At 42.0% G+C, this 132,966-nt stretch overlaps 3 protein-coding genes across 3 annotated transcripts; 2 read left to right on the top strand and 1 right to left on the bottom strand.

Moving 5' to 3' along the window:
- Nucleotides 1-7,086: 7,086 nt before the first annotated feature.
- On the bottom strand, nt 7,087-8,386 carry LOC117878198. Its single transcript, XM_034772253.1, has one exon. It carries the CDS (start codon nt 8,195-8,197, stop codon nt 7,139-7,141), a length of 1,059 nt encoding a protein of 352 aa, XP_034628144.1. The 5' UTR covers nt 8,198-8,386; the 3' UTR covers nt 7,087-7,138.
- A 4,525-nt stretch (nt 8,387-12,911) lies between these two features.
- Nucleotides 12,912-26,867, top strand: TMEM33 (transmembrane protein 33). Its single transcript, XM_034771704.1, has 8 exons — nt 12,912-13,007; nt 13,156-13,234; nt 14,343-14,437; nt 14,937-15,124; nt 17,666-17,733; nt 18,816-18,949; nt 23,585-23,668; nt 24,916-26,867. The coding sequence occupies exons 2-8, from the start codon at nt 13,178-13,180 to the stop codon at nt 25,043-25,045; spliced, it is 756 nt and encodes a 251-aa protein (XP_034627595.1). The 5' UTR covers nt 12,912-13,007; nt 13,156-13,177; the 3' UTR covers nt 25,046-26,867.
- An 11,491-nt stretch (nt 26,868-38,358) lies between these two features.
- SLC30A9 (solute carrier family 30 member 9) lies at nt 38,359-103,137 on the top strand. Its single transcript, XM_034771195.1, has 18 exons — nt 38,359-38,624; nt 41,201-41,359; nt 46,816-46,878; nt 49,767-49,866; nt 55,772-55,864; nt 56,297-56,379; nt 58,343-58,401; nt 59,357-59,424; nt 65,334-65,436; nt 71,523-71,578; nt 73,974-74,109; nt 74,582-74,621; nt 77,734-77,805; nt 78,450-78,557; nt 81,743-81,908; nt 94,688-94,817; nt 98,748-98,861; nt 101,137-103,137. Exons 1-18 carry the CDS (start codon nt 38,528-38,530, stop codon nt 101,179-101,181), a joined length of 1,692 nt encoding a protein of 563 aa, XP_034627086.1. The 5' UTR covers nt 38,359-38,527; the 3' UTR covers nt 101,182-103,137.
- The last annotated feature ends 29,829 nt before the right edge of the window (nt 103,138-132,966 follow it).

The raw sequence follows: 132,966 nt of genomic DNA, 5'->3' as shown, positions 1-132,966 counted from the left end.
CCCGATTTTCCCGGACATGTCCGGCTTTTTGGGATTTCCCCCCGGACGGGGATTTGGAGCCCAAAAAGCCGGACATGTCCGGGAAAATCCAGATGTATGGTAACCCTAAGCCAGGCCCAAAGCTTCCCTACAGCCTTCTGGGGATCCCTTAACCCTGCCTCCTGGGGTGCAGCAGTGGCAGGGATAAGGGATCCCCAAGGGGCGCTGGAACAAACTGCACCCCAAGCCCTGGGGATGCATTTCACCTCTCTGCAGCTGCCAGCAGCCAGGCTGGGGTGTGTGTGTGTGTGTGTTCTTCCTCTGAAACCCACATTTTACGTCAAACTTCAAAACAAACGAAAATCAACAAAAACACTTTCATTGAACATCCCAGTGTAAAAATTAAGAATTGCAAAGTTTCATTTTAATAGTTTGACAGCCCTGGAGACTAATGTCCTAATTATCCTAATTAGAACAGCTGCACATAGGCATTTTCCTGCCCATGTGACTCAGCGTAAAGGTGGAGAGCCCACTTCTCAGATTAGACGGTAGTTCAGTATAAAGCCTTCTCAAACTGCAGTCATTCTATTGAGACAGCCACCGAAGGAGTTGATTATGCAGTTTGTGTACTCATGTGCTCCTTATGGGCACCTGAGTCCCATCAATACCATTATCACAGGTAGGAAACTGGGTGGGCAGTAGAGTTTTCCCACAGTGCAACACATTTGTAGGGCTAGAGCAATGTTTCTCAGTCTGGGGCTCGTGACTCTTAGGGTGGTCATGGGATGGGTTTAGGGAGTTGCAAGCAGGGCTGGCACTAGGAAGTCGGAAGCAGGGCAATTGCCTGGGGCCCCATGCTATAGGGGGCCCCGCAAAGCTAATTCACATTTCAGCCCTGCTTGGTGTGGGACTGAAGTCCAGAGCCCCGCACCCGATGGGGCTGCAGCCTGAGTCCCCAGCTTAACATAGACGGTCGCAATTTTTTCTAGTAAGGGGGTCATGATTTTTTTTAAGTCCAAAAGGGAACACCAGTGCAAAAAGTTTGAGAAACACGGGGCTACAGTGTAAGCACTGCGGGGGAAAGGGGAGGTGCTAGGCAATAGGGTTACTTTGACTTGGGTCTGTGCACTGTAGTGTGGACACTAGAGCCCTAGGTGCAAGCATGGGTCAGAAAATCCTTAACCTAGGGTTAAAATGCAATGTAGACACTCAAGCCCAGGGTTTCCTGATATGGCTCAATTGACTCAAGTCCCACTAACCCTAGGCTTATATTGCTGTGTAAACATACCCAAAGTGGCATCCAAATTTGCATATGCAATTTTGCAGATGACTCTGTATAGAAGCAGTAGTGATTTGGGGTTAAAGAAGAGAACTGGGAGTCAGGAACCCTAGGTTATATTCCCAGTCCTGCCACTGACTCGTATGTCCTTGGGCAAATTATTAACTTTTCTGACCGGCATTCTCCAGACTGTACCTAATTTACAGCATTGTTGTGAGCCTCAGATTAAAGATACTAAATAAATGCAAAGTATTATTATTTCATTATATGTGTGAGCTAAACCCACATTTCTGCACACAAATGGGTTTTTGTAAGTGCTAATTGGGATGCTGAAAATGGGTGTATGCATTTTTGCAATTGAAAAATTAGAAGCCACAGCTCAAAATTTGGCCTGATGTGTCCACATTTTTATAACATAAGAGTATGTGTGAAGGAGTCGACTCATTGCTGGCACCTCCTCATGGCTGGGCATGGCGTAGCAGCACTCTCTCTGCTGGGGTCTACTGCCATTGGCTGCTCTGTCTCTTCCTGTGACTTGGTCTCTGGCCTGGTCACTTCAAAGTCTCTCCTCTTCCAGGGTAGTCCATAAACAAAAATCAAGGGGAATTAACACAAATAAATGGAGTTAATAAGAGATGGAGGAGAATGACTTCCTCTCAGTGTGTATCAGAATCTGATCCTCTCTCCCCACAGGGAGGGGCCTTCAGGCAATGGTTGTCTAGGAAGTTCCTGCCTTCAGTCAGCCCTTTCCTCAGAAGCTGAGAGTTGAAGGTTTGTTCTCTTCCCTAGTCTGCCCAAAGGGACCTGTTCTGCTCCCCAAAGCCTCTCTTCCAGCCTGTGCATGCCTTACAGGTGTGGTGGGTCGGAACTGGCTGAGCCCAGTGCAGTCCTCGACCCTTTGTTGTCCTGTGCGGGGTTTGTATACCCCATCACAGAAGGAAGATTGGGTGTTCTTATTCTCACTGCTTTCTCCTAGCCTGATAGGCTTATAGTCACACCATATCTTGAGGGGACAGAAAAGGAAATGTGTTAGTTAAATTTTCAAAGGAAATATGCCATCTCTGTATAATTTACTGTGCCCAGGGTGTCCTGCTCCCACCTACCAGGAATGGGAATAGATTCCCAATGAGATAAATAACTCCTCACTTAGCAATTATTATGAGATTCTACCAAACAACTGATAGAGGCAGAAGAGAGAAAATTGATAGCTTGATGGGATAGTAGAATCCTCTTGTAACAGTAGAGAGTCGAATCGGTAATAACATAGGAATCAATTCCTGCTCCTCCTTTGTGGCGCAGTCCATGACATTATAGCAGAGAGCAAACAGGAAAGGGGGAAAACCAATAGTTGAGGCAGCTACCACTTAAGCTACCACTTTGTTTCCCCCCCCTCAGATTAAAAGGGACAGTATTGTTGTCCAGAAAACTCAAGATAAGAGACTCTCATCAAATGAAAAGCAACGACTGATATAGATATAAATTTATGGAAGCACAAAAAAAAAAAAAGAAAAGGGAAAATACCGCAGAAAAATTAAAATGAACCCAAGACAAGAGAAACACCACTTGAGAATTGCTCTCAACTTGTCACGGCCCAAATGTGTGATATTTTGAAGTTATGTGGGATTAATTTCTTTCTCACTGTTTTCCATAATGTAAATGTCAAGGTTTGTCCTTTCCAAAGTCATTACAGTCTGGTAATAAACAATGAAATAACATCAGATTTGTATGGGACTAAGCTAAATCTGTAATATTCTTTGTAATAAAGGGAGAGCGTATAGTCTGTATGAGCAGCAGATACTGAAGGTGAGTACTTTGTATGTGTGCATTCAGTCATTCCTGAGCTATCAATGACAGGTAATAACCATATGATTCTGATTAAGGTATTCTAGGCCCACATTCACAAATGTATTTAGGTGCCTAACTCCCATTGACTTCAATGGAAGTTAGGCACCTAAGTGCCTTTGTGAATCTGGGCCTTAGTGTTTGTGGTTTCAGATCAGATAAAAATGATTTGTAAAGACAGATTAGGTTTTTTCTCATGACATCACTACAGGGCAGAGTTAAGGTGTATAGTTGCCTTAACTGTGCATTTTCATACCTGAACATGATTGGATTTCTTTTAAGTTTCAATCTAAACTCTGAATTTCCTAGATTTTTAATGCTTTTTAAGGGGATAATTACAGTAGTCTTGGAATGTTTTTTATCCTTAAATTACTGATCTAAACCCACAACCTTAATTCCAATTTCACATCAGTTTTTCTTTTTGGCTCAGGATATATAGTAGAAATTTCCAACTTAACATAATACACATTTTTGTTGGTTATGTTTGGTTTTACTGAATACAAAAACCCGTGTGCAACATCTTATGGCCATATTTACAGTTCTGATTCTGCATTGTCTTGCACCCTGGGTAATCATTTACATCTGTGGAAAATGAGTGTAAAACACTACCAAAAGAGATGTGTTGCACTTAGGCCCACTTTGCATTCACTTTATCCAATTGCAAGTGACTACACAAGGTACAAATAGTGAAGAATTGGGTCCTACATTTTCAGTTTAAGTTTGTTAATTGGCTCTAGGCCTTACTTATAACTGTTATTAGCTGCCAATGTTCTTTTACTCCCTGCCTATCTAGGTATTTCACTGCACACTCTCCTGGTTTACTGAATCTTTTCCAATCAATCCTCAGAGTTAATTATCATAAATCAGAAATTACTCTGATTAGCTGACGTTGATTCCAATATATTTAGTCACCTAAATATGCCTTTTTGCTAATAAAGAGTAACTTTAAGTATCTTGAGATATTAGAAATCTGAGCAGATGGCTTTGTTTCCCAAAATTTCTGTCACCGGGAGGGGGAACCTCATACACATCATGGAGAGAAACCACAAGAGTTCAAATCATTTCAGAAGATGAAAAGTGAAATGCAAAGGTGCCAGATGGTGAGGACCTGAGTTTGTTCTCCTTGACTAGAAACTGACTTTAATGGAGTTACTCCAGATTTACACCGGGATGAATAAAGCCCTCAGACTATAGATGTAGGAGGTGGTTCTGTAAGGAAATTTTTGCTTTCACCATTTTGTTTCTTACAAGTTGTTGTTTACTCTCCATATTGAGCCCCTTACTTGTTGAAAGGTTTGGCACTCTTTTCTTGTGTGGCGGGAAAGCGGCGGTCAGGTGACTTTGTAATCAGCAGGGTATATAAGGCTTGATCACCTGGTACCAGTTGCTGTCTACCATAGTGGCAGCCCAGTGTCTGTGCTTGCTCACAGCCAAGACATCGTGTCAAGAATAGAAACATTGTGTCAAGAGAAGATAGAAGAATAGCTTACATGTGTCTGATCCTGGTGTGTCCTGATGTCTTCGTGGTGTCCTTCGTTCCTGAATCCTTGCTGGTGTCCTGTGATCCTGATTGTCTTCTCTGGTGTCCATATCTATTGTGAAGAATGGTGATGTGTTAATCCTTTTTATCCTCTTCTTTTCCCCACCCATAGTGTGTATTGGTTTTTGGGGTTCTGGGCTTAAAGCCTATTGTTCAGTTAAGAACCGAGTGGTTTTATATACTTGTTATGGTTATTTTGGGGGTCCTTGTTTAATAAATTATTTGTTGCACCTATCCGTGCCTGTTTGGTCCCTTAATTAATAAATCTAGAGGCAGGAGGGGGTGTAACCTGTATCCCTGGAGTAACCCTTTCAAAGGTTAACATTTTCTGCCTCAGATTAAATTAAAAATATTACAGCAAACCTGTATTTAAGTTCTCCAGTTTTAAAGTGCAAGGATTCTTAACTTTAAATTAAATATCAGTTCTGTTGTGAGGCAATTAATTAATTAATTCATTCATTTTAAAATCATATGTATGGCACAAGTTTTATATAAACTCCTGGACTGAGTGTGTCCCTTCTCCCAATCTAGGGCCTGGCGGTTTTGCAGGGATAATAACCAGAGTTGGTAAAGCTCAGAGCTTATGCCTTTTTCTATGGCCAGGGTATCATTGGCAAACTGGGTGAGAAATTTAGAAAGTCTCCTGTAGAGTTGGGTTAGCCGTCCCACCCCATAAGTAGGGATGAATGGGTTCAATGGTAGCTCTCAAGGACCGATAGTACCTGGGGCGACCTGAGGGAGCCTGGGTCAGAACATGGAGGGGAGGAGCGAGATAGCCTTTATAACAGCTACCATGCCAACCATGAGGAAGCCATTTGTAGGCACTATTACCACAGACCCGAATGCTTCACCATAACTAGCCTTTCCATTGTTACTTTGTAGGTCCCGTAGGGTGGCTTGTGGGGAAAGGGCAAAAAAATGCAGTGCCGGTTTGCCAACCGGTGGCATTTAGTACAGGAACAGTGAGACTTATACCAGGACCAATATAAAATCTACATGTACTAATGCCGGCAAACCAGGTATGATTACTTGTACTGGCTTGCTGAAAACATATGAGACCAGTGGGTGGAGAGCGTAAACGAATAGGCTGGGGCTTAAGAGTGCTACTATAGTGGGAATTCCAAGAGCCATTGTGTAGGCCATAAGGAGCTTTCGCAGTACAATTAGATCGCAAGCTTAAATTGTCAGAGGTGCTGCTGCTGGTAACCATCCACCTTTGACAAAAGTCTGACCAATTTTGGGGAACTACTCTCCAGGGCAATCCAGCTGAATGGTAGGGAGTCTGGGCACATATTCAACAGTGGGAGAGATTGAACTCACAAGCAAAGGCAATTTTCAGGGCCTCATAGGTATTGCTAGCCATGTCTGCAGGGATGGCTCCCCATCCTGCATACGATGTGGGTGAAACAGTAGGTAACAGAAGGGTTGCTTCTGTGACAAAAAGGAATGTTGTGAGAGACCCTAAACCTGAACCCATATTGTGATTACAACAACCCAAATGCCCAGAAGATAAAAATTATTGACACCAAACAAATCAAAAAATAAAAGGACCAGGACCATAGGCTAGGTTGGCCTTCTGTGAAAAGATAGAACCAATGCTCAGGGTTCTCACAGGGAGTGGGCTGTGGCTGTTCAGAGAGATCACCAGGCATTCCCAGCTGCCCTTACTGTCTTTTGAATAACAGCTTAAGTCCCAAATCGTCGCTGGCAGTCTTTCCTGCAGGCTGGACAGTCCATTGTTCAGGAGTGGGTACTGCTTTCAGTCGAGAGTGATGAATCCAGTTCTTGTGTCCTTCGACCTTTGCTGCCATGTGGGAGACCAGCAATCCCTTCCACTTCTCTTGGAGAGGCTCGTCCTTCCAGGTCCGAACAAGAACGGAGTCACATGGTTGCAGGGAGTGGACAGGGGCATCCAGCAGAAGAGGCTGTGAATCTTTGGTGTATCTGTGAAGAGAAGAAAGAACAGCAGACAGAGAGCACATGTACTGAGACAAGAAACCACACCCCATTTCCCACTCTCCTGCCAGAACTGGTGTACCGTTCAGAGGCCATGCCCTTCCAAACATAATTTCAAAGGGACTAAGCCCTAATCTGCCCTTGGGGAGAGCACGAATGCGGAGTAACACAAGGGGCAAAGCATCAGGCCACCTAAGAGAGGCCTCCTGACAGACCTTTGAGAGGTGTCGCTTGAGTGTCTGATTTGTGCGTTACACTACTCCACTGGCTTGTGGTCGCCATAGTGTGTGGAGCTTCCAGGGGATTTGCAAGGCACTTGATATCTTTTGAACAATTTGAGATGTGAAGTGTGTTCCGTTATCAGATTCCATCCACTGGGGGAGTCCAAAGCAAGGAATGATCTCCTTGACAAACTTAAGAGCCACCGTTTTGGCAGTGTTGTTACGACATGGGAAGGCTTCGGGCCATCCGCTGAATTGATCCACCAAGACGAGGAGGTACCTGTACCCTTGGGTCCGGGGAAACTTTGTAAAGTCTATTTGCTACACCAATCCTGGGCCTGGGGTAGGTTCCAGGATGGCTGGCAACACTGCTACTCCTGGTCGAGGGTTATTCTTTTGGCAGATTAAACATTCAGCTTGTACCTGTGATGCTAGGGGTTTAAGTCCAGAGGTTAGAAAATATTTATTCATAAGCTGGGTAAGAGCCTCTCTGCCTGCGTGGGTGGTTTGATACAGTTTCTGCAACACTGGTCGGATCAGGCCCTTGGACAGGAGGATTTTTCCCTCTGTGGAATAAAGCCATCCCTCCTTTTCCTGGGGACCGAGTCTGTCAGCCACGTTTTTGTCATCATGGGAGCACTGAGGAGCTGCAAGCTCACCTACTGATGGGATGAGGGCATGCATTTGGGCATTCTCCTCTATTGGTGATTTCAGGGTAGCAGCACGCTTGGCTTCCCTGTCTGCTCTGGCATTGTCCTTGGTTACATCTTGATCTTCCTTTTGATGGGCTCTGCAATGCACCACTGCTACTGCTGAGGGGAGTTGTACTGCTTCTAACAGCCGGAGAATTTGAGACCCATGCTTAACTGGGGAGCCTTGGGCTGTTAGCATCCCTCTTTGCTTCCACAGATCAGTGTGAGCATGCAATACCCCAAAAGCATACTTTGAGTCAGTAAAGATATTAACCCGTTTATCTTTTGCCAGCTCGAGTGCACGAGTCAGGGCCACTAGTTCAGCAAGCTGGGCAGATGTCCCAGCAGGTAAACTCTCAACTTCCACGGTATCATGAAGGGTCACAATAGCATAACCTGCCCTCCTTTGCCCATCCACAACAGCACTACTGCCATCGGTATACCATTCCAAGTCGGCATTTGGGAGTGGTTGATCTTTTAAATCTGGGCGGCTGGAGTATTGGGCATCTATGATTTTCAGACAGTCATGTTCCTGCTTTTCTGTTTCTGGTAGCAGGGTAGCTGGATTAAGGGAGGGACAGGTTTGCAGGGTAACTTCAGGGCTCTCTAACAGTTTTGCCTGGTACCGAGCAACCCGAGCCTGGGTGAGCCAGAGACTACCCTTAGTGTCCAGCAGGGCTTGGACCATATGGGGAATACACACTTGCACAGTTCCTCCCAGTGTCAGTTTTTCAGCTTCCCCAAGCACTAGCGCAGTGGCTGCGACTGCCCGCAAGCATGCTGGCCACCCCTTTGCAACTTGATCCAGTTGTTTAGAGAAATATGCCACAGGACGTTTCCAGGTGTCTAATAACTGAGTAAGCACTCCCAGGGCTACCCCTTTTCTTTCATGCACATACAGTTGGAACGGCTTAGAGAGATCTGGCAGACCCAGGGCTGGGGCTTCCATCAACTTCCTTTTCAAGATTTTAAATGCCCTGTCCGCTTCTGGGGACCAGTGAAAGGGGTCATGATCCGCTCCCTTGACACATTCATATAGAGGTTTAACCCACAGTACATACTCTGGGATCCATATTCTGCAAAAGCCTGCCATGCCCAGAAATGCCCTGAGCCGTTTACAGTTGTTTGGGATAGGAACTTGGCAGATAGCCTCCTTTCTTTCATTTGAGAGCTGCCTCTCTTCCTGCCTTATGTGAAATCCCAGATACTGTACTTCTGAGAGAGCAATTTGAGCCTTGCTCCGAGCTACCTGGTATCCTCGGAGTCCAACAAAGTTCAGGAGGCTCACGGTGGCTTTGAGACAAGGGATCAGATGCACAGCAGCAATTAACAAGTCATCTACATATTGCAGGAGGAGGACTCTGTCCGAATTATTCCACTCCTCCAAGTCTCTGGCCAGAGCCTGGCCGAACAGAGTGGGGGAATTTTTAAATCCTTGGGCCAATACTGTCCAGCAAAGCTGCTTTTTAACCCTTCTGTTGTCCTCCCACTCGAAGGAGAATATCTCCTGAGATTGGGTATCGACTGGAATCGTGAAAAAAGCGTTTTTTAAATCTAGGACCGAGAAATGGGTATACTGCCCCCCCCACCTTTTCTTAGTTGTCAGCCAAGTCTTAGCTGTGAACAATGTCCTTGGATGAGGCCAGCATGACTGAGCTTCCTAGCTATATTTTCCAGTTAACTCATGCTGTTCTTTTTCCTTCTCCCTTTCTTGACTTCTTTTAACCTACAAAGGAACCTTTCACTCTTCACTCATACACCTTTCCCCAACAATGAACACATACACATTGCCATTATACACCCTTTCAGTAAAATAACTTCTATACAGAGCTTTGAAGCAACGAACCAGGACAAGCACACCCACTTTTGAGGATTCCACTCGGTACAACCTCTGGTGTCCAATAGCTTTCCTTTTTAAACTTTACATGCCTTCTCTGTGCCTCCTCCTTAGCCTTAGCTATAACCTGATTCCGCTCCACCTCCAACAAGGTTCTCATAAGTATATTGCAATCATCCCAGTCAGGCTTATGGCTTGCTAAACACCCTTCCAAGATTGAAATAAACTTGCTTGGATTCGTGGAGAATTCCCCTGCTTGTGCCTTAAAGGCAGCTAGGTGCACTGGGTTAAAAGGAACATGAGAGTACACCGGCACAATTTGGGCTGCACGATCCTGTGTTCCTGGACGGGCTACCACATTCTCAGTAATCAACGGATACAATCCCACCGAGGGGGTACTCTCTGGAGCCTGTGGGGGTGCTGGAGCCGAAGGGGATACCGATTCTGCCATTTCAACTGTGGGAGGGTTCTGGGGATTAGCGGCAGGTACTACCGAGTTTGTCAGAGTCAAATGGCACTTGTGCAAAATATCAGGCCTATTTCTTAACATCATAAATATATACGCATAGAGATGTTCATTCCATTTACCTGTTCGCTGACAAAACAAAAGTAACTGAAGGATTGTGTTGTAATTAAGTGATCCTTCCAGTGGCCACCTTTCCTGGCACTCTAGCTGGTATTGAGGCCAGTCAACTGTACAGAACCTTTTCAATTTACTCCTAAGCATCGAATCTGACCCAAACACATCCCAATTTGCTAGAATGCATTCTAAGGGTGTACATTGTGCCCCGCCGGCTGTACTCTGTCCCTGCCCCATACGCTAGAGAAACACTGGGCGTCCCCAGGTCAAAACAGGTAAAGTCCCCACTGGACTGTTCCTACCTTATCCAAGGGTCCAGTTCCCCACCGTCGCCCACAACTGCTTCTCCACTATTCGAGCGCGTTGCACCGTTGTGTCCTCCGAGGTCGATCACACCACATCTCTGCCGAGGCCCCCGATGAAGTCACCAGTGCGTGCTGGGCGTCGGTCGTCGCCATAATCCGTCGGCCGCCAGGAGGGATCCAGGCAAGGCTAAATTTCAGCCTCGAGCCCCATGTTGGGCACCAAAACTGTTGCCAGCCCAGAGGGCCCGAGGGGGCAACAGAGTTCGTTGCCCGGTGTGTGTCGCACCAATAGACACACCAGGGTGGAGAAGCAAACCAAATTTATTCGAGATCTCAAAAAGGCACTCAGGAGACCAGCATGTCTCAAATCAGAAGCGCAGCAAATACAAGCAAGTTTCCCATTTTATATTCCAAGCTGTTTGTGTGCAAGCCTTTGTTCTGTTTCCCCCTACCCTTCCCATTCCCCAGAAGTTCCTTTATACCCTCTCATTGATGATCCCAATTGCATGGAGCTTAATCACATTTTGTCTTTAGTGTATGAGAAAACTCTGCCAAAGGTTTGTTGAGTGTTCTCAAAGGAGGGAATTGTTGGCGTCACTATGCATAGCTACCAGGTAACTCGGGGGGGAGGGGAGGTGGAAGGCCATAAACCCCCTTGCTCTGGGTCTAAGTGAGCCACAGTAACTCCATCTTGTGAACTTTAACCCGCCTCCATGCTAACAGCCTAAATGCTGAAGCAGAATATGTAACGGTCAGCTTTTTTAGCAGACAGCTGCAGTTTCGCTCACACTAGCAGAAGTAGTAGTGATAAGGAGGGGAAAAGGGGGAGGGAGAAGCTTACTACGTCTTAGCTTGCAAGGCCAAAGATAAGCATGCGGACGAGAACTTTTCTAACACGCCACAATGTAATGCCTGCTGTAACTGCTGTCGGGAAGGGAGGGGTAGGGGGAAACAGAACAAAGGCTTGCACACAAACAGCTTGGAATATAAAATGGGAAACTTGCTTGTATTTGCTGCGCTTCTGATTTGAGACATGCTGGTCTCCTGAGTGCCTTTTTGAGATCTCGAATAAATTTGGTTTGCTTCTGCACCCTGGTGTGTCTATTGGTTGGTCTATTGGTCTATTGACGAACCCTGTTGCCCCCTCGGGCCCTCTGGGCCAGCAACATCTCTATATAGTTTGCAGTTCTTTGTTTGCCATATCTCTTGAACTAGGTCAATCCAGTATATGCTATTTCCCCAGGGGGAGGAAATTCCACAGACTTGTTACCTGCATTAGGGATTTAAATTAATTATCCCCCCAGTGACTTTAGTTCCTACAGGAAACATCTTTTAACTCACTCATTGAGCCAGCCCATAAAGATACAGATAACATTATAAATTGATGCAATAGTCTTTGCATATTCCAGGCTTCCAAAGCATCACATCTGTCACATCTATGAGGTATTGTCACTGCACCACATTGTCATGAAATGATGCATTAACGCCACCATGCCAAGCTGGCATAGGCATAGTGCTGTCATACTGTATATGTATAAAGTTTTACGTTGCCATTACACTTCTTTGGTGTGAGATTGTATAATGTCACTGCATTGCATCAGCAGGAGGTTACATGTCATCCTTCTATGGTGGCATGAGGTGTTGATGTGGGCTTAGATGATGTCACTCTGTCACCAGATCAGTGCAAGATGGTGCAACTGTCACCATGCTGTGTTGGTATATAATCATACAGTGTTACCCTGCTCCATGAGATGATGTGATGTTACCACATTGAGGTGAGGCAATTGATGTGATATGACTGGGTGGAGGTGATATCACTGGGACAGGGTGATCCCTGTGATGTCATGGGGAAGATGAGGTGATTGATGTGATGTCATTTGGATGGAGATGAGGCAATTACTGTGATGTCACTGGGGTGGAAGCGAGGCAGTCACTGTGATGTTATGTGAGGTGACTGATGTAATGTCATGGGGTGGAGAGATGATTGATGAGATGTCACTGATACAAAGTGATCAATGTGATATCAGGTTGGAGGTGAAGAAATTGTGGTGATGTCATGTAGCAGAGCTGAAGTGATTGACGTGACATCACTGGGGTAAGGCAATCATTGGGATGTCAGGGGGTGGAGGTGAGGTTATTAATGTGATGTCACTGGGGAGAGGTGATCGCTGCGAGGTCACAGAGGGGAAGCAAGACCGCCAGCATGATATCACTGACTGTTACGGGCAATGATACGTTCTGGGCCCGTGGGGGGGAGACAGCGCCAGCTCCAGGCACCAGCCTGGCAAGCAGGTGCTTGGGGCGGCCGCTCTGGAGAGGGGCGGCACCTCCAGGTATTCGGTGGCAATTCGGCAGAGGTCCCTCACTCCCGCTGGCAGCAAAGGACCTCCCTCCGAATTGCCGCTGCAGAACGCGATCGCAGCTTTTTTTTTTTTGGCTGCTTGGGGCTGCCAAAACCCTGGAGCCGGGCCTGGGGGGAGGAGGAGGAGGTGCGTCACGAGGTCGGCGAGCATCAGAGCCCGTTGAAGAGGCCCCTTGGCCAACAAGGGCTGCTTAGCGCACTGCACGCGGCGCGTGGCTCGCTGGGCGGGGCGGGGCTGCTCCGCCAGCGTCAAAGAGCAATAGGGGGCGGGCCTCCCGGCGCTGCCTACGTTACCCAGCATGCCCCAGCGCCGAACCCGGAACTGACTCTCTGCTGTATCCGGGTCGGGCCCGCCTCGCCTGTCAGGTTGTCGCCCCTGTGTTGGCCGGGTGCTTTCGGTGTCGGGTCAGCCTGGTAGGTGCCCCCTCCCCGGAGCGTGCCGGGGCCAGGCCCCTGGGGCTCCTTCCGCCGAGGGGCTGGGCGCGGCGCAGGGGAGCGGCGGGGGCCGTGCCCGGGGCCACGCGGCTCCATGCCCGGCTCATGCTCTTTTCTCTCCCCGCAGAGCGTGTCCCGAGCGGCCGGCCATGGCGGATACAGCGCAGAACGGGCCCATGCCGGGTGGCGCCGGCGGCGGAGCGGTGGTAAGGAGAAGCTCCGGCGGCCCTGTCCCAGGCGGGCGAACGGACCGTCCCTTCCGTGCCCTGCAGTGTCCTGCAGTGCCGAGCTGAATTCTCCCCCTAGATCTATCCCCACTTGGGGTATAACTGATTCTAGTGCCCTAGGGCCCCACAGTGCCCGGCGCTGTACGGACACAGACTCCCTCTCTGCTTTCAAGTATGCCTCTCGTTGAGCTGCTGGGCCTATTCCTTAACCTCAGCACTTTCCTTTCTTTCACATCCTCCCTCCACCACCGTCTTCAGGCAGTTCTGCTTCCGTCTCTTGCTCTCCCCAGCCGTTGTGCTAATTGTTTCCAAGCTTTCTATAACCATCATATTACAATATACCAGAATCCCTGAGGCCTCTGCCAGTCAGTGAGGGCTTGTCCCTGCTAAGAAACAACTAGGGAGGTGCTTAAAATGTGATAGCTAGCATGTTTGAAAATCCTGTGATAGATAGGGCAAGTTGTAGTTTTGAACATGTGTTCGTTGGTGAAGGTTCAAATTCTCTCTGTCATTCTCTCCTAGAGTTCACCTTGACCTACTAACATGTTCAAAACTATAACTTGTGCTGTCCCCATTAAGGTTGTAAAAACATGCCTTATTTCCTACTGTGGACAAGCTGTTTAGTCTTGGCTTTGGGTGAAGTTCTTTCTTACAGTATCCTTTTTCCATCTCATTGTGTTAATGTTCTCTTATATAGTTTTGGTCCCAGAATAGAAAGGTTCTTCCCCTCATTTCTACCTTTAGAGTCCTGGGCTGAGCACCTGGCCCTAGAGATGGGAAGTGTAGACTTCAGTCATAGCCAAGAAAGTGGATGCTTGCATCCATACAGAGACCTGGGAGAGTCAATTGGGCTAAGGAATTCATGTGATCAGATCTTATTGCAAGACTGGCTCTATACTGAGTTACAATCTAAGTAGCAAAATAGACTCTATAGGCTAGTCGCAGCTAATTTGGAATTGGCATATAAATGAAGTCTCCTGATAAACTATGCATTACTGAAAATAGGAAAGAATGTCCGGCTTGGATATAACTAAATGTTTAGACACCAACTTGTGGGGGTTTTGTTTGTTTTTTCTTTTCAATATAGCAATTTCTGATGACTAACAAGTTGGACACCGCAATGTGGCTTTCCCGTTTGTTCACAGTCTACTGTTCAGCTTTATTTGTTCTGCCCCTTCTAGGGTATGTATTGTACTCTTTTTAGTTGTTCGAATGCTACAAAATAACTAAGTTTTATCTTATGCTTATGCAAGCTTTCAATTTCCCAAAGGTTACATAGGTCGTAAAGAAATGTGTGCAGATTATTTGTTTTAGCTTGTCTAGGTTTTAACTTTTATTCTCACTTCAATAGAACAGTTTGAGAATTTTAAGTTGTTAAAAATAATTTTAATAAAGTATCTAACTTCTTTCTTAAAAAAAATCTTCAATTTTGTTTCCTTGGAACTGACTAGGAAGACTGCTTTTTTCCCTGTATTACTATGAAATAATGCTTTCAGTAGTTCTGTAATGTTGAGTGCTATGCACATCAGCAATGTTACGTAAATAAAGACTTAAAAAAAAAATTAATACTGATCGTTGTCTTGGCTGTAATAGTAGAAATAGCTTCAAGTATTGTGCAGTCATGATGCAATCCTCAAGGGAGGATGGTTTGTATGGTAACCTCTCCTCTGATAATTTACAGGTTGCATGAAGCAGCTAGCTTTTATCAACGTGCCTTGCTAGCAAATGCGCTTACCAGTGCTCTTCGACTACACCAAAGGTTACCACATTTTCAGCTAAGCAGGGCATTCCTGGCTCAGGCTTTGTTGGAGGACAGCTGCCACTACCTTTTGTATTCTCTCATCTTCGTTAATTCTTATCCTGTTACAAGTATCCTTTATCTAAGTACTCTTTCACATATTATTATTATTATTATTTATTATTACTACCTTAAACATTACTCCATGTGTGAGGATTGTGACACTTAATTCTCTTCCACAGCAGCCTTCATTGTGATTGGAGAAAATGATTTAAAACCAAAGTGTGGCTGCTATCCATAGAACATACAGCATAGTTAAGACTATGATTATGTCATGGAGGTCCCGGAAGTCACGAAATCCGTGACTTCTATTGACCTATGTGACATTCTGCCCCAGGGCTGGAACTCCCAGCCGGACCCCCCGCAGGTCCCAGTGCCTGCCCTGGTGAGAGAATCCCCTGCAGCTGCCCAGCCACGGGGGAAGATGGTGGTGGGGACCCCCTGCAGCTGCCAAGCCGTGGAGGGGATGGGGGGGGAGAGGAAGAGCCCCCTGAGCTCCTAGCTGCTGGAGCAAGCTGACCCTGCAGCAACCCAGCCCCCACAGGCTGCGGGACCCTGGAGCTCCCACTAGTCGCAGGTGGTGGGGAACCCCCTGGAGCTCCCTGTTGCTGCGGGCAGCAGCCCTCCCCTCCCCCCCGAGCTGCTCAGCTCCCACTCACTGCAGCAGTGGGGGACCCCAGAGCCCCAGCAGCAGTGGGTGCTGAACCCGCCTCCCCATTTTGTCAGGGATATTTTTAGTGAAAGTCAGGGACAGGTCACGGGTTTCTGTGAATTTTTGTTTATTGCCTGTGACCTGTTCCTGACTTTTACTAAAAATATCTGCGACAAAAACTTAGCCTTAAGGATAGTCAATATAGCAAATCTCTCCCACATGGCATGTGGCCCTTACCTGGAGGGACCACTCTTATGGTGAAAGTACATTTCAGTCTCTGCTTCCAGGCAATTGTGGGGGTATTTTTGTTTTTCTTTTTGCGGAGACTCGGGAACTATGGCAGTGATATAACAAACTCATTTCATGTAATCCATTGAACAGTCATCGGATGGTAAGATCTCTGTCACTACCACCATGGGCTACATGGACTATATCTGATTTGGTACCTCACTTCTAAACTATTTATAAGAGCTATTGAGGCTTCTCCTTAGATACGTTTATTTTCACTGTATTAATGAAAAATTTAGCTGTTGAAATAGTAGCTTTCAGCTTGATGACAAGCAGCAGGAATTTAGTAAGTGGTTATCTTCCTTCTTCAGGTTTACCTATTTTATTTAGTGTTTCACTGTACTAAGATGTGCCTAGCAGCAGAGACATCTGACTGCCATCGTGAAATATAGTATGTTAATAAGAAGTGTGATGCCATTCTTTGTCTAAAACAGCATTGTAAACCATTCTTTAGGGATTTCATGCTTTCACTGTTGCCAGTTAATACTGTAGTAGCTCGTAGAGTCAAGTATATACCAGAGTAAACATTTTTATGGGGAAAAAAAAATTCCTGATCATTAAGTAGTATACGTTAGGATTGTGATACTTTGACAGTACAGACTAGCTTTTGAATAACTATCTTTAACACCTTGTTTAATCTGTGTGCACTCTGTCCATCTTCTGTTAACACTTCAGACTTGTCAGTCTGAGCAGTCAGTTCACACTAAGATAAGCCCCCTTTCCTTCACTTCAGCGCCAGACACTTGATCAGTTACACAAAGGACTTTAATTTGCAGTTCTGTGACCTTGGCTTCAGAATTAAGTTTTGAACGCACACTCTGACATGACACATTCCAGACCCACTTTCTGGTATTATATTTTGCTCTACTTCTACATTCAAGTTCACTTCTAGAGAATAAAGATGCCAGGCAGTAGTAATCTGTCTCAAGTATTAGGAACAAGAGAGCTTTGTGGAATTTAGTTTATGCCACTTACACCTGTTACATTTCAGTATCTGTTGTAAAGGTTGATCATAAAAAGTTGTCGTGACAGTGCACTAGATATCTTCCCAAATTCATTCCATTGACTCATCTCGGGAAGGAAAATGTAAACTCCATTTGCTGACTTTGGTTGATAACTTTTTTTCTATTACTGTAGTGCCTCAAAGTCTCAGCTGAGAGCAGAATCGCATTATGCTAGACAAAGTTTACGATCTAGATAGACAAGAAAGGGTGAAAAAATGAAAGGATTATTACTCCCACTTTGCAGATGGAGAGCCAAGGTATGAGGCGATTAAGTGACTTGCCCAAAATCCTTGATGGAAACAAAACAAATCAAGAAATGTTTGGGTCACCAGTAATACAGCTGTGTATGATGTCTGTCTCACAGTTACACCTAGTTCTGCTAAGTCTTTTCAGAACATCACAAAAGAGGCTGCTAGCGGATTATGCACCCCTCCTCTTTTTAATATTATTTTTTCAAAAGGAAACATAGCTACAGAGAGCACTGTTATATACATATCTTTGAGCTCTGTACAACTGTCACTGATTTTGAAAACTTCTTGCTAAGGATAATGCTATACTTCATGCTATAACAACTATATTATATAGATATGCCGACATGATATTCATCGTACAGAATAAATGTATTAAAATACTTTCTGGCCTATAATTTTCCTTATTCCTTGCTTCAGTGAGTATTTTCCCAGTTCTGCTGTTCTCATTGCTTCATGCTGCCACATATACAAAGAAGGTTATTGATGTAAGTATGGTGCAATATATTGCTCAGTTCTTTTTGGTGTAAAATGGCTTGTATCTAGGGGTTGTAAACACATTTCAAAGGGTTGCGATTATCCTCTTTCTTTATGGCTAGTTGGGAGAGTGGTCTTGAAACGCTTTTGTGTTCCAATGTGGGGTCACAATATGGTAAAGTTGAGAACCAATCAATTTAATTTTTGCATAATAAATATAGTTGGATGGTCTAACCTCCTGATACACAGACACAATGTTTGTAGACAAGCCTCTTCTTAGTTTGAGATGCTCATCTTGCTAGCCAGCTTGTTGATTCAATACCAGTACTTTAGAATATGTTAATCCTATTTAAGCTTTGTGCTCTTTTTTTCTCTCCAGTTACTATCCATATGGAAGCAAATGACTTCCACATTTGCCTACTATGCAGAAATACTTGAGATATCTGACTGCATTGCAACAGATTATGGTGGGTTGCATCTGGACCCCCTTCTAGCTGCACTTAGACAAGTGCTGTTTCAGTAGGTGAAACAGCAAAGTGCTTAAAATGAAGTTGGAAAACAAAACAATATTTAAAGAAGCTGCTTCTCAGCCCCAAATCCTCACTATGTTGTTTTATTTATATAATACACACACTGTCCTTTGGAATCTTTTTTTTTTCTTTTAAATTAAATTTTCCATATGCTACGGGTGCATATTTCATTCTAGTGATCAGAATAAAGCTATTGGCCATTGCTATGGCATCTGTAACTGAAGTGAACAAAATCACATATTTTCTCCATCTGTCTTGTGGATAATGCTGGAAAGTGGAAGATGCTTACTTGCCTTTCATAGAAAGTGTTAGGATTAACTGTTTGGGAAGTATGTAAATTTGGGGTATTTTTCTGCAATGCTTCTCTTTTCTACGAAAACCCTGTATTTGAAGTATCCTTTAGAGGATCCCAGAATCTTATTAGTTTTTAAGTAACTAGGTGGGTCTCAAAAGTTGCTGAAATTAGTATGGCTGACAGTCATTTGAATGTTTGAGTTAAAACTAGAGCAAGAACAGAACTGGACAATCTAACTGACTCTAACTATTATTTTCCCTTTCTAAAGGCAAGAGGTTTGAATAGTCTGCCTTTCCTGAGAAGTCTTTTAGAGAAACTAAATGCTAATCAACAAAATATTCTAAAATTCATTGCTTGCAATGAAATTTTCCTGATGCCAGCTACAGTTTTTATGCTTCTTAGGTAAGAATTACAGAAACATTTTCTAATCTATTGACTTCCATACTTGAACATTTCCTACCCAAGGCCTCAATCTTGCAGTTAGTTCTACGTGGGTACAGGTGTGAAGCTCATTGCAAGATCTGTCCCTGAGCTTGTTCATAGAGACAGATACATTTAATTTCTTCTAGATAAAAATCTGATGGATTACTTAATTTCATTCTGCTAAATCAAAGTGAATTTTTGCCATTTTATCAGTGATCACAGAAATAGACTTGAAATGCCTGGTGTGTGTCTGTTTTTATGTGTGTTTTGTCTGAGTAACAGCAACTGAGATTTGACCGTACACTAATTTATTGGGTAGAGCTGAATAACTTTTTGGTCAATGTAATGGAACACATGCCAGTGGTAAGGAAGCTGGGATTTTAGCTTTTAAAAACAAACAACTGGTGCTTTTATTTAAGTAGAGCACTCAAAAGTCTAAATAGGATCGGGACCTCACTGTGCTAGGAAATGTGACCAGAAGCAGTCATGGCCCCAGTCTGAAGAATTTATGATTGAAAGTCTTGATGATTTATGATTGAAGGCCTATCTCCATGTGGTCCTGATCCTTCAGTGATCTCCCTGCATCTCTGTAGAGCCCCATTAACTTCAGTATAGAGACTACAAGCCTATCCATTAAAGTTGACTTCAGTGAGGCTCCATGCAGGCATAGAGGTCTATCCACATACTGGTCGTTCTGAGACTAGAGCCCTAAGCTGTCCCTTAACCTCTTTTTGTAGCAGGGACTATCATTTATTCCTCGTTTGTGTAGTTCCTAACACAATGTGTGGCCTGAAGGTACTACTGTAATACAAATAGTAATGATCTGTGTTGTTTTGGCTTTGGAGCTCATAGCATGCAATTCATTTTAATGGGGACATTATTGGTGATAAACTGTGATACCTTTGTGATGGGTTTGATCACAGAAACCCCCTTGGGACTGTTACCTGATGTGCTGAGACTACCTCTGAGCCCGTTTTTTTCTGCCAGCTTGGGCCTCCAGAACCCTGCCTTGTTGAGCCAGACACACCAGTCTGCTCCAACACAGACCTAGGGTTTGAACCGTGTGCCCCAAAGCTGCAGACTTAACTGAAAACAGCTTAAGAAGTGCTCCTCTCTCTAGCACCCAGACACCCAGCTCCCAGTGGGATTCAAACCCCAAATAAATCCGTTTTACTCTATATAACGTTTATACAGGGTAAACTCCTAAATTGTCCGCCCTCTATAACACTGATAGCGAGATATGCACAGCTGTCTGCTCCCTTCAGGTATTAATTACATACTCTGGGTTAATTAATAAGCAAAAAGTGATTTTATTAAGTATAAAAAGTAGGATTTAAGTGGTTCCAAGTAATAACAGACAGAACAAAGTAAGTTACCAAACAAAATACGCAAGTCTAAGCCTAATACATTAAGAAACTGATTACAGATGAAATCTCACCCTCAGAGATGTTCCAATAAGCTTCTTTCACAGACGGGACTCCTTTCTAGTCTGGGCCCAGTCCTTTCCCCTGGTACAGTCCTTGTTCCAGCTCAGGTAGTAGCTAGGGGATTTCTCATGACTGGAACCTCCTTTGTTCTATTCCACCCCCTTATATAGCTTTGGCACAAGGCGGGAATCTTTTGTCTCTCTGGGTCCCCACCCCTCCTCCTAAATGGAAAAGCTCCAGGTTTTAGATGGATTCCAGTACCAGGTGACATGTTCACATGTCCTGTGAGACCCCAAGCCTTCATTCTTCCTGGCCTGACTCTTAGGAAGGCTTGCAAGTAAACTGAGCCATTTACAACCAATTGTCCTAGTTGATGGGAGCCATCAACATTTCAAACCACCATTAATGGCCCAGACTTTGCATAATTACAATAGGACCTCAGAGTTCTATTTCATACTGTAATTCTAGTTTCAGATACAAGAATGATACATTCATACAAATAGGATGAACACACTCAGTAGATTATAAGCTTTGTAATGATACCTTACAAGAGACCTTTTGCATGAAGCATATTCCAGTTACATTATATTCACATTCATTAGCATATTTTTATAAAATCATATGGAGTGCAACGTCACAACCTTAATCAGTTCATAGCATGTGGGTGCACAATGTTGGGCAATGACTTGTAACAAATGACTAAATCAAGAGTCCAATAAATTCTTCAGTCAGCAAATTTAAAGTTGTCTCAAGATACAAGGCAGATGCACTAAGATCAAGTAAATCTTTGTTTGTATTTTTTAAACAAAACCCAAAGTCAAAATCAGTGATCCCACAGTGTAAACAATCTGTGCTTAGTTTCATGATCTTTAGGATGTGAAATATTTGTAGGAGTGTTTAGCTAAGCAGGTAGAAGTTAAAAGCTAGCACTTCAGCATCCATTCCATGCCTCTCCTATTTTACTATCGGAGGGAAACAGTCTCTGAGCAACTACATACATTTTTTTTTAAATTTTGGCAGCATGCTTAGCTTTGGTGAAATATGACTAAATTTGTCATAGATATCAAATCAAGGACTCCCCCTCAGCCTGTACACAGAAAATGCATTTTCCATTCATCACCAGGTTCTAGCAGAAAAGGGGGGTGGGGGGGAATCTTCATGGACATATATATTTCCTAGTCCACAGGTGGAAAATCTGGAAGGATTTCTTCCAACTCATTCTTCATGTATATATAACTTAGATTTTTGTTGTTCCTCTGGCTACATCAACCCTCCAGTTTGAGGAATTACCTCTTAAATATGAGATTTAATTCTTTAGGAAGGGCATATTGGACTTTCTGAGATGTCCTCTGAAGAATTGTATCTATCAAATCTCATTCCTCAGTGTGGCAGGCTGAGGACACTTATGAAGTCAAATGAGAACTCATGACTACCTTTAGTGTTGCAAATGGTCTGTGTAGATCCTTTTCCATTGTGTGTTCCTTGAGGCTTTGTGAGCCAAAGAATGACCTATTAAAGAACTCTGTTCTATAAAATGTACAGGAAAATAAACTGTGGTATTATTTTATTTTATTATTATTTTTTAAGGATAGCTGCCTCTGAAGATTGCTGTTACTCAAAATATTATGCTGTAGTTGTAGAAAGTTAGACTTAAATTCAAGAGGGGAATGTGGCTTTTGCTGGAGAAGATGTATCTTAGGCAAGCTGGTCTTGGTGTAGAACATGATGAGCCTATCTAACTCTTAAGCAAAAAGGAAGGGAATGTGCTTAATATAGCTTGTCTTGGACATGGTACAGAGATAAGCAGTTGCTGTCTTTAGTCACAGTCATACAACATAGTGTTTGTCTAACTGATTAGGAAATCCTATTTTCAGATGCTGAAATTATTTTAAAAATAATTTGAGATCTGGTCTAAAAGTAACATTTAAAAACTTCTCATCTCCTTTTGGACCTCTTAAAATCAATATAAAGCGTGCGCGCGCACACACACACTCACAACCCCCCCCTTTTTTTAATGCATTTTTTTCCCCACTGTAGCTCAATTTATTTTACACTTCACATTTCCATAGTCCATGGGATAAAGATGCCTTTTAAATGTTTGAAGAAATCCAGTTTACTGAAAAATAGTCTTGCCTACAGTTCGCTATTTTCAGAGCTCTTAATGTAACAATATATGAGCGAGCTTTTCACAAATCAGACTGCATTGATATTGAGCTACACGTGTGGCAGATTATATTTTCCATCCAATGAAATTAAATCAGAATGCTCCTTTTCTTACCACTACATAAAACCCAGGGGGTATGGCTACACAGCAATAAAACCCCCATGGCTGGCCTGGGCCTGTAAACTTGCTGTGTGGATGTCTGGGCTTGGATATCTACACAGCAAGTTTGCAGCCTGAGCCCCACAAGCCCAAGTCCACTGATGTGGCCCAGCCTTGAGTGTGTTATTGCAGTGTAAACATGTAGCATGTCTTGTATGAAATACTGTAGCAAAGAATTTAGTGCTGAACAAGTTGATGCAAAGTTTGTAAAATGTAGTAAACTTGTGTTGTCCCAGAACAGCCACTGCCAAACCCCATTAAGTATATATAGTATCTTGTATACAGTATTGACTTTTAAGCCTTAATATGCATTTTGACAGCATGCAGGGGTATTGTGAAGAAAAGCATTCTGTGGAAAGGATTCAAAATGCCATGCTTAGTGTCTCAAGCAATTACTATAATTGAACATACAAATCAAGTATTTATGCATGTACCTCGCCAGTTGAATACCAGTTTGCAAGCACATACATGGAATTTCCTGTTCAAACTACACAGGCATTTGCATCCACTTCTGTGTTTGTCACATCTTGAAAATTGGGCACATAAAGCACTTTATAAATGGTAATTTTAATATGAGAGCAGTAATACTACGTTTCTTTCGTTGTGTTTTTAAAATTTCAATTATGGTGTAGCATGTAGTTGTTGCTTTTTATTTTATAACTTTCAGCCTTAGTGGATATGAATATGCTGGTGTTTCTAGATATCTTATTGCTTTTTTGTTTGTCAACTCTGGATTCTCAAACAAATGTGATCATCTGACTATCCTCAACATATAAAATATATGTAGTTGCCTTATTTCTAATTGCAAAACTTATTGAGTTTGTGATGACAAAACTCAGAACAATCTTTTTCCTTTCCTTTCAGTGGCCAGGGAAGTTTGCTTCAGCCTTTCATTTACTATAGATTTCTTACATTGCGTTATTCCTCCCGTAGAAATCCATATTGCCGGTAAGCATTACATTGATTTGAGAATTAATGTATTAAAACTTATGCACAATAGTATGCTAAAATGTTACATGCTAGAAATGTAATTCATATGTAACTGGGCTTAAAAAAAAAAACCCTAATTCAAAATTACATTTTCCAAACAGCACCATAAATGGGAGGTTGCTCTTCTCCCTCACTAAATTGTAGTTGTACAAGTAATATACTGTGAAAAGTTTTCTCATGACTGTTTTTAGATAAGCTTTTTGTGAAGTGAAGCTCCTCAGTTCCAGGACAGGTTTTGTTGCCACAGACTAGTTTGAGAACCAAAGCCTCAAAAGTACAGTATACTACAAGAAATCAATCATTCCATTTTACTATTCATGTCTTTTAACAGAAATCCAGGAAAGCATTTCAATCCTTGACATCTTAAAAAACCCTTTAAAGCAGTGCAGCATTATATTTGATTCATTTACTTAATTATATGTGCCCTGAAGAGATGAACTGGGATTTCGCTGGAACTTATAGGATATTCTGAATTGTTTCTGTTGTGAGAGTGTTGCCATGCAGTCTTTTTTCCTGGAGGAGGGGAAGGGGTTCTAGAACATGGGTTTGTCTCTCTTCCTTTCTTGGTGTCTCTTTGCTCCGTTGCTTGCACCTTCTACACCACCACCACCACCACCTCTCTCCCCTTGTAAAAACTATCATCTTTCTTTCATGGTGCTCCCTTTTTCTCTGAGGCTGCCTTTTAAGTTTGAAGTAGCTTGCAAAAGTGATTAAAAACCTGAAGAATTTCAGGAACAAGAATTCTCAGGTCCACACTGAACATTTATCTCTCACATAAAAGTATTACACTAAGTTGTTCTCGGATGCTTTCTAGCTACTTTGGGGATCTAAGGATACGTCTATACTTACTTCCTGGTCCGGATGTAAGCGATCGATCTTCTGGGATCGATCCCGGAAGTGCTTGCCGTCGACGCCGGTACTCCAGCTCAGCGAGAGGAGTACGCGGCATTGATGGGGGAGCCTGCCTGCCGCGTCTGGACCCGCGGTAAGTTCGGACTAAGGTACTTCAAATTCAGCTACGTTATTAACGTAGCTGAATTTGCGTACCTTAGTCCGAAGTGGGGGGTTAGTGTGGACCAGGCCTAATATGAGATTCTTGAATAATTGAATTGAAGACTGTTTTGAGGTGTAATAACTGCTGATCAACACAGCTGTGATGTAAATATATTTCTGATTTTTTTTTTTTTTATTATTATTATTTTCAGGACTCTTTTCACAGAGCTGAGGATTGTTGTTGAACACCTAATAATGAAGCCTTCATGCCCTCTTTTTGTAAGAAGACTGTGCCTCAATAGCATTTCCTTTATAAGCAGACTAGCACCAACAGTTGCATAATTAACTTTCAGAAATGTGTGTATGTATATATTGTGAACATTATGAGCAGCTGGCATTTCTGCTAATGGTTATAAATTCCAGTTTTTACACTGATCTCACTCTAGTTTGTATAAAATTGTCTATACATTTCCCTCTGAGATATTCAGTGCATTGTCTCACAAAGTTTCTAAGTTGTCCTAAGTTTCCAAGAAAATATTACTATGCTGTATTGCTAATTGGTGAAAGTATCTGTTTGCGTCTTAGCCAAAATTATTTTAAGGAAAAAATACCCAGTCATACAGAATGTTAAACAAGCAAAAAACCAAATGGTTAACAGAGAATTGTACCTGTTTTTCCCCCCATAAAATAGACCTACTGAAAGCAGATATATATTTAAGAATTTTAGTCATCCTAGCTGTATGCATAGCTACTATAAGATGTTACCACAGAATAACTTGTAGTCTGTTACAGATAGCAATTGGCATACGGACATATGCAGTACATTTTGGACAGTATTCTTTTCTGCACCCCAAATATACCCAGTACACCTAATTTGTTTAAATTCACGTAGTCAGTTCATGATTGCAAACATGGCCCATTTAGGAGGTAATCAAATGGATTAAAAATCTCACGAACTGTGGTGGTTGATGTGACAGTTTTCTGGGGGGCGAGTCTGTTTTTTTTAATGTCATTTAAAAGTGAACACGCCAATAAATCACCTAATGCCCTCATACTTTCACATCCTACATTTGGGAGAATTCTTAAAGATCTGTCCATATCAAACTCTCTGAACAGTGAGCTTGTGTTTCTATATGATGAATGTCTCTTTGTCACTATAGTGAATTCACTGACCAGTAGGCTTCTGTATAAAACGAAGGTGCAGTGTTTTAACTTCTACCCACCTCAAGTCATTGTGTAATGTAATAGTGCAAAAAATTATTATTGCAAATACAAGTGCTTTTGTGCCTAAATAAGGTGAGACTGCAACAATTCAGGCATGGCTACTTTTTAGAAAATATAGGTTAATCTGTAGCTAGTCCTATATGAATTCTTTTCCGAGTTTCTAAGAACCCCACTGAGATGGAGAATTTACATAAAGGATTGTAGCTGGTCAGACATCTATTGAAACAAATTACTGTAGAGAAAATTTGGCGTAAGTCAATCTATTCCTATAATAACACTACTAAATATCTCGAGTTCAGAAATGCATGTGAAATTGAGTGCTGATTACACATTCACCCAGCATACCTCATTATTGTAAAGGTATTCTTTTTTCCAGGAATTACATTTGTCTGAATTTACCCAAATTTTAAGGAAACAGGCTAAGATGTTTGGGCACGTAGGCATAGTATACAATTGATACTTTAGTTGCATAGAAGTTAAATTTTATTCATTGAGCTTCTCCTTTATAATTCAGTGTCCTTTACTGCATGATCAGATCAGACCTTATACTAAATATTTGGAAAACTCTTGCTCCTTAAGTCAAAATATTTCCTTGTAATTATCTAGTTTCCTTACGTATGTTGCTGATCTAATTTAGACTTGTCAGTCATTAGTTTCTGTCAGGAGCCATGCATTGTACATTTTTGCTCAACTTCCAGGTACTGATAAAAATGATGTTGTGAATAATTTTACTTGATTGCTCTGACCTTGGCTTTTTGAGCATAATTAGCTATTTATGGAACTATTACACACTGTGCAGAAGCAACTGCATGTTATACTCTGGTTCAGCTGCTCAGACTTGCAACCAGCCTCAATATCTGTGTCCTGTGATCTGAGTGTTTTTATAAAAACTAAAATTTCTACAGCAATAAAATGAATGTTAAAAAATAGTTTGCTAGTAGATGGCTTTTCAAGTTTATTTCCTCTGTGTAAAGTAACTGCAATATTCTGAGACGAGTCCTGAAGTTGAGCAGAGAGTGCAATTTGTGTGTGTGTGTGTGTGCATGCTTTTCTCTCCCTAGTCCCATTGCCACACTTGAATCTAACCTAAATGCTACACAGATCAGAGCCCTGACACCTCCTTACATCCACCTTTATTTTGGAACCACCTTTTTACTTATTCTAAGAAAGCAAGTTTTTAAGCTTTAGCACTGGTGTTCACAACCCTGGAGGGCAGCTTTCAAGAAAAATGTCAGTTTTTCGTTTAAATTTAAATTGCAGTGCATCTTTTGGACCCAAAAACTTGTAACCAGAAGAACAGAAATGTAAATCAGCTCTTGAGCCTAGCTATCTTTGTATGGCAGCATGCTGTGTCTAGGACATTGTTGAAAAGTTAACACGTTTATCATTCTTAAATGCCATGCATGTATGTGAGGCATGATTTGTCTCATTTACACCACTGACTTAAGAGGAATAACTCCTGACGTACACTTGAGTAAGTGAAAGGTGAATAAAGTCCTTCGCAGGGGTGGTGTAGCTGCGTTGGTCCCAGACTACAGGAGACGCAAGGTAATATCTTTTATGGGAGCATCTTCTATTGGTGGAATCATAGAATATCAGGGTTGGAAGGGACCTCAGGTCATCTAGTCCAACTCCCCTGCTCAAAGCAGGACCAATCCCCAGACAGATTTTTGCCCCAGATCCCTAAATGATCCCCTCAAGGATTGAACTCACAACCCTGGGTTTAGCAGGCCAAGGCTCAAACCACTGAGCTATCCCTCCCCTGAGGTTTAAGCGTTTTCAGATCTTTGGTATTTAATTTGCATAAGTTCATTGAAACCTTCATCTCACATTGTTTTCTGTTGTCAGATTCTGAACCGGCTAGGGGCCCATATGCTAGTGACATTGTGCCTGATTCACCACTTCATTTTTACATGGGTGTGACTCACTTGATTTCAATGGAGTTATGCTGGTGTAAAACTGGAGTAAAACAGTGGATAACAGCACCTGTACCATACTCTGAACATGTGGGAGAATAGCTAAGTGAGTTAAGTCTGCTATGAATAGTGAATTTGAAGCAGATGAAATGGCTAGAAAGAGCAGAACTAGCAGGCCTGAGGAAGGTATGATTCTTTCAAGATTTAACTGGGTTGGTTTGGTTCTACTTAATTTTTTTTTTTTTGAGTAAACTATTAGAAATTGATTATGAAACTTTCCATATCTAGGATTTAGTTTGACTAATACCCCATGCTTTGTGGGAGGTTCCCTTATTACTCTGTCACAATATTACCCAGATTTAGCATAGAGCACAGAGATGGCTGGACAAAACTGCAGTTCTGCCCTTAGCTTGAACAACCTAGTTAGTCAATGCTTTACAGTACTCACAGGACAGCTAAGTAGTGGGAATAGTTTTGACTCCTTATTTTGCTTGCAATCTACAAGCCAACACTTTCCAGCAAGCGTTCTTGATCCTTTGTCAATCCTCATAATACCTATTATCTGACAAACAGTGTTTTTCCACCATCACAAAAATAAGGTTGGAAATTTTTGTTGAAAGTAAAAAAACAAAAAAAAAAACAAAACCCCAGCTTCTTCCTTGTCCCTTTACTACCTGTTTCCCACCATTACCTATGTGTGTGAACGTTTTTCTAAATTATAACTAAGTTGCGCACATCATGTGCCAGGGCTATCATAGTTTGCCTGCTGAACCCATGAGTATAGGTTTCACATCACGGAGTAGGTGAGCCTATCACACGTGACTGTGACGTCAGAATGAAGTTTTGCAACTAGCATGTGAAACTCGGGTTTCAATCATGACTACCCATAACAAATTTCACATCTAATTCCAATGAAAGGTTTTTAGGCTGACCAAATAGGTTGTGCTAACCTAAGTACCTCTTCTGAAACCAGATGGAGTTTTGTATGATTTAGCTTTTCACAATAAATTCATATGGCTGCATACAGAGGAGAGAACTGGTTGAGGAACGTCAGATTACCTTTCTTTCAGTCCTCTTTAGATAAACATAAACTAAAACTACATGACCAATTTGGAGAAGTCTCTGACATACAGTTGGGAAATAAGCAATGTCAGATTTTTTAAAAAACAAAATAATAGGTCACACACATACACACACCCACCCACACACACCCACCCACCCCTGTCTTCTTCCTCATCTCTATCCAGATTTCTTCTACTTGTATTCCTCTTTGTACTTTCAGTTGTATATGTATTGTCACTTCATTAGAAATGGAAAAAATACCCTGCTGTTTATAAAGGGGAGCACTATAAATTAAGATACTTTAAATTCTGTTCTTTAAGAATATTCTATTTTCAGTCACAATGTACTGGTATTTTTCAATTTCTGTCCTAAACCTGTACTTCATATTGTTTTTGAGATGCTAAAGGTATTTTGTGATAACATGCATATGTGTATATATAATTGCTTATTAGTATTTATATCGTCCCCATTACTTAGTATCTGAATGTCTCACAATCTTTAATGCACAACACCCTATGAAGTAGGGAAGTACTATTCCCCTCTTACAGATGGGCAGCTGAGGAAGAGAGAGATTAAGTGACTTGCTCAAGGTCCCATAGGAAATCTGTGATGGAACAGGGAATTGAAGCCAGGTCTCCTGAGTCCCAGGCTTGTGGCCCAATAAGTGGAGCATACTTCCGTTCAGTAACAGAAATGATAGTTCTGTTCCTGTTCCAAAAAATACATTAAGGCTTGGATCCACAAGGTGGATCACCCCCAGCCCCTATGTTGGGGAGTGCTGGGCAGGCGGTGTGGTCTCAATGCCCCCAGGGTGGACGAACAGGCAGCATGGCACAGCCCCAGCCTCAGTCTTGTGCTCACCAGCCCCAACATGCCTGCCCCTGCCAGCCTCTTGGCCACACCAGGAAGGGAGGGAACTGGAAGCAGGCAGGAGGGGACCTGGGGATGGAGCATGGGCGAGGCTATGCCAGGCTGTTTTGGGGAAGCACAGTCTTCCCCTGCCTATGGTACCCGCCGCCCATGTGAGAGATGCTGAACCTCTGTTAAAATCTTGCTCCCTCTCAGGCAGACAGGGGAATTGAACCTGAGTGTCCCACATCCCAAGTGAGTGCTCTTGGACTAAAAGCAATGGACTAAAAGTTAGATGATAGGCACCCCCACACCATCTATATTTTGAATGGGACCCAATCTGGTAGGCAGCCTTTGAGCATGCTTACTGACTGGATTGTGCTCTGCATGTGAATTAAACATTCATCTGCTGCCTACAGTATTTCCCCTTGATTTGTGGATTGCTCTGGGGCATAGGCGGGAGATAGGCATCCAAATGCCCAGAGTGAGGGAGCAGTGTGTGTGCTCAGAAGCAGAAACATAGGCGCCTAGGGAACTTTTATCCTAAAAATGCATGTGCCGAGTGAGTAGTGCACCTACAGTGTTTGGCAGGAGTTTTGTGGATCACAGTGGAGCCTAAAAATGAGATTTAGGGCTTGCCTGTGCACTTCTCCAGTTTGGACTACAGGGGTGTGATTGGCAGCACTCACTGGCATGCTGTGCTGAAACCACCTTTCCAGCCCATGTAGACACTGCTGGTGTGAACTAAAGGGCGCCTAGTTCACATTATCTTGATCCTGTTTGAAAGTAGCACAAAAGGAAGCAGAAACTCCAATTCCTCAGCAGTCAGTGAGCAAGTGTAGCCAGCTCCTATGACTACTCCAATGCCCACAGAGCTGATGTAGAAAGTAAGGGAGAAGTGGCCATAGCATAGAGTGACTTTGAGACCATCTGCAAATTGGTGGAATTTAGAGCAGCTTGTTCTAAATTCCCCTGGGGCTATGGCTGGCACAGAGCTGGCTGGAAAAATGGAATCATAACTGCCTCCCTGACATCTCTCCCTCTTTGCTATTTCCAGTAGAATCAAAGTGCATCAGAGAATCTGATTCCATGAATACTGGTATGTGAGAGTATGAGACTATGCTGTTTTACTGTAATCACCTATACTGGCTCATTTTGAACAAAGGGGTGTACAGTATTTGTGGAGAGAGTACAACTATTGTGGAAATATTATATTGCAATAGTATCCTAACTGCTAGACACTTCCCAAAAACACAGGCAGAGACAGTCCCTACCCCGAAAAGCTTACAATCTAAAAAGTTTTCTTTTTAAGAACAGGACCTTGAACAATCATTTGCTATTTCATAAATACAATATCAATGTAATGAAATAAAGCTTCAAAAGCTTCTTTTATAGCGCATGCCAGCATTCCTTAGTAACTTTTCTGCAAAAGCTGGATCCATTTTTAATTGCAAATATTGTACAGGTAAGAGAGTTTCATTGCTCCCACCATCTATGCTATCCACTCTGTATACATTTCTAAAATAAATTGAAAAATTCATTGTTTTCCTGTATTCAAGGACTGAGGCACACAAATGCTAATGTAGGGCTCAGAGGGGAAATAACATTCTCCTGCATATTTGAGAAAATCTGAAGCTCTTTCAAGAAAATCTAATAAACATAATAATCACAGCCTGCTGACACTAAGGAAAAAAGACCTCATTCGCTCTTTCTTTTATGCAGCGATTTACTGGTCCCTACTGATTTCCAAATTGGATCACCGTAGTAAATTATCCATGCCAGTACCTGTGAAAGTAAGCACTGGGATCCATATTTGTTTTGTGTTCTGCTTAAATCAGCAAGAATGATAAATTTGATGGTATGAAATTGGAAATATCAAGGGCTTTCTTCAATGAATGAGCAAAATATCTCCACTTGTAATTTATTGTGACCCTCTTTCACTGTATGTGCTTTGTATGTCTAGTATTTATTTCAACACAAATTAAATTGCTCTCTCCTTCTATATTGTCACATCTGTGGTATTATTTGATGTAAAAATCAAATCGTGTAATAATTTTTTTCCTAGATTCAAAGCAATCTTACAATGTTTTGTTGCAAAGGAACACTTAGTACTAGAACTCAGGTTTCTTTTGAGTGTAGTTGAGTTACTAGTTGGAAACTTTACATATAAAATGTCCTCTTGTTTACCAAACAGTGCAAGATACATTACATCAGTTCCCAGTGTTGTTTTATTTAATGGTGGAAACGAAGAACTAAGTTCAAAATCTCAAATGTCAATAAAGACTTAAGGCTGGATCATCACCTTGAAGCTATGCTGATTTATCTCAGCTAAAGATTTAGGGCCCAATCCTGCACACACTTATGCACATGCTTAACCTTACTATCGTGAGTAGTCCTATTGATTTCAAGTTAAGTTTGCAGGATCAAGGTTCTGTTCTGTAAGTCTGTAAAGAGGTTGCTTTTTGGTGATTATTGCACAGTAATGAAATAAGGCCAAATACTGATAACTGTTTCCATGGGTTTAAATCTGGGGTAACACTGCTGAAATTAGTAAAGTTGCTTTGAATTTACACCAATGTAACTGAGATCAAAATCTGCCCCATAACAATATATCAACCAAATCTGATGTTAAATAATGTGACTATGGACCCCAGATCCTGCTTATTTTATTCATGTGATAGATCTAGGCCCTGTTTTGGGACAAGAGCCAGCCTTAGCAGATTTACGGTGGGCTGCCAAACGATTTTTGGCTGCCACTCAATCTCTGCCCCCGGGCAAGTTGATTCTTTTCTATTGTAACATGTGACATATGATCACATTGCTAGCGTGCAGTACCGATCAAAGGATCTGGGGAACAGATAGCAAGATAATTCTTTGGGATAAAACCCAAACACAACTCACTTCATGTTTACATACAACCTGAGAGTGAGTGAGATAATTAGTTATCTTGTGAAGGGTTTGGGGACAGCATTATTAAAGAAAACTTCAGCAAAGGTCTATTTTGAAATAAACAGGGGTTAACTAGTGCCCAGCCACTGGAGAATGTTGTGTTCATTCTGGTAAATCTCAGCACATTGCTTCTGTATGCAACACATTCTACATAAAAGTGGATAGGCAAAGCTCTCACCAGCAGATTGTGAGATCACTCCACTGAGTAATTAAGTTAAAAATCATAAATGATAATAAAGACATAGGACCAGATCATTAACTAGTATAAATTGGCATTGACTTCTGGCCATCAGGAAGTTTAGACTTGAAATTAAATGAAGGTTTCTAACCATCAGAGGAGTGAAGTTCTGGAACAGCCTTCCAAGGGGAGTAGTGGGGGCAAAAGACATATCTGGCTTCAAGACTAAGCTTGATAAGTTTATGGAGGGGATGCTATAATGGGATAGCCTAATTTTGGCAATTAATTGATCTCTGACTACTAGCGGTAAATATGCCTAATGACCTGTGATGGGATGTTAGATGGGGTGTGATCTGAGTTACTACAGAGAATTCTTTCCTGGGTGTCTGGCTGGTGAGTCTTGCCCACATGCTCAGGGTTTAGCTGATTGCCATATTTGGGGTTGGGAAGGAATTTTCCTCCAGGGCAGATTGGCAGAGGCCCTGGGGTTTTTTCGCCTTCCACTGCAGCATAGGGCACAGGTCACTTGCTGGAGGATTCTCTGCACCTTGAAGTCTTTAAACCATGATTTGAGGACTTCAGTGGCTCAGACATAGGTTAGGGGTTTGTTGCGGGAGTGGGTGGGTGAGATTCTGTGGCCTGCGTTGTGCAGGAGGTCAGACTAGACTATTGGTCTCTTCTGACCTTAAAGTCTATGACTCTATGACTTCAGTTGCTCCAACTGCATTGCAATTAAAGCAATCTAGCAGTTTGCAAAAAGGGGAAGAGAAAGTTGAAAGAAGGAATAGGACACAAAGGAGGAATGAAGGAGGGGGAAGAGCAAGAAGGAAAAGGCAGAAAGACAAACAGCAACTTAAAAAAAAGTCTATATAATGTTAATAATAAGAGCTAAGGAGCTCCTTGGGCTTTCTGTGATTACACAACCCAAGCAAACTCCGCTCTTGTTTATGACATTACCTGAATCCTCTGGATAGCCTTAAAGTCTTTTAGCTGAAAATTATAATTTATTCTATATTAAAGTGCCATTGGAATAATATTTTTGGTGACTTTCACTTTGTACAAAACTGAGAGAGATTGATCTTGATCTGTTTAAAATGAAAACAGATTGTGGCCATGGGGGGTTATTTGGCCCAGCCTACCATGGTGGAGGATGCTGCAGTGTGTGAGGATAGAGTTCTAGCTCATCCGCCATTGCTGCTGCTTGGCTGAGCCACTTGACTGGCTTTTGAAGTTTTTACCTTCCCTGTTTCTATCTGTTACTTTTGTATATTAGCAATTTAGGGAAAATACCATATTTGGATTTGTGCATGGGTCTCTCTCTACATCTGTCTGCATGTATGTTTCTTGCTGGTATTAAATTTTATACTACCTATAACCGAGCAGTTTAACAGTCTTGGGTTTGTATTTAATTTTTTTTCTGTCTTGAAAATCTTTTTACTTTATTCTGTTATTATCTTAATAAAGGGCACACTCCTCATTCTTGTAATTCTCATAATGCCTCCAAAGCAGAGAGAGAGGATGAAATCTATTGTGGCATCTAGGACTTTGATAGGTAGCATAAGGAAAACATCCATTGTACTACACTCCCTGCCACGATCCCCTCTCGCTGTTATGGTCAAAGAGGCAGTTCAATTAAGGTCTAATTTGACACACATTGAAATCAAGAAAAGTCTTTCCACTGACTCCAATGTATTTGGATCAGGCCCTTAGTGGACAAGATTTCTGTAACTACAGATCTTTGGCCCAGAGCTACAAAGCTGTTTAAACCCCAGACATCCCTAGTGAATGCTCTGACCACCGGACTAAAAGTTATAAGATGGACATCATCAAGTCTTTTTGTGGCCATTTTGTGTGGAGTGAGGGAGGCACCTAACTTATTCTTGCAAGAAACTACCTAGGTGCGTAAGCCGCCTGACTCCAGGAGATGGGTTCCCTATTAACGGATCACTATGCAGAGAAAGGTGCCTCCCTACAGCCCAGACTTTGGCACCTGTTTCCATAAGGGGGCAGGGCTTAGCATACACCACTGTTGTCAACATCTCCCATTGGCTAGTCCCACCTAACATGTTGGCTTTTATTGACTGCATTTTAAGGCACCTATCTCTCCACATTCATTGTATAGGGATCTTAGATTCCTAATTCAGGTTTTGTGAATAGTAGTGTTGTTCCTGTAATTTTCTAGGCATCTAAAAGTTAGGCCCTGCGACACTCTATGTTGCAATACTTAAATTCCTTTGTGGATCTGGTCCTTGGTTTTCCGTTTTAACATGGAATCAAGCCCTGCTATCCTTGGCGGTCCTTTCTCAAGCATAATTCGCAATGTAATAGAAACTTCTGTATTCCTTAATATGCAACCCAGATTTTTAACATCTTACACTAACGGTAGTTTGAAGTAATGGCCTAGAACATTGTAATGCTTTAGTAGCATCAAAGAACTGAAGACCTCTGATGGTGGTGTAATGGGTCCAACTTTCACTTTCTCATCTCATATTGGAGAAGACATTTGCAATGATTTTTTACAATAATCAGTTTGCTCTCTGGTCAAGGTATGACTTGAACACAAAATTTTTAGTATCTAAAACTGACTTCATATCCCGAGATACAAGCTTAAAGTAACTATTCAAGAACTATTATTTATGTTGAACATCATGGTTGAAATCCTGGCCCTATTAAATGAAATGAGAATTTTGCCACTGACTTCAGTGGGATCAGGATTTCACCCTAGGACTATAGCTATATCTATGCAGAGCTCACACGGGAGTTGCAGCAGCAGAGCATCAATATGAGAATTCCGCTCAGCATGGAGAAGTGTGCAGCCATCACCATGTGGAAGCTCATGAGTGGCTAGCCAGTTTGGTGTTGGTAAATAAAAGCTGTTGTCATGGAGACATGAGTGGCTATTGAGAGGGTACTGTCATAAAGCTTGGCAGGTTACTGACAGCTTCGAACACCTGGCGTTTCCACATTGTATAGGGGCCACTGATGAGATCCTATTATCTATCTCACCACCACGCTTCAGAGTTCATCAGCAGAAAGGAATATTTCTCCATGAGCATGCAAAACCTGATTGAACTCCATTCTTGCAATAGCCACCAACTTGTCTGTGATGATCCATCTTTTTTTGCTTCCTTCCTGCACCAAAATTATGAGTTCAAATATAGAAGAAGCAGAGACAGTAGGAAAATGAGAGTGGACTGTCCAGAGGTAACTTTTGCATTGCAGGAATGGCACATCAGAAAAAAATGTTTTAAAAACTGCCTCCTTCTCTTTTGGAATTTGAGTGAGACCCATCAGAGATTTCAAATGTTTGAATAATTCCTAGCCAGTCACATTCTTTCAGATATCTTTACACATAGGAGAATGCTTTCCCACAATATAGGGAACTTTTTCTTGTCAACCTTGTTTTCCCCTTTTAAATTTTTATTACTGGACCCCCTGCCAACATAGTAATAAGTCATCTGAACATGAACGCACCAGTTTACACTCTAAATTATAGTGGAGAAAACCTATTCCACCTTTACTCTTCGTAGTTTACTCTAGTTTACAGCTAATTTAATGTTTAACTCCATTGCAGTACATCTGGTACTTAATGATACAGCATCTGTTGCAGTACTACGGATACCTTGGTATAGCAGTGATTGGGCTATTGGGAAGATGGGTGTTAATATCATTATTTCATCTAAGTATCTTAGTTCAGTCTGCCTTCACCATGCTTACAGGAATACTTAAATTGGCAACACCACTTGCAGGCAGTGAAAGAAGTTATGTGCCAGTGAAAATGCCCTTATTCAAAATCAAATTGGATATGCATAGTAATTCTCATAAGTGTTCAACTGTGTTACAGTTAATTATCCAACTCCATTGCCAAGTTTATTTTCTGATTAGATTCATGAGCATGGTCCCCACAGTGATGCAGACCAAGAGAAGTAAACCAAAGAATATTTGGCACAGTTATATAAATGAAAATCTAAGACATTTTGGAACTTCCTCAAAGTTGTCAAAAGGCTTGCATGAAAACATATAATCTGATTTCAGTGGGATTACTTAAATGCTTAAATTAAGTACATGTGTTTGCAGGAATGGGGCCTATTTTAAAATAAGACCAACAGAAGCAGGAGAGGGAACAGGGTATGATGAGGGTGAGAACAATGTGATTATGCAATCAGTGGGGAGGTTAGTGCATGCACCCTGAAAGTGAATTTTGTTTATATTCATTTGTTCATTTTATTAAAGCCATAGCTGTAACCTTAAAACAGTAAGTTTTGAGAGAGACTTCAAGCAGGAGAAGGTGGAGCTGTGGCAGAAAAGATCAATAAAACTTCTATGTACTTATTTTCAGTATTTAGTATGATAATTTAAGCAGATTTCAAACATTACAAAATTGATTAATTGTTGCTGTTGGTTGTTGTTATTATTATTTGCAGCAGCATAGTCTGGCAGACAAAGATTGGTCTGAGTAACAGGAACTCCTGACTTTGAATTCACTCTCTGGCACTGATTTGCTCTGTGGCAGTAGGCATGTGATATAAACTTGCTGCTTCAGGTTCCTGGACTATAAAATGGTAATATTATACTTACCTGCCATTCAGAAGATTAATTATTTAAGGTTGTGCATATCTCTGAATTATACTAAGTGTTACTGTTTGAATATTAAAATATGAAAAACCTACATTACATTAACATTGACAAAAACAAACGTGCCAGCCCTATTGTAACTAGTGACTGTAATACACCAGGATATAGCAGAGGACAATGCAATAAAAAAGCAATGCTATACCACTGAAAAAAGTGTTAGGGTATAAGCCTGGGTAACTTTAATCGTGAAAAAAGTGTAGTCACCTTATTGTCTTAATAGTTATAGAACTGAATTTATAATGAAAATGAGGGAAGCAGCCACTCCAGCTGCGTATTAGCGATTAATGACAGGGGCTCTGAGCCTGATCACACACGCATTTCTTTAAGTTTATGCACCTGATTAGTTCCATTGACATCAGTGGGGCAGCCCCCGTGGGAAATGTTATGCGCCTGGCAGATCCACGACCCCGTTATCGATGACAGACACACGAAAGAGCAGCCAGGGTGTGAACTGTTACTGGGCCTTTCCAAACCCTAACAAATTAAGCTTTTTTTCTGGGCAAAGGGGTATGTGAGTATATTAGAGCAGGGTAAATTTCTACCCTCCGAACAAAACCCCTCGCGTTCGTCAATTAATTTTACGATGCTGCGCATAGTAGGTGGTCCCGGTGCCTTTCCCACGACCTAACAGCGAAGATTAGCCAGGCCGGATTAGAACCTGGCACCTCCTCCTTTCCTGGGCAGCTGCGCTAATCAATGCGCCACCCAGTCAACGGGCCAAACAGCCTCTTCTTGGCATTCGAGGCGAGCGCGCCCCTCCTAGCGCTTGCGCGTTCACGAGGAAGGCGGCGTGCGTCTGTCCGGGGTCCGGCACCGTTTTACATCCGGGTCCCGCAACTCCTCCCTCTCCCGCCGCCGCTCTGGACGCTTCGGGGGCCACCCCCCCGCCGGCTGGCCGGCGCCGGGCGCTCCAATGAGAGCGGCTGCCTCTCCCTGCCTCGCGGAGCCAGGCGGCGCCGGCCGGAGCCCGAGTCCCGGCCCTGCGTGCGCGAGTCCGGCCAGCAGGCGAGGATGATGCCGGCTCTGGCCGCCCAGAGGCGGGGATGGCGCTGCCTCTACCGGCTGTACCTGCGGTGCCAGGCGGCGCAGCTCAGCCGGGTCTGCCACGGTGAGTGGGGGCTGGCGGGGAAGCCGGGCCCTCCAGCCCCCTTTCCCCGGCCGCCGCCCACCCTCCCCGGACCCACTGATGACACGGCTCTCCTAGGGCGCCTCCCCCCCCCCCACCTTACCCCTCCCACACGGCCACGCTGCCAGACCCTCAGTGTAGCCTCCCCCTGTGATCTGGGCTCCCCGCAGTCCCCCCCCATACAGTGCCGCCCCAAAGCCCCCCATATCTTATCCCATAGTCTATTTCCAAAATCCCCTTAAAACCTTCTGTCTCTCCCACTCCATGATCCATCATATTCCCACAATTTGCCAAAACCTGGTGCTCTTCAATTACACTCCCATATTCCCGTTTGTTCCTTATCCTCACCACTTCAATGCTCCTCTCACCAGCTCGGCGTCTCTCCAAGGTCCCATCATAATTCATATTTCATAGCCCTTAGCCTGTCTCACTTTTTGTCTGTCCACTGTACTAAAGGGAGCACCCCCAATGTTTTCTCATCTTGACCTCTGTCATTTAAAAATTGCCTGTTGGCTGTGTTGCAAATAGCCTCTCCCACCTATTCCCTGTTGAAATTGACTGAAGTAATCAGTATGGGATGAGGCAAAAAGTGGACAATAAAAGTATTGGATAATAAAGTGGAGGGAACAGTCCTGCACTGAATGTTACGGGGGATAAACTAATGTGACTTAAGAGGTCTTTTTTGTATCTGAACTTCTATGAAAAGGAAGTAGTTGAGTAAATTTCATGACGACTTCCTGTAGATCAGGTTCTTAATCATTGTGATGTCTAGGGCCACATTGGCAACTTGCGGAAACCCAATATTTTTAATAAAAATTCATTTATATATTTTCTTGTATGATGGGCAGAAGTTTCAGAAATTGCTTGTCCTTTGAGTTCACTAGCAATAAAAACCTGCAGCTGGTCAGTTTTATGATCATGTGGTAGTGGGAGAAGAGCTTGCTTGGGTATGCCTACATAGCATTTTAGGGCGATCCTCCCAACCCTGGTCAATAGCGCTAATAGCGCTAGCTCTAAATATAGCACTTTGAACTAGTTAGTTTCTTGCTTTTGTAGAATCCATATAATTCTTTTCATATAGCTGTTTTCTCCAAAACACATGCTGTACTGCTGTTTTATATAAAAGCTGCCTAGGACTCTTGAGTAAACTTTCCAGTGTATATCACAGACAGTTTCTGAAAATAAACACAATAGTTTGAAGCAAGAATGTAATGACTGAATTATTTTAGTCCATTATCAAGAGGTTTCCTCTTTGAATGTGAAATGTAGATACATTCAAAATACAGTTGGGTTTAAAAGCATGCATTTGTCAAGTACCATAAAGTGTTGTTTCTGTAATTTCTTAATTTATTAGACATGTGTTTAGCAGAGCATATTGAACTTTGGCATGGTATTTAAAGGCCTTTTGTTATCTGAATTACTTTGACATTAATGTAACTTACATATATTTTGTGTACAGTACCTTTATATTCAGATGTATCTGTTCTAGCTGTAGTGGAACATAATGTATGTAAAAGGCTGTAAGGAATTTTTATGGAGCACATGCTTTTATCAAACAATCTCTATGATTGTGTTGTGAGATGACTTGTGTAATAATAATGTAGTCCTCTGTTTAATGTCCAGTTATATGCAATGCAAGTAAGATAAGCAGTACTTGATTTTATAAGTATTTCCCAAAGACACCACACCAGCTTTTTTTTTTTTAAAGTAGGTGGTTGCATTTCAATGGTGGATGAAGTTATGTTTGCAGAGAAGATATATGCATTTTATGTGTCGATGCTTTGCTTGCTTATGTTGCTTAACAGAAGTTGGCTGCTAATGCTGATGGACCAGAACTGTGGTCAGTAAATTTGGTATACTGTGGGACAGTCTTTTAACACTAGCAATTGCCTGGTAAAGGTGGTGTCTCTGCAAACACAGAGAAAATGTTTGTGTGTAATATTTATGTATCACACTGTAAATCACACTTTAATTGTGGCTTATATGTTGTGGGTTGAGATATTACACCTGAATTGCAGACATCTATTACATATTTAGTCCATTAAAATATTTGTTTTTGGGTGTAGGGAGTGGAATTAAAGGACAAAACTGTTAGGATTATCTTGCTAATAGTTTTGCAGTGTATGCCATTGTCATTCTACTGTAATATCCTCTCTGACTGCCAAGTATTTTGGTCATTATAAAGATGGTTTTGTGCAGAGGGTGATTAAAATAGGGTTTATTCGAGCAGTAAGACAATCTTAAAGTAGCTTTCTGTTAGATAACTAAGAGACTCTCATGCAGTGTTTCAAAGGACTAGGATATGTGAGAAATTTAGCAAAACATATGAAAGTATATTTGTGTGTTAAAATGCTTGAGGAGAAGACAGGAGAAGCTTGGGAAATTGGTGAAAGGACTAGTTTTAGCTGTGTAGAGTTTAAGAAATTCGAGCACACAGGTAAAATGGGCAAAAATATTTATTAAAAGCTAATTTCCATAACTAATCTTGGCAACTCCTATTGAAACACACTTTCTCTTTTCTTCTCAAACTGATATGTGTAAAACTTTTTTCTTCTCAGGGTGGCCAGGCTCAATGAAATGTGGAAGTCTCTCTCACATACTGCCATGCAGTCATCTACCAGTCCAATCACTGAGTCAAGTGAGAGTTTACACCTCTGATGGTCAGAAAAAAGGCCCTGTACCAGGTCCTGAAGGAGCTGTGCACAAACCTGGAACAGGTCTGTGTGCTTTACATTTGTTTCGTGAATGTATGGGATGTGGTTCTTACCTGTTTTATATTTAAAAGGAGCAGATATACTAGAGCATTTATTCAGCAAATGATTCTGTTAGTTTGCCTTGTGCAATTAAAAACAAATCACAGTGTAGAACTGCATGTATTGTTATGCTACAGCTGCAGAATTTGGAAATAGTCAAACCTCCCTCCGTATATCAAGACTTCCAGTGAATGAGCATGGGTAAAAACTTAGATAGATTTCCTTTTTGTAAATATATGTTAAATGATAAATGTTGGGGAGAGACAGGATGGCTCAAGGGATAGATAATGGGATGCCTCTACAGTTTAGCAATCTGCCCCTGTTTAGTTACTTGTATACAATGAGTTGGTGCTAAAGATTGAATTGGCATAAAAATTGAACATGCTGATTAGTAGTAATTCCTTCCCCTCATGCTTGAGGCAAAATGGTGAGAAAGCTTAACCTGCTGTTTAAGCTGTAGATGTTCTGAGTATAGAGGATTTCACCCTGTAGAACTGTTAATCCGGCAATGTCCACAAGTACAAAATTATGTAACATTTAATATTGTGGAGAAGCCCACAGGCAACTTTTACTGTTGTGAAACTGGATGGCCCTGGAATTCCTACTGGAGAACTCTTCCCTACAGTTGCTTGAAGGTCTTATTTTTTTTCAGTCTTAAGCCAGATGTCTCATATTCCTGGTAGGACAGGAGCACTACCAATTCTGAGTACTTCTGTTCAAGCTGGTGACGGCACCAAAGCGCTTCACGAAAGTCGTCTCTGTGGGGGCGGCCCAGATGAGGCACAATGGCTGGACCATCTTCCTGTATCTAGATGATTGGCTACTAATGAGTAGATCATGTCAGGAGGTCCAGTTGGTGATCCTTGTCTTATTGCACCTTCTGACATCACTGGGGTCTGCGTAAACAGAGAAAATTCCACTTTGACTCCTACAAGGACTATAGATTTTTATCGGAGTGAACTAGAGTCATCCTCAGGAAAAGCCTACCTTCTTATAGACTGATTTCAGGCTATTCATAGCCTGATAAATCAAGTCACCCTCAAATCTTGCACCACAATCAGGGTCTGCCTTTTCCTACTAGGCCATATGGCTGCGTGTACATACAAAACACTGAAGTATCAGAGGGGTAGCTGAGTTAGTCTGAATCTGTAAAAAGCAACAGAGGGCCTGTGGCACCTTTAAGACTAACAGAAGTATTGGGAGCATAAGCTTTCGTGGGTAAGAACCTCACTTCTTCAGATACAAAACACTGTTTGCCAGACTCTGCATTTGCTACCTGTAGGCCTGGCTTCAGTTTGTTTATTCAACAGACAAGGACAACATGAATACCAGTGTAACAATCCCACCAAAAGTCAGAGCCTCTCTCGTTTGGTGGATGAAACTAGACCAGGTACAAGTGCGAGTTTCCTTTCTTCCACCCATCCCTGACACAATCCTAATCACGGATGCATCATTCATAATATGGGGACCACATATGGACAATCACACTACACATGCATGGTACGTGTTCCCCATGGGAGGCCAGATTGCATATAAATCTTCTGGAGATGAGGGCAGTTTTTCTAGCCTGCAACATATTTTTCTCTCTCATAAGCTCTCCCCACATCCAAATAATGTCGGTGACGGGGCTTTTTATGTAAACAAACAGGGTGGAGAAAAATCTCTTCCTCTGAGTATAAAGGAAGTGACTTACCTACCAGATGTGCAGAATACTCTGGCGGATTATCTCAGTAGGTACTTCTCCATAGACCATGAGTGGGAAATACACAATTCCCTCTTGACTGAAATCTTCACTGAGTGGATAACACCATCTTGGGACCTATTCTCCTCACAATCAAGCAAGAAATTCAACCTCTATTGTTCCAGAGCATCATTAGGTTGAGACTCCAGGGATGATGCCCTTGTGTTATTCTGGATGGACCATCTGAGGCAGGGGTCGGCAACCTACGGCACGCGTGCCAAACACGGCACGCAAGCTGATTTTGAGTGGCACGCTGCCTGCCCGGTGAGAGGAGGGGCAGAGGGGCCGGAAAGCACCACGCTGGGGGAAGAAGCGGAGGGGGAGGGAAGCTTGGCTGCTGCAGGACCAAGCTTCTGCCTCCTGCCCCGGCAGGGAGGAGTGGGGGGAGGGGGATCTTTTAACTCAGGACAAAGGATCTTTTAACTCAAGACAAAGGCAGGATCAGACATCCCAACCCAGACCTTAATCTCATGGCCTGGTAGTTGGATGGTCATCAGATTTGGAATGTTCATGGTCTGAGGCCATCCACACTATCCTTAATAACAGCAGAAAAATGTCCACTAGAAAATGCTGTTTATCTAAATGGAGGTGTTTCTATACCTGGCCACAACGGAATCGGTTATCACCAGAATCAGAAGGTGTCCTTGTCATTTTAGATTATCTTCTATCCTTCAAAATGTCAGAGCTTTTTTTAGTTTGCTGCCAGGTGGACTTTCAGCTGTCAATGCCTTTCATCCTCCAGTGGAAGGCCACTCTATCTTACTCACCCAATCACAATTCAATTCTTGAAAGGTCTCATTAGGACCTTCCTGTTGGTGATGAAACCCACACCACCATGGGACTTCAGCTTGGTGCTGTCAGCTCTTACCAGATCACCTTTTGAATCAATGGCCACATGCTCCATGTCACAGCTCTCCATGAAGGTTGCCATCACATTGGCTATGTGGGTGAGCAAACTGGGAGCACTCGTTTTAAACCTACAGTATGCCATATTTCATAGAGAAAAGATCTCCCTTCATCTCCACCTGAAATTGATCCCCAAAGTTATTTTAGAGTTTCACATGAACCAGCCTCTTCGCTTACTGATATTCTGCCCAAAGCCGCCTCTTTCCAGCAAGAAAAAGAGGCTGCACTTCCTCCATTGCAAACGGATCTTGGCCTCTTCTCCGCAAAGAACAAAAGCAGTTAGGAAAACACGAAGACCATTTGTCACAATAGCAGAGCAATGGTGAGGGCATGTTATCAGCACAGAAACTCTCTAAGTGGATCTCTGGATACATATTTCTGTGTAATCAGTTGGCATGTATTTTTCCCCTGAATGGGGTGAGGGCCCACTCTGTGAGCACACAAAGAACCTCAATGGCATCTCTTTGAGAAGTACCAAGTACTTGATATTTGTAAGACCTCTACCTGGAGGTCCATCCATGTCTTTATGAAGCATTATGCTCTGGTCTAGGCTTCCTCAGCATCTGCAGCTGTGGGGACAGCAGTGTTAGACATCCATACCAACTGCATCCTCGTACCCTCCACTTATTTCAGTACTGCTTACCAATCAACCATGTGTGCAATATACATAGGGACCAGTGCTTGACGAAATGGAGGTTACTTACCTGTAATTGAGGTTCTTCGAGATGTGTAGTTCTTATTTATATTCCACTACCTGCCTTCCTTCCCTTCTGCTTCATATCCTGTCTGATTCACGGTAAGAAGGAACTGGAGAGGCATCGGTCCACTCTGCCCTTTATGCCTTTAATTGCGAGAACAGGGAGAGCAACTGCTTATGTGCGGATCAACAGACGCTACTTGCTACAAATCTCCTGTCTCAGGCATGTGGAGCACATGTGTATTCACATGTGGAATACAGATAGGGACCACACATCTCCAAGAACTTCTAGTTACAAGTAAGTAATCTCAGTTTTTAGTGATTATGTCCTTAGGTAAGTCTGTCAACCTTTTTGAGCCTCCATTTCCCTATAAGTAAAAAATGGGATATTTTCCTACCTGACTGGGCATTCTGAAGATTAATTTATTAATGTTTAAAGGGCATCTCAACCTCTGTCCATCCAAAGATCAGCAGTTTTGAATTCTAATACTCCATTCTTTTCTTATTGGCTCATTGTGTTTTTTGTCAAGTCTCCAGAGCAGGGTAATATATTTTAAAAGGGTACTTAATGCTGTCTGAACAGTCAAATATAAATCTTGACATTTGATGTGTAATTATTTTTTTCGTATGAAAGTTTATGGCATAACCTTTCATTAAATAATGTCACTGAGCTACGTTTTTGAACAAGAAAAAAATTATCTGTACAATAGAAGGTGACTTCTGGCAAACTGGAAGCAAATACGCCAGACAATCTTGTCTGTGTATATGAAGAACGATAGTTTGTCAATGCCCATGTTTTTAAGTATGATGAGAAATGAACAGCAAAGAGTATCTTATTTATTTTGAACCTTTTTTTTTTAACATTGGTGTTCTTCAGGCTATCCAGAGAGCAGGTAACACTTTTCAACAGGAAGAAAAGGGCTGAGTTATTTTTAGGCTTTTCCAAACTCACTTGCTGCAAGATTAGTGCAAATACATTAGAAACTGTTTTGTGTTTTTTTTTTTTTTTTTCTTACTGTTACCTCAGTCTTTCCAAAATAATATACTCAGACCATGTTAGACCTTCTTGGTAGTTCCTGTCATATCTAATGGCTACGTTCTTGACTTAAGAGTAGTTGTGTAGCCTTAGCTTCAAGAATATTTGACTTTTGAATAATTCAAATCAGATGTTAAGTCAGGAGCCTCTCATTAAGCAACATAGACCTACTTGAAGAATCCTTAAGGTCTTCTGAGTACTCCAAATTGCTTCAGTTTCAATAAAATTAGTTTTAATTTTGCTAATGACAGCAGATGTGTGGCAAACATCCAGTGCTAGAGTACTAACACAGCGTTAGATCTGTTATTGGAATCATAAGGATTTTATTCTGATGATACAGTGAGTTTAGATGATGATTTTCAAAATAAATATTCAGACATGCATTTGAACTATCTGATAGCTTGCATTTGGAATTTGAAATGTTAATATACTTCTGTTGTCCAGTTTCAACAGAAATTCATGACACAAGAAAATCTATGGATTTTGATTTTTCACAAGCTACTGTGTTCTTCAAAATCTTAGCTCTTTTGTTTAAAATGTTTCCAGGTCTTCAGATGGTTTTTAATCTGTAAACCAAAGCATTTGTGATATTTTCTGCAGACAGAAAATATACAGTTTTAGACTTCATTATCTTACTAATGGGGTAGTAGCTGCAAACCTCAATTCTTACTGCTTACGGGTAAAATTTTGCATCAAGTTTGTCCAGAACTATAAAGATGCAGCTGAAAACATTTTGATTCATGACCATTTTCGAATAGCTTACAATACAGTGAAAACCCTAACAACTTTGTTGAATATCAAATTTCAACTTTCAATGTTTAAATTAATGTGTATTAATATTTATACATTATCTAATTCACATTATATGAGAGTATTCACAAATACAGTACAATGAGCTAAAAGTGGTCAATTTTTAATTCACATGATAGTAATATAACTTTATGCAATTTTCTGCTGGCCTGCTAACAATAGTCTTTTATTTTATTTAATTATAATTGTTTACATGTATCAGCAGTGAGGGTTTTTTTATTTTTTTACAGCACGGGATACCACCAGTGCAGGCCAAAAACCACTTTTATTGCAAGAGCCAATCCAAGTAAAAGGTAAACATGTATGTTATGTTGCAATGGTACAGTTGTTAGGCTGTGGTGTTTCCTTTTAAGGTATCTTTCCGACTTTAGAAGTTATGAGACTTGGAGGAAATCATCTTTGAACATTAGGAGGCCCATGAGTAAGTAGGAAGTGTGTAAGATAGTTTGTGTCTTGGGCTTACTTACATACACATTTGTGGAAAAACACTCACATATCAACTTTCCGTTTGGTGTCTGTTTCTTTTAGAGAATGTCTTCTGAAAATAGTACTACTCAGAGATGGAGTGAATAATTAGAAATAGTGTTGCTGCCAAAAGTGTGGCTTTAACTACCACTTTAAGCTGATAAATCTATATATCAGCTGATGAACTATGATTTGTCTCCCTTCATCCAGTCTAGTATCTCAGCCTGTCTTTCATCTCTTCATGGATGTCCAGTCAACATCTTAAACTCAGCGTGGCCAAAACTGAGATTTTTGATCTCTTCCCCCACTCCTAGCCTCAAGCCCTCCTTTCTCCCCTTTCTCTTATCATGATGAAAAACATTTAAGAATGCTGCAGCTAAAACACCTTGGCTTGTCATTCTGACCGTGTCAGCCCCTTTCTTCCAGGGGTTCCCTTTTCACACTTGCTTCCTTGTCTTTAAGACCTGCCATAAGTTAACTTCAGCCTACCTAGCTGATATAACTTATTGTCATGTTGACTGCTGCCTTATCTCCACCAGTACTCCTAGTCATTGCTACTTACTGGTCATCTTCTTCCTTAACCACCTCTGTGCTTTTAACTACTCAGTACCTTATGCATGGGGAAAAACTCCCTGATAAAATCTGAATTGTTGTACTTTATATTCCTTTAAATCCTTTAAGACTTGCCTCTGCTCCAATACCTACAAAACTCAGGCTGCTGATCCTGGCTAGACAGGTGACACTCTGCCTGTTCCTCCTCTCTCCTCTTCTACTTCCTTACTCTAAGCCCAGTTAACACTCACTTCTCCCCTCTTCCCCCATCTACAGTACATGTAATTAACAAAGCGGTTCATTTGCTTGTATGTTCTGTTCATATCCTCTAACCTTCATCAGTTTGGGCCTATTGTTGCTAAGGAAAGGTGTGTTTTGTATAAAGAGATAGCTAATTTACTGTAAAGCAAACAAACCCACAACTTCTTCCTAGTGAAAAAGGGTGAGGATTCCCTCTTTTGTATTTGTATGATGCTCAGCTCAATGGGGCTGTATAGGCCTTTAGGCACAATTGTATCCTAAATATTTACTATTACAAATAGTAATGAAATAACAAAGCACTGAAAACGCTTAAAGGTTATATTTTAAAGAATTAAAAAAATGTTTTTTATTACATTACTGTGGAAACTTAAAATTGACATTATTTTTCAAATTTGTCTTTTATTTTGAAATATTGAGTGGATACTTTGTGACCTTTTGCTAATCTATAACCCAAGATATTAAAGTTAATAAACTTTTTCAAGGGTTAGTTTAAAGAAAAAAAATTAAAGCATGCAAGAGCCATTTTCTCTATTTGACAATTGTTCTCTTCCATTGCACTGCCCAAGCAACTCTTTGGTAGTGTCCATTAGATCCAAAGAGATCGTGATGTAGCACATACTACTAGATGCTGAAAATTTACTTTAAAACAGTGTTGTAGATTAAAAAACCCACTGGATGCCATAAATACACCAGAATTTTTGTAAATAAATGCTGAAATTTGTAATGCCTGTGGGTTACTTGGTGTCAGCTGAAACTTTTTGCTTCAAAGCTTCCAGAATTCAGACCAGAAAGAAGGCACACATGTTAACATTGAGGATAGTTAACCATTGGAACAAGTTAGGAAGAAATGTGGATTTTTAATCGCTTGAAGACTTTAAATCAGGACTAGATATCTTTCTAAAAGATATGCTGTAGCTCCAACAAAAGTTGTGGGCTTGATGCAGGAATTACAGGGTGAAGACTAAAGGCCTCTGTTATGGAGGAGGTCAGACTAGAATCCTAGAGGTCTCTTCTTGCCTTAATCTGTGAATTGTAAATTTTCAAAGATCTCTGTTCTCCTTTAATACACCTAATATCCTTCATCAACTGTAACTATTCTTTAATGGCAACCTGCCTAACATATTAACAAAAGTAAACTGAATAGTGATTTTAAAATTAAAAATCACTGTAAGGATGTTGTACTTGGGTGACAAGCAGCCAAGAATGGCATAACTGAAAGTAAGATACATTTGCATTTAAAATTGTATATGTTCTCATGGTCTCCTGCTTGTGCATCAAATTCTAAAAAGATTATAGTAGAATCTCCTAGGTAGATGCTACATATAAATAAGGAATGTGTACTTTTAATTGTTCTACAGTCCACAAAGCACAGTATGGCAATTTGAAGAGAGAGAACTCTGGAAAGTACTAGGTGGAGTATTTAAAAAATAAAAAAGCGGAGGGTACGGTCTGTTTCAGTTCTGGTTTAGTTCTGAAAAGATCAGTAGCAATAGCAAAATAATTAACTACTGAGATTAGAAAATAATTTGCTAAGTCTTTGGCCACCAGTGACTGAGTAGAATATGTTCATATCTGCTTTTTTTGTTGCCAGAATAGCAATTTTTATTATATTAAATGACAAAATTAAGTTAAATTACTCTGTTCTTAACAATGTTTATTTCCATTCTGTCCAGAAAATTAATTTTTCTATCAGAGTACCTTCCTCTTTTACTTCTCTTGTTAAACCTCTTTATCCCAGAATCCCTGGCAGGAAGGAAGAATTTACATGTCTCCATTTAAATGGGGTAAATTCACTATTTCCCATGATTTCACGGAGGGCTAAATTGTCTTTCAGAGCCTATACTGTAGCATGCTCAATATGACTTTTAATTGCACTTAATAATACTTTTTTTTTTTTTTTTAGTTAAAGCAGTTCTTAAAAAGAGAGAATATGGACCAAAATACACACAAAATAATTTCATCACTGGTGTCAGAGCAATAAATGAGTTCTGTCTTAAATCCAGGTACAGTAGTTTAAGTGAGTTAAAGTATAATTGTCTATATATTTTTGACTTGTTTGTATGTGTTTCAGAAGTGAAGAATGGCTTAGCACCGTGGGACACTAATCCTGATTGAAATGTCTAGGCGCCACTCCAATATACACAGTAAATTGTAGACTGACTGAGCTGACGCTTCATTTGAAAATGACTAAGCTTCAAGCTAATTGCAGTCATGGTGGCTGATGGATTCAAACTCTTTCAAAGGGGCATTGTAATAGTTTTAAAAATATTTATATATATATATATTAAACAAAATTAACTTCATTTAAGTTCTCTTTCCAACACCGCTATCCTTCCTCTTCTCTAAAGTGCTGACTCTGCATGCCAAGAAGTGCAGATCCTATTAGTCACTGAAGAGACAATGCTGTCTCTAGAACAGCCAGCTTTCCATAGGGGGCACAGGCAACCTTGTAACAGTAGTTAAAAACCTTGCAAATCTCTAAAATATGAAAGCCCACTTAGAAGCCATAGGAAGCTTCATGTTAAACTTTAAGTACTTGAGAATTATATCTGTTTACATGTGCTTATTATTATATTATAATAATAAGCTTATTATATTTTGCCAAATTAAGACTTAACTCTCAGTATAATCCTGATTTAATCACATGTATCATTCTGGACCATGGTTATTGTTACTTTACCTAATTCTCTTTAGTGTCTGTCATCCATCGCTGGCATTCACTTAAACAACACAGTTCAAATGTGTGATCTCATTTATAAAATCTATTTGACCTTTATTAAATAAGTTGTTTGCAGTGGTGGTGCTTGTGTTGCCATGTTTACCCCAGGATACAAAAGACACAGATAGGTGAGGTAATATATTTTATTGGACCAACTTCTGTTGGTGGAAAGGACAAGCTTTCAAGCATCACAGAGCTCTTCCTCAGGTCTGGAAAACATAATCTGAATGTCTTGTCCCACTTTGTATTTGGCTCATATTGTTAAGCAGAAGGGTTTCACACATAGGAGATCACCCTTCTGCTTAACAAAATGTCTCACCTTGTCTTTAGCTCTGACACTCAGGGTACCTTCTCCAAACCTGAGGAAGAGTACTGTAATGCTCAAAACCTTGTCCCTTCCACCAACAAAAGTTGGTCGAATAAAAGATATTACCTCACTAGCCTTGACTCTCTCTTTATTAAATATGAAAGTTTGACTTTCATAGCAGAATTTAAAAATTGTAACTATTTCTGCTCTGGGTCTTACTTATCACCCTAGTATCTTAGTCCAGCCAAAGGTCTTAACTAAATGAAATCAGTTTATCATAACTTATTTTCTCTATAGGCAGATTAATTTGAAAATATATTTGTTGGCTTTTACATAGAAAGTTCTAGACAGAAATAATAGGACCATAGATTAGTTATTGTGATCAAACCAAATGATTTCCTATTTTTTATATATAAACATCTTCTGTAATAGAGTGTCTTGATTCAGATGGTGGAGGAAGTAACTAGGGGGACAGCCATCTTAAACTAGATTCTGACTAACAGGAAGGAATTAGTTGTGAATCTGAAGGTGGAAGGCAATTTGGGTGAAAGTGATCATGAACTAGAGTTCATGTCTCTAAGGAAAGGAAGGAGTGAGAGCAGCAGAATAAGGACAATGGACTTTTAAAATGCAGGCTTTAACAAACTCAGAGAACTAATAAGTAAAGTCCTATAGTAAGAAAATGTAAGGGGAATAAGCAGTTCAGAAAAGCTGGCAGTTTCTAGAAAAGACAATATTAAAGTACAAAAAAAACTATCGCAAAGCGAAGGAAAGATAGGAAGAATAGTAAGAGGCCAATTTGGTGGTATGAGGAGCTCTTTAATGACCTGAAAATCAAAAAGGAATATATAGAAAGTGGAATCATGGACCAATTCTTAACTGTGAGTACAAAAGTATAGCACAAGCATGTAGAAATCAGAGCAAAATCAGGCTAAGAAACAAAATGAGTTACAGCTAGCAAGGGGCACAAAAGGCATAAGGAGTGGTTCTATAAATACATTAGGAGCAAGTGAGAGACAAAGGAAAGCATAGATCTACTACTTAAGTGAAGAAAGAGATCTGCTAATGGACTGCACCAAGAAGGCCGTGGTGTTGAATGCCTATTTTGCTTCAGTCTTCTCTAAAAAAGTTAATTGTGACCAGAATCTTAACATAGTTTATATTAACAAAAAGGGGGAAGGGAACACAAGCCAGAATAGGGAAAGAACAGGTTAGTTAAAATATTGGGTAAGTTAGATATATTCAGGTTGTCAGGGCTGGATGAAATGTATCTCCGGGTACTTCAGGAACTACCTGAAGCAATCTCAGAACTGCTAGCAATTATCTTTGAGAACTCATAGAGGACGTATGAGGTCCCAGAGGACTAGAGAAGGGAAAATGTAGTACCTACCCTTAAATAGGGGGAACAAAGAGCACCTGGGGAATTATAGACGAGTCAGCCTAACTTTAGTACCTGGAAAGATACTGGAACAAATGATTACATAATCTGTTTTTATAAGCACCTAGAGGAGAATAGGTTGATAAGTAGTTCCAAATTTAGAAGCAAAGGAAGATTCCCAGTGTTGTCATTATCACAGAGATAAAGCGACTGCCATTTGCAGATGCAGGCAACCTCTCTCAGGTTTCAGTGCCAGGTGTCTGGAGAATGAAAATATGCTGAATGCAATCATCACTACATGAGTGTCATGGACACTCAACCTAAGCTTAATGCAATGGCAAACAGAGCAGCAGGTAAAGAGTATGAAAATGAAGACAACTATGCTAACATTAGATTCCGGTTTGTTGGAATTGAAAACATTCCTGTAATGAGATCCAGCCTGCAGAAACTTTTAGAAGTCAGTGGTACAAAAGCTCTGTCTATCAACAATTTCTTGTCTGGTTTGGAGAACTCTAGCTGGCTGTGTCATATCAAAGCTGTGTTGGATGCTGCTATCTTCTTAGCCAAAGCAATAGCAGTTGAAAATACAACTATGCTAGTTCATTGCTCTGATGGCTGGGACATGACTTCCCAAGTTTGTTCCCTTGGCTCGCTTGTTGGATTTGTTTTATAGAACAATACAAGGTGTCATGGTTTTGATAGAGATGGACTGGCTCTCTTTTGGACACATTTTCTGACAGGTGTGATCAATTGGATGGTGACCCAAAGGAAATCTCTCCAGTTTTCACTCAGTTTTTAGAAGGTGTGTGGCATCTCACAGAGCAGTTTCCACGAGCCTTTGAATACAATGAAGCTTTTCTCCTTTAGAGCCATGAACATGTCCATTCATGTCAGTTTGGAAACTTCCTTGGAAACTGCCAAAAAGAGCTAGAAGAACTAAAATTAAGAGAAAACGTATTCCTTATGGCCATTCCTTCTGGACGAACAGAAGAAGTATCTAAATTATCTATACAATCCAGATTTTTCCCAGAAACTTGCCCTCTTGGAGCCTAACAGTGTCCTTCAATTTTAAGTTATGGAGAAATATGTATCATCAGTTTGACTGAACTATGAACTCAGGCAATCTGTATTTAATTTCATCATGACCATGAATGAACAAAATAAACAACTGGAGAAAGACTTTAAAGAACTGGAAGCTAAAATGAAACTGAGAAACAGGCAACCAGAAGAACTCCTCGCTAAGGAACCATTGCAGTCTGTCCATCCTGCTTCACCAGCACTTAACACTTCTTTGTGCTTTAAGAAGGAGCAGCCTCTGTTAACTGTGAATGACTCCATTCGAACTATAGAGGGCAGCAACACAGCAGACAATTGCTGCAGTGAATAAAAAGTAGTAGCCAATATGAATATGTCAAGAACAAATCATGCCAGAACCTAATTTCTTCCTTTGACAGGGTTACTGGCCTTGTGGATAGCAGTCAATATGATATCTTGATTTTTAGTAATGTTTTTGACATTGGCCCACATGACATTCTCATAAGCAAACTGAATTACTATAAAGTGCATAACTTGTTGAAAAGCCATACTCAAAGAGCAGTTATCAAAGGTTTGCTGTCAGACTGTGAGAATGTATCTATTGGGGGTCCTGCAGGGCTCTCTTGGGTCAGGCACTATTCAGCATTTTTGTTCATGACTTGAATAATGGAGTGGACAGTATGCTTATAATATTTATGGAAGACTCCAAGCTGAGAGGAGTTGCAAGCACTTTGGTGGACAGGAGATTAGAATTCAAAAGGACCTTGACAAATTGGTCTGAAATTAAAAAGACAAAATTAAATAAAGATAGATGCAAAATACTACACGTTGGAAGGAAAAATCAAATGCAAAATGAGGAATAATTGGCTATGTAGTAGTACTGCAGAAAATAATTTGGAGTTATAGTGGATCACAAATAGTATATAATCCAGCAGTGTGATGCAATTATAAAGGCAAATATCATTCTGGGATGTATTTAACAGGGGTCTCATATGTAAGGCACAGGAGGTAATTTGTTCTGATCTACTTGGCACTAGTGAGGCCTCAGCTGGAGTATTGTCCAGCTTTGGGTATCACACTTTAAGAATGATGTGGACAAATTGGAGAGAGCCCAGAGGAGAACAACAAAAATGATAAAATGTTTAGAAAACCTGACCTCTGAGGGAAGATTAAAAAAACTGGGCATGTTTTGTCTTGACAGAAGACAGCGGAGGGGACACCTGATAAGTGTTCAGATATGTGAAGAAATGTTATAAAGAGCAGGGCCGGCTTTAGGGTGATTCAGCCGATTCCCTGGAATTGGGCCCCGAAACATCCCGAAGGAGCTGCCGCCAAAGTCCCGCCACTGTCTTCGGCGGCAGCTCAATCGCTGCCGTGGAGGAAGGACCCTCTGCCGAAGTGCCGCCGAAGGCACTGGCAGCCAATTGAGCACTTGAGCCAATTGAAGTCCCAGCACTGTCGTCATCGGCAGCTCAATCGTTGCCACGGTCTTTGGCATTTCAGCGGAGGGTCCTTCCTCTGCGGCAGCGATTGAGCTGCCGCCTAAGACAGTGGCGGGACTTTGCCGGCAGCTCCTTCTAATTGGGCCCCGCAGTGCCTAAAGCCGGCCCTGATAAAGAGGATGGTGATCAGTTATTCTCCGGGTCCACTGAAAGTAGGACAAGTAGTATTGGGTTTAATCTGCAGCAAGGGAGATTTAGATTAGTTATTAGGAAAAACTTTAAGGGTAATTAAGTACTGGACTAGATTAGCAAGGGAGGTTGTGGAATCTCTGTCATTGGAGGCTTTTAAGAACAGGTTATCTGTCAGGGATGGTCTAGATATACTTGGTTTTCCTCAGTGTTGAGTACTGGATTTATATGATCTCTTTCCAGCTCTACATTTCTGATTCTATAAAGTGTATTACAGTGCGGGGGGAGAAAAAAAAATTGATAGCCAAACATAGCAAATACTTGCTCAGCCACAGTTTTTACATAGCTTTAGACCTGTGTTACTGAAAGAGGGGGAAATAGCCTGGGTATTGCGCATAATCCTTTAGGCTTTCTTAAAGTGATCCATGACCTGTAATTTTCATGTAGGTAGCCACCAGAGAGGAATAAGAGGGAGTATGGGTTAATTTATCATCCAAAGAATTTCCTCCTTTCAGTTGCTAAGGTATAACATTCCCATGTGTTAATATGGGCCCACAGTTTGGAGTTTGAGCCCAGGCAAATGCCATATGAGCGTCAAGAGCAATTTAAAGAACACTTTATACTGCTTGTATTGCCACTGGACTGTGTTTAAGTAAAAACCCTCAGCTTCCTGTCAATTTCTTTAAACTTGCCAAGTTAAGAAAAAATTTAGGGTAGATTTTTAAACATAATGATATAATACTTTTAAAGATCAGTACATTTGATCTTTATATTGACTCCTTTATGTATAGTATGAACATGTTTTTTGTTGCAATAAACTGTTTCTATCCTTCAACAGTGATCTAGAACAGCTGAGGAAAATCAGACGACGAAGTCCCCATGATGATACTGAGGCTTTCACTGTATTTTTGAGATCAGATGTAGAGGCAAAGTAAGCTTATTAGTTTAAAAGGAAATTAGTTGGCAATTTAAGTAATTTAACTTTGGTTATATGAGAGAATGGTATAAGATATAATTTAAAAGGTTAACTTTATAATGGAAGGGGCAGTAATATTTTCCTTCTCTGTCTAAATGCATTTATATGTGCCCATTGTTGTAGTAACTCGGTACAGTATACAAAATTGAAGGGTCACATTGTATTTATCCAAATTGAAATCTAACTCTCCCCCTACACTGTCTTATCATGTGAGATTAGTCTGGATGGATTTCTTCCAGAAGAAATATTGATAAGACATTATGCTACTCTGGTGTTAATGAAGGCTTGGGTTATGTCATCAAAAACTTGAAATTCAAAGCATTTTGTTTTGTAACATATAGTGTGTGGAAATCAAAAAGATTTCCAAATTATTTGTATTTTGTGCAGATCTCTAGAAGTTTGGGGAAGCCCAGAGGCTCTTGCTAGAGAGAGAAAACGGCGTAAAGAAGCAGAGATAGAATACAGAGAAAGTAAGTGTAGAGGGTTGTGTTTTTTTTTTTTCCCAAATGTCTCCAAAATGCCTTATCAATCACTGTTAACTTCAACTTCATACTTCCCCGTGGGAGAATAACACATCATTCACTTCACCCTTGTATGGGTGTCCAACATATACATATGTTTTTGTTAAGGTTTTGTGGTATAGTGTGGCCATGAGAAATGTGTGTATTGTTAATGTACACATAGGGGGTATATGTGATGTGTTTAAATGAGTTAATCTTAACTGAATGTATCCTTGCTTTTATGGATTAATTTGTAGATATTGTTAAACAACCCGAATGGGTTTTGAGCAAAGCTTTTTTCTTTGTGAGAATTTACAAAAATATCAAAACCAGTTCAAGCTTTGCCTTTTATTTGTTTTATGCTATTTTAACTACTGATTCATGATACCTTATCTTTTGTAATTTTAGTCTAATGCTTTTAAAAGTACGTATTCTGATGATCCACTCTTTCCTTTAAATCAAAATTGTAGATTTTATTCATAATGTTACAACAAAACTCAATCATTTCAATATTTACAATAGATTCAATTTTTCTCTTGTTGGAAGCACTGGCCAATTAAAATTCTTGCAGAAGCAATATTAGTTGAGGTGATTGTTCCAGTTACGCAATTTTAAAATTAGAGGTCTGTTGTAGTTCATAAAAATAAGTTTACCATTGAAAAAACTGAAAGTAAAACAGGGCCTGATCCTGCAAACATATAGCACCTTTGTAACTTAATACATGTGTAGTCCCAATGGAAGGGAGGGGTACATGTCTGCAACTATTTGTAAAGATTGTAAGAATTGAAACTGTTTTTAAGGATTTGAGCCAAATATTGCAAAGTGGGAGCCTGAAAGATTAACAACGAGCAAAAGTTTCCAGATCTTAATGTGAAAGCAAAATTGAATAAAATAGCAGTGGTACCGTGCTGTTATACGGGTGTACATTTACTGTATTAGAGCACAGTCCTTTTGAAGTGGGAATTGCCTATCAGGCTGACCAATATTGTCTCATTTCCTTGTATTCCCATCTGCACCAGTTTCTTCTCTCTTGTCTTGTACTTGGATCGTAAACTCTTTGGGACAGGAACCTCTTTTTGCTCCTTTTGTGTGCCTAGTGGAATGGGGTTCTGATCCATGACTAGGGCTCTTAGGTGCTATGGTAATGCAAATAATAATATTTGTGACAGAGCAGCAGTGTAGGAAAAAGGGTTCTGAAGTTGAGGGGGCTGAGGAAAGAAAGGCTCTGACCCCTTTACTCCAGGTAAAAGGGCCAGAGCTGCATAAAGGGTCTCTAGAAGCCTAGATCTGGCTAGGGGATGAATCCTTCAGCACAGCAACTGTGGAAGACAGCTGTAAGGCTACCTTCCAAAGACCCTCTTGCAAACTCTGGCAAATGAGATGTCCGTAGTCAGGAGAGGTGTGTCGGGGCAGGGTCATAGCACAAAGAGCTGTGGAGACTGTGGGCAGCACTGGGACAGACTGTTATTTAGACACATCCTCCCCAGGGCTCTCTGTGTTATGCCAGGGGCTATGGAATATCCCAGAGTTGGGAGGCTGAAAAGCTGGTTTAGAGCCACCATAGTTCCCTTCTCCCTGGCCTGTAGATTGTGTATGGCATCTCTTAGAGATGACCTACAGAATCTCACCCCTAAACTTAAATTATTTTTCAAGATGTTATGAGTCAACTTAGACACCTGTCAGCTTTTTGGTAAAGAAGATACTTTTCAGTTTCAATTCCAATGCTAAGTATTTACAATGTTATGCCTGGGTTCTGTTAAGAAACAGAGATCCTTTAAGAAATCTAAATTTGACCAGATCTGCTTGTTTAATATAAATACATTTGTATGCAGTAGCAAACTTACCTGAGTTGTGTAAAGGAAAAAAATCTTGAAATCCTGAAATTATTTTCAACTGCTAAGTGCAGCATGTAACTAGAGTTGTCTTATTGCAGATCTGTTTAGAAACCAAAAGCTGTTAAAGGAATACAAAGATTTTCTTGGGGATACTAAGGTAAGAGATCATTTAAATTCCTTTGGTAAAATCACCATTAAGGTGTGTGTGATTGCTTACAGCATATTTCTGAGAAAAAGAATGTGGGGAAAAAATGTATAGGCAGCTTTACAAGATTTTGTTGAAAGTTATAAATGACCTGTAACACATCTGTTTTATATCATTCTGATTGTAATAGAATCTTAAATTTTTAAAATACTATTTAAATGGATTCTGATCTGATCGTAGTATGGCCCATTTGCAAGAGCTGGTTTGTGGATCTCCTCCTCTCCCAGATTTCTAATGACAATCTTATTGTGATTCCACCCCAGACTTGTGGCAACTTGCTGAATGTGTACAATACACAAAGTTAATTACATAAAATCATATTGGTTGTTTTTTTCTATTTCATTTTCCCTCCATCTGTTTGAACAAATCTCCTCAGCCTGTTTTGGCTTTCTTGCTTCCCTCTCCCTAAGCAACCTAGTTGAGAGAGCTCCTAACTCCAATCCTGCTGGATGATATCTAACACTTCTTTCTGTTGGACTCTGGTTCCTCTCCTCACTCTGTTTGTGGTTGCAGTGGCCCCTGGTGGAGGCTGCAGTGCTTGCTTAACCTCCTTTACAGCTATTCCTGCACTGTCTATTGAGCTGAAAAGGGAATTGTCAGTATCATGTGAATAATCAAGAGCTCCACAGACCACAGTTTGAGAACTTCTGCACGAAAACTAGGTATCTTAGTTATGCATGAGACCAAACTGTAAATCTAGTGAGCTGTCCATGATAAATTACTGGATTATGCAGAGCAATGCTTCAACTGTTAACAGGAATTCTAGTACTACATGATATTGTAGGTGTTGTATGTGGTGTACAGTAGACTACTGATAGTCCCTTCATAAACCCAGGATTTAGCTATATTACTACTTCATTGTTCAGTTTAGCAATTTATTTTAGCATTCTCTCATTTCTGTATTTAGCCACGCTCCAGCACAGCCGGTATGTTGCTCAAAGGACCAGGAAAGGTGGTGATGGTTGCTATTTGCATGTAAGTTTGGAAAAGTAAATGTTTTGTAAATGCAAGAGTAAAAAATTATATATCCTAGAAATGGAAATAGTCTGTATTTTTGAGTTACAGATCCTAGTGTTCTCTGCAATTCTGCAGCTATGAAATTTGCTGAAGAGCCCACCATTGCCGCAGCAATGTGACCCAGAAAACAATCTTTATTTAAAAGAAATTATGGGCAAAATTTTTTAAAATGGGTGCCTAAAATTAGGTTCCAAGTCCATATTTAGGCATTTAGTTAAATAATAGGCATGACTTTCCAAAGTGCTGAGAATCCAGCAGCTCTCATTGAAGGTACTTATAACCTAATAATAAAGCAAACCTGAAAAGCAGCTAAAACATTAGTTTCACTCCCCTTTCTCTGTAATATAATAAAACAAACTACAGCAGTTAGGTTTCATTAAGATTTAATTACCTTTAGGAGATGCTACAGTACAGCTTTAGTGTTCTGTGGAGTATTATAAATGTAAAAAAAACCCGCTTATCAAAGTAAGTGCAGTATCCTTTGTTTTTAAAAACATTACTTTCCACTGTACATAATCTGTAATGGATCACCCTGTCGATAGTAAGAATTAGCAACATTCTTCTCTCTAGTTTAGTCTGTAGACTCAGATCTTAGTTGAAATTAATAGATTTATTTGCATGTCTTGAAAACATAGGTTAGGCTCCTTTTAGGAGTACATTTCTCTATATTTAGACATCAGAAAAACTTGTTCCTTCTTTGATCAAAGAAAGGCTAGTCTTTCGAAGCTGGTCAGCTAGACAATTAATAGTTAAAACCGCAACCAAAATTCTTGAAGGTGAATGGCATAGGCAAACACTTTTTATAGCTCGTGCCCTTTCCTGCTCTTATATGATGTATAAAGAGAGCTTCATGTATTTTCAAACAAGTTTTTTTTTTTTTTTTTTTTGTAAACTTTAAAAATGTCAAAAGTTTGACTTTTCTGCTTTTGCTGGAGAGATTTCTTAAGGACCCCATCAGTAGAAGGGGAGGAGTGTTGAATTTTTCACAAAGATGATTTCTTCCTCAAGTATTTGTCAGGAGTTTGAGTTAAGTGAAACAAACAAAAACCCTACCTTTAAATAAACCTGATTTGAAAACTATCACTAGTTTTTCACTGAGTTTACCCACAAAAGGAAGTGAAGACTGAATAAAACTTTTTAGAGGAGCACAGTGAATCTTTTAAATAGATTCACTTCATTTTTCTAAAAAGTATGGCTATTTCCTGAGATCCAGTGGAAAGTAATAAATGAGCAAAATAGCAGGAACTATTAAGAAAATAGTAATTTATAACCCCAAAAGAAAAAGCTGCAACTTGATGGGAAATATCCCTGAATTTGTTTATAGCTCCTTCTGCTTTTTGTTGAGGAAAAAAAGGATCAGGAAAGTAACTTCACTGAAAATTGCCCTTTCCATTATTCAAGAGATTCTTTTATTAATTACTGAGTCTCGAGTTTGCTCTGTTAAATAAATGTACAATAATCATGACTGTATGTATATACGGGGGGGAAAGAGCGGCCTATATTCTGCTCCATTCCTTTTTCTTTCCTGTACCAGAGATTCATGTACAAATTTGGCCCTCCTCCTTGGAATTGAGCACAGCCATGATCATGGCACTGTTTCTTTCCTGCACTCATGACCTCAAAAGGACCCCTCTGCAGATTAGAGGTCTGCAGTAGGGTGGAAGGGATGGATACCTGCCAGGCAGGGGCAGTTGATAGGGCTACATGCATCCTTCCTTCTCCAGCCCTGCAGAGAATCTCTGAGAAGATAATTGAGTAACAGGCTCTTATCTCTTATGTGGTGCTCTTTCAGGGCAATATGAGAGCTGGGAGCTGAGGAGCCGCTTCAATCTAGGGCACCAGTAGGAGAGGAGGGAACACTGCAGCTGCCTGTTCCATGGCACCAGCCAGAGCAGCAGCTGCCCTGCACTGTCCGGCTCCCGCTTCCCGCCTCTGACCTGGGCAGGGAGAGAAGATGAGAAGGTGGTGTGGAGCTGCCTTGCTCTTTTGCTGCAGTTTTGGGGGGAGGGCAATGCCCTCCATGTCCCCAACTCTGCCCATGGGCTCAGGGCTTCTGCCCCACAGGGAGCACCAGGGCTTGGGATCGGGGCTTCAGCCCTGCGCCTCCTGGCTTCAGCCCCGTGGGGGGCACCGGGGAGTGGGGCTTCAGCCCCGTGGGGGGCACCAGGGGGCCACAGACCCCTGGTTGAGAACCACTGGTTTAGATTTAGAAAAGTAAAACAAATTTATTCTATCAAAAGAGATGTTTTAAATGAGTTCAAGTATAAGAGATAAAGATAGAAAAGGTTACAAACAAAAGTTAAATCACTTTCTACTGGCTAAGACATAACTTAATAAGCTACAGTCTTTGTTTAAGGTAGTTTCCTCACCAGTCTTCCTTTTCCAGCAATGGCTGACTGGCTCTTAGTCAGGATCCCCACAGAGCCCAAGATGCTGGTTTTTCTTAACTCCTCGGGTGAAGGATAATTTAAGGGTTCTCTGCTGCTGTCTGTATAGTCCAGTAAACCTTTAAAAGTCTCTCTCTCAAAGTTCATTGACCCTGTCTCAAAAGGTAGGAAGATTTCCTAGGGGTGCAGTCTTCCTCCTCCCTCCACCCCCTTGAGATTGTTAAATGATTACAGCCCTGCAAATCTGCAGCTATCCGCAGACCATGTTTGCGGATTGGATGCGGTTACAAATTTTGTATGTGTGCAGGGCTCTATAAATGATTACTTTTCCCCCACTTGCCCTCCCAATGGCTTTGTTTGCCTGGCATGCAAATGTTCTTTTCTTTGTCTTTGGTCACATCTTTCTCAGTTTACATGGGAGACGCATTCAGACAGCTGGAACCACATTCCTTTGGAAAAAACCTGTTGATCAGATCCCTCTGACATGCATGGTTTAAATATTCTTGCATGATGTATGTATGATAAATGAGTTATTAGTTTTCCAGTGACATATTACATGACATCTAGGGATGTAAATACCGTTTAAAAAGTTAACTGTTTAAATTATTAAAAATATTTTGTTTAAATGATTAACCAATTAAGCGTCCGGGGCTGCTCTCGCCGGCCGGCACAGCTGTTAATGGTTAAGGTGGGTTAACCAGTAAGACTTATGCTTACCGGTTAACATTTTACATCCCTAATGGCATCTTTGAAATACAGATTATAACAATGATGAGTTGGGGTACACTGAATTGGTCAGGTCAGCTGAAACTCACTGTTAGATACCAAGGAGCGCCTTTCCTTCTGGCATAAGGATGCTCTTGGGGTTACAATGGCTCCTTAGTCTACTTGTGCTTTGTCATGCAGTTCTTTAATTAATAGCTCTCTGAATCTCCCTACTCCATGTTTTCTGTTTCTAACCCAGACGGCACAATAATAATACCTAGATCTTATGTAGGTCTTTTGACAAGTGGATCTCAAAGCATTTTGCATTTGAGGAAAAGGTTTAGCCATTCTGTTGGGTTCTGACATCTCAAATTTGGATGCAGATTTTTGCACAGTCCTCAAGTGTATTGTGTTCCCACAGACAACGCAAATCTGGAATTTGGAGGAGTGCAGTAAAATGTCATTAATCCTGGTGGGACTCTCCTGTGTATTCTTAGAAGGCAGGAATCCCACAGCTTTATTACATCTTCAGATAAACCAATTGGCTCCTTTTTTCTTTAAGTGCAAAAAATTACATTGTTACAAGAAGTCAGGAAAATGTGGTCATGATTCCTACAGCAATTTGTTTGCACTGCTCATTAGTGCTAAAACTGTGTTGCACTATGGATAGGAAGAACAGCTTTGTAAGTAAACAAAGGACTGGGAGCCAGGAGAACTTAATTATTTTCACTGTTGCTACAGGTTTCCTCTGTGACTCTGGGTTATTTATTAATCTGTTTTCCCATCTGTAAAATGTGGAATAATACTTCCTTAATCTGTGGGCTGTTGAGACTAAATTAATGTTTGTAAAACATATTGAAATCCTTGAATGAAAAGCACTATACAAGAAAATTTATTTAGCATTTAAATAACAAGATTATAGGCACCTTAGGAATTCCTTAGATAAGGCCTTAAAATTATCATTATATTCAGTAATATGCACAATTCTGTATGTGTCCAAGAGGCAGATTTATGGATGTAGAAGGAAATATAATATTCAATGTCTTGGTTTTTGTTTATTAAAAAAGCACAACTATAGCATTCCATTAACTTTTTTGTTTATAAAGGATTAAAAAGCCCACATTGCAGTGTCCTTTTGAGAGTTCCAATTTTGAACATTTTTCATTACCAGTGATTTAAGAAATTGTAACGCTAGAAGGGACTGTTATGACCCTCTAGTCTCATTGACTGTATAACACACAGCATAGAATTTCACCCAGTGTCTCCAATAGCTAGTGGGTGAACTAAATAATGTTTTAGAAAGAAACTTATATTTTAGAAATACACTTGCCAATGATTATACTACTATTTATTATTAAGAGCTGCACTCTGGTCCATAGAAGACACAAATATCAACATGGTGCATGCCCTAGAGAGTTTGTAATCTAGAAAACATGTTTAGAAAGACATAGCACAGTGGGACACTCAAAGGGGAGGAGTTCATTTAATTTTTTTCTTCCTAATGTAATGATTGTTTCTCCTCCAACGACCCCTTTGTATCTTGGAAGGAACTTAAGTGAAACGAGACTGGGAGGTTACAGCTGGCACACTGTGATTGAAGGGGGTCTTTATACAAGAAGGCACAAAAATCTAAGTGGGAGAAAGAAAGAGAGATTGCTGAGGCGTGTGCCATTGTGCCAAGGGTGGCAAGGATGGATTAAAACAGTGGTTTACAAACTGTGGGTTGCGACCCAGTACTGGATCGCGGAACGTAAGGCACCGGGTTGCGGCAACTCTGGTCAGCACTGCCGACCTGGCCATTAAAAGTCCCGTTGGTGCTGCTGCTCGGCTAAGGCAGGCTAGTTCCTACCTGTTTTGACACCATGCTGTGCCCTGGAAGCGGCCAGCAGCAGGTCTGGCTCCTAAGCAGGGGGGCCACAGGGCTCTGTGTGCTGATCCTGCCCCGAGCACCGGCTCCCGGCCAGTGGGAGCGGAGGGTGGTGGTGCCTGTGGGCAAGAGCTGAGTGGAGCTGCTTGCACGCCTCTACCTAAAAGCTGGACCTGCTGCTGGCTGCTTCCGGGGTGCAGCATGATCCGCGGTGCCAGGACAGGCAGGAAGCCTGCCTTATCACCCCCGCTGCGCCGTTGACTGGGAGCCGCCCGAGGTAAGCCCGAGCCCCAATCCCCTGTCCCAGCCCTGAGCTCCCCCCAAACCCAGAGCCCCCCTGCACCCCAAACCCCTCATCCCTGGTCCCACCCCGCAGCCCTCACTCCTGCACCCCAACCCTCTGCCCCAGTCCTGAGCCCCTCCCAAACCCCTCATCCCCAGCTCAGTTGGGTCATGAGCATCAACAGTTTTCTTCAACTGGGTTGCCAGAAAAAAAGTTTGAAAACCACTGGACTAAAAGGTCTGACATGTTTACAAATTGGGAAGGAGTTGTGCAGTGTCTTGAAGGTGAGGGCAAAAAGATTGCAACTTTCAAAAGAATAGCTTATGATATGCAATTACTTTAAAAAAAAATCATGTTTTCCAAAAATCCTAACTGTATATCCCTATATACTCCACTTAATTGAAAATTTTTTTAATCTAGTAAATATTGCAGAAGACGTGTACACATTCACTGTATGTACTAATCACTGATAAATTGACTTTTGGTGAAATTTAGTTTCCTTAGTTGCTGATGGCCACATATGGTTGTACAAAATATCTGTGATTTCACTGTGATGATTTAAAATACTGAATGTTAATTTTCATATAATAATGCTAATTCAGCTTTCTTCTCTCCCTAATCTTAGAAATGGGTTGAATTTTTTCTTTAAACTACTCGCGTGGGTTTACACGGGTTCTGCAAGCATGTTTTCAGAAGCTATACATTCTTTAGCAGACACTTGCAACCAGGTGAGTAGTGCTTCCGTTGCCCCTGTTTAAGTTAAAGTGATTGTAGTTGGCTTCCAAGGAGGAACGCAGACCCTTGAAACAGTTGTGTTGGTAGCAGATAGGAAGATTGCTCTCAATTTAGAAATCAAGTGGCTGTCTCCTGGTGATGGTTGATTAGGGTGAAAAACTACAGGGCACATGACAAGTAGAAGCAAAGTAGCACATTGTGTTTAGTTTTGTGAGGCGAGTTGGAATGTCAGAATACTGCTCTGAGAAGCTTTCTTGGAGCATGTTTTGTAAAATAACGCTACAAAGTTGGGGAGAGAGAGAGAGAGGCTGGAGACCAAAAATTGAGCCTTCAAGTTCTCTCTGGCTTTTAGTTTACATTGATGATGTTAATTTGTCATTTCCATTTTTAGAATTAGCATAGCCACAGACTGGCTCTAAGCTGTTGCATATTGCAGTGGTTTTGCCTCTTTTTTAACATTTTAATGGATGTTTTTGTATTAATTTCTGTGGTTTTGCATGCTTTTCATTTGAAAGTAAAATAGCAGGTAACACTTCAGTAAGAATAGCTTTGGATTTCAACAAGTTCAGCAGCCATTTTAACAGTGCCAAGGCTGATCAGTTTAAGAATTTACTTACCTAGACTGTTGTCACATCTGGGAGAACATGCCTTCAAGTGTCAGTTAACTTATTACTAAATAATTCCTGCCTTGCAAAGCAAGGCATTCATATTAGAGACCGTAACATGCTGTTATGACTAATCCATGATAAGGGCACATTTGTTTATAGTATGGGCATGCGATTTTTGTAGTACGTGAATATATGTTTTAGATGCAATATAAATGTGAATTCATTTAAAGAAGAAAGGATAACTAAATAGTTTCTGTCAAGCTGCATGGTGATTTAGGCATAACCTTGTCAGAGAATGATGGGGGCATATAGCAAGCTGCCCTGGTTTGGTGATCCTTCCAGGAACAATGTGAGTTCTGAGTACAACATTATCATTACTTTACTTCGCACTTTTACTCAGAACCTAAGGGTCTCTCCTTATATTGCTGTAGCCAAATTGTCTCTTAATATTATCCTGTTTTGATGTACATAATTTGGTACACAATTAATAGCAGAATTATTATTTAACAAATTCATACTGACACTCTAGCCTAAAACCTTGGAAATGGAAAGAAACTGGAGATTCTGTAGCTATCTTGTTTCTGATTAGTGAAGTTTGGACTAATACTTCTGCTGGTGTTTCAGGTTTTGTTTATATTTCAGATATGTAGAAGTATTACTCTTCCTTTCTAAATTAATAATTTCCCATACCATTGACCACGTATCCGGAAAGGTGGTATGGTTCAGTGGAGAAGATACAGGGTAGGACTCAGGAGACCTGGGTTCTATTCCTGGCTCTGCCACTGACCTGCTGGGTGGCCACGGGCAAGTTGCTTCTCTCCTCTGTTCCTCTATCCGCACAGGTGAGGCTCCTCAGCTGTGACAGACAGTCCACCTAAGACAGTGGTTCTCAACCTGGGGGTAGGCAGAGGTCTTCAAGGGGCACATCAACTCCTCTAGATATTTGCCTAGTTTTACAGCAGGCTTCATAAAAAGCATGAGCAAAGTCAATACAAACTAAAATTTCATACCGATGATGACTTGTTTATACTGCTCTATATACACTGAAATATAACTACAATATTTATATTCCAATTGATTTATTTTAGGATGATACTTTTAAAAATTGCTTTCTTTCTCATTTTTACCATAATAATGTGCTGTGACACTTTTTTTTGTATTTTTATGTCTGATTTTTGTAAGCAAGTAGTTTTTAACTTAGGTGACATTGAGGGTATGCAAGACAAATCAGACTCCTGAAAGAGGTACATAACAGTAGTCTGGAAAGGTTTAGAGCCACTGACCTAGGAAAAGGAAAACTCCGATTTCAAACCGAAGTAGTCAGGCCTGGCCAGCTAGTTTGTAAAAGTGTTTTACTAATCACACACGCTTAGGGCCATATCAAATTCATGGTCCATTTTAGTCAGTTTCAAGGCTGAGGTTTTAAAATTAGTCAGTTTCATGTTTTCAGATGTTTAAATCTGAAATTTCGTGGTGTTGTAGCCAGGATGGTCCTGATCCAAAAGGTGGTCAGGGTTAGGGGGTCGCAAAGCTATTATAGGGGAGTCTGGGATTGCCACCCTTAATTCTCCCCTGCTGCTGGCAGGGGTGCTGTCTTCAGAGCTGGACAGCCAGCGAGGAAGGCTACTGGCTGGGTCCCAGCTCTAAAGTTAGCGCCATGTCAGCAGCAGCATGGAAGTGAGGGTTGCAGGGTATTGAGGGGGTGGGTTATACCATATATCCGGTTTTCCTGGCAATCTGTTGCCCAAGTGTGGGACTGACAGCTGGAGCTGCAGCTGCTGCGCGTGCGGGTGGGGTGACAGCTGGAGCTGTGGAGCTTCCTGCAGCCAAGGAAGGTTCCTGGAGGTGGGTCTGACCCACCCAGGGAGCAGCCCCTGCAGGGGGAGAGGAAGTCTCATCCCTTCCGATCCCCAGTTCGGACTAGCAGCTGGAGCCCTGCACAGAGTAGAAGCCCCTGGCTGGGCGCCAGATTTCACAGGGGAGATCAGATTTCACAGTCTGACACATTTTTCACAGCCATGAATTTGGTAGAACCTATAGAGAATGCTCTATAGGTCAGCTTGCTGACCCTGACTAATGGGGAAAGGCAAAGAAGTTTCCTCCTCATACCTTAGCGTGTTTTTTTTTCCCCTTTGGTCTAAGTCGGCATCACATTTCACTTCTTGACTCCTTTTCCCATTTACATGGGGTTAGAGGTGCCCACAGTTCTTTGCCACTCCTTGTGGCATGGGTTTGTAGGTCTTGGAGTTCAAGTTCTTTTCTCTTCTCTTCATACTTCTCTTAACAGAGAAGTATGAAGAGAAAAGATAGTCAGTCTTCCATGTCCTTTGTTGCTATCGTTGTCTTCCCATGCTTTCTTTGCTGGTCATTCTTTCCCCATTTTTATCACATGTCCAGCCTACCTCAAACTTGTGCTCTTCAGCCTATCTATTGCTGAAAGTCTCAAGTTCATCTTCCCCCTAGTTGTCTAAGTAATAAAGTAAAATTACATTTAAAAAAAAAGTTAAAAGAATGTTAAGGATGAAACATTAAGCACTCAAAAGTTAGGAAATACTAGAATTAAGGATGCTGATACAACCTTAATTTGGCCACTTTGTGTTATAAAAGTCTTGTCCGGCATCACATAGGAAGATCCAGGAATAGAATCTGGTTCTCTAGTGGCTGAGTTTAATGCCTTAAACACGAGAGGCAACCTTCTGCCTCACTCATTGTCCATCTTCTACAATGAATATTAGTAGAACAAAGGATGTGATAATGTAATTGAAGGCTGTATCATAATGCATACATATTAAGGGGGGCCAAATCAAGGATACCTGGGTAACCATAGTTCTGGTATTTTCCATCTTTTAATTGTCTGACTTTGGAACATTAATGCTTTTCAATGTAATATTTCAAATGTAATTTGCTAGGTTTTTTTAAAAGCAAGCAGAAATAAAGGAATTGGATCATGTGGAACAATACTGACCTCCTTCATGGATCATCAGCAGGATTTATGAATTCAGGATGCTCAGATCCGCATCATAGATCTCTACGACTCTTGCTAAAAGAATAACTGATAGCAGTAGAAGGCTGTTATCCGCAATGTGGATCAGTCACCAGATGGGTGTATGACAAATTTGCCTTTCTTATCCAGCTAGTTGCTAGATAGCAGAGGAGTGTTGGGAATCGGGTGTCTTGGATTCTATTACTGGATCTGGATGGGAGAGTGGCTAGTGCAGGGGTGGGCAAACTATGGCCTGCGGGACTTTGGATCCGGGCTGCGGGATTACCCGCCATGGGGCCCCTCGCTGCTCTGCAGAAGCGGCCGGCACCACTTCCCTGCGGCCCCTGGGTGGGGCGGCAGAGGGCTCTGTGTGTTGCCCATGCCTCCAGGCACTGCCCTCCCCCCCCAGCTCCCATTGGCCGGGAACAAGGAACCGGGGCCAAAAGGGGCTTTGGGGGGGGGCCCCGGGGGGGGGGGAGGGGAGAGTTCTCGGGGGCCCCCCCCCCCCCCCCCCCCCCCCCCCAGGGGGCCGCAGCACTTCCTGGAGTGGTGCTTGGCCTGTGATAGGTCTGCTGCCACCCCGGAGCCGCTTTAGATAAGTGGTGCTGGGCCAGAGCCCGAACCCCTCCTGCACCCCACCCCCCAACTCCCTGCCCTAAGCCTGCACACCCCCACATACCCCAGATTAATCGTCCTTTTATGCTGCTACTCTGATGTGCAGGGGCCGGAAAAGGGGCAGAGTAGCTCCAGGGAGAATTCTTCCAGTGTAGAAGCAGTATAGAACTGGTGTGTATGCCTCCTCTACATTGTGCCCCTTGCAGCCCCACTTGTAGGGACATTTCAGAGACTTGTGTTAATTATGGGAGAAGTGACCGGAACCCTCTGACAATTCTGGTCTATACTGCAGAGAAGTCTGTGGGTAACCTATGATGTGAGGTTGCCATAAATTATTAGAGCAGCCTAGAGAGTCTTCTCTAACTGACTCTGAAGGCCACACAGGCTCTCAGACCAGCCAAAAATTAGTGATGCAAAAAGTGTCTTAAAATAATCTTTGCTACTGATCTGCTCAGGTTGTGCCTTGTGTGTGGCATTTCTGTGGAGAGGTGCAGCTTAGAATCTTCCCCCTCGGCTGTATTTCCAGTTCTGCCAGAAGTGACCTTGTGCAGCCTTTCATGTACTCCATCTGTAAAATGGGAATGATACTACCAGTTCTGCTTCTTAATATTTAAAGACATGTATGGAAATAGCCTTAAAGACGACCTTACAGATGACTTTGTCAAAGTAGATCCATTTTAAGGCCAAACAAATTTGACAGTTTGCCTTTAATGGTATTGTTTACCAATGTATATGCAGGAGAGCATTTCTAATTTTAATTGGGAAATTATCAAGAAAAGTTAAATATTTATCCCATTGGAGAGGAGTCTTTTTTGTTCAAGTATTTATATGTGAGTTGTATATATGGATAAAGCATACTGTGGTTCAAATCCAGCAAAGATATAGCATGTGCTTAAACACCCATTAATGTGATTAAGGGCATGTCTACACTTACTGGGGATTGACGCTGCAGTGATCGATGCACCGGGGGTCGATGTAGTGGGTCTAGTGAAGACCTGCTAAATCGACTGCAGATCGCTCTCCTGTCGACTCCAGTCCTCCATCGGAACGAGAAACGTAAGGTAAGTCGACGGGAGTGTGTCTCATGCAACCCAGCGTAGCGTAGACATTGCGGTACGTCAACCTAAGCTATTCACGTAGCTGGAGTTTCGTAACTTATCCCCATAATGTAGACAAGGCCTAAGATTACTCATGTGCTTAAGGTTAAGCACATACCTAAATCTTTGCAGTAGCAGGGCCTGGAGTTATAAAAGACTGCGCCATCTGATTGAATCCATTCTAAACTAACTATCAGAAAAGTATCAACTCAGACAATCAGTTTTTTCAAGATGTAGGCACACACAGTATATTTTTATTTTTTTACAATTTGGTGACTTGTTGCAACTAAATGTATACTTAAGAAGTTGAAATGTAAATGTAGGCTATTTTAATTTTAGTTTGCCTTAAACTTAATGGAGATGAGTATACTAATTGCTATAGTTTATGCATAAACTTCTGTTTGGACAGTTTTTTTTTTTTAAATTAAACAGCCTTTGTTTCCTGATTACACCCAAGTGGAGAATGCTACAAAAATATTTATACTATTATATTAAACATGTTCTTAACTTCTGTTTAAATTGTTGCTTTTAAACTTCTTGCAGCTAGAACTAACCAGATTTAGGGGAGTTAGTTTTGGATAACATTGTCCTGTCTGGGAGTGGATGTTTTGTGTGAAGTTACTATAATTTGAGCTAATGTGTTTTTGTTTCTAATGCTACATGAAAGAAAACAGCAAGTTGGATCTAATTTTATTTAATCATATTCTTTCAAGTTAGAACTAGTCTTAATGTTTTTAAAACTTCCTACAGATGTGTTTTTCCTTTGTGTTATGCAGGCTTTGCTAGCATTGGGCATCAGTCAGTCTGCAAGGACACCAGACCCTAGTCATCCGTAAGGCCATTGTCTTTATTGAATTTATCTTGTGGAATAAATAATTGCGTTTCAATAATTATATATGGGCTTAAAATCTTTTATTTCTTGTGTGCAACCCTGTTTTTATTTAAAGGATCTGTTGTTTCTGAATAGGAGATGAACCATAGTTTTTCTTTTTTGTTCCACCATATTAATCCAGACAACTTGAATTATTTTAAGTAAAATGGTGGTACTCGTATGTATATCCAGTGTTTTCATTTTTTCTAAACTAAAATGAATAACTTCCAGTTTTACAGTAGAAATAATAAGAAAAATGTGGGTTCCTACCAAATTTCAAGAGTTCTAAATGGTCATAAGTTGGCATGTTGTTTTGACATTGTAAGCTACGAAACTTGTATTTCATTTTCATTGCTATTAGGAAGATACATTTTTATGGGCCCTACCACCTTTTCCACTAGATAGCTGTACAGTATGCTCGGGAGCCAAAAAATCTTACCGCGTTATAGGTGAAACCGTGTTACATTGAACTTGCTTTGACTGCCAGAGTGTGCAGCCCCGCCTCCCTGGAGCACTACTTTACCGCGTTACAGCTGAATTCGTGTTAGATCGGGTCACATTATATCAGGGTAGAGGTGTACTTCTGATTTTTTCCTGCATGGATGGCAGGATTTGGGCAATAGTAATGAGACTGCCTTTCCCTCTTCCCAAAAGACACTATTTTTAGGAAGGAAACCCTTTGTTGAGATGGTAACAAGAAGTTCTTGCTATAAACACACTAGTTTTAATTTTTATACTAATAAGGGATTTAAGGTTATGTTCTTACTGCTTTGTAAATTTTAAAGTAGTCTTACTGATATACTGTGGTTCCAACCTAAATTTCAGGGTTTTTTCACCTCTGAGGGCCATCTAGTTACCCTCCTGGATAGTAGTTAAAATGTTCTGTCTTGTTTGGGTTCATGAAGTCAGGCAAGCTTTTCTTCTATTAAAAATCTGAGGTAGCTTCAACTAAGGGCATGGCTACACTTGCTAGCTAGAGCGCATTAAAGCAGCCCTGGGCGCCCTAGTTCACTACCCATCCACACTGGCAAGGCATGTAGAGCGCTCTGACTCCAGGGCTAGAGCGCTCCTGGTACTCCACCTCAGCGAGAAGATTAACACTTGGTGCGCCTTGGCTGAAACACCTGGGCGTCAGTGGGAATGAGGTGTTGCATTACTGCACTCTAATCAGCCTCTGGAAACGTTCCATAATCCCCTTAAGTCAAATGGCCACTCTTGTCATTGTTTTGGAATCGCTGCAGGAATGTGGATATGTCCTTTGAAAGCTCAGTTTCTGACAGCAGCCGTTACTGTGGAATGGTGTGTGTGTGTGTGTGAGAGAGAGAGAGAGGCGTGGGGGGAGGGGTCTGCTGCTGTCTGAATTTACAAGACAGCATGCTGACATGCTCTCAGCCCCCCAAAAACCCACTCTCTCTCCCCCCAACATACACACAACACACTCCCTGTCACACTCCACCCCACAGCACAATTTGAAAAGCACGTTGCAGCCACTTGCATGCTGGGATAGCTACCACAATGCACTGCTCTCTGTGGCCGTTGCAAGAGCTGCTAATGTGGCCACGCCTGTGCGCTTGCAGCTGTCAGTGTGGACAGATTGCAGCACTTTCCCTACTGCGCTTACGAAGGCTGTTTTAACTCAAAGCGGTCTACATCTGCAAGTGTAGCCATGCCCTAAGGCTTCCGATTTATGTTTGTTTACCAGATTCAGCCTTCTCAGAATAGGATCTTTTTTTTATCAGGGTCTCCTTCCCTTCTCAGTCTTCCCCTTTCCCTCAAATTATGCCTTTCACCTGCACCATCATCTCTTTTTTGCAATGCTGCTAATCAGGAGTGGCATTTAACACACTGATGTATTATTAAGATGCCATTTTAATTTTACCAAAAATATTTAAACCTGCAAACATTGGGGATTTGCAGTCAGCTGAACTATTAAGTTTTATGCTATTAATTTAAAGGAAATGAAATTTGTAGACTGACTGCACATGAAGATTTCAATTAGAAGCATCATTGCAAGGCAGTGTATATATTAGCCCATTCATTAAACACCTGAATGAATAAAAAAAAATTCATTTCATTAATATAGTACATAATATTAAAGTAATACAACTAAATCTAAATAGCCTGTGTGGAGAAGGGATTAGAAAAAATCTAAATTAAATACATCTACGTTGTTTTATATATATTTTTAAGAAACTGGATGTCCTTTTCCATCAGTATTTTCTTGCATTAGATTTGATTTTAGCAACTATATTTTAATTAGCTATCAGGAGCTCTAGTTTATCATTTATCATCAAGCATCTGAATATATTTTTAAAGCAGGCATTTTTTTCCTAAACCACTTTTTGTTTTTACACAGGTATGGCTTCACAAATATGCGCTATATTGCCTCCCTAATTAGTGGGGTCGGCATTTTCATGATGGGTGCAGGACTTTCCTGGTATCATGGAATCATAGGTTTACTTCATCCTCAGCCCATGGAATCTCTTCTTTGGGTAAGTCCAATCTTTTTCTATTTGGTTTTTAAACTATGGGTGGTGGGGATGGTTTAATGTAATGAAACCTCAGTATCTGAAATACCTAGACACCCTGAAACAAAAAAGTTTGAATCCTAGTAGGGTTAACCAAGCCGTCTGAGGTAGTATGTAGGGTGGAACTCAGTGTATCTGCGTGAGGTTATTTAAACCAATTTTCTCTCTGCTTTGCGTTGACACTGATACTTTAGTCCGTTTTTTAAGAATATGGGGTTGTCCTGGTGTCCTTAGCCAAAAATTTCCCTCTCTCTCCTTATACTGGGTAGTGCATTATAATTTGGTTGGTGGTTCAGTCTTCTGTCTGCCACCTAGAGATGGCTGCACTGCAGTTGTAGGTAAAGTGATTCTTGTATGTAAAGTTCTTATGGAGGTTCTATATAAATGTGAAACTGTATACATTCAAAATAAAATACTAGTTTTTTTATACTTACAGGCTTATTGTATCTTAGCAGGATCGCTGGTGTCTGAAGGAGGTATGCAGTATCATGAAATATTTGTGTTGCTTTATTCTTAAGCTGATAATGCAGGCTCAGCAATCTGTGGTGATAGTTTATTAAGCTTTTGCTTACAGAACTGCAAAGTTTTGAGCTCTGTTATTCGCAATTGCATTGATGTTTGATATCCAGGAAAACTTTTTCATTGCTTTTAATTTACTTGTGTGTTCTATTTAATCTTCTGCTTCAGGCAAAGGAAGGAAACTAATATTAGACTAAAAGGTGTAAAAAACTAGGGTGATGTCATGCTAGGAGTCTACTACAGGCCACCTAACCAAGCGGAAGAGGTGGATGAGGCTTTTTTTAAACAACTAACAAAATCATCCAAAGCCCAAGATTTGGTGATTATGGGGGACTTCAACTATCCAGATATATGTTGGGAAAATAACACAGTGGGGCACAGACTATCCAATAAGTTCTTGGACTGCATTGCAGACAACTTTTTATTTCAGAAGGTTGAAAAAGCTACTGGGGGGGAAGCTGTTCTAGATTTGATTTTAACAAATAGGGAGGAATTCGTTGAGAATTTGAAAGTGGAAGGCAGCTTGGGTGAAAGTGATCATGAAATCATAGAGTTCACAATTCTAAGGGAGGGTAGAAGGGAGTACAGCAAAATAGAGACAATGGATTTCAGGAAGGTGGATTTTAGTAAGCTCAGAAAGCTGATAGGTAAGGTCCCATGGGAATCAAGACTGAGGGGAAAAACAACTGAGGAAAGTTGGCAATTTTTCAAAGGGACACTATTAAGGGCCCAAAAGCAAGCTATTCTGCTGGGTAGGAAAGATAGAAAATGTGGCAAAAGACCACCTTGGCTTAACCACGAGATCTTGCATGATCTAAAAAATAAAAAGTAGCCATATAAAAAATGGAAACTAGGACAAATTACAAAGGATGAATATAGGCAAACAACACAGGAATGCAGGGGCAAGATTAGAAAGGCAAAGGCACAAAATGAGCTCAAACTAGCTACAGGAATAAAGGGAAACAAGAAGACTTTTTATCAATACATTAGAAGCAAGAGGAAGACCAAGGACAGGGTAGGCCCACTGCTCAGTGAGGAGGAAGAAACAGTAACAGGAAACTTGGAAATGGCAGAGATGCTTAATGACTTCTTTGTTTCCGTCTTCACCGAGAAGTCTGAAGGAATGCCTAACATAGTGAATACTAATGGGAAGGGGGTAGGTTTAGAAGCTAAAATAAAAAAAAGAACAAGTTAAAAATCACTTAGAAAAGTTAGATGCCTGCAAGTCACCAGGTAAAGAACAAATCATGTCAAACCAATCTGATAGCTTTCTTTGATAGGATAAGGAGTATTGTGGGTGAGGGAGAAGCGGTGGATGTGGTATACCTAAACTTTAGTAAGGCATTTGATACGGTCTTGCATGATATTCTTATCAATAAACTAGGCAAATACAACTTAGCTGGGGCTACTATAAGGTGGGTGCATAACTGGCTGGATAACCGTACTCAGAAGGTAGTTATTAATAGTTCCCAATCCTGCTAGAAAGGTATAACAAGTGGGGTTCCGCAGGGGTCTGTTTTGGGACCGGCTCTGTTCAATATCTTCATCAGCGACTTAGATATTGGCATAGAAAGTACACTTATTAAGTTTGCAGATGATACCAAACTGGGAGGGATTGCAACTGCTTTGGAGGATAGGGTCATAATTCAAAATGATCTGGACAAATTGGAGAAATGGTCTGAGGTAAACAGGATGAAGTTTAATAAAGACAAATGCAAAGTGCTCCACTTAGGAAGGAACAATCAGTTTCACACATACAGAATGGGAAGAGACTGTCTAGGAAAGAGTACGGCAGAAAGGGATCTAGGGGTTATAGTGGACCACAAGCTAAATAGGAGTCGACAGTGTTGCAAAAAAAGCAAACATGATACTGGGATGCATTAACAGGGGTGTTGTGAGCGAGACACGAGAAGTCATTCTTCCGGTCTACTCTGCTCTGGTTAGGCTTCACCTGGAGTATTGTATCCAGTTCTGGGCACCGCATTTCAAGAAAGATGTGGAGAAATTGGAGAGGGTCCAGAGAAGAGCAACAAGAATGATTAAAGGTCTAGAGAACATGATCTATGAAGGAAGGCTGAAAGAATTGGGTTTATTTAGTTTGAAAAAGAGAAGACTGAGAGGGGACATGATAGCAGTTTTCAGGTATCTAAAAAGGTGTCATAAGGAGAAGGGAGTAAACTTGTTCATCTTAGCCTCTAAGGATAGAACAAGAAGCAGTGGGCATAAACTGCAGCAAGGGAGGTTTAGGGTGGACATTAAGAACTTTTTCTTAACTGTCAGGGTGATTAAACACTGGAATAAATTGCCTAGAGAAGTTGTGGAATCTCAATCTCTGGAGATATTTAAGAGTAGATTAGATAAATATCTATCAGGGATGGTCTAGACAGTATTTAGTCTTGCCATGAGGGCAGGGGACTGGACTCAATGACCTCTCGAGGTCCCTTCTAGTCCTAGAATCTATGAATCATGTGGTGTGTGTATATTCTAGATCTATATTCATCTTATAGGATGTGAACAATACATATAAGAATGTCTGGCACATAATCTGAAAGAGTGTGCAGCAAGCCTTTTGCCATTATGTCACGGTAGTATTCATCAGTGGGTTGGCTTGTATGTAGAGAAGAGTGCATGGGTAGGGCTTCTCTTTATGAATTGCCACTGCTCACAATACTGATTGTCACCAGGAAAGTTTTTTGGCCATCACATGTAATTGTATATTGATGTTTTGTTTAATAGAACTATTGTTTGGGGGTATTATGTGCTGTGTAGATGCAAGATTAGAATTCTTGAAATATTTATACTTTCTCACATTTGAAATTCAGAATATTAGAATTTTCTTTGTATTTGTAGGAAGAAGTTATTGTACTCTGTATGTGTAAAACTTGTTTATCCCTCTACTTTATGGATCTGATCTACTAAAGAAATTTGTTGCTGGTATGGTTGGTAGGAGCACTGTAATTAGTTTGCTATGATATGAGCAAGAGTTTCTCCCCTCCTCCCCTTCCTATAGTAGAAAGTTGGTCACTTTACCTCTAACCATTTTCAGCAACAATATTACTTTTATTTCAGCTACCCTTCTTGTTGCTATAAATGAAATTCGAAGGAGCTCCCGGGCCAAGGGTCTGTCATTTTATCAATATGGTATGTTTCTTTATATCAATATGGTATGTGTCATTATTTAAAAGAGGATTTATTACCTGAATTTGCATACAAATAAGAACAGTGTAATTAGCTGTTTCTCTTGTTTTACATGAGTCTTATGATTATGAATGCTAGTAACAAGTATATTTTACAAATTGGGTGAAAACCTATTGCCTTATTTAATACTACTTAGACACTTGACTACTAAAGTTGTTGCATTTCGCAGAATAAATTTCCCATTAGTTTTACACATCTTCTGGACTAGTTTCCGTAATTGGTGTACACTGTGTTACATGCTTCAGAGTGGTAGCCGTGTTAGTCTGCATCCCCATCCTTTCATGTATTTATATCTGCTCCTGTATTTTTCACTCCATGCATCTGATGAAATGGGTTCTAGCCCACGAAAGCTTATGCCCAAATAAATTTGTTAGTCTCTAAGGTGCCACAAGGACTCCTCCTTGTTCTTACTGTTATATGTATTTATGAACACTTACAGAAGAGTTTACTTATAAAGTATAGGTTTTTATATATGTATAAATTTATCATCTTTTACATTATTAGAATTAGAACTGTTTACAAAACTCTGTGAATGATGTAACAAAGCTAAGATTTCAACATTAGTGTAATTTTTATTAAATATTCAGTCAGGCTGAGTCGTGATCCCAGTACAAATGTGGTGTTGTTGGAGGATGCTGCAGCAGTTTTGGGTGTGACGTTAGCTGCTACTTGCATGGGTCTGACTTCTTTAACAGGTAAAACTCAATCTTAAATTGAGGCTGACTTGATTTGAGAGAATATCCTTGTGTTTTATATGCATGGTATGACTATACCTTTTGACTCCCTTTGTTAATTGCTTTAAATGTATGAATTTTTTTCCTTTGGATTATGGGACTCTCCTCATCTCCCAATTCTACAAAGTCAGTTGATAAGAAAAGAAAAATTTCACTTTTGACGTCAACCATTTTAAATATTTTAATCCGTTAATTAGTTATTTATAAACTACACTATTGTATGATATATGACTGGTGTTTGATAACTAAGGCTTCGATTTTTGTCATGGATATTTTTAGTAAAAGTCAGGGACAGGTCACAGCTTCTGTGTTTTTTTTGTTTCTTGCCTGTGACTATGACTTTTACTAAATACATTCCTGACAAAATGGGGAAGGAGGAGGGTCCAGCACCCTGTCCCTCCCCCGCCAGCAGCAGCTGGGAGCTGCAGAGTCCCCATTGCCTCTGGAGCTGGAACGGAGGGCGGGGGGTCGTCCCACCCCGCTGCTGGTGGGGGAGTTGTGGGTAGGGTTACCATACGTCCAGATTTTCCCGGACATGTCCGGCTTTTTGGGCTTCAAATCCCCGTCCGGGGGGAAATCCCAAAAAGCCGGATATGTCCAGGAAAATCGGGCCATGCGGTGCTGGGGGCCAGGGGGCGGCACCCCAGGGCCTGAGCCGACCCAGGATGGAGACGCCGGGGGGGCCAGACTGGGCCGCACCTCCTCCTCCCACCTGCCCCCTTACCTGCTTCAGGCTTCCCGCAAATCAAATGTTCGCGGGAAGCAGGGGAGGGGGCGGAGTTGGGGCGGGGACTTTGGGGAAGGGATGGAGTTGAGGTGGGGGCGTGGGCGGGGCTGGGGGCGGGGCCGGGGCCCTGTGGAGTGTCCTCTTTTTGGACACTCAAAATATGGTAACCCTAGTTGTGGGGGACCCCTTCCAGCAGGAGCTGAGCAGTTCCAGGGTCCCTCTGCCATGGCTAGAGGTGTCTGGGAGCTGTGGGGAGGGCAGCTGCTTGGCTGCTGAGCAGCTCTGGGATCCTTCTGCCTGTGGCGGGGGGAGGGGACCGTCTGCTTGCGGTGGCAGAGCAGCTGCAGTGGGGGGCCCTACCAGCAATGGCAGCTGGGGCACACAGGAGTCTCTGCCGGCGGCCGGTCAGTTGTGGGGATCGCCCGCAGAGGCTAGGCTGCTACAGGGGTCCCCCACTGCTGGCTTCAGTAGATGTTACTGAGCATGCTTAGTTCATGTGAACATGCTCAGTATACCCTAAGTAGCACATTCAGTCAGCAGTTTTTTCACACTACAGGGCGTCTGGTCAGCTGTGGGGGGCCTCCAGTGTCACAGAAGTTGCAGAAGTCACGGAATCCATGACTTCTGCCACCCCCGTGACTTAATTGTAGCCTTAATGATAGTACTACGTAAGATTCAGTTTATAATTTTGGTGGCACCACTCTGCATACATGCATCCTGCAATAATGCTGTTTGTCTCTTTGACATTCAATTACATTTCATATTGCTTTAAAAAAGCTTGCATTAAAATCTGTCAGAACTGATGAATCTGAGTGATTTTCTAGCAGTATATTTTAATGAAAATCTCTCTGCCCCTTTGCAGATCTTTTGGAGGCAGCTTTTACTGTGGGGAGCTTCCACAGTTGTATATTACTCTCTAATCTGATTTCAAGTATATTGAGTTGAAGATATTTGAAATTAGGAGATATTTGAATGCCTTTTTTCAAACCCCTGTTATTGTTGAGATTATAGCTTGAAACAATTCTAATAATGCTATTGAAGGATCATATGGATTGGCCTTCCTATTCTGAAGACATGAGGGCTTGAGTCATTCACTCTTACTCACTCCAGTAGTTGCATTGAAGCCAGTGGGACTACTTGCAGATTTTAAAGTTTGTATGATGGGTCATTTCCTTTTAACTGGATTCAAGTTAACCCAAGTTGTAGCTGAATCTTTTTATGAAAAGAGAATCTATCATAGTCAAATATGTAAATCACTTTCTCTCTTGTCTGGTTACATAAACTCATATCCTGGGAAGCCGCGCACAGCCTTGTTACTGGGCTGTGCACTGTTTTACTCTGCATGAAGGGAAGGTTTAGGGAGGAAATCCTATTCCCGTCTCCCAGGATGTAGCTTTGAAGTTATGACTTTAGCCCCAAAGATATATGGTAGCCCAAATACTCCCCATCTGCCAAAGTAGATGAGGAAAACAGAATGATCTGTTTAACAGATTTTGTGGCCCCACATAAGGGCTTCTGAATGAAGCTGTTAAGGAGTGTGTGCATTCTCTGCATTGTAGCTCTTGCTTCCCCACCATGCAAGAATCAGAGAGACTTGATAACTGTGAGATGAGGGTTATTTGCCTGTTAAAGGGTGTTGGTTTTTTGGAATTAACTTAGTAAGAATTGGATAAACATGGCACCTTTCTTTATAGGTCTTCACTAATTACTTGCCTCACAGCTTTATTTGCTTTACTTCATCTTTGACTCCTCTATAAAATGTTTTGTGATACTTTGCATATTTTTACATTGTATCCTAAATATAATATTGCAGACAGAAAAATGAATATAAATGTATAACGTGCCCATTATGTAAGTACTGTAATGCATTCCAGGATGGATTTCTGCTACTGTCCTGTTTTATAGTATTACTTGCATGTTTTAAGGCAAATAAGAGAGATTCCTGTTTTTATAAAAAGATTGAGTAATGTTTTTCTCCTTCTTCTCCACCAAACTGATGGATCTTACTGCTAACTTGTTATTTGTTCTTTTGAAGGCTTTACTCATCACATAGCACAGAAAGTGGGTCAAGATTTTGCTTATGCTGATGGTATTTTTACTTGCATGATGCCCATGCCTGGGAATCTGAGCACCTAACAAAATAGTCTACAAATTCATAAGTCATAAAAGAGGGAGGGGTGGGACATGGGGCTTCCAGGACCTGGGACAGGAAATATTTTACTTTAAATCTTCTATTTTCTTTATTCAGTTTTATTTTCTTAACCAGAAATAAAGACAGGGTTCCCAATACATACTCTAAAGAAACAGTAATTCCTGTGTAGAGATAACGTATTGTCTGCTTTTCAGTATTACAAAGGTTTTGTTTTTACACTTTTAGAAGTATTCTGTTAAATTAATTTCAACTTTTGACTGTGTGTAGGCAACCCTTACTATGACAGCCTGGGATCGCTAGGTGTGGGAACTTTGTTGGGAGTTGTATCAGCTTTTCTCATCTACACCAACACAGAAGCATTGCTGGGACGATCCATTAATCCTGAGCAATTACAGCGACTTACTGAGTTACTGGAGAGTGACCCTGTCGTTAGGTAAGATGAAGATCTTCATGATATAAAAGTCTCTTATCAAGCAGATCAAAAAATCAGGAAACTAGTATTTGTCCGAGGGAAAATAGTTCAAGGGCATTTTAAGCCAAATTAAGTAATTGGAAACAAAGGAGCAGAGATACCTCTCTTGCATTGATTTTTCAGCCTGAATATGGCAGGATCAGGGTTTTGACAGAAACTTGGTTTGGTTTCCTGTGCTAAAAATTTTATTGACTGAATTGACAAAAGAATTCAAGCTTAGCTGAAATAAAGCCTTCAAATGTGTTTTGTGGTGCACTATACTATTAACTACAGCAGTTGGCACAAGAATTTTGAGTGAAAGGGACGCAAATAAAATTAGTCACGTACAGTAAAGTCATATTTCCTTGCTCTTTCAGTATCTATCTTAAAATTCTGGTACTTTAATCCCTTTAATTTTTAATAAAATAGGAGCTGACCCTTGCTTTCAATATCCTTTACCCATGGCTATTTTTTCTGTGTATTAGTAGCTGGAATATTTATGGTGTTCATCTTTATGTATTACTGTCAGTTTTGGTCAACAAAAATAGATGAGTCAGTTTCAATTTCAAGTACTCCTGTAGTACAGTGCTGTATCATTTGGGTTGCAAACAACAAATTTGAATAATATGCCCTGGGAAGGTTGCTGTAATCACAGAGCAGTGGTTTTCAACCTTTTTTCATTTGTGGACCCCTAAAAAATTTCCCTAAAAAGACCCCATTGGAAATCTTAATCATAGTCTGTGGACCCCCAGGAGTGTGCAGACCACAGGTTGAAAACCACTGTCAGAGAGATCTGGGAACCCTACTTACAACACCTCTCCCCCTGTCTAAGGTCCTGTCTGAAAATTCAAACATCAGGTACTAACTCTGTAAAACATTTGTTAACCACACATTAATATGAGTGGTGGAAGATGTTTTAACAGTACAGTTAAAAATCAGTTGTGTGACAGTTACAGAGCTAGCAGCACCTTTGACCCCTTTCTGGTCTCTGAGTGTACCCTCCCCACATTAAATATTAAACCTCTTGGCTTTACCTGTCCTGATATGGAATCCTGCAATTTCCCCCACACTTAGACTGGGTCTCTGTGAGCCAATTGTGATTTCTCAGCAGGTCTCACAGAGCTCAGCATCTCTAAGTCTTACCTTTGGGAGCTGTAGCTAGTGGTTAATATGATGAAAAGAGAGGTTTCTTAAAACAAAGTATTGTTTAATCTTATCGGTAAGAACACCGCAAAGCATAGGAGAAAAAGGATTTTAGCACAATAAACAATCCACACCTATATCTTTCTTCCCCAAGACCAGGGCCGGCTCCAGGCACCAGCCTACCAAGCATGTGCTTGGGGCAGCACCTGGAGGGGGGCGGCGCTCACCCGGGGAGCGTGGGGCCGCGGCCAGGCTCGCCGCCCTCCCCCCGGCGCTCTGGCCGGCCGGGGAGAGCGGGGCCCCGGCCGGGCTCAGCACCCTCCCCTGCCGTGCTCCCCGCTGGGGGGCGGTGGGAGGCTTTTTTGCCTGGGGCAGCAAAAAAGCCAGAGCCAGCCCTGCCCAAGACTTACTATCCCCTGGAAGTTTAGGAGGGCTTGACTGCTTCAGACACCCTTCACAGGGCCAGTCTGTGTCTCTGTTAGCTTATTCTTCTGCGAACAGCTCACTGGCAACTGCCTCACCTTCTTCTCTCTCTCTCTTCCTCCTCCTCCTCCTCTCCCCCCTTGTAATTACTCAGAGTTCTATGCCAGAAGGGACCATTAGATAATCTAGTCTGACTGCCTGTCTATGGGGGGAGGGATAGCTCAGTGGTTTGAGCATTGGCCTGCTAAACCCAGGGTTGTGAGTTCAATCCTTGAGGGGGCCACTTAGGGATCTGGGGCAAAATCAGTACTTGGTCACTGCTAGTGAAGGCATGGGGCTGGACTTGATGACCTTTCAAGGTTCCTTCCAGTTCTAGGAGATAGGATATCTCCATTAATTTATTATTTTTATTTATTTATTTATCCTAGTGGCTCCTACAGTGAGCCAAATAATTTATTTGACTAATAATGTATCTCCCAGAAAGGCATTCAGTCTCAATTTGAAGACTTCAAGAGAATCTACCCCTTCTCTTGGTACAGTAGTTAATTACCCTCACTGTTTTTTTTTTTTGTTTTTTTTAAAGGTGCCTAATTTCTAATATGAATTTGTCTGGTTTCAGCTTCCAGCCATTGTTTTTTGTTTGTTTGTTTTTTTTTGCTTTAGTTTAAAGAGCCCTTTAATACTCAGTATTTTCCTCCCCGTAAAGGTGCTTATACACTGTAATCAAGCTACCAACTCTCCATCTTCATCTTGGTTGAGCTCTTTAAGTCTCTCACTGTAAGGTATTTTCTCCAGCCCTCAAATTGTTTTTGTGCATCCTCTATCTACTTGAGGCCCCCATCATCCTTTTAAAAATGTTGACACCACAACTGTCTGCAGTATTCCAGTATCGGTCTCGCCAGTGTCACAGGCAGAGGTAAAATCACCTCCCTACTAGTACTTGCTATTCCCTGTTTATACATCCAAATATTGCATTAGCCCTTTTTGCCGCAGCATCACACTGAGAGCTCATGTTGAGTTGCTTGTCCACTATGACCCCTAAGTCATGTTCAGAGTCACTGCTTTCCATGGTACAGACCCCCATTCTGTAGGTATGGTCTGTGTTACTTGTTCCTAGATTTATAGCTTTGCAGCGGACTGTATTAAAATGTGTTTTGTTTGAATGGGCTCAGGTTACCAAGCAGTCCAGATCACTCTGTATGAATGCCCTGTCCTCAACATTATTTACCACTTATTTATTTAATCAGAATGTCATGTGGTACTAAGTCAAACACTTTATAAAAGTCTAAGCATTGTACATCTGTGCAGTTACCTTTATCACCCAAACTGTTAATCTCTTCAGAGAATGAAATCAGGTATTTTTTTACAAGATTTATGTTTCATAAAACCACGTTGAATGGTGTTAATTATATTCTTAGCCTTTAATTCTTTATCAGTCGAATCCTGTATCAGCTTTTTTATTATATTTCCTGGGATTAATGTCAGACAAATCAGCATATAGTTGTGTTACCCCATTTGTCTTTTTGAATATTGACACAACATTAGTACTTTTCTTGTCTTCTGGAATTTCCCCAGTATTCCAAGTCTTATTATAAATTAACATCAGTGGGCCAGAGATCTCTTCAGCCAACTCTTTTGAGAAATTTGAATGCAAGTCATTTGGGCCTGCTGACTTATAAATATTTATACTAAAGGATTTTATCTAACATAATTCTCTGTTACTAATTGCCTGGAAAGCACTTTCACATCCTCATGATTTGAGTACAATAACTTGCTATCTTCTAAATATAAAACAAAAATATTTATTGAATTCTGCCTTTTCTGCATCATCAACAGTTTTATCGTCTCCATCAATACGTTCCTAATACTTTAAAACCTCATTGTCCTTAGCCTTGCTGACCATGGGTTTGTCCCTGATGTTTTCAGCTTCCCTTATCAATTTTCTGCACTTCATAACTTCTGATTTATATTGATTGCTGTCTCTTTTCCCCCCTTTGCCATTTGTTATATATTGAGTTTTTTATTTCTAATTGCGTCCTTCACTTTGCCACTGAACCAGATGGACTTGAGCGAAAGGTGGACTCTTTTCTGATTGTGGAATCATGGCTTTTTGGTCCATATAATAAACTCTTCTTAAAAAAGTTCTCATCAATTTTGCTTATAATCTTCTTCATCTTTGGGAAATTAGCCCTTTTGAAACACTAAGTGTGTGTGTGTATATGTGTGTGTGTATATATATGTGTATATATATATATATATATGTATATATATATATGTATATGTATATATAATATAAAAAAAACCACACACTTCCGGCTGGGACTGTTCTCTGTCCATATTTAATGTAATCAGGTCATGTTCACCAGTCTCTAGGCAACCACCAGCTTCCAGTCCAGTGATGAATTTTTATCCATCACAGTGAGGTCCAAAAAAGTTACCTCATGGGCACAATACCTTTTGTGTTAGAAAATTATCTGGCATTTTTAGAAACTCTAATGTTGGTATTACTGACATGAGTTGTCCAGTATACATCTTCCAAATAAATTTCCCATAACAGTGTTTTTCTTTCCACACCTTAAACAAGTGTTTAAGGAATAACTCATCCTGTTCTCTACTTTGATTCTGTGACACAGACTTTAATTAGCACGTTGATCCATGTGCATTCAAAATTCTGCACTTTTGGGTTATCGGTAAGTATAATACAGTGATGGTGTCGCTAATGTAGAGTACCCATCCCAAAACACCTCTTTTATCTACTCTGTCTCGTCTGAACAAGTTATAACCAGTGATTTTAGCATTCCTGTTAATGAATTGCCCCACCAGGTTTCAGTAAAGCTAGTTTTATCGAATTCCTTCTCATCAGTGAACCTTTCCAATTCTTCTTCCTTGTTACCCAGACTCCCAGCATTGGTATATACACAGCTGAAAAATTATTTCTTTTTGCATTATTCATCACATCAATTCAATTTGTTCATGAAATGTCCAGTTTGAGTTTGTATCACCTTTATTCCCTGGTATTCAACATCCTCCTGTCTGCTCCAGCTTGTGTCCTTTTGATCTATTAGTACTCAGCTTTAGCAAAACAGCTGCAACTTTGGTCAGATCTTGGAATTAGCAGTTTCATAGTTAATAGTGCAGATATTGTTTTGTAAATCCTGATCTATTTACCAAGATGTGTTTTATCTGGAATCATTGTGTTGCTTTCCTGTTAAGCTTGCTATTAAACTAGCCCCCCCAGAAGCACACAATGAACATTCTAATATAGCTGTACAGTAAACTATGTCCAGTCGCATTCAGTATTAATAAATTAATACAGATCAGCTCCCACATCCGTCACAGTTTTCTCATAGGTATGCCACTTCTAAAATTAGCTTTTCTGTTAAATAAAGTTATTTCTAGTGGGGCAGCCTTCAGGTGTGAGGGGAGACTTGTTTTTATAACTGCTTATAAAGTTGTTGACAACTTTGCCAGTGGGATTTTGGTAGTTTCAAGGCCAATTTGCGAGAGATCTAAATAATTAGTGTAAAATATTTAGAGCTTGTTGGGAACTTTCTGTGAATTGTTTACTGACATAAAATTTTTTTTTTTTTTTACAATTAAAGTTTTTTTTCCCTGGGAAAATGTTTAAATTTGCCAAAATTTTCAATTTTCAGTCAGAAAAATCTAAGTTAAATATTTCCTTTTGGGACAATTTGACCTTATTGAATTTTTTTTTAAACTAATGAAACATTTTAAATTTTTAAAAACAAAAACATAACAAACCAAACAAAAATCAACCTATGTGAACTGCAGTTCTGGCTCTCATTCTCTCCTATGTTTTGGGGATCCTGGGAGGGCTACATGTGTCATTAGGCAAAGCACTGATTTCTGCCTGAGTTGTAAGGTCTATCGCAGAAGTTACATGACTGTAGGTACATTATGATCATTGTTAATATGTCAGTACAAGTGCATGTGTTCCAAACCTCATGTTCAACCACATGGGCTGTGCCATTCTAAAATTCCATCACTGTATAAACAAAGACAGACATTGTTTTGGACACTTTTTCATGGAGTTATAAGCTTGTGACAAGTTGTAACGTGCACAGTATGCTTGGGTCAATGCGCCTATCAAGAAAGCAGACCAAGCTTGGTATTATGATCCTAACGAAGGCTCAGATGGGAACTTGCTAAAATTAGTTTTGAGCATGCCTTGAGTAGAGCATACGGAGCTCAGCTACCAACTTCTTTCACTAGAGTAATGCATACCACATAATAAAATCTTTAAATATTTGGATCCTCGTGTCCCTGGAGCTTTAGATTCTTGGCTCCATTTCTGAAGCAAAGGTAATGCAGTATGGTTGCACTTCTCCAGCTGGGACCTCTCAACTGCCATAAAGTCGGTAGCGCCTTCTCCTCCACAAATTTCCCTCCTACCCTTGCCGTGTAGCCTGTCTGCTTGATGTGGGGACAGGACAGAGCTCAACTAATAGCAACTTTCATCTGGTGTATGGCCTTAACAAGATTATAGTCCCCTGTGGTAAATTAGAGTAGGTATGTCGTGGGTGGGAGAGAGCTTGAAAATCTACGAGTAAGCAGGTCCCTGATGGATGGGGGACACTTATTCCTGCATCAAATATAACTTGGCACAGGGGAGAATCTGTCCTTTATTCTCCAAAAGTGAAGATGTTTTAAGTGGTAGCAGTCAAGGAGAGGAAGTGATTATCTGCTATTGCTGTTCATTGAAGACCTAAGTTGTCATAGATCACCACTTCTTCTTCGAGTGCTTGTTCATGTTGATTCCAATCAGGTGTGCGTGTGCGCACATGTGCACAATGGCTGAAAGATTTTTCCCGTAACAGCATCCGTTGGGTTGGCCTGGGCGCCCCCTGGAGTCGTGCCTTCATGGCAGGCGCCTAATATAGAGCCCTGCCAACCCGCCACCCCTTCAGTTCCTTCTTACCGCCAGTGACGGTGGCTGGAACTTCCCTTGGCTCTTGCTCAGCAAGTTTTCTTCTCTATTCCATGTATATAGTTAGTTAGTTGTTAGTAGTACTCCAGTTAATAGTTAGTAGTTGGGGGTTTTCCCCCACTCCGGATGCAGCGCTGTGGCATATCGCGGTCCCCAGGCTTTAAGAACTGCGTGGCTTGCGCCAAGCACATGCCGAAGAGTGACCTGCACTCGTTGTGTCTTTGGTGCCTGTGGGAGACCCATCAGAAAGATCATTGTAAGATCTGCCGTGAGTTCCGACCGAGAACACTTAAAGAAAGGGAACAGCGGCTGAAGGTGATCCTCCTGGAGGCAGCCTTACGCCCCCACTCCGATCCGGGCTCGAGAGACCTGACCCCTACGGCGGCGTCCTGGACACAGAGTGCCCTGGCGACTTCGGCGCCGAGGGAGGACTCCTCCAGGGACGCTTGGCACCGCCACGGCTCTTCATGGGGCCCATCTGATAGTAGGCACCACTCCCACTCGCGGATACCGCAAAAGAAGAAAAGCCCCAGGCAGGCCACTCCTCAGCATCTCCTTCCGGGGCCATGTCAACTCCTGTCCAGGTGAGGCAGTCGAGTCCACTCCCACCTTGATCACTGGTGCCTATGCAGCAGCTTCAGCTCCTGTCCACGCTGGAAGCTGCTAGAGATCTCCTCCACCTGACGGCACTGTTCTTGCCTGCCAGGGAGGAACCCTCAGCACTGATGGAGCCCCGTCCTCTGGTGCATTCTAAGGGAAAGCCGGCTATGATGTCGAGGCGCTCCCCTTCGCTGCCTACACGCTCCGACAAAGAGCCTTCCCACTCCCCGAGCTCTTGACTTTTGAGGCACTGAGGATCGGCTCCTCCGTGGTCTTCAGTGTCTGAGACCTCTGAGTCGGAGCCCGACTTCCATCGCTCAAGTAGGAGCAGAAGCCGTAGAGCGAGGTTGGGCAGAGACAGAAGGGAGCAGCAGGCATGGTCTCCGCAGTGGCAGAACCCACCTCAGTGGCCCTTTGGTCTCCCTGGTCTTATCACCAGGGCCAGGGAGGAACCCAGGGCCCACGCTCAGCGATGTCTTCAGTGGCCTCTGCCACTTTCGTGCCGCCTTCCGCTGCGCATCCTCCCCCGGTGCCTATGGTCCCGATGCCTTTGCCTCCGGCACCATGCTTTGCTCTGACTTTGGCACCGACCTTAATGACGTCGACACACCCGTCTCCCATGCCTGCACCGTTGTCGATGTCGACCTCGATGCAGGCACCTACGGCCCCGGTGCTGATGTCGGCACTGGGCCCCCTGACCCCGGCGGCTCCTGTGAGCGTGTCGATGCAGCTACCTCCAGAGAGACTGATGCTGACGCCGACGTTGGGTACAACGGCTATGGTCCTGGCACTGTCATTGGCACCACCTCCTCCAACGCTGCCCCGGGAGTCACGTGACCCGTCCGGGGCAGACAGTAGGGAGCTTCCACTACTTGCACACTCTTCCTCCTCGCCGGACGAAGTGTTGGCAGGGATGACCGTAGCTCCTGCATTAGAGCATAAGAGTCCTACAGCAGTTGCTATGCAGGGCTGCCCAAGATCTGGGCATCAAAGCCGAGGAGGTCATAGAGGACACGGATCCCATGGTGGACATCCTAGCACCCTTGGGGCCTGCACGGGTAGCGTTACCCCTCATAAAGACGGTGATGGACACCACGAAGACCTTATGGCAGACACTGGCATCCCTGCCACCCACTGCCAAACATAATCAGCAGCGGTATTTTGTCCCCTCCAGAGACTTTGAGCATCTCTACTCTCATCTGCTTCCAGATTCGCTGGTCATCGATGCGACTAACCAGCAGGAGAGACAAGGTTTCCAAGTCTTCTCGAGTCTTCACCAAGTGCATGGCAGTTGTCGCCACCTTTCTACGGAGACACCAGGTCGAGGTGTTCCCGTACCTCGATGATTGGCTGGTCAAAGGCCGATCCAGGGCTCAAGTGGAAGCTCAGGTGGCATTCATCAGACACCTTCGAGAATCTGGGCCTGCTACTGAACGAGGCGAAATAGACTCTGTCCCCCATCAGAGGATATAGTTCATAGGGGTGGTTCTGGACTCAACCCAGGCCAAAGCGTTCCTCCCATGGGCGAGATTCCAGGCCCACGACACCATGATACAGGGACTCAGGAAGTTCCCCACCACCACTGCGAGAAATTGTCTCAAACTTCTCGGCCACATGGCAGACTGTATGTGCATGCTTCGGCACGCCAGACTCCGACTTCGACCGCTTCAGTTGTGGCTTGCGTCAGTGTACAGACCTGCCAGGGACAGCGTGGACAGGATTGTGACCCTGCCTCGCCCCATCCTCAACTTGCTCCTGTGCTGGACGGACGCTCAGCAGGTGTGTTCAGGAGTCCCCTTTGCTGTCCCATAACCATCCCTAACGCTAGTGACGGATGCATCAGATTTGGGGTGGGGAGCTCATCTGGAGGACCACAGGACTCAGGGCCTCTGGTCAGACAGATCGCAGTCTTCATATCAATGTCAGGGAGCTCAGGGCGGTGCGCCTAGCATGACTGTCATTCTGCCCATATCTAGCAGGTCGACGCGTATCGGTCATGATGGACAATATGACTGCAATGTTCTATATCAACTAATGAGGGTGCACGCTCCTCTCCCCTGTGCCAGGAAACCCTCCAGTTATGGGACTTTTGTATAGAGCACTTAGTCGATCTGCAGGCATCGTACCTTCCAGGGTTCCAGAACGAGCTGGCGGACCGCCTCAGCAGGACTTTTCACAGGCACGAGTGGTCCCTTTGCCCAGATGTCACAGCTTCGCTCTTCCAGACGTGGGGTTGTCTACGGTCGACCTCTTTGCCACGCAACATAACAGGAAGTGTCAGCAGTTCTGCTTCTTCCAGAATCACACTCCGGGCTCCACAGCAGAAGCGTTCCTCCTCCACTCGGGGGGACCACTTCTGTACACCTTCCCACCCATAGCGCTCGTCCACAAGGTCCTGCTCAAGATCCGCAGAGACCGGGCTTGGGTCATTCTCCTAGCACCAGCCTGGCCCCACCAGCATTGGTACACGTCTCTCCTAGATATGTCCGTGGGAGCCCTGATTACCTTGCCGCTCTTCCCGGACCTTCTCACACAGGATCACGGCTCCAGCACCCGAACCTCCAGTCGCTGCATCTTGCAGCATGGAGGCTCCATGGCTGAATCTGTTCGAGCTCTCCTGTTGAGAACAAGTCAGACAGGTTGTCTTAGGCAGTAGGAAACCCTCCACTAGGGCCACGTACCTGGCCAAGTGGAAGAGATTTTTCAATCTGGTCAGCTCAGCGTGACTTTCCACCGGTGCTGGCCGCAGTGCCCCAGATCTTGGATTACCTTTTCCACCTAAAGCAGGAAGGTCTCTTTGTCTTTTATAAGAGTACATCTGGTTGCCATCTCTGCTTTCCATCCGGGGGTACAGGGCCGATCGGTTTTCATTAACCCCCTGGTTGGTCGCTTCCTGAAGGGCCTCGACAGGTTGTACCTGCACATCCGCCAACTGGTTCCTGTTTGGGACCTTAACTTGGTCCTCTCTAGGCTCATGGGGCACCCCTTTGTGCCTCTAGGAACATGCTCCCTGCTCTACCTTTCCTACAAGGTTGCGTTCCTGGTGGCGATAACGTCAGCCTGGAGGGTGTCTGAGCTTAGGGCTCTAATGTCCAAGCCGCCCCACATCATGGATTTTTAAGGACAAGGTTCAGCTTAGGCCCATCCGGCCTTCCTCCCGAAGATGGTATCGCAGTTCCACATCAACCAGGACATTTTCCTCCCAGTTTTCTACCCCAAGCCTCATGTGAGTAGCAGGGAGCAGTGGCTACACACTCTTGATGTCCGCAGAGCGCTGGCCTTTTACATCGAGAGGACGAAACCATTCAGGAAGTCGGTACAGCTCTTTGTCACAGTAGCGGATAGGATGAAGGGTCAGCCTGTTTTGACACAGTGCATTTCATCATGGATTGTGGCCTGCATTACCGAGTGCTGCAGTCTAGCAGGAATTACAGCGCTCCCCCCTCCCCCCCCATAACGGCGCCCTCTACAAGGGCGCAAGCTTCATCAACAGCTTTCCTGGCTCAAGTCCCCACCCAGGAAATCTGCAGGGCGGTGACGTGGTCATCAGTACACACTTTCGCCGCACACTATGCAATTACTAGGCAGGCCAGAGATGATGCGGTTTTGGTAGAGCAGTACTTCAGTCAGTGGACAGCTCCGACCCCAACTCCTAATTTTGCTTGGGAGTCACCTGATTAGAATTGACATGAACAAGCACTCAAAGAAAAAACGGTTCCTCACCTTCTCGTAACTGTTGTTCTTTGAGATGTGTTGTTCATATCCATTCCAATATCCATCCTCCTACCCCTCTATCGGAGTAGCTGTTAAGAAGGAACTGAAGGGGTGGTGGGTCGACAGGGCTATATATTAGGCGCCATGAAGGCGTGACTCCAGGGAGCACCCAGGCCGACCTGACGGATGCTGCTAAGGGAAAAATCTTTCAGACATTGTGCACGTTCTGACACCTGATTGGAATGGACATGAATAACACATCTCGAAGAACAACAGTTATGAGAAGGTGAGTAACCGTTTTTTCTTCCCCCAACCAGTTTGTCATATTTTTAAAATACGTGCATGTATGAGTTTCTAACTTGCTCTAAAGGAACTGGTGATTGAGCCACTAGGATCACTTAAGTTCCAGGACAGGAGCAAACGCTACTCCTGAAGGAATACTGCGTCAAAAAATTAAAAATTCTACACACAATATTTTAAAATTCTGCATACTTTATTTGTCAACATAACACACTATTATAATTACACCATTTTCAATTATTTGCTGACAAGTATTTTGAAATAAATTACTAAAATAGTTGAAAATGGTGTAATTATAATACTGTGTTATGGTGTTATTTTGACAAATAAAATTTGCAGAATTTTTAATTTTTTGGCACAGAATTTTTAATTGCTGTTGTAGAATTCCCTCAAGAGTACCAGAGTTCTGTGTGGCGCAATCTGGGTGTGGGCAGCTCAGTGGGGTTGGGGGTGGGGAGGAATCTGGATCCATAGGGGGGCTCATTGGGGGTGTTCTAGGTGCAGGGGGGAATTGGATCTGCAGGGGAGTCTAAATGAAGGTGATTAGGGCTCAGTGGGGGAGGTGAGGTGGGGGGCAGGGTGCAGTTGGTTGGAGCTCAGTGGGGGGCTTCTAATGCAGGGGGTAAAGCTTGGGAGGGGTTGGAAGGGGGCTTGATGGAGGGGTTCTGGATGCAAGGGGCTCCCAATGTGGTGGGGTTGGGGTGGGGAGCTTCTGAGTGCAGGGATGTGTGTCCAGATGCATGGGGGTTGGGCGGACAGGGGGAGCAGCTCCATGTACAGTGACCCTCTGCCCTCATAGGTGAGGAGTGATGGGGCCAGGAAGTGGGGGGCAGGATCACTGTATGGGAGCTGCTCTCCCTGTCCGCCCAACCCCCATGCATCTACCCCCACCCCTCCGACGTTTCTGGGGGTTGATCTGACCCAGCCCCAGCTGTTCCATGCAGGGGATGGGGAACTCCATTGTCGTCGTCCTCCCCATCCAGCCGGGCATCCCCAGACCTCCTGTTTTTCCCCCCCCTCCAGGGAGGAGTGAACAAGCACTGGTGCAGCTTATTTTTCTGCGGGAAAGCAAAGAGACTCTGTGGGGGGACATGTTTCTGCATGCATGCAGTGGTGCAGAAACCCTCCAAAAGTAAAAAAACACAACTCCCTTGCTGTAGTAGATAACTTGGAGCTTTCACTTTGAACATAGCTCTAGGAGTGATTATCTATGAACTTATCTGTAATTACCATTCTCTGATAGGAAATTTTCTGGTCTCTACAGTTATGTTAACCACAAAGGAAAAAAATAAACTAGCCACCAGGTCAGATTCGAATGCTCCTGTAATCAGTTCTCAGCCATTTTATCCCGCTCACAAATGACTTGATGCACTGTTGCAGGCTCAGCGGTCATATTTGTAAAACTTGATAGATTTAAACTGTATTTAAACCAGTACTAAACATAGGAATATGTAGTAATGAGAATTTGATTTGAAAATATTCAGAGGCTCTAATGCGGGGAAAAAAGGGAACAGTGCCCCTACATAATTAAAAAATCTTTGAACTGTGACAATTTATAGTGAATACCAGAATTCAGATCAGCTAATTGTTTTGCTTTACATTTTTCCACATTTCTAAAAATTATCTATTTCAGAGCAATTCATGATGTTAAAGCCACAGACATGGGATTGAGCAAAGTGAGATTCAAGGCAGAAGTAGACTTTGATGGACGGGTTGTGACTCGTTCTTACCTGGAAAAGCAAGACATTGAACAGCTGCTACAAGTATGTTTAATAAAGCAATATTGTTACTTCCAGCATTTTTTTCTTTCCCATTATCAAGCATATTAAAAGAAAAATTTGCAAGTAGATAGGGTATATTGTTTTGCATTTATATAGCTCCTCATCCTGAAGGATCCCAGATGGCCTTACATATTTAACACACTGATACAAAGTATACACAGAGATCATACCATCATTCTCCACCTCTGGGCTCAAATAGCAGTAGTGTATAGCAACACTACAAAACCTTCGTAGCACAAGAAGTGTAAAAAAAAAAAAAAAAAAATCTTATCTAGGTCAAATTACAAGGCTAATTTTAAATAATCAGGATATTGCCCAACATTCACAAGTTGTTGTTCTGCCTAGATTTTCCAGTATGATTCCCAGCTCCTTACTCTGAAATGCTTTTTCTAAGAACTACCCTGATTCAGAGGAAGACCAGGGAGATTAAGCGAGGCCAAGCTCACCCTGTGACAATGCCAGCACCACTTCTGCAACACACTGGGATTTTCTCTGGAAATTTCTCATCCAAAAACTGATCATTGTAGGTCTCGCAAACGAAGCAGGTTCAGATCAGAACCAGAGGTGGCATGCTTTCAAGTCTGGTTTATGATCGTAGAGCACATTATTTCTCTCCTTCCACTTGATTTTTAGAGACTAACATATGTTTTTATTGATATTGCAGGAAACGTTTAACTTGACTTAAATAGTCTTCTTGCTTTGTATCCAAGGAGTACTGTTGATCTTATACTGTGCTATGTCTATATTAGTGATGCAATATTTGTGTCTTAACTGTACTGCAGCCTTATTGCCTATGGCTGTGATCTTACAAGTTAAGAAGCATCTAGCCAGCTCTGTCCTTGGATATGAGACAGCCAAGAAAAACTCATGTTAGTACTGGGATACCATCTATAGTTCTTATGCATCTGTTAGCTTGGGTTTTATTATTTGGTGAAAAATTCCTCTCTGTAGAAGAGGTCTGCCTAGTACTTCTATAGAGAGCGTTGCATCCTGTTTTCCTTAACCTCTTTCCTTCTGTTTGGTACACTGTTGGCTTCTCCTAGCCTCAGTTCACAGCTGTTTTACTTGGCTCTTTCTGGGGGCCAAGGATGAGTATTTCCTGCAGGCTGCATAGTGAATCTTTAGGTATTACTACATTTACTTTGCTACCTGCGATGCGATACATTATACAGCTACCCACTAAAGTTACACATTTTTAAATCAGCAGGTCTGGATAACTTGCATCCAAGAGTTTTAAAAGTGCTGGCCAAGGTGCTTGCTGGGACCATTAATATGAATTTTCAATAAGTCTTGGAACACCATGGAAGTTCTAGAAGAAATGTGCCAATATTTAAAAGGGGTAAATGGGACAACCAGGCTAATTATAGGCCTGTCAATCTGACATTGATCCCAAACAAAATAATGGAACAGCTGATATGGGACTTAATTAATCAAGAATGAAAGGAGGTGAATATCATTGTCAATCAACATGGATTTATGGAAAACAGATCCAGTCAAACTAACTTATTACTACTTTGAGTAAGATTACAAGTTGGGTTGATAAAGGTAAAAGTGACGATATAATTTATTTAGACTTCTGTTGGGAGTTGACTTGGCATTTTGATTAAAAATCTTGAACTATTAAAAAATTAACGTGGTATATATTAAAAGTATTAAAAACTGTCTGATAGGTCTCAATGTAATTGTAAATGGGGAACTATCTTCAAGTTGGTATGTTTCTAGTGGACTACTTCAGGGATTGGTTCTTGGCCCTGTGCTCTTTATTTTATTTTCTGCCATGTCATTGATAAAAATGTTATTCACTGATGACACTTAGGTTGGGGGATTGGTAAATAACAAAGAGGATGGGTCACTGATACAGAATTATCTGGATTGCTTGATAAGCTGTGTGCAAGCAAATAAATATGTATTTTAATACACCCAAATGTGAACTTAGGAACAATGTAGATCATACTTACAGGATGGGAGACACTAGTCTGGGAAACAGTGATTGAAAAAGACTTGGAGTCATGGTGCATAATCAGCTGAATGTGAGCTCCCAGTGGAATGCTGTGGCCAAAAGGGCTAATGCAACGGTGGGCAAACTATGGCCCACGGGCCACATCCATCCCGCCAGCCGATTTAATCCGGCCCTAGAGTTCCAGCTGCTCCGTGCATGCGCGCCGCAGCTCCCTGCAGCTCCCGTAAGTAGCGGCATGTCCCCCCTCCGGCTCCTACGTTTAAGGGCAGCCAGGGGGCTCCGTGTGCCGCCCCCACCCCAAGCGCCACCCCTGCAGCTCCCATTGGCCAGGAACTGTGGCCAATAGCTGCAGGGGCAGCGCCTGCGCATGGAGCAGCATGACAAGCTGCCTGCCCGCGCTTCCGCATGGAAGCTGGAGGGGGGACATGCCGCTCCTTCTAGGAGCTGCCCGGAGCCTGCACCCCTGAGCCCCTCCTGCACCCCTTGGTCCCAGCCTGGAGCACCCTCCTGCACCCCAAACTTCTCATCCCCAGCCCCATTCCAGAGCCTGCACCCCAGCTGGAGCCCTCACACTTTCCCCCACCCCCCCATGTCCTGCCCCAGCCTGGAGCCCCCTCCCACACCCTGAACTCCTCATTTCTGGCTCCACCCCCTGCCCCAGCCCTGATCCCCCTCTTGCCTTCCAAACCCCTTGGTCCCAGCCTGGAGCATCCTCCTGCACCCCAAATCCCTCATCCCCAGCCCTACCCCAGAGCCCTCACCACACCCCAACCCTATGCCGAAGCCCCCTCCTGCACCCTGAATGCCTCATTTTTGGCCCCACCCTAGAGCCTGAACCCCCAGCCAGAGCCCGAACCCCCTCCCACACCCCAACCCCAATTTTGCAAGCATTCATGGCCCACCATACAATTTCCATACCCAGATGTGACCCTCGGGCCAAAAAAGTTTGCCCACCCCTGGGCTAATGCAATCCTTGGATGTATAAACAGGGGAATATACAATAAGAGTAAGGAGGTTATATTACTGCTATATTTGGCACTGGTGTGACCACTACTGGAATGTGTGGCAAGTTTTGGTGTGCATAAATCAAGAAGGGATGTTGATAATTTGAAGAGGGTTCAGAGAAGAGTCACAAGAATGATGAAAGGATTGGAGAACCTGGCTTCTGTGTTTGAGCTTCTAGAGTAGTCTGTCTACTTTAGCTTAACAGAGAAATGGCTAAGTCTTGATCACAGTTTATAAATACCTACGTGGAGAATGAGCTCTTCAGTCTAGCAGACAAGAGTATCGCAAGATCCAGTGGCTGGAAGTTGAAGGGAGACAAATTCAGACTGGAAATAAGGTGTAAATTTTTAACAGTGAAAGTAAACAACCATTTGAACAATTTACCAAGGGTTGTGGTGGATTCTCCATCAGTGTCCATTTTTAAATCAAGAATGGATGTTTTTCTAAAAGACCTGCTGTAATTCAAACAGGGAAGATGTTGGGTAAGTTCTATAGCCTGTGTTATGCAAAAGGTGGTCCGTTCTGGCCTTATGTTTTTGAGAGAGAATGAGTGGAGAGAACAAGAAGAGAGAAGCTGCACTGTCTTGTTAGGAGAAAACTGAGACGTTTACCAACTTTTTGAAGAGATGACTTTTTGGAAAGACAAAGTGCAGTTCTTTAAACCTAGTTTGTGAATAAAGGAAAAAGTGAAAATGTGTATGTACATATTGCAGGTTTATTGCCAGCCCATCTTCCTCCCCATCTATATTTTACATTCTTCATGTCCTTCGTCCTCACTGCCCTGAAAAGTCAGGAATAATAAAGAAGCCCAGCCTTTTCCAGTTCCTTGGCAAATGGTTGCCCATTAGGAAACATGAAAATGTTTAAAAATTGACAGTTGCTTGTTTTTCTTTTTGTTTTGTTTTTTTACCTTCCCCTCCAACCTCTCAAATTTCTTTTCTTGCCAGGAAATTCAGCAGGTGAAAACTCTTGAGGAATTAGAAGCCTTCATGCTTAAACATGGAGAGAATATCATTGACACACTGGGAGCTGAAGTAGACCGGCTTGAAAAGGAGCTAAAGGTAATATTCAGTTGGTTAAAATAATTAATCAATCTGAATGCTCCTATTTTGCTGATATTTAGCTTTGTACCTTTAAGAAAAGCAGGGACAAACTTCAGTTAAGTTTCACTGAACAAATCTGACCTTGAAAACAAGTATTTGTCTTGCCCTGGGTCTGCTTGACATGTATGGCTTGTATGGTGGTTTGTTTTGTCTCTGTCAAAGTCACTTGCCTTTCTAAGATCATTACTACTTATTGATTACAACTCCCATGGAATATTACCTGTTTGTGTTCTCTGAAAAATGGCACAGTTGTCTCAAAATGTCATTTATAGGCCCTTGAACTCTACATCAGCTGTAATGAGAAGCAACTTTTAAATGGTTTTTAACCATCCACTTAATGTTGTGTCAAAAGTGATGTAATTGCATATGAAGAGGGCTCCACTTACTTTACCTCTTATTTTTTGTTTTGCTCTTTGCAAAATAAAATCTCTCATTGCGACTACTGCTCTACCATGTGACACAACTTTAATAGACACACAAACAAGCAACCATCCTTTTTTCAGTTTAGGATTTAAAGATCTCTTTCAATTGTAACAGCAAAGGTGTGTCATCCTTGTTACATTGTGGCTACTAAAACCTTACCTGAGAAGTTATGGTGGGTAGGTGTGGCATGCTTTTATTTTTGTTTAGTTTGTGGTCTGTCCATTATACCAAACCATAACTTTATAAATGAATAGATTCATCATAAGGGCCTTTGCCTTTCTGATTTCAAATTCTAGAATGGTGTTATTGGGCTGGACAGAGATCTAGTCAGACAGTTGTGTTGTGACTCTGGTTTTGTATTGATAGTTTATGTGCTGATGTGTGATCTCACCTAGTTTTAGCAGATGCTGGGAATTCCTGAAAGTATAAGTGGATTGGAGAGGTCTAGGAAGCAGCAGATGTTCAACATTCGGTTCTGTTTTTGCAGTCTGGTTTTCTTGCTTTACATTCTGTTACATCTCACAATCTGGGAAAATGCTGGTGCTGGGAAGAACAGAGTTGTCTGTTCCTCCTAGGATGAAAAGGTGGACAGGGTATCTGTTTTATGTCCTTGGTGACTAAGCAGCAGAAGGAATAATATGTACAAATAAATCATATTTGTCTGCATGAAATAAATGGGGAAGCTGTTTATATTACAAATTTATGAAAAGCCCCAAAGGGAACTTCTAATACATGACATATCCATTTCGTAAGGTATGATTTTTTTAAAAATGTTTTTCCTTTCTGCTGAAGAATTTATTTTCCTGCTTTTGCAGTAGTTAAGCATTTCCTTTGTCTGAAGATGTGAGGCATTTGGGCAGACAAATATATCCACAGACATAAGTAAATTCCATGGTATTTTCCAAGGGGAGCACAGAGTCATGATCATAACCATAGTGTGCCAGATAAATGTTGTGCCTTTGTGATTGCCTTTTCCCTTCATCAGAAGGTGCTGTTCAAGAGCATGTTCTAGTGTGTGTGGGATTTTTGAGAAACATTCTAAGTAATTTTAGTTTTATCTTCCCAGAGTGGTGCTATTGAAAATCAAAATCAGTGTTTTGACTATAGTTGGATTTACTTGCCAGCCCTCAGAGATTTTTGAACAGCAGGCTCAATTAAGAATAATAAATTTCAAAACATTAATCCTATTTTCAGTGTATATAGGGATTTCAATAATTGTGTTGCTATTGAAAAAGCTTTACCTAATTTAAAGTCACCTGTAGAAATGTTGGTGAAGCAAGTCACTTGAAGCAAACATCACCTGTTATGCAAACCACATATTTTCACAGTGTCTGAAGTTGTATATTTCCTTAATAGAAACTTGGTCAGTATATTAGGTCTTACAAGTCATTTTAATAGCATAGATCAGTTCTTTTCATGTACTTTTGGCATTCAGGAAAGTGTCTTTTCTATGTAGAATGTAACTTTTTTTTATTTTTTTTTCATTTGGACATTTTTACCTTTAACCAATTACGTTTTTTAAATCATGAGCTGCTTCATACTTTTGAAAGCATTTGAACTAATTTAGCTATGAAGTTATCCCCATTCTAGTACACGCTGATAAATATTCCTTGGAGGACAAATTCTTTAGCCCTACCTAAAGCATGGGTTAAATGTATTAGTTAGTCTTCATTTTAAAACAATTGCTATGTTACCACGATTAGGGATTTGTTATCCTGTTGCCAACGTTGTGGCAGATCTTGTCGTCTGCATCAGTGTGATACATTTGATTGTCTATGTTTATTAATAAAATTTTGTTTTTTTGTTTCAGCAACGCAATCCTGATGTTCGACATGTAGATTTGGAAATATTGTAGATTTGACAGAAAAAATCCTTGGAGTACTCTCTTTTGGAAACAAGTTTGCACAGAGATGGAACAGCTATTGAAACTGCAGTCACTTCAATACCATACCTCATTTACTTCATGCTGTAGGCTTCCTGAACTGTTGTTACTGAGTCAGTTTCCAGAACAGCTTTAGATTCAGAGTCAACAACTTTGTATAGAAGATCAGTTCAACAAAAGCTACTTAGCATAATTTCTACATGAGACTGTTGGAGGTGAATTTATTTGGGAATTGGAACTTAAATCTTTGTTTCTATAAGGCAAATGTTAATGCCTGAAAATACACAGAAGATACTTTCCCCATTTCAATTTTTTGTCAACTTGCACATCAGTTTGCACTCATTTAACTACTTCCTTCTAGAAGTCATTGGAGGTATTTGCAAGATACAGATGCTTAATGCTAGAACAGGCTTTGTTTCATTTGTTCTACCTGCCAATCTTGAACCAGTTGTTATATTCTAGCTATATGGTCTCTTTTTTTCCCTCTGAGATCAGTCCCTCCAAAAAGAACAGCCCTTTTCTCGAGTGTCATGATTTGGAAACTTGCTTCTGCCAGTGTTGCAACAAATCAGTCTTTTGAATGCAGTTGACTTTGGGCTTGGCCTAGAGTATGTTGAGTTACTGCGCAGGATGTAGAAACCTCAACAAACTTTTTTTTTAATAGAGTATCTTGGCCTATGCCTTGTGTTTAGGTTTTTTCTCTTCAGATTTTTTCCCACCCATATGCCTTTTTGTTGCTTTAACTTGCTAATGTTGGAGGATATAACATGGAGAATGATTTACTTAGTAGTTTTCTGTTATTTTTCATTTGGCTTTTTATATTTTTAAGAAGCAATATTCTGCGAATGATCTTTGCTAGCAAAAGCAAGAGGTGTGTGGAAGTTTTAACATATTCTAGAAATATTTATAATTAAACAGATGTGAAGATGATACTAATTTATTTACACAGGCACTACTTGTATGAATCTGAATTGTAGATAGCTTTTTGGGTGTTTTTCAGAAAAACCTTTTTGTGTGGGGGAAGTAAAACAATTGTGCTGAAATGTGTCATGGCTGTCAGTAATCCCAAAAGTGAGTGCATAAAATTTACGTGTTTGAAATGCGCAATTCTAGTGTTTTACAAAATGGGTTTCTAGAATAAGGCTTTCTGCAATAAGTATCCAAGTCATAGCAGACTCTGTAAGAAATAATCTTTTAATAAAGGCTAAGTGAGTACAAATAATGCAAATCTAGTAATTGAAATATTAATGGAATAATTACCGATAAATCTTTCTCCAGGAAAAATCCTTTATGCACTTTAAAACATTTCAGTAACATGAAAATTGCTCATGGGAGAGAGGTGGCAATAAGAGCATCTTGATGATTCTGTTGCTGAGTAGTCCAGTGACTGACATACTGAGGGCAGAAATGTTGATAGGGAACACAAGTCATCAAAATCAATTTGTTAAGATTAAATCATATGCATTGCAGCAAATAATAATAGTGGAGACCAAAATGTCAGGATTTGATTAAATACTTTGTAATAGTATTTTTTTAAATGTAAAAATGTCATTTGCCAGTGAATTATGAGAATTTAAAATAGCATGCCTTTTGACAATTGCAAAACACTGCATGCTGTTCATTTTAAATAAAATGACATTCCAAAGTTGAGTTTTTAGAGATGAGGCTTTATGTACTGTAATGTATGTAATGGATGACTTTGTTACATAGTTGGGAATGAAGGGTCTGTTAGTACCCTTGCCTATAATTCCTATTCTTCTCTTCTCATCAGTCATTTGTTTATAACCTATTAGTGCTTAATCTAAAGGGAAGACTTGATTTTTATCTGGCTGTCTCCCACTGTAGTACTAATTAGATTTGTAGTATACACTTAAGACTGATAATTAGAAATGTGTTTAATAAAAAGTGATATTTTTAAAGTTAATTGCACATATTTGTAAAATGTTACAACTTTGTGGGTAGTTTCCCAAATAACTAATGAGGGACACTTTGGCACATTCTACATGGTTTACTTTTGAGTCTTTTCTGCGAGTCTGCTTCTCCATATCCCAGCATGCACTCTGCTGATGACATAATCATCCAGGAAGAGCACTGGAATTTGACTCTGATTAATGCAAATCCTATTTATCTTCTCTTCTCTCTCTCCCCAACTCTCTCCCATAAAGCACTATAAAGTACTGTTACTGAAGAAAAACAAAAATTGTAAAAACCTGGAAGGGAGGGGCAAGGATCTGAACATTGCCTCTGGCCGTTACTCTTCAGTGGTGTATGTGATATCACAAGTGACATGTATGCTGGACCATCATGAATGGGAGTCAGTAATCTATAAGGGGAGTTTGTATATTGAGTTCCTGAAACATCCCCAAAGATTAGTAAATATTAGAAATGTACTGAAATGTTCCCTTATCTAGTTTATAGAGAAACTTAAGCACATCATCTTAAGGTGCATACTACTCTGAAAAATGTTTGTGTAAAAAATGGTACTTTTTCAATCATGGCTGCTCCCTGCATGTATTCTGATTCATATCTGCCTATTTCAGTGACAAAAATAGGATTGTATTGCTTTTTATTGTCTTTGCAGTACTATGAAAAAGTGATCTGGATTCTGTTGCTTCTGTCTTCAACAAGATTGACTAAATTCCAATTGGTTACATCTTTGCAATCCCTTTGGAGGCTGTAGGTTTGCACAGGCCTCATTAAGAACCTAATTTTATTTGCAAAGCCAGTTTCGTTGGTGGCAATGCATGAGGAAAGACCCCAGTTTGGTTCTGAGAGCCCAGCATGGGTTTTCATGGCTTGCATTCAGTTAAAACGTCTTCTACATTGAGCACGACTGATAACAGAAATTGGCATAATAAACTTGGTACCCCATTTTTAGTCACTTTGAGAAGGGAAGCGCACTTTAAAGTGGCAGCAATTTAAAATATATGTGCAGATTGCTGTTAATATTTTTTAGTGAAAACTGTTACTCAGATTTAAGCTACAGTATTTTCATGGTCTAAAGAACAGGTTGAACGGGGTCCAGGATTTGGTTTAGCCTCGTTACAGTATTCTGGACGGAAGCTTTTTGCGATAGTTTCTGTGGTAGGATATTTTGGATTAAAGTAAACTTGCCAAGTACTGAGGAATTGGGTGCTTTCTTCATGAACCAGAGATGTGATACCTTAATATGTCCCTTAATATTATCTCTGATTTGAAAGAGTGGTAAAATCAATGGAGCAAGGACTCAGTTAAAATTAAAATGTTTATTCTAGGATTTTTTTCACTAAATTTTCCTCTATTGTATCTTAAAGCTATGGAATATATTTATTTTTAGAGATTCTGTTGCCCTTACAGCCTTCATTTTGCAAAACAGGATTCAGAAAACTCTACCCATTTATTCTGTGGGAAATACATTCTCATTAGTTGCATGATATTTCATAATTCAATCTGGACAACATTAAGGTAATGCTGATTGACAGAAAAGATATATTTTGAGGAAAGAGTCTAACCACTGAGGGAGTCACAGTTTTAAGGTCTCATTAGATTCCTCTTTTTTTCTTGGACTTCTATGTAGACTTCCTGAGTACTTTCTTCTGATGCTGGACATGAGATTGTATCCTTTCCCCTTCAGATGGAACCTTCACTATGGTTATCTATAGTTATAATCTCAAGGTTAGGGACTAGTCCAACAAAGCTCTACTTGGGGCTAATCTTGAAGGCTATCCAGAAACTTCAGCTGGTGCAGTATGTGTGCTGCGCTTGACAGTTGAGTAGGGCAGATTGGCAGGAGTATATTGTACTTGTGCGCTGAACTTCAGATTGACTCCCAGTTCACAATGGAATTTAATTCAAGATGCTGGTCACTATCTGTTAAGCCCTAAATGGTGTAAGCCTCAGTTGTCTGATACTGTTCCACCTGGGCTCAGCATAAGCTCTTCAGCTTTTTCTGTCGCAAGGGTTAAGGTCACAGGACCTCGACGTTCTCAGTGGTTGTCCACCTCTTTAATACTCTCGCATGCTAGAAAAGTATGTGGACTACATTCACATTTGGAATGTGACTTAGATTAGCTTTCTGCTAACTGAAGGTCTGGAATCTCCTGACATTTTATCTTACTAGCAAGTTTGGTTCTGGTTTTTGAGAGAGAATATGATAAATCTAATCTTTTTGAAGTGTGGCAAGACGTACTGTGATGGGTGCATCAAATCCACATAAGTCCCCAAAATAGAGGATATTATCTTTGCATATGGCAGAAAGTTTGTCATTTATTTGAAATCTCATTTAAATTATCCTGTTCATTCATAATTTGGATTGAGGCAACTTTACAACAAATGGATCCATGGAAATTTATTGGGATGACTTTTGGTTTGACAGAAAAATCTTTCTTGTGATAACTTATTCTTATGGCAGTCAAGCCTAGCAGAATAGAATGATCAATATTGGAGAATTCTGATACCTGTGGTAAAGCTAAAAATGGCCTATAATTGCCCCAAAGTTTATATTGCTGAGGTGAGTTTAAAATGAAAACATCATTCTGTACCTTTATTGCTATGTACTATGTTTTTGTTTTCTATGTTTGTACTTTCTGGGTGTTGAGAAACCAACAGGTGAATTGGAATGATAAAGAATTCATGTAATTGGGCATGTTGAGGCATACTGAGAGATTTTCCAGAAAGGGAGGAATGCGCCATTATCTTTTAAATAGATTATTTTCCCATTGTTTAGTGAGGCAAATAGATATTTAATAGTTTAGGCTGTGTCACATACTAAAATAAATGGAAAAAGAATATCAGTTCACTATGGGTTAGAAGAAAGAGAGGAGGACTGACTTGCAAGCAGAATAATCTTGTTTTCAAAAAACATGCTGTTGAGGAAAAGTGTGCTCCTCGTGTTGAATAGTTATATGGACTAGAACTACAGTAAAACAGACTGTGTTTGAAGAAAAGGAATGGATGACTTATCAAGATAAGCAGTAATGTGAAAATATTGAAACAAAGAAAAAATAGGATGTGTGGAACTTGGGAAGTGGAAAAAATGAACATCAAATTGATCTAATAGAAAATGAGAAGAAATAAGGTAAAGATTATAGTTTGGAAAAAATAGACAATAAGATATTATCTGACAAGGATACAGAATGCAATATAGTTAATATCTGGATGCTAAGCGAAAGAGACTGTTCTGAAACATTTTTATTTCTTTAAAATAATGATTGGGTGAAACAGATACTTTTTTCAGTCTCACTGGAAAGGTTTATATGGTGAAAACTGTCTTAGGTGACCAATCTAAGGGACTGATCATTTGTTTCTTGACTGAGGTGACCAAATGAAAGTGGCACAGATTATTATTTCAAAAGTTTGAGGTAGAGTAGTATAAGACAAACCTGTATGAGACACCACCTTAGACAATTTAATTATTTAGCAGCGAGGGAAGGAAAATTCTGGGTCCTACTGCTAAGTATGATGGAATAATCTCCTAGTGTGTAAATATCCCTCTCTCAAAGCTGTTGGCAAGCTGTTTAAGACCTAGAGGACAGTGAGCTGTAGGAAGGGATATTAGTGTTGGCACTGCACTGAGGAAACTTGAGGATTTATTTTTCAACAAGATCGATTCAGAGCACACTTAACTAGAAGCATAAACACTGAATAAAACACTGGTATTATGTGATTTGGCCACCTAAATCATGTAACCCAGTCCAATAAAAGGAATTTGGAATGAACTGAAGGACGTTTTAAAAAAAGGAAACCTTACAGTAACAAAACTGAAGCACCATCTTGTGGACAGATTAAAAGCAGTTATCTCCCATTAGCAAGAAATACATAGCGTTCCAAAGATCACTGCATTATATTGTCAAGACACCAATATTTAATAGAATGACTGGAAGAAATTCCAATCCTAAACTTTTCAGGTTGTCTAAACTTCTGTGGACAAAGTGAAGTGCCCAGGTACATAACTTTTTGCAAATCCCTTTAAGCCTTTAATTGTACTAAGGGTATGTCTACACTACCCGCCAGATCGGCGGGCAGTGATCGAGCCAGTGGGGATCGATTTATTGTGTCTAGTCTAGATGCGATAAATCGACACATACCCCAGCCCTCTCCCACTAACTGTACTCCAGCACCATGAGAGGCGCAAGCAGAGTTGATGGGGTTAGCGGCAGCAGTCGACTCACCGCAGTGAAGACATCACGGTAAGTTGATCTAAGTACGTCGACTTCAGCTACGTTATTCACGTAGCTGAAGTTGTGTAACTTAGATCGATCTCCCCCCTAGTGTAGACCAGGGCTAAGTGTCATGTTCAAGGATTTGACAATTACTTTAATAACATGAAGAGGAAAAAGCTAGTTGAGGGGGAAAAATCTTGTTTGTAACAAGTACAGCGGCAGTTTTCCAGGCTACACTCTGCGCACTTTTGAGGGCAGTTTCTTTCTCTAACACTGCTCAAAACCACCAAGATCCATTCAAGTAGAGGCTCTTATTCCCTGTTTAAAGTTTTGTACTGATAAAGCGTATGGACAAAATTCTGTATTTCTAGTATTTGTTAACAAAATTGTTATGAGGCAGTAGAGTTAAGGAAAGAGTCTACTTGATTAAAATAGTGAGACATAGTTCCATACTCTCATCTGACCTAAGACAAAGTTGATTTTCTAATCCAAATTTAAAGTGGATTTATTAAAGAAAGATTTTATTTTAGGATAAAAACAACTGTTTCAAATCTTAGAGCAGAAGAAAACATGTTTCCTAGTGTGGTAGAAAATAAATGTAACTATAGTGTGAAAGGCGATTATGCAAAAATTTGGTTTATTGAAGTGGAAATGTGCTATATTGAATATGAAAATACATTTCTGTTTAATCATTGCAAACACTGCAACAAATCTGAAAGCCATCACTTTGAACCTCTTCACCTATGTGTCTGGAAGAGATTTTGCTATTGAGAACCTCAAAATCGGTATCTTATGTTTCTCCATGTAACCACATCAATCTTTCAAACAAATGTATGTCCCCGCTATTCTGAAGCTTTCTTGTGATGCTTTTTATTTTGCTATATTTCAGTTACTTTAAGTCTGGGAATCATGTGGACTGAGAGGCATAGGCATATTAATATTTATCTCTGCATATGTATTTTATTTTGTACGCTTAACATTGGTTCATATTGTATCTTGTAAAAATCTCTGGATACTGTCATTATTCTTCAGTAAAAATGTTAAATAAATCACAGATGACAAAGATGGTATGTTCTGCTTTAGTTTGAACAGAGCAATTTACGTTTACTTTTCTAAGATAAAACAGATGAGAACATTAGTTTCAGGCAGATACCAAGCAGGTTTGGACAGTTTTGCTGGCCGTTCTGAGTACAGAGTAGCATTTTGCATATTACAGTAATTTGGGGATTCAGAATGTCTGAATGGTTGGACACAACCTCTTCTAAAAATAACTGGAATCTTTACGAACACCCACACTATCTATATTTAATATGTTGTCATTTGAAAAATAGTTTTAAAAAATGGTCCGTGACCTCAGTCTCACAATAATTTGGCAGCTTTTTGCTCATAGAAAGTAAATTCTTCAATTCTGACCACTCCCTCAATCCTGGCCCTCTCCCTCCCCTAACACCATGAGGTGCCTCCTGCAAAGCAGAGCATTCAGTCTCCCTGCATGGGCCAAATCCATGTTGGTTCCCTCCTTGACATGAACTCCCAGTGTGAATCATCTCTATATCCTGGTTCCGGATTTGAGGGTTAGGTCAAAAACATCTAGTGGGGAGAAAGGTTGCATTTGGGTATACAAGCAAGTGAATGGGGGTTCCCAGAGGCTGAGCTCAATTGTCTCCATACAATAATACTTATTTGACAAGTGGCTGGAAACTAATTCCCCAGCACAGCTGTCCCAAGCCCCTAGGAAAAAGCTAGGTATCATCCGCCTGGAAATCAGCTAGTTGAGTAAGGATTAATAAACCCTGTTCATCAGACAAATATCTTCTTTCAATCTGTTACGTTGGCAGTCATGAGATTGATTTTCCTTAAAATGTTTTTTTCTTTAATCCTGCCTTTGAAGAACAAAGGGGGGGGTCTTGGGCAGCCCAGAATTTAATAGCTTTCTCTCCTCTAGGTAACAGGATGAGCAAGAAGAGGGAGGGGGTTTTGTTTAATCCCTTTCTCTCTGATACCTTGTATGAAGAGACTGACTGGAGGGGCATCAAGCTACTTGAAAAACAATTGTTGAAGTGCCATGGAGGGAGAGTGGGACCTTCAGAAGAGCCAGGGCTAGGAGGCCAAGGAAGGGGGCCTGGAGTGCATTGGGAGCATGGAGAGAGTTACCACCCTAACGTTTCATTTCAATACTTACCATACTGGGGAAAAGGTCAGCATGAGCAGGCGTAATATTGAGACCTAACTGACTTGTACAAACCCATTGAGAGTTGGAGAAAAGTCAAGAAGTAAACTGATAAACAGTCCAGCTAGAAGCTGAGAAGGATCAAGGAGGTGTTTAACCCCATTATCTGCTAGTGGACAGGGGATTTTGAGAGGGGGAGAAGGAGATCCACCCCCCCCCTCGCTGAATGAACCAGGTGCGAGTACTAACCTTGGGGTGAGTGAGTGAGTTTGGCTGTTTTTGTGTTTTTCTTTCTCTTTCAGGTTATTTCAGTTACTGGGTCAGTTGAGATTGTGTCTGGGGACTGCTTGAGCCTTTGTTCTCTGGATCATCCTTGATCATCTTTGATCAGCCTTGTGATCACCCTTCCTCTGTGTGATTAACGAGGGGTAGGGCTGACCTAGGAGGGAAGGCCTTAAAAGCCAGGGGCTAAGCAACCAAGGGGAGCTAGCAAACAAGGGAGTTTGAGGGGGAGTTTGTGGGAGGGAGTTGTAATATAGTCGCTATGGTTAGGAAGGACCACATCACCAGTGCCCACACTGCTCTTGTCTCCTCCACCTCCGCCTCTATTCAGACAGACAACCTGGATGCCTCTACCCAGATCCTGGTGTGGATTTGCAAAGACTGTGGCCTGCATTTCCCACTCACAGAAAGCCAGGCTGGGGGGGACCATCCAGTGCGAAAGGTGCTTGCCGGTGGAAAAGATGCGGATCAATACAAAAATTGAAAGGTGGATAAGGAACTGGTTAAAGGGGAGACTACAACAGGTCATACTGAAAGGTGAGCTGTCAGGCTAGAAGGAGTTACTAGTGGAGTTCCTCAGGGATTGGTTTTGGGACCAATCTTTTTAATCTTTTTATTACTGATCTTAGCACAAAAAGTAGGAATGTGCTAATAAAGTTTGCAGATGACACAAAGCTGGGAGGTATTGCCAATACAGAGAGGGCCTGGGATATCCTATAGGAAGATCTGGATGACCTTGTAAACTGGAGTAATAGTAATATGATGAAATTTAATAGTGAAAAGTGCAAGGTCATGCATTTAGGGATTAATAACAAGAATTTTTGTTATAAACTGGGGACACATCACTTGGAAGTAACAGAGGAGGAGAAGGACCTCGGAGTATTGGTTGATCACAGGATGGCTATGAGTCGCCAATGTGATATGGCTGTGAAAAAAGCTAATGCAGTCTTGGGATGCATCAGGCGAGGTATTTACAGTAGAGATAAGGAGGTGTTAGTACCATTATACAAGACACTGGTGAGATCTCATCTGGAATACTGTGTGCAGTTCTGGTCTCCCATGTTTAAGAAGGATGAATTCAAACTGGAACAAGTACAGAGAAGGGCTACTAGGATGATCCGAGGAATGGAAAACCTGTCTTATGAAAGGAGGCTCAGAGCTCGGCTTGTTTAGCCTAAGCAAAAGAAGGCTGAGGGGAGATATGGTTGCTCTCTCTAAATATATCAGCGGGATAAATACCAGGGAGGGAGAGGAATTATTTAAGCTCAGTGGTCACAAGAACAAATGGATATAAACTAGCCATCAGGAAGGATTGATCAGTTTTTATTCTATCCTTCCCCTTAAATACCAATTTTTTCTCTTTGAAGGCTAAATTATCCTCAGATTTTTAGTCTTATTTTAATTTTTTCTCTGGATTTTTCACTCGGCTACACCTTTACGATTTGGTGAGTTCCACTGGCCACAGTAGTCTGAATAAGAACCTATCATCAATGCATATGTCATAATTTTGGTGATATGTTCTGTTCCTTTCTGATACACCAACATATAGCGCTGAACATACGTTTTTAGTAAATACTAAGCACCTATATTTCCATACAGCTTCAAGGAATTGGGCAAGCTTAATAATGACTTCATCACACTCTGTACATTCAGTCTTTCATCTGATTTTCATTGTGTCATTAGAATGAAAGCTGTTTGAGGCAGGGATCCACCACTCTACAGTACTCTGGACGTTTACAGCATGATGTAAATTATTTACATTTGTCTTGCTTCAATAATCTGGACAGATCTTCACAGAGTCAGGCAAGAAGTGAGAAACTATTGGCAAATATTTTATCTGCAAACTTTCATAGTGTGTATAGGGTGTATTTGTGAACATTTTCTCAGCTCTGTAAGCAGAGCAAATGGGGGGGGGGAGAAGTCAGATAATTTATTTGCAAAATATGAGCATTGTTGTTCAATTGTTCTCTGAATATCGATCCCCACTGTTGAACTATCCATAGATTCTATTCCAGACAATTTTTCCTCACATGATTCTATGAGTTCAGAGGTTCTCTAGTTTTAATTGCCATCTCTGAATTTCCACTTGGTGACCACTCCTAAATCATTTTAATTAAACAGTGCTGCTCCCTGGATTAGTCCTTAGGTTAAGTCAGGGGTCTTTTCTCCAGGAGCTGCTGATTGTTTCCTATTTCTTAACAATTTTATTCCAGGGTAAGTAGTTGCATCTATTTTCCTTAATATTTTATGAGGGACCTTAGCAAAAGCTTTTTGAAAATCCAGGTAAATGCTCCCTTTTATCTGCTTTTAATTAACTTTTTGAAAAACACATTAGAGAGGCATGATTTTTGCTTCACAGAAACCATTACTGTTTGACCCCTATCAAGTTATACTTACACAAGAGTTGTAGTAATCTATTTTTAATTAGACGCGCTACCACTTTCCCAGGTGCTGAGATGATGCTTATCGGCTTCTGCTTCCCAGAATCTTCCTTAAGTCCTTTTTATTGGGCTTGGGGGCAGCAGGGAAGAGAATACACTAGCCAAGATTTTTAAAAATGGGAGCCTGTTAGGCAAAATCCATATTTGGGCACATAAAAAAAAGATCATTTTTCAGAAATGCTCAGTGCCTAGCTACTCCCATTGACTTAAATCAGAGCACTTAATTAGGTATGTAAATATCGATTTAGAAGTGAGATTTTCCAAGCAGACCTGGGGATTTAAACACACTAATTCTACTGTGTGTGAAACCCAAACACAAGTAAGTGTCTGTGTGTTGTGTGCATGGTAAGTATATATACATACAATCCCTGCCCAGAAAAGTATCTTCCTTATGTTTACAAAGCACCTAGACCACGTTGGGTGTTAATAATGGAGTTAAATCCTTTTAGAATTACTTGCACTTCTTTTAAACCAGACTTGCAAAATCATCATGAAAACTCACTTGTGTAAGCACCATTTGATTTGTCCTCCTTTCCCATAATGATGATGAAAATTAATTATTTAGAATGTGATTCTACAGACCTGGGATGATGTGAGTACGAGTTTGCAAGTTTGGGATCCTTATTTGCCCATCAAAATGGTGTGTCCCAGTTGAATGGGCTTTGATGGTTTTTATTTTTTTTTTAAATAAATAACTCCACCCCACTTTGAGAGAAACTCTTCCACGCTGTGTGCCCCTAACACCTCTCTCCTGCCCTTCTCATTAGAAACAGTCTATCCCAGATGGCTTTTTTTCAAATCCCTAATGTTTTAATACAACTACATTCACTGCTGAGAACTCTCGAAAACACACAACCACACAGGGCCCTTAGCTCTTTGGGCCTTGGTTTTGAAGGCTTCAGCTATAGCTGTCCTTTCACTTTTAGCCAGTTTGGTGGTTTTATCTTCCTATTTTAGTGAGTGCCTCTGTTCTTTGCTCCTCAATCATTCTGAATGGTACAACTAAATAAAGGAACAACAAAGAGTCTGGTGGCACCTTAAAGACTAACAGATTTATTTGGGCATAAGCTTTCGTGAGTAAAAACCTCACTTCTTCGGATGCATAGAGTGAAAGCTACAGATGCAGGCATTATATACTGACACATGGAGAGCAGGGAGTTACTTCACAAGTGGAGAACCAGTGTTGACAAGGCCAATTCAATCAGGGTGGATGTAGTCCACTCCCAATAATAGATGAGGAGGTGTCAATTCCAGGAGTGGAAAAGCTGCTTCTGTAGTGAGCCAGCCACTCCCAATCCCTATTCAAGCCCAGATTAATGGTGTTGAATTTGCAAATGAATTTTAGTTCTGCTGTTTCTCTTTGAAGTCTGTTTCTGAAGTTTTTTTGTTCAATGACAGTGACTTTTAAATCTGTGATAGAATGACCAGGGAGATTGAAGTGTTCACTTACTGGCTTGTGTATGTTACCATTCCTGATGTCCGATTTGTGTCCATTTATTCTTTTGCGGAGGGACTGTCCAGTTTGGCCAATGTACATGGCAGAGGGGCATTGCTGGCACATGATGGCATATATGACATTAGTGGATGTGCAGGTGAATGAGCCCCTGATGGTGTGGCTGATGTGGTTGGGTCCTCTGATGCTGTTGCCAGAGTAGATATGGGGACAGAGTAGGCAACGAGGTTTGCTACAGGGATAGGTTCCTGGGTTGGTGTTTCTGTGGTGTGGTGTGTAGTTGCTGGTGAGTATTTGCTTCAGGTTGGGGGGTTGTCTGTAAGCGAGGACTGGCCTGCCTCCCAAGGTCTGTGAGAGTGAGGGATCATTTTCCAGGATAGGTTGTAGATCGTGGATAATGCGCTGGAGAGGTTTTAGCTGGGGGCTGTATGTGATGGCCAGTGGTGTTCTGTTATTGTCCTTGTTGGGCCTGTCCTGTAGTAGGTGATTTCTGGGTACCCGTCTTGCTCTGTCAATCTGTTTCCTCACTTCCCCAGGTGGGTATTGTAGTTTTACGAATGCTTGATAAAGATCTTGTAGGTGTTTGTCTCTGTCTGAGGGGTTGGAGCAAATTCGGTTGTATCTTAGGGCTTGGCTGTAGACAATGGATCGTATGATGTGTCTTGGATGGAAGCTGGAGGCATGTAGGTACGTATAGCGGTCAGTAGGTTTCCGGTATAGGGTGGTGTTTATGTGACCATCACTTATTTGTACTGTAGTGTCCAGGAAGTGGATCTCTTGTGTGGACTGGTCCAGGCTGAGGTTGATGGTGGGGTGGAAATTGTTGAAGTCCAGGTGGAATTCTTCAAGGGCCTCCTTTCCGTGGGTCCATATGATGAAGATGTCATCAATGTAGCGCAAGTAGAGGAGGGGCACTAGGGGACGAGAGCTGAGGAAGCGTTGTTCTAAGTCAGCCATAAAAATGTTGGCATACTGTGGGGCCATGCGGGTACCCATAGCAGTGCCACTGACTTGAAGGTATAAGTTGTCCCCAAACCTCGTTGCCTACTCTGTCCCCATATCTACTCTGGCAACAGCATCAGAGGACCCAACCACATCAGCCACACCATCAGGGGCTCATTCACCTGCACATCCACTAATGTCATATATGCCATCATGTGCCAGCAATGCCCCTCTGCCATGTACATTGGCCAAACTGGACAGTCCCTCCGCAAAAGAATAAATGGACACAAATCGGACATCAGGAATGGTAACATACACAAGCCAGTAAGTGAACACTTCAATCTCCCTGGTCATTCTATCACAGATTTAAAAGTCACTGTCATTGAACAAAAAAAACTTCAGAAACAGACTTCAAAGAGAAACAGCAGAACTAAAATTCATTTGCAAATTCAACACCATTAATCTGGGCTTGAATAGGGATTGGGAGTGGCTGGCTCACTACAGAAGCAGCTTTTCCACTCCTGGAATTGACACCTCCTCATCTATTATTGGGAGTGGACTACATCCACCCTGATTGAATTGGCCTTGTCAACACTGGTTCTCCACTTGTGAAGTAACTCCCTGCTCTCCATGTGTCAGTATATAATGCCTGCATCTGTAGCTTTCACTCTATGCATCCGAAGAAGTGAGGTTTTTACTCACGAAAGCTTATGCCCAAATAAATCTGTTAGTCTTTAAGGTGCCACCAGACTCTTTGTTGTTTTTGTAGATACAGACTAACACGGCTACCCCCTGATAAATAAAGGAAGCTAGACAAAAAAACAATTGCCATCACACGCATGTGTCATTAAAACAAGCTAGTATCCTTTTCTATTGGTACATATGAACTACCTGTTGGGTAAGCCCCAATATAAACAATTTTGGCTGGAACAGAAGTCTCTAATGTTAAATACTTCTCAACAAGCTCTAATTTTTGGACAGCTTCCAGGAGAAAACCAAGGAATCTTCTGCATCTCCAACACTTACCTATATCTTTAATGTTTATTTTGAACATACCGGTTGGAGTCTAATGCATGTCAAAACCAACTTTCTGGAAAATTAGAGACAAAGATCCACGGGGATTTGTTTTGTTATGCCCAGTTTTTTTCTGTTTGTTCAAGAGCCCCCCTAAATTCTGATCCATTTATGTTGAAGTGCCTCTGAGTGTCCAGGGTTGCTATTACCCTGGGGTGCTGGAACAATTTGTATAGAGTGGGTGCTGAGAGCCATTGAACCAAATTGTAAACCGTATATATGATGGAAACCACTTCAAGCCAGGGGGTGCTGCCACACCCCCAGCACCCTGAGTTCCAGCACCTATGCTATTACCTTCAATTTAGATATTACAGTGCAGCTCCAAATTTGACTTTTTGGAAGCCAAAGTTTTCCTTGAACTTCTCAATGTCTTAAAAACAATTAGCTGGGATAGAAATTGAATACCATTTTCTATCCATAGCTTCCATCACCAGCTTGAGTGACTTCAGTGCCTCATGAGTTTGGTGGAGAGGTGGGGAATGATTACCTTCAGTATGCTATTTATTTAATCTGTAAAAATCCTTGTGTGACTGTGAAGAAGGCTGTCAAGCAGCACAACTCATATGATGAGGAGTAAGACATCCTAGTTTTTGTGTTCACTGATTGAATGAAACTTTTGAATAGACAAGGTCGGTGAGGTAATATCTCTTATTGAATCAACTTCTGTTGGTGAAAGAGACAAGCTTTTAAAATTAATTTAATGGAGATATCCCATCTCCTAGAACTGGAAGGGACCTTGAAAGGTCATCGAGTCCAGCCCCTGTCTTCACTAGCAGAACCAAGTACTGATTTTGCCTCAGATCCCTAAGTGGCCCCCTCAAGGATTGAACTTACAACCCTGGGTTTAGCAGGCTAATGCTCAAACCACTGAGCTATCCCTCTCCCTTTTGAGCTACACAGAGCTCTTCTGGTCTGGGAAAGGTACTTGTCACAGCTAAATACGAGGTGGAACAGATAGTTTAGCATAAGGAGTTAACACACATTCTAAGGGACCATTCAAGGTGAAGTGGCCTATTAACACCCCTGCAGTCATAGGGCATAAAGATGGATTAGTGGGTTACAGATTGTTGTAATAAGCCATAAATCCAATGTCTTTATAAGGGCCCTGCTTTTTAATGTCTTGCAAAGTTAAGAATTTAAGCTTCCAGGATCATCCTTTGAAAGTGTTGCTCAGGTTTCCTTTTGAAGATGAGGACTCAGAGGGCAGACATGCAGTGATTGTTTTGTGAAAAGTGTTTGCTCATGGGTGATATGGTGGTGGTGTTTGAGTTCATTAGAGAGCCTAGTGATTGTCTGGTTTCACCCACGTAGTTGTTACTGGGGGCTTGGCTACACTTGCAGCTGTACAGCACTGTGAGGTAAACCTGTCTTCGTACAGCTGAGTAGGGAAAGCGCTGCAGTCTGTCCACACTGACAGCTGCCAGCGCAGTGGCATGGCCACACTTGGAACATTTGCAGCTGTGTTGGGAGTGGTGCATTATGGGCAGCTATCCCAGCATTCATGTGGCTGCAATGTGGTTTTCAAAACGGGGTGGGTGGGATGGAGTGTGATAGGGAGTGGGGGGGGGGAGAAAGAGTGCTTTTTGGAGTGTGTCAGCTCTCTATTTTGCAAGTTCTGAACTCCCGGCCCCCTGCTCATTCATTCACTCACTCAAAGCAATCAATTTGCTTTTTCTCTGTGGTACGAGCTTTGAAACCGGCACTTCCGCATTCCTGTAGCCGGTCACAACAATGGAGAGGATTGGCACCTCTTCCCATTCTGGCACTGTGGCTTGTGGGAGGGGGGCGGGAAGTACGGGGCATTCTGGGTCCTGTCCCAATGACCCGTGATGCATTGCTTCACATTCCATCAATCCGTCTGCTTCTGTCCATTTTTGGTGCCATCTTTCAACCTTTTTTGTGCTGCGCGCTCTGTCTTCCCTTTTTGGTCTGCGGGAATGGAGCCCGAACTGCTGAGGAATATGCTGACAAGTCTCTTGCCAGCACGTCACGTTTGGCAGTCGAGTTACTCCTTAACATCCAAACTGGCAGTGAGGACTCCGATGATATCGACTCGAGTAACGCATATGACATGAGATTGCTTATGGAACGCTGCTTCTGGGCTCGGGAAACAAGCACTGAGTGGTGGGATCACATCGTCCTGCAAGTCTGGGATGATGAGCAGTGGCTGCAGAACTTTTGGATGAGAGAAGCCACTTTCATGGGACTGTGTGAGGAACTCGCCCCCACCCTGTGGCGCAAGGACACAAGATTGAGAGCTTCCCTGATGGTGGAGAAGCGGGTGGCTATTGCAATCTGGAAGCTGGCACCTCCAGACAGCTACCGATCGGTCGCTAACCAGTGTGGAGTGGGAAAGTCTACCGTTGGAATTGTGTTGATGCAAGTTTGCAGGGCCATTAATCGCATCCTGCTCAGAAGAACAATGACTCTGGGTAACGTGCATGACATTGTGGCTGGCTTTGCACAAATGGGTTTCCCTAACTGTGGAGAGGCAATAGATGGGACGCATATTCCAATTCTGGCACTAACCCACCTAGCCTCAGAGTACATTAATCGGAAGGGGTATTTCTCTATGGTTCTCCGGGCGCTTGTGGATCACCGTGGGCGTTTCATTGACATTAATGCAGGCTGGTCCGGAAAGGTGCATGACACATGCATCTTTTGGAACACTGGCCTGTTCAGGAAGCTGCAAGGGGGAACTTTCTTCCCAGACCAGAAGATCACCATCGGGGAAGTCGAAATGGCCACTGTGATCCTTGGAGACCCCGCTTACTCTTTAATGCCGTGGCTCATGAAACCCTGCACAGGGAGCCTTGACAGCATCAAGGAGCGGTTCAACAACAGGCTGAGCCGGTGCAGAATGACTGTTGAGTGTGCTTTTGGCCGTTTAAAGGGCCGCTGGCACTCTCTGTATGGGAAGCTGGACTTGGCCGATGGCAGCATCCCCATGGTTATATCCGCGTGCTGTACTCTCTGTAACATTTGTGAAGTGAAGGGTGAAAGATTCACTTAGGCATGGAACTCAGAGGTTCAACACTGGGAGGCTGAATATGAACAGCCAGAGACAAGGGCTATTAGAGGGGCCCAGCACGGGGCTACAAGGATTTAGGGATGTCTTGAGGGAGTAATTTGAGGCTGAAAGCTACTAGTAATGTTTGGTGCCCTGCACGGGAGTGAAGTGCTGTGGTTCCAATGTTAGTAGGAATCTGTGTTTGCTATGCTGACTTGCAGTGCCTGTTGCTTTCCTGGGCTAAGGTATCTTTTACTTTATGCAATAATAAAGAATGTTTTCAAAGCCAAAAAATCCATTTATTGAAAAGAAAATTCATTTTTTGGAAAGAAACACAACTGCTTGGGAAACAGAAAGGGCAAGGTGTGGGGTTGGGAACAGTACAATCACAGATTTGGGTATGTCCTGTTATACTCAGCCTTCCTGTCTGGAGTGCTGTGCAATGAGTGCTGCACTTCAGGATGGCTATACTGCATGGTGATGGGGGTTGTGTCGTGGGTAAGGGTCATAGTTTTCAAGGCTGGGTTGTGAAGCTACAGGTGTTGGAGGCAACTGGTGGCAGTAAGAACCCAGATGTTGGGGAAAGTGGGTTTGAGGTGACATGGGGGCACAAGGGAAAAAGTTTTGGGGCAAGAGCTTCGGGGAGGGGGGCGCGGGTGCGGTAGTGCTCAGTCTGCATGGCTACGAGCGCCTGGAGAGAGTCCGCTTGGTGCTCCATGATGCTTATCAGCCGCTCCATGCTTTGCTGCCAGAGCCCCGCACTTTTGTGCCGGCGCTCCTCACTCTGCTGGCGGATTCTCCTTTCAGTCTCCCTCCACTCCTGCACTTTTAGATTCTCATTAAGTGACTGCTGCATTACTTCATGCAGCATGTCGTCTTTGCTTCTACATGGTCTTTTCCCGAGTCTTTGCAGCCTCTCGGCCAGTGATGAGATGGACGGCTGAGATCTCAACGTTGCATCTGTAAAGGCAAAATGCAACACTTAGCAGAGGCAGCATTGTTCACACCAGACAGAGCAATGATTCCCCTGTACTTAAGGAGGGCAAGCACAGTCTACACAGTCTTCTGCCCTGGCCCATCTATAACTTGCCTGTGTGCGACAATGGTCCCCCCGCCTCTCGCAGCACATGGCTCGGACATGTTAGCCTGACTGGGACAAGGACCACAGTGGCTCTCCCAAGAAACCTGCGCAAACGGATTGCCCAAGTTCTGGATGAGACCTTTGAAGAGATCACTGAGGCTGATTACCGTGATGAGAGAGTATATCAATGCCCTATTCTGCATCTACGCATGCATGCAGCCCTAACCCTCCTCGCCCAAAGAGCCTGCACAGAATAACTTCCTTCCCAAAATAAAAGCTGCTTACTGGGAACCTCCTGTGGTGTTTGTCCTTCCCCAAGCACCAGTCGCTGCGACTTGCTACCTTCCTCCTGGCTTGAGAACAGCTCCTGGCTGCATGCATCTAGGGATTCCGGGGTGTCTTCCTCCGCCTCAGCACCCTCACTCCTGCTTTGCTCCTCTTCCTGCCTTGTTGAACTGGGCTCTGAAGTGTCCGTGGTGGTACTCGGAGTGGAGGTGTCCAACTCTTTGTAGAAACGGCAGGTCACGGGAGCAGCACTGGAGCGGTGGTTTGCCTCACGGGCTTTGTGGTAGGCATTCCGCAGCTCCTGCACTGCAATGCATCCTAGTCATGGCCCCTTTCCATCATATCCCTTGATATCTGCCTGAAGGTATTGTAATTCCTACAGCTGGAGCGAAGCTGGGACTGGACAACTTCCTCCCCCAAAACACTGATGAGGTCCAGCACCTTGCCATTGCTCCATACTGGAGATCGCCTGGCGCATGGAGGCATGGTGACCTTGAAAGTTTCACTGACATCACTCCTTGCCTGGCTGAGCAAACAGGAAGGGGATTTTCAAAATTCCCAGAGAATTTAAAGGGCGGGTCAGGCAATTGGTCACATGAGGACAGGGCAGTAGAGTTCAAAGTGATGACCAGAGTGGCTAGAACAGGCATTGTGGGATACTTCTGGAGGCCGATCAGAGCGCATTAACAGACCAGGGCGTCCACACTTGTGCAGCGGCACTCCAGCAGGGGCGCATCAGACATTATTCCACTCGTCAGGGTGGAGTACCAGGAGCGTTCTAGCTGCGGAGTCAGAGCGCTCTACGAGCCTTGCAAATGTGGACGCGTCATGAGTTAGAGCACACTGGGCTGCTTTAGTGCATTCTAACTTGTAAGTGTAGCCAAGCCCTAAGAATTTAGAGCCAATTTGTGCTACGTGGTGTATAAACAAATAACACAAATTAATCACTGCCGCCAAGAGCTCACATTCTACATATTATAGGCAACATATAATAGATGAATAAACTGACAAGTTGGGGTGCGCAGTAAAGAAATGAAGGGATTGTCGGATAAGGAAATAGGATGACAAAGTAACAGTAGAGACAGGTAAGAGTAGAGACCCAGTTGTGTCTGTAGTGATTGCCAGCCTAAATAATGCCAAACAGTGCTGTTTTGTAGATCTCCCAGCAAAGGTAGGTTTTAAGGAGAGATTTGGAACAGGGTAAGGTGATGATTTTGCGAATTCTTTCAAAGCATAAGGGGCAGAATAGAGAAAAGGTTCTTGAAATTTGCCCTACAAACACTGTACTCTAAAGGCTTTTGTGTGAGAATATCTAAAGTGTGGTGTCCAGCACCAAGAGCGGGACAGAGCTTAGATGTTTCCATCTTAGGGCTTGTCTATACTACAAAATTGTTGACTTTATCTAATTCAACCTCAAGCCTGCATTTTAATTAAGTCGATTGTGCATGGCCACACCATGCTCATTGTCTCGATGGAGTGCATCCTCACTAGCAGTGCCTGCATCGATGCACAAAGCAGTGCATCGTGGGTAGCTATCCCAAAGTGCAGCTTGTCGCAGTGTGTTTTGGGAAATTTGTGCAATGCCTCATGGGAGCAAAACATTGTCGCAGGGGAGAATGGGAACATTGCGTCGGCATCCTATCATGCACTGTGCTCCCTCCCTCATATCAATGGCAAACAACCCAGTGGTTTTCGCGCCTTAAAACTGCCGTGCATATGCCATAACCCCAGAAGCATGGAGCCTGCTCTGTTGTGCACTCTTGCTGTGAGCATCTCAAACACCTCGTGCCTTCTCCTGCAGTATTTCCAGAGCTCAAGTAAGGTCCGCTGCATGGAACATAGCGATGTCCTGCAAGCAGCCCTGCTGCAAGCCATTGAAAAAAACAATTCACAGTTGCTGCTGGCAGTCACAGAGCAGCTGCACTCTGAGCACTGTTTCTGGTCCCATGAAACAAGCACTGACTGGTGGGACCACATCATTTTGCAGGTATGGGATTACAAGCAGTGGCTGCAGAACTTTTGAATGCGGAAGGCCACCTTCCAGGAACTTTGGAAAGCTTTCCCCTGTCCTGCAGTTTAGCAACACAAAAATGAGAGCTGCTCTGACAGTGGAAGCGAGTGGCGATCGCTATTTGGAAGCTTGCAACGCCAGACAGTTACCGGTCAGTGGGGAATCAATTTGGAGTAGATAAATCAACCGAGGGAGCTGCTGTGCTCCAAGTGTGCAGAACCATTAATCGATTTCTGCTACGAAGGGTAGTGAGTGCGGGAAATGTGCAGGACATAGTGGATGGTTTTGCCACAATGGGGTTCCCTAATTGCGGTGGGGCACGCATATCCCCATCTTGGCACCAGACCACTGTGCCAAAGAGTACATAAACCAAAAGGGATACCTTTCAATGGTGTTGAAAATGCTGGTGGATCAGAGAGGGCATTTCACTGACATCCGTGCAGGATGGTTGGGAAAGGTTCATGATGCGTGCATCTTTAGGAACTCAGGTCTGTTAAAAAAAAAGCTGCAATCTGGGCCTTCCTTTCCAGATCTCAAAATGAACAAGTAACGATGTTGAGATGCCTATAGTTATCCTGGGGGACCCAGCCTACCTCTTACTCCCCTGGCTCATGAAGCCATACACCGGCCATCTGGACAGCAGTAAGGAACGGTTCAACTATAGGCTCAGCAAATGGAGAAAGGTGGTTGAATGTGCCTTCGGTCATTTAAAAGGGTGCTGGAGAAGTTTACTAACAAGGTTGGACCTAAGGCCTGGTCCACACTAACCCCCCACTTCGAACTAAGATATGCAACTTCAGCTATGTGAATAACGTAGCTGGAGTCGAAGTATCTTAGTTCGAACTTACCGCGGGTCCATACACGGCAGGCAGGCTCCCCCGTCGACTCCGCATACTCCTCTCACGGAGCTGGAGTACCGGCATCGACGGTGAGCACTTCCAGGATCGATTTATCGCATCTAGACAAGACGCGATAAATCGATCCCAGAAGATCGATTGCTTACCACCGGACCCGGAGGTAAGTATAGACGTACCCTTAGTGAAGAGAAAATCCCCATGATTACAGCTGCCTGTTGTGTGCTCCATAATATCTGTGGGGAAAAAAAGGGGGGAAATTTTTTTGCAGGGGTGGGCAGTTGAGACAGATTGCATGGCAGCCATTTTTGAGCAGCCAGACACCAGGGCAATAAGAAGAGCACAGCAAGGGGCGCTGCATATCTGCGAGGCTTTGAAAAGTCATTTCAACAATGAGTCTCAGTAATGTGAGCTGCTTGTCTGCATTGTGCTTTCCCAAACCTTCACCTAGTTTGTATCACTGTCCCTGTAAAGCCAACCCCTTGCCCAAGCCCACTGCTTCTACTCAAAGAACATTTATTTCTCAAATCCATTTATTTAACAAACATAAGTAAAGAGGGAGAATGGGGGGGGGGGGATGATAACCTTGCGGAAAAGGGATTGTAAAGTTGGAATGGAAGAAACATTTTCAGCTGTGTAACGTAACACCTCATTCTAGACCATCAAAGGTCTGTGAATGGGTGCCTTCAGTTCCTTGTACCCTCCCCCTGAATTAAGTGAAAGGGATAATGGACTTTTTGCCCATGCCTCATGGAACGCTTTGGGGAGGGTGATTCTGTGCCAGGCGATGCTGGCTGGCTGTCTACCAGGGTCTGTAGAGGGACTCTACCCTCCTGCTTCAGTTCCTGCAGTTCAACCAGACACCTCAACATGTCTGCTTGGTCTCATAATCTGAAACATCTCATCCTGCACTGCACGCTTTCGCTCATTGGAAGCTTTCCTGCTCTCCATGTCTAACTTCTCAGACAGTGAAATCCTCCACGCTCTCAGCTCTGTGTCAGCTCTCCCGGAGTCGTTCATTATCTCGGTGAACATGTCCTCCCGCATTCTCTTTCTCCTCCTCCTAATCAGTGAAAGTCTGCTTTCAGGTGTTGACATGTCAAAGGACACATTTCCAGCTGTCAGTCATGGAAAAAAATAAAGGCGCCATTGTACATGAATAAAATATTTCCATAGGAAGGCCGTTTTCATTTAAAAAAAAAAAAACTGCTTATTACACTAGGTGCAAGCCATAACATAATCAGAATCCGTAACCGTTCACTGCGCTGTTTGCTGCTCCAGCCATGGTGAGTACCCCCCCTCACTCCCTTGAGACATGGGTGACCTCACTTTTACTCAGGGCCGGCTCCAGCATTTCTGCTGCCCCAAGCAAAAAAAAAAAAAAAAAAAAAGCCGCGGCAGGTCCTTCGCTCCTAGAAGGAGTGAGGGACCTGCTGCCCCAGAATTGCCACAGATGCCGCCCCTCTCCCTTAGCCACCCCAAGCACCTGCTTGTTAAGCTGGTGCCTGGAGCCGGCCCTGCTTTTACTGAAGTTTATGGCAGGTTCATGTCGGGAGCAGAGGTAGCTAGTTGAATAATGGCCCTTCCCCATAGCAGTACGGGAAGCTGTTTACGAACAGGGAAGGGGGGTGGGAACGTTTTCACTCCCAAATTGCAGAATCTCTCGTGGGGCCTCAGTTCCCTATCAGTCACTTAAACTATCTGCTAACCCATGCTGAGCACAGTAAAGGCACATTAGCGGCTGCGTGGTTTGGCGATCTGGAACGTGGGAGGGATGGGGTGGGTCTACATGCCTTTTTTTTTTTTTCTTGTAAGAGCACTTTTAATGAGAACTTCCCCCATTTCTCCTAGGTGACCCTATTTGATATCAGTCTCCTGAGGGTAACAGAGGTGGAAAGGAAGGAGATGCTGCAAGTGTCTGGGTATAGACCCGGTCCTTATGTTGCTATGCTGTGTACCACAATGATGACAGCAGAATTAATTCAGGAGTTGCATGGCAAATTGTTCTACCATGGTGGAAGAAATAAGACTGCCCTGACCAGAAACCTTTTGCAAAGGATTGCAGAGTACCTCCATGAAACTTTCCTAGAGATATAACATGGGAATCCTCCATGGATCCCAGTCCACATAGTCTTTTCCAGGAGCCACCCTCTGCATAGCTGGAGCGGCCTCTTGTAAGCAGAGAACCATAGAACCTTGCTTTTTCTTCACAATAAACATACAATATCACTGAATGTGTGTGCCCACTAAAGTTTAACTAGACTTTGATTGTAATTGTATACTCACCAGAGGTCCCTTTCCCGGCATCACGGTTGGCCATTGTGATGTCCTGCAATCCAAAGGACTCCAGAATTAAAAATATTTCCTGGCTTTGGGGGGGAGTAGATCCATCGCTCACCTGTCTCACATTCTCCTTCTCCTCCTCTTCCTCGTCCACCATATCATCCTCTTTGTTGTCACTAGACTCACACACCTGTGAAGTGTCCACATTGCTTGTGGGGGTACTGGTAGGGTTACCCCTAAGAATTGCATGCAGCTCGTTGTAGAACTGGCATGTGTAGCACCAGAATGACTGTTTATCTCCCTTGCCTTCTGGTACGCTTGGCGAAGTTTTTATTTTTACACAGCACTGCTGTGTCCCTCATGTAGCCCTTCTCCCCCATTCCATGAGTGATCTTTGCATAGATGTCAGCGTTTCTTCTGCTGGATTGGAGCTCTGCCTGCACAGACTCTCCTCTCCACACAGTGGTGAGATCCACCATCTCCTATGCAGACCAGGCTGGAGTGCATTTGGGGCGTGCAGTCTCCATGATCAGCTGTGCTCAAGCTGGCATGCTCCCAATGCTGGTCAAACAGGAAATGGGAAATCAAAAATTCCTGGGCCTTTAACAGGGGAGGGGCTGTTTCCTTTGTACCTGATGGCAGTCCAGCAGAGTTGAGAATGATCTCCAGAGCAGTCACAGATGACCATTGTGGAACACTGCCTGGAAGCCAATTAAGTCGAATTACACAACGCTGCATCTGCACTACCTTGCAGTCGACCCATGAAAATTGAATTAAGTGCTACGCCTCTCACAGAGGTGGATTACAGAAGTTGACATTCGAGGCAATTTAGGTCGGCGTAAAGGATCCGGTAGTGTAGACACATACATTAACAGGTCGACTGAAGGCAGCTTCCTTCGACGTAAGTTTTTATTGTAGGCCAGGCCTTAGATGGAGCTAAGTTAGGGCATTGTGATATGTCTGGGTACCACTGAGAGTTGTTCCTGGGAGGAAGGCATTGCAATGTATTCTAATACTGGGAAACAGAAATTCCTCTTATCTATAGGCAGATGTAGTTTCTCTGTAGACATGAACTCTCTTCACTTCCCCTCCACTAAAAATTTTTAAACATGAGGCATCACGTTTTCATGTAGGCACTCATGGAAACTTTATCCAAGCTCTAACTTCAAAAATAAGGAATATGGCTAGAGAGAGGAAAGGGGGTATGCACATAAAGGAAGTGGGGATAAAAATTACACTTAAATATTTTACCAAGGGTCAACGATAAATCTGCCTGTTTGTTCAGTTCTCCAGATACCTCAATCTCCTGCTTCACACAGTATTAGGGTGACCAGATGTCCCAATTTTATAGGGACAGTCCTGATTTTGGGGTCTTTTTCTTATATAGGCTCCTATTACCCCCCCACCGCCGTCCCAATTTTTCATACTTGCTATCTGGTCACCCTACACAGTATCTTTTGATCATATCAGTCATTTCAAAACCACTATTGTGTGAATGCATTTTAAGACCATTTAAAGTCCCAAGAGGCAAAAAGAAACAGTCTACACTTCCAGCTAACCAAGGGTGGGGTGTGTGTGTGTGTGTGTGTGTGGGGGGTGTCTATGACCAATGGGCTTAGATTGCCTCATTTAACAGTTAACTATTCCCCATTTGTGTGTTTTTTTCTTTTCTTTCTACTTCCTCTGTTCCATTATAAGCTAAATTGTTTGCTATTTTGGGGCATGGACTCTTTCCAATAGGTGTTTGTACAGTGCCTGCTACAATAAGGTCTTAGGTGCTATCATAATACAAATAATATCCATCTGCTGAAAATAGGATTTGTGATTGTCCATATTTTGTTCTTTCTAGATAACAGCTCATAGGTTTAGATGAAGACAGGTAAAACAATGCCTGTGTACCAATGCAAGGAGTACGGGGAACCAGAAGGAGGAACTGGAAGTCATAGTACATGAAAAAAAATTATGACTTAATTAGCATTAGAGACTTGGTGGGACAACTCCCATGACTGGAGTACCAGCATTGAGGGATATAACTTGTTCCGGAAGGATAGATATGGGAAAAAAGTAGGATGCATTGTCCTGTATGTCAAGAATGCATGCACTTAGAAGTTCCAAGAGGAAGTAAGCAGCAGACCTACTGTGAGTCTCTGGGTGAGGATAAGAAGGGAACAGAATAGTAGCGGTTAGGTGGAGATCTGTTATAGACCACCAAACAAGAAGAGGAAGTGGGTGAGGCATTCTACAAACAGGTAACAATATTAGTTAACAGAGTTGAGCTAGTATTAATGGGGTTTTTTAACTTCCCTGATATCTGTTGGAAGACTATTACAGACTGCCTAGGGAGGTCATAAAAGCACCTTTGCTGGAGGTTTAAAAAAGGAGGCTGGATAGCCATCTGTCTTTGATGGTTTAGACTCAACACATTCTGCATCTTGGCTGGGGGTTAGACTGGATGATCCTTGCAGTCCCTTCTAACTCTATGGTTCTATGATCTAGGGACTAAGGCCTTGGCTTGGATACCAGCAGCAGAGTCTCATCAGCATAAAGTGCAGATGTATGTTTCTGCTTTCCCCTTTCAATTCCGTGGAAACTGTAATGGCCTCATCTTACTTCAGCAAATGGTTTCACAGCTATATAAAGTAATCACACCCACACACCTCCTATGTTAAAAGAAAATTATTAAGGGTGCAAAGTCAAGCACTCACCAGTTAGGAAATGTCAGGCTTAAGATTACCTAACTGGTGAGTCCTTGACTTTACAACATTGATGTTAAGTTTTTTGGTGTGTATAAAAAGCAAAAATGAAGACAGAAATTCCCTTATGTAGCAGCGTATTGACACTGCCATGGGTCATCAGCAGAGCTGGAACCTTTAGCTCCGCTGCACAGACTCTTTCACTTGAGCCAATAGAGTAACTCACAGCAGTAGTAGGTTGTCATCCTCTTTGTGGACCAGCACTAGAGGCAGATGAGACAGACTTTAGCAGTGGGTTGCACAGATATTTGCTGAAAGCAGAGGGGGAATGGTGAGACTCTGGAATCTTGAATTCCATTCCAGGCTTTGGAGGGGAATGTGATCTAGTGGGAACAGACTTTTCTGCTTTCCTAAGCCTTTTCTCCCTCCTTACCCATCACCTCCAACCTATCACTGCCCTAGTTCTGTCTCTTCCTCAGCCCTGGCTCCTCAACCAATCCCATGCTCCTTGCCTGCCTTGTTCCAATCTGCTGCTCTTCTCTTCCAAGTCCCAATCTCTTTATTTAGCCAATCCGAGTCTCACCCTCTTTGCTCTTTATCTGAGTCCCAATCTCCCATCCCATGCCCAGTTTCTTCTCCTCCCCCACACACGTTCATCTCCTTGCCCAAGTGCCTAGCCAATCCCAGTGCCCTACTCACAGTTCCTCATCTGATCTCGCTCTCATTGTCCCCCTTACTGGCTCCCCTTCCTTGGCTCCCTCTCTGGGCTCCTCATCCCATCTCAATCCTACCCCAATCCCATCTCTGGCTCCTTGTTCCAGTCTCTCTGCCCAGCCAGTCCTACTTCTTCCCCTGCATCCCAGCTCCTTCTCAGTTCTTTGTCTTCCACCTCCCCCTCATTGATTCCTAGCCCCAGTGCTTGTCTACACAGCGTGGCAATGGGCACTAGAGGGGTATGATTTCTAAAGCACACCAATGTGTTGCACACTAACTGGCTCATGTCGACCCTACTAGCACATGCTAAAAATTCCCCAGTGTGCGTTGGTGTAGTGCAGTCTCCTTGTCCACCAGTTCCAGTCTGCAGCACAAAGCTCCTCATTCAATCTGTTTTCTCCCCAAATAGCTTCCAGTCCCATTTTCTCTCCTCTGCCCCGTCTCATTCTTACCAGACTCCATGTCCCAATCTACTCTTTTCTCTCTCTCCATCCAGCTTCTGTCCTCCCTTTATTAAACTCACAAGGCTTCCTCCTCCACACACTGCCTGGATGCCAGCAGGGGGGCACCGAGAGCACAGGAAGGACAGGCTCCCTGTTCCAGGGGCCTGCCTCACCCCAGCCTGTAGCTACAATTCCAGAGAAAATCTTTGAGCCCTTCTAGCTCTGGTCTGGAAGAAGCATGCTCAGTCGCTCTGTGGTGATAGTGCAGGTAGAATTTGTGAGCGGATGGCGTATGTCCAATCACTTTTTATGTGGATGGCACATGCACAGTCCAGTCACTCTTAGGAGCTCTGAGGGGATGGTGCATGCATGTGGAGTCTGGTCAGCATTAGGAAATCAGAGAGGCTTGAGCATAGGAGGGAAGGGCAAAATCTGGAGGTTTAGCTGCTAAACATTGAAGATGTCGCTACTGAGCATGTCTGAACTAGCTTATAACTTGGCCAAAAGCCTTATAACAGCCAAATTTGGGCAGACTTTCATGGGAACAGCAAAAAATACATCTCTGATACAAATCCCCTGCCAGATTTTAAGAGCTTGCCCCAAAGCACGGGGCTGCAAGAGCTGTTCAAAGAAAAGGTTGCCAGATTTTTTTTAACATGGGCAAAATAATGTATTTCCCCCCCTGAAATGGCTGAACTATGTTAGCTGAAAATTTCTAAATTCAGCCTTAAGTAGGCACTTGGCATGGAAAATTTCAGCCCAAGCTGTTGAAGCTTGGCAAAATTATAAGAAACTAAAAATGTGGTGCTACAATGGGAAGTTGTTTGGCAATCTTAATAAATAAGCAGTGTTCCCAGCCTCGTCTATAACGGTGCAGGTCTGTTCCCCTTCTCACCCCCAGTTCAATAGAAATGTTTGGATATGTGACCATTTGTTGTCATCAAGGCAGTAACTCCCTTACAGAAAGTAAATTATGCTGTGATTTTCAAAGGCACATAAGGAGGGACACACCCAATTTCCGCAGAACATAAATGGAACTTGGGCTCCTTCCTATGAAAATTGCAGCCTTAATCGAAGAACAAGTTTGCAGTCAGGTTCTCTCTACATTTTCTTCCAATGTACAGCAATGAATAAATATAAAACACTTTATATCATGGTGAATTTTGGCTTTATATTGTACTTACCTTTGTATTTATTTGTGCTCCCCCACCCTGATTCAAACTATAAAAACATTTAATCAAAAAGACAGCAACACAGCCCTTCATCTACAAATATATTAATATTTAGTCCAAAGAGTGAATATAGTTGTTTGACACAATGACATGTTCAGAAAATTGAGCAAACAATTAATTAGAGACAAACTTTTATTGTGCATTGTTATGCAACAGAACAAATGGAACTAGAGGTACATAATAATAAAACCAATATTCAAATTAGGGATAACACCTGAAATAGCAAACTCTAGTAACAAATGTTTTTTATAATTAAAAAATATTGACTTTAAAAATTTGTCTAACATTTTTAAGTTTTTAAAAGAAATGTGTGTTGCCACATAGAAAACAATTCACACATCCTATAGAAATTGTCACAAAAACTTACTAGTCTATATTACACTATGCACTTTGTTATACAGTATCCGGTATTAGGCTATCCCTAAATTGGTATTTACTCTACACAGTACAATCATCAATAGAAAGTATTCATAGAATTAACTACACCTTAACAATAAAAATATTAGGATTAATGGGTTTTTAATCACAGTTTCTCCACAATTATTTGTTATAGAAAATAGAGCAAAGGCAGATTGGCACTAATGGGTATGCAGTACTGCTACACAAAGTTTCAGAGAGGGTAGATACATGAAGGACAGCAAGATTAAAGAATATATAAAACAAGGATCTATCTTCCAGAACGATTTTAGGACTATTTTCTGAGTGAGGCGACAACTTCCTTCTGTTCCAAATTTTCCGTGTACATATAGCACCGTAAATTAATACAATACTTTTCAAAACATAGTGCTTTAACATGAATATATATTTGTGCAATGGCTTATATGCTGTTACTTCTGGTCCCTAGTGTTCCCTAGAATTTATTCCTAGTTTCTTGCAAATGTATTCTCAGTAATACACGTGGATTTACAATGCAATGAGAATATATGCTTTGGACTGGTTAGAATAAGTAGTTGTGAAAGGTTATAAATGAAGTGAGTTTGGCCATGGGGACCATAGTTCATTATAAACCCAGGACAGATTTTGTAATCTAAAACTTTAAAAAATAAAACAAACACATCTAAATTCTGTCCTCTGCACATCTGTGACGTTTGCTTCAGTGGTTGGTGCACACATGCAGCTGAGGGCAGAATTTTGGCATATACAGGTCTGATCCTGAAAACTCTTTTACATAGGTAAATAGTCTTTACATAGATAAATCAGGCCACAAGTTTGGTTATTTTGCACAATAGGAGAGGGCAGGATTGTGAAGTTAAACCATTTTAGGGCAGAAGACTGACTACCCTTTACACTAAAAATAAAGCTAGGCTTACTGGCTGCTTTAACAAAACCCTTACATTATTATTTGAGAGAAGCCGGCTAATGAAGTGATACTTTTCTCTGTTATTCAAAGAGAAATGTTTTCATTTTTAATTTCATACGATTAAACATTTGAAAGAAGCCATCACAATGTCTACAAAAATACATCATGATACATAATGTCAACAAATTTACAGTATAATGCTGACTCAGGCTGTAAATAGTCATTTACAGGATAACGCTGACATGTTTTACCAAGTAGTTCTGGCAAGTGACACCACATTAAAGACATACCTGCGAGACTTGCACTGTCTGACCAACGTACTATCTTCTACTAATTTTTTTTTAAAGTATAAGTTCAATAGTACAAATATTCTGCTGTAGCTTTTCTCTGTGGAAGGACATACATGCTGAGCTTCTTCCCAAGGGGACCATCTTGTGCCATTGATCTATAAGCAGAACCTTCTCTTGCCTAGAGTAAGGGATTCTGTTTAAAAACGAACGGCATGGTCACGCCCAATGTGATTAAATTACTACTTAGAATAACAAATTTAATTTCTAAAAACTAAGTCAAATGAAGATTTAAAAAACCCTTTAAAAACATTAGAAAAAATAAAATTAAGAGGTATTGGATGTTGATGGGCCTAAAGCCTATATTGTATTAGACAGTATCTACAAAGGTATGTACAGAAGACTGTTTCCTGAAACACCATCCAGGTACAGCCTGTTAGTAGCTGAAAGGACAGCATGATCTTGCTCTATAGATGCACTGTGCTGATGATGTGCTTCTTCTCACTGACTGACAGGAGGGGTACTACATACAACAGAAACCATTCACAATGGCAGACAAAGAGGAGACAGATAAGATGAGGAAATTATCGCATGGGGGATTAGTATTTGAGAGAGTGCCTCAGTATTTCACCCTTGGTCCAGCAAGAGTTATATAGGAGCACCTTGGTTCAGAGGGACCCCTGGTGGCTGTTATGGAGAGTGTTGCGTCTAGCTTTCCCTATCCAGTAGTCACCCGTATGGTGGGGAGAAGTGAAGAGATTAGTTGGCAGACTAGATCTTCTGTAGGCCCACACCCCTTGATGAGGGATGGGGTGGAAAATACTTAGGAAAACAGGCAAAGATGAGGTAGAGATAAAGGCGATCAAAGATGGAGAAGAGTCACCTACCTAGAAGGAGTTCAATATGTCTATCAAACAGGAAGTGCTGTCTCAGGAAAAAGCTGATTCAAGAATCCAGGAGTGATGGGGAAGGCCTGACTCGCCTAAAGCAGGAGGACTGAAAAAATGCTGAAAATGAGAGGGGAGGGTGGTGTTTCTTTGGCGTTAAATGTTTCTAGAGTGCA

Source organism: Trachemys scripta, chromosome 5 (assembly GCF_013100865.1).
Source record: "Trachemys scripta elegans isolate TJP31775 chromosome 5, CAS_Tse_1.0, whole genome shotgun sequence".
NCBI classification, from domain to species: Eukaryota; Metazoa; Chordata; order Testudines; family Emydidae; genus Trachemys; species Trachemys scripta.
The sequence above is the reverse complement of the archived record's forward strand: the minus strand, read 5'-3'. Positions and strand labels throughout refer to the sequence as shown.

Coding starts and splice junctions, on each gene's coding strand:
- SLC30A9 (XM_034771195.1), top strand. CDS start 38,528: ATGATGCCGGCTCTGGCCGCCCAGAGGCGGGGATGGCGCTGCCTCTAC. Junction 46,879..49,766: donor AGAGCCAATCCAAGTAAAAG/GTAAACATGTAT, acceptor TTTTTTTTTTAG/TTAAAGCAGTTCTTAAAAAG. Junction 71,579..73,973: donor ACACCAGACCCTAGTCATCC/GTAAGGCCATTG, acceptor GTTTTTACACAG/GTATGGCTTCACAAATATGC.
- TMEM33 (XM_034771704.1), top strand. CDS start 13,178: ATGGCGGATACAGCGCAGAACGGGCCCATGCCGGGTGGCGCCGGCGGC. Junction 15,125..17,665: donor TAATTCTTATCCTGTTACAA/GTATCCTTTATC, acceptor TCCTTGCTTCAG/TGAGTATTTTCCCAGTTCTG. Junction 18,950..23,584: donor ACAGTTTTTATGCTTCTTAG/GTAAGAATTACA, acceptor CTTTCCTTTCAG/TGGCCAGGGAAGTTTGCTTC.
- LOC117878198 (XM_034772253.1), bottom strand. CDS start 8,197: ATGGTCCAAGCCCTGCTGGACACTAAGGGTAGTCTCTGGCTCACCCAG.